Below are 142,182 nucleotides of genomic sequence, written 5' to 3'. Positions count from 1 at the left end.
TTAATTAAAATATGCCAACTGTGTGCGTAACCGTGACTGTCTCTTTCGTGAGTTCCTTCTCCGATCGAGGACACGGTGGGGTTATGCCTGACGTAGGTAGGTGTTCAGGATCATTCATTTGATCATCGGTAGTTCACGTCCGTTATGCGTAGATCATCCCCCTCTTATTTCTTGTACTCGTAAGTTTAGCCACCAAATATATGCTTAGTCGCTGCTGCAACCTCACCACTTAACCATGCCTCACCCATTAAGCTTTGCTAGTCTTGATACCTTTGGAAATGAGATTGCTGAGTCCCCTGTGGCTCACAGATTACTACAACACCAGTTGCAGGTACAGGTAAAGGTTACTTGACGTGAGCGCGTTGATTGTTCATTTGGAGTTGCTTCTTCTTCTTCTACGTCATTGGTCTAGGATGCGTTCCAGGCCGGCAGCCTGGGATAGCAAGGATGGACGTCGTTCTTCTTTTGTCGTTTGTTTTCGTCCGTAGTCGGACCCTGCTCTTACTCTTGATGATTATGTAATGTACTGATGTGACTCTGATGTAGCTTGTGGCGAGTGTAAGCCAACTCTTTATATATCTCTCCTTTTCAGTACATGTACTTGTAACGATATCCATTCTTGCGACACAACGAGATGCGCTTCTATCCCTAACGAGGCCCTCGTGCCAAATTGAGGGTAGGGTCGCATCTTGGGCGTGACAGTATATTTGCCAAGGTAGAATCTTAAAATCGTGTTGAATATGTGTATAGGGTATAGTCAGGCTTGGAGTATGCGGATGGTTAGGTGTTTGAGTCATTTGAGTGTGAGAGTGTCTAACCTATGAAGGGATGGGGATCAAGAAGGGGGTAGTCTGGATGTCCATGGAGGAGGGGTGTACTGGTCGACCATGACGCGACGGTCCAGATGTGTGTGACGGCCCTGACGAACTTGTCCTTAATCTATACTATATGGGTTTATAATACATAATAAGAAGCACTTACAGTCATGCATTGTTAACAAATATCATATAGGCCATCTGCTTTGTGCATAATCGCTACTTTCTTAAAATCAATCTTATATAATCTCTTGTGAGTTAATGTGGTGATCGAGCACCAACCTGAACGATTTCCGTAAGCGCCGGGACAGTGGTGTGCGTGTGGCACATTCTTGCTTCTTGTGAGCCATTCGACCAATTTTTATTAACAAAACACAGAAAAAATGTTCATTAGAAATAATAGTTACGTCGTCTATGAGAGCCGGTACAATTTTAATTAATGGTTCCTCAACACAGTCCAATGTCAAAGAAAATTTAGCCAACCTAGCACTCATGAGCAACTTTATTTGCTCCTATTACAATATTCAAACATACAATAGGAAAGTCACACTTAAAATGATACGAATCGTTGAAAACTGCTCCACTCACACCCACATAATATTCTTAACTCTTCACAGTGTCAATGACCTTCATATTATTAAAATTAATAAAGAGTGGGTTGCATCCTACCCTTTGCGAAGGGCAAGTCCGAATCTGAGTGTTGAACATTCAACCATCATGGCATTGTTACATAGTTGATTTTCCAATTCCCCAATCAATGAAACTTTCTTTACCATCCGTGAATACCACCCCAACCGTACCTCTAAGAACTTCTTGATCAAAAGAAGCTTCAACATTAAGTCTAACAAATTCCATGAGGGGCCGGATCCAACTTACTCTTTTCATGGTAGCATTTGAAGAGGAAGTGGTAACATAGTTTGTTGTTAGAGCACGAATCCCCATAGTAACCTGATAAGCATCTTGTACTATCTCTTCATGAACCAATTTATGTCTTATCCATCACAAATACTAGACGGTGATGACGAACATCTTACGAGCATTTATTTATTTTTATAAATACACCATGTGACATATCATTTCATTGATATAAAAAGTAAATTACAAAAGGTTAGCAATCCACATACAGAACAGAGTTTGGACTGCAGATAGGTTAAGGAAGCGGGGATGGCATGGCTCCTCTTTGATAGGAATGATAAGGAGCGAAGTCGATGGTTGATTGTTGTCCAAGATGCAAGCGTTCTCATACTTCAAAATTGCCCAAGCCGTGAGGGTTACAAGGGATCCAAGTCCTGTGCGCAGGGATGCTCCGGAGGCTTCCATTGCCAATGACCACCAGTCGAAGAAGTCCACCATGATCGGGTGGCACCACTGTGATGCGGTACCAAGAAAGGGGGGATATCAGGTGCTTCCATCTGTGAGGTGCTCCATGTGCACCAATCCCAAAACATCAGTTTTAAATGTTTCAAAAATTCTAGAAAAAACTATGAATGTTCACAAAAGTATGACAACACACCCTAAAAATTTCAGGTCCAAACTTGAAATGTACATTGAGAAACAAAAAAGACAAATTTAGATGTGAATAGTGTCAAATGTTGCTTTTGTCTTTTTATGACACTATTCATGACAGATTTCACATTTTTTTCTCAACGTGCATTTAGAGTTTGGCCCTGAAAGTTCTAGGAGTTATAGTCACGTTACTTGTAAACATTCAATTTTTTTCTATAATTTTTTCAAACATTTACATATGATTTTTTTGAAGTTGAAGTATGGGGAGCACCCCAAGGATGGGAGTACTTGATATTTCCCCTACCAAGAAAGTATCTCACCAAGTTATACGAGCAAGCACGAACCAAACCAGTAGATGGTGCATGGTCTCCTCGGCCAGGGAGCATAGGAGTATATGACAAAGTGCGGCCCGTGAGGTAGGCCGTGTGGCAAGCCGATCAGCAGTCCGTCATAGGTCTTGTGATGCTAACAAGAGAATAACTGATGACCTGGCGAAATCCTAGCCGTCAAGAAACCCTTCCCCAGATCTGCCCCTTCCCTCACCGCTGTCGGCAGGCACCGCCTGGCAAAGCCCGCGCGGAAGCGGCGGTGGTGGAGCCTTTCGTCCCTCTGGCGAGGTCTGAGCAGCGCGGGGCCGCTCGGCTGAGGAGAGGCGTGGGGGTGCGGCGAGCCGGTGTTGGCGATCGTGACGGGCGCGGCGAGTTGACGCAGTGGTGCCCGATGGTCACGGCGAGCCGGTGCCAGCGGGCGCGTCTGGCGTGGCGAGATGGCGCAGCGGGAGCGGATGGCGTGATGAGATGGCACTGCAGGCGCGGCTGGGTGCGCATGTGGGACTAGGGGTGGCGCGGTCATGCGCGTCGCCATTGTGGGCAGCTGCTGGAAGACGCGGGCTCACGGGTTCCCCCCGGCGGGCGGTCCCTAGCTTGGTGCGGCCAGATCTGGCGCCCTGGCGGCTGGGGGGCGAGAGGCGGCTCGACCAGCGACTGGCTACAGCAGATGCGAGGTGGCTCCACATCGGGATTGCGGTCTGCTGTGGCGTGCTCTTGGCAGGGCCTTCGGGTTGCTATGGCACAACGCCACTAGTGGTGCTCCGGTTAGTTCTATGAGGTGCAACAAGTGGCGGCTCCGATGTGGTTGTTGTGTGTTGGTGACGTTGTCCCCGACATAGGTGCTCGGATCCTCGATGAAAGTCATGCTTAACTTCAGTCCGAGCGAATGGCAAATGATGCCCTCGGGTGTTATTTTCCTTGCTGGAGGCGCCATCGAGGGGGTCCGACACCTCTCCTTGCTCCATGTTCTTACCTCCCGGAGAAAACCGTATGCAATGGTAGCGCATGTGGTGTCATTACTTCGTTGCAAGCATTGCTTTGGAGCCAAATCTCGTGATGAAGCACTTGGCTGGTGGTGGTGCGGTGGTTTTGGAGCGGGCAACGTTTTGAAGTGTGTGGAGTCTCTCATGGTGCTTCCGTTTGAAGAAGGTTGTTTGATTGACGATTAGAGCAGCATGAGCATCCTTCATTCCACATGCAAGTAGCGTCGGGCAAGCTATGTCGGCTAGACTCATGGACTCGGCGCGGCATAAGTTTTCGTTCTTTCGGTCCTATCATTCCTCCCCAATGTCCTCGAGGTTTGCAGATTTGCTAGTGGTAGCCCGATATAATACGATGATTATCGGTGTGGACTCTCGTAGCAGCAAAGGCGCTCGAGTGCCCGATGGGGTGTGTTCTGGTGTTTTCGCCTTCCGCGTCTTGTATATTTCGTGATGCTTTAGGTTTAGTCTAGCTAAACATTGCTATGGTTTTTCTCCGATTTTCCATAATAAATTAAATAATTTATTTTTTCTTTCTTCTTTTTAGAATTCATCTTTATGCTGTGCATTCCTTCTTTGGATCAATGAATTTGACAGTTTCCCTTCTAACATTAAAGAAAAAAGAGAAAATGACCGTGTTGTCGAGAGGGGCCCCTTTTTTTTGAGAATCAGGGGCCCATTTTTTCAAGTGTTGAGCAAGTGCGTTGCCGTGATTGATGCTTGGAACAGCGCGCGCTAACAAGACTTTTCACGGTGTAAACTGCACTTTCTGTCCAACGCCAGAAAATCACGTCCGGTGCATCGGTGAGCACAGTCGGACATACGCGCCTCCATAGGTCAACCTACTCGACAAAAGAGCATTTAGAGCAACTTCAATTCTCGAAGATCCAAATGGATGCACGTTTTGTTCAAATCGGTCCTGTAGACATCATCTCCGCTTTTTAAATGGATCGGCGTTTGTGTCCAACGCTGATATGACTCCTTTCTTAAAAGACGTTAAAAAATACAACATAAATATTTTAAAAGTAGAATTAAACATTAATACCGACCTCAAAGGCGGGTGATAATCCCACGAGTCCACGTTGCAGTAAGTAAAAAAAAACTAAAACGAGGAGGTGCACTGCCCTAGGCGTCCTCGTCATCATCCTCGAGGCCGCTGAGGTCGACGAGCATCGGCATCGGGCCAGGGGAAGGACGATTGGCCTTGGCTCGACCTTGGCAAGGGACGATGGGACCAGCGGGAACATGACGCACTCCTTGACAGCGGGGACTGCCATGGCCTCCGTCAACCGCGCCTGGTAAGCCTCCTCCTCCTCCTCCTCCCTTTGCCGCTTTTCCTCCTCGCTTTCATGGAGGATGGCCGCCAATGCCTTCTGGTAGGCAGCCTCCGCCTCCTGGCCCTCGTCGTGCACGACGAGGGGCGATGGGGTGACAAACCCCATGTCATGGATACCATGTCGTCGCTGCTCCTCGTGCTCCCACGCAAACCATACCTCCCAATCGAGAGAGTCTGCCACGTACGCGGGGTTGAGTCGCTGCTCAGGCGTCAGCTGCTATCGCCGGCGTCGAACCTCCTTGGCATGCGCCCGCGTTGACCGCGGCACCCTCGACACTAGGATCCTTTCCGGGTCCAAGTGTCGGTCACCCAGTGCAAAGAGAGCCTTGGCTCAGTGGTTGGGCATGCGGTTGTGCAACCCAACGACCCGAGTTCAATTCCTAGAATTGACAGGTGATGCACAGGGAGTTTTCTCCCATTTATTGAGGATCAAGTTTGGTGTGTGGTAAAACCACTCATAAAAAAATTCTTGATACTCATTTAAAAAATTCTGAGGACCATGTTTGTCTTGGTACTCATACTAAAATGGTTGTATGCATCCCTTGTTGGTGCAGAGGCCGGAAAGTGAAAATCTCTCCCATTTAAAAAGGACTCTCACGCACGTCTCCCTTCCTCCCTCCCTCCCTCCCAACCCTAGCCGCCTCCCCCTCCCCCTCCCCCTCCCTTCCTCGCCGCCGCCTGAGGCAGGGCGCCAAGGATGGTGGCGGCGGGGCCTAGGCTGCCCTGCCTCTGCATGCGGAGTCCCGGATCTGGAGCGGCGGCTCCATTGGCGAGGCACGGCAGGCTAGCAGCTGTGCGGGAGGTGGATCCGGCGTCTCGGCCGCGCGGCGGCGGGATCCGGTGGTCGCTGGCGTCCGACGACGGCTTTTGCAGTGGCCGGTGCGCGCGATCTAGCGCCTCCCCTCCTTCCCTGTTCGGCGTGCGGGCCAGCCTAGTCGGGCCGCGCTTTCTTGGATTGCCGGTTTTGTACAAGAGGTGCTGCTAGTGGTGGGGATCTAGTTCGGGCGAAATTCCTGGTCGACCATGGTCGGCCGCGTCGACGGCGATGCCTGAGGGCGTCGTTCCCCTCATTGGAGGCGTCGGTATGGACTGATCCCCTCACTTCCCCTTTCCCCTAGGTCTTCCGGGCGAAAGCCTTAACTTTGTTGGGCGGCGGCGGCGCCCACGGCGCCGTTCCCTTCTTGAAGGCGCTGCTTTGGAACCTTGGGGCTGGGTGGCGCTTGTGGGTGGTGGGTGACGGCGGTGGTGCGACCCTATCCTAGCATGGATCTCCGTCCTGCTTGGAGATGGACTCGCGTAGGTGGAGGTCGTCGTTTGGCGTCATGATGGCGTCGATGGCGGAGGCACCTGTCAAGGCTGGTACCTCAATTTGATCTGAAGATGGGCCAGTGGAAGATGGCGGCGACGACACATGTGAGTGCGTCAGACCGGTTTGTACCCCGGATCCGGTATGTGGCTCAGTCAGGGTCTCCGGCTTTAGATGTTAGGCTTAGGTGAGAGGTATGGGTATTTGGTTCAGCTAGCACCCCTTCATCATATGGATAGGAGTAGCGGCAGATGTTGCCAAGATGGTGGATTTAGGCATATTGTTATACTGTTTTGTAAGGTCCTCGAGAATAATCAATAAAATGACCGCATGCATCTTCCATATGCAAAGGCCGGGTGTCATCCTCCGTTTCTTAAAAAAAAAAAAAAAAAAGCTATAGCAGTTACCAACACAGGGCCACCGTCTTCCGGAACCTTTCCTAAGCAGGTTGCTTAGAAACCCGCTTAGCGAAAGCCACAGTAAACGCAGGTGCGCACACCACACACCGCAATCATGCAGGTTTGGCACCAAACCATACGTGTGTTCTTGTTAGCGACGACACGGCGAGTGACTTTTAAAAGGGCTCACCACCCTCACTCAACGATCCACCGTGCACGTCTCACGCCCAACGCTATTATTCCTTGCCATTTTTACGACCCGTTTCCCTCCTTTCGAAAGCCACCGCCGGCGGTAAGCAAGTACGCCCTCCTTTCAAAACCCACAAGCAAAGCAAGCGGTAGATGATGATAGAATAGTGAGGCCGGCCCTCCTTTCCCCGTCCGTCCGTTAACCGCGAGCCAGACGGTGCAGCAGCATATGCAAAGCGGCAAAGCGCCCGCGCGCGGAGCCCCAAGAATCATGGCGATTTTGGCCGCGGTTCCAAAGGGGAAAAGCGGCCGGCCACCATGCCATGCGCGGCAGCACCTGCCTGCCCGGGGGGTGCTGACAAAGACAAGAGCATGCGACACACGCACACTCATCGCCTATCATCACGGCCGCAACACCCTGTTGCCAAAAGCGCTCGCCTTTACTGCCACGCCACAGCAATACAGACAGGCAGTGAAAGAGAGGGGGTAAAAAACGATCAAGTCTTGCTGCCCATCGCTTGGGCCGAGCGAGCCGGCCAGGGAAAACAGCGGCATCATATGAGTGCCAACGCTAGGGACAGCAGCTCGGAAAGCGAGGGGGCGTGTGTGTGTGTGTCGTCCGTGGCAACGAGTCAAATGAGTAGGGGCATGATGCAGGAGCGCAGTAGTACTACTCATTGCCTGCCTGCTTTCTTTCTCGCCGGCTTTTCGTAAAGTTTTTCGGGCGGTACAACGTGCGCGCCCCCACATTCCATCTCCGTCTTTGCCCCCCGCCTCAGCCTTTCCGGTGGCTATGTATACAGCCCTGCCCCGTGCTCCTCTGCCGCCCAGTTCACAGTAGTGTGCTCCTTTGACTGTCCCCCTGCTCCTCCTCCTCCTCTCCTCGCTCGCATCTGTTGGGTCTTCTTCTTCTTCTTCCTCGGCTTGTCATTAGCTGCCAGATGGAGGTGAGCCTTGCATGCATGACATGCTATTCTTTCATTCTCCTCCTTGCTTGGCACAGGAAAACCTATGCTTGTAGCCTTGCTGTAGTGTGCACTGCTGCTTCAGTACCTGTAGCTGAATCTCCCTGCGTTGTACTACAGTTTTGGGGCTCGAATCTTCTGCAATGGGCAGATTCAGACTATGCTGTAGAACTATGCTTCGTAGCAGTAGAGTACTAGAGTACATCTTCTACATCGGATACAACTGTTCAGAACACCCGAAAGTTTTACATATCCAATATAGACCAGACTTGCAGAATGCAACCTTTACTGATCCTACCTACAGTACTGTTCAAATGCTTCTACTCGATCTCTTTGGTTCCTCTGCTTCAGCCGAACATTCTTTTTGTGTTCTTGTTTGTGGAAGCAAACCATGCATACACGGATTCAAGCTAATTCCCTTTTTTTTGTATTATGACAGGCGCAGGATGACTGCGGAAAGTGGCGCCAAATCCCGGCGTTCGGCGACTGGAACATGTGGGAAGAGATGCCCGTGACCCAGTACTTCGAGCCGGCAGCCACCTTCTTCTTCACGGCGCAGGCAGGGGAGGACGACGTCGACCTCTTCAAGGTGCCCCACTTCGCCGCCAACCCCTACACCTACAAGAAGGTCAGACATACCCAGACACAACAAAACCACAGCAGCAGCATCTCCAGATCAGCTTAGTTTTCAGCAGCTGACCGTCTCAATATGAAAATGCAGTGCGTCGTTCGAGTGAAGAAGGGGGAGGAGAACGAGAAGCCGAACGCCAACGCGAACGCCGGTGCTGTGCCCGGGAGGAGGAAGAAAGGCGGCAGGAAGCAGCAGCACCACCACCAGCAAGGGAAGAAGGAGCAGCAGCAGCAGCAGCAGAGGAGGAAGAAGCCCAAGGCCAAGACGGCGGCGGCGGCGGCGGCGGTGGACGAGGACCTCTACAAGATCTCCCCCAACGTCATCTGCAAGGTGCAGAAGGCAAGTGTTTTTGTTTTTTGTCTCTAAGTAATAATCTGTCACGTGATTGGTGGATTTTTCAGACGCCAAGTGGATTTACTTTTCAGAAGCCAAAAGACGAAAAGAAATGGATTTGCTTTAGCTAGTTTCCCGTCATGTGATTGACGCAAGCCTTTTAGGATAAGATAATGGATAATCCGAAGAGAACTTCTTTTCCTTTCTTAGAAAGATAAATCTCAACTTTTTGCAAATGTCTCTTCTTGCTTTCTCAGGATAACTTCATATGACTTTGCTTTGGCAAAAGTCGTGGTTAATTAGCTAGTGTTATTAGCCTAGGGTTGGAATGCTGTAGACTGAGGCAAGATCGACCGGATCTGGTCCTAACGGTGGTCTAACCACAATCTTTGTGTTTTGTGGTTGCAGAAGAAATTGCTGAGGAACTTGCTGGGAGGGTGCCTCGGCCTCAACTGCATCGCCTGATGAAGCAATAATATCCGAGAGTTTTATCCAGAGTTTGGTGTTAGGAAACTCAGATCGGTTGAGTTGTGTTTGTGTATGTACATCGTCTACTACTACTACTGCTACGATATATGGAAGTAATGGAAACCGATTGCTGCTTGGTCTCCTTTTCCCTCCGCACATAACAACCATCAATAAGATACATTGTTTAAAAATTCATCCGATTAATTAGTTAACTTGTCAGTTAAGATGCACATCGATGTTACGGTTTCATTTTGGCAATCGGTTCGTAGTTTCGTCGACCTTAAATGCTTAATTTTGTGTTCATGTTCGGAGCTATTTTAGACGAATTTTGTGAAATTCATCGCGTACAGTCGACCCTTTGAAATTTCCTTTGATCGGCAGCATCATCGTGACATTCATGTTGCAAGTTTTCTGTTTTGATGATCCTACTACACCGACGTCGCAATTCCGCAAACATTGTATTTCTTCTCATCTATTATCTATCTCAAAGATCTTGTGTTCGTCCATTTTAACGTCGGTGCTCTTCGTTTTGACCTTCTTGCCCGCATCGAGGATTGCATTTCTCCTTTTCTGTCCACGGACTTTCTCTACGACGACGAGGCTAGCAACTAGTTCGTTGCGCCGTCGGTAGGTTCGCTCGCGAATGACTAGGTGCACATCATGTCGAATGCAACACCACAACCTCCGTCCATCGCAGTCGTCATGGTCCGACACACACTGCTTTTCTCCTCCCCGTCCTCTACCTCACGCTCCTATGCACGGACTTTCTCTGCGACGGCGGTGCTAGCAACTAGTTTGTCGCGACATTGACAGAAATGCTTGTCCGAGACTCCGTGCTTGTCATGTCGGACGCGGCGCCACGGTCACCATCCACCCCATTCGTCATGGTCCGACACACACTGCATTTCTCCTCTCCTATCCTTTGCCTCGACGCTCCTCCGCACAGACTTTTTCTGCGGCAGTGAGGCTAGCAAGTATTTCGACACGGCGCCGGCTGGAACGCTCACCGAAACTCCGTGCTCGTCGTGTCGGTCCTCGCAGGGGCGGACCTATGTTGAGGTGAGTGTGAAACTGCAGCAATATTTGCTTGTGGTTTTTGAAAAATATGCTTAAATTCGTTGATTTTTTAAAGAACATGCCCCCACTCAAATAGTTTGCCCCCATTCAAAATATTCTCTAGGTCCGCCATTGGGTCCTCGCGTCATAGTCACCGTCCACTGCAATCGCGAGGCACGATGTAATTGTGTGTGTTAAGTATAAGTATTAACTCTTAACCATATCCCGCATATACAAGCAAACATCGTGGAGTTGCGTGAGCCAAGGCAATGCGGGTAACCAAATACTATGCCAAATTTGCTCCTCTAATGCGAGAGGACTAGATTCAAGCAAACAAACAATATGCACATGTTAGTTTTCAGCCTGCATGTCCTCATCTAGCCTCTAATGAACCACACTTGGTTGAGCCATACTGCACCAGAACGGCCGCCAAACACATCCTAATTAAATAGATCTAAAAAGTCCAAAATTTATATTTAAAATAACATTATTAATATAAATTTAAACATTTAATAAACATTATTAAAGCATAAATCATATATTTAAATAGTGTTATGTTTGTATTCAAAAATGTTCACCATATATTTAAATTATATTAATTGTATATGAAAAAAAAACGATGTATACTAAACAATTATTCACCATGTTTAAATAAAATGTCCAAGATATTTAGAAAAAACAACCATCTATAAGAAATATAATTTTTATAAACAAAAAAGTCCTAAAAGCAATAAAAATACGGTAACAACAAGAAACAAAGAAAAAATATTTTTTGAAAACCAGAGTACATAGAAACGCTACTGTGTCATCGTGGGAGCCAGCGCCTATAGGCGTTGAGGCTAGCCTTGCTTGGGCGAATCCTATATGAGGCCGGCCGGCGTCATACAGGTGAAGTTATGAGGGAGCAACTAACAAAGGAGTGTTTCTTTGGGGGCAATTTCTATTTGGCGTTGTAGGCGCCGGTTCCTTCGTTATTCTTCAAACTCGCGCCTATAGTGGCTATTCTTGGGCCGGCCCATATCACCGCTCGTGCGAGTGGAGGAGTTTCTTCCACGCTCGGTTGTTGTTTCGTTCCTCCGTTTCTGTGACACCCCGATGCCGACGTTTCATAAGATTCCCCTTTTCTTTCCGTTTTCGTCGTGTGTCTATTTTCTTTTGTCACATCATCATCGCATCATGCGCATCATCTGCATTGCATCGGCATCTCCGTTGCCGCCAGTTTTCAAACTTGCATCCGTTGTTAGTTGCCGGTTATCGTCGTTGTTCGTTCCGAGTCCGACCGCACTCGCACGCGTCCGCGGCATCGTCAAGACCTTGTTTTTATAACGTGTATAAAACTTTCTCCGATTGAGCTGGAATTTGTCGCGAGGTATTATTTATATATAGGTAGGCCGCCTGTCAAGTTTCGTCGTGATCGGAGTCCGTCTGGTACCCGAACGGTCAACCGTAGCGGCACCGTATTCGGTCTACCGTCAGACGTCTGTCGGTTATTTAAAAATCGTTGCCGCGCCGCCCGTTCTCCCTCTCGTCTCCGGATATCCCCTCTACACGGCCGCGTACCCGTTCCCGCGTGCGGAAACGTTCGAATCCGACCCCGCGGTTGGATCCGGAACGAAATTCCGGCTAACCTAGCCACCCCATTTGTCTATAAATACCCCCCCCCCTCATAATTTTAGACAGCAAAACCTAATCCCCCTCGGGATCCACGCCCCTCAAACCCTAGCCGCACAGCCTCCCACCTCTCTCTCTCCCCCTCCAGCCGTCGGGCCCGCGAAGCCCATCCGGAGCCCGCCCGGCCCGGATCGCGCCGCCGCTCCTCCCGAGCTCGCCCGGAGGCAGCAGCCCGCTACAGATCTCGTGGCCTCGCCCCGCCGCCGTGTTGTGCCACCGCCGGATACCTTTGCCCCCTCACGCCTCCGCCCCTCGCTGCCTCGTCGGAGCCGCAGCACCTCTGTTGCCGGAGCTTGCTCCGCCGCCAGCCCATGCCCCGGCCTTGCCGCCCTCGATCCGCGCCGCCACCCCTCAATCTCCGGTCGCCGTTCCCCGCCGCCGTCCAGATCCAGCCGGGTCCGGCTAGGCCCGGACCGAGGGACCCGTCCCAGCTCTCTCCGCCGTGCTCCCATGGGCTCGCTCGCCGGAGCCCCAAGGTCTGTCGCCGCCGGCGCTGCTCTGTCGGTCCCTAACGGGATCGGGACGAGCAGTTCCCGAGCGCTCGCCTCCTCCCACGTGGGACGTGGGTCGTGGCCCAGCTGTTGCCAGCCCCGCCGAACCAGGCCCAGGCCAGGCCGCGCCTCGTCGCCCCGGCCCAGTGCCACGTTGCGTGGCCCAGCTCCCGGCCTTCTCCAGTCCTGCCTCGGCCTCTCAGTTTGGGCCCGAGCCCACTTCGGTGAGTCCTCCCCCCCCCCCCCCCGAGCCTCTAATTTCCGCTCTTGGCGCAGTTTTGTAAAGTGTCGCCCCCTGAGCACTATTGGGCCAGCCAATTTTGGCCCAATTACATTTTAGGTTTTCCTGCGATTTATTATTTTCTGGAAATACTAGATAGTTTCGAATGCCCGTAGTTTCTTAACCGTAAGTCGGATCGCGACATGTAGCATATGGTTTTCGCGTAGTTTTGCGCGTAGAATACGTTGGTGCAACTTGCATATTTGTTTGACACCGTTTAGCGTGCCGAATGCATAGTTTAAACCGTAAGGTCTTGTTGGTTGTATGTTTTGAAGTGCTCGTGACCGTCGTAGGACACATATTACATTCATGCCATCATATCTTGCGGTGCTTGTAACTTTTGATCCGTAGCTCCGTTGGAGATGTTCTCTATGTGTAGATTGCTTGAAATGACGCGTAGAATCGCGTGAACCTATTTGTTTTGCTGTTTAACAACTAATTAAATGTGTTAGTTCAGATCTGGACAGATTTGTAAATTAACATGTCAGGTCGTCTCAGAGATGCTATATGTCATTTCCGACCTCGTTTAAAATGTCTAGACAGGTAGTTTAATTTGCGCTTCACCTCTTGTCATGTTCAATCACATTTAATATTGTCGTGTATCTAATCGGGATAGAACTAAATAATTAAACGTGGAGTTTCGTCAATATGCAACTCGTTGCATATTGAACTTCACTTAATGTGTAGTGTTTGATTGTGTGAATTGTCATGCCGTGACTTGCATATATTCAGCTGCTCATGTATCATATGTGTTGTGCATCATGTGGTGAATATCGTGTGTTGATTCTTGTTTTCGGTTTCCTTCATCTCGATAGAGTTCCGCAAGCGTGTCGGATTGTGAGGACCCGTTCGACTACGTCGGTTCGTCTGCTTCACGGAGTCATTATTCTTCCAAGCGGGATCTCAGGCAAGATGATCATTTCCCCAGATACCATTACTATCATTGCCATGCTAGTTTTATCGCTTCTATCGATTATGTCTCGTTGCCTACCACCTGTTAAATATCAGCATCTCAACAATGCCATGTTAACCTTCAACCTGTTCAACCTAGCAAACCACTGATTGGCTATGTTACTGCTTGCTTAACCCTGTGTTAGCGTTGCTAGTTGCAGGTGTAGTTGCTTCCATGTGAAAACATGGGTTCCTTGTTATATCACCATATTAAATGCTATTTAATTTAATGCACCTATATACTTGGTAAAAGGTGGAAGGCTCGGCCTTTCTAGCCTGCTGTTTTGTTCCACCTTTGCCCCCTTAGTTTCCGGCTACCGGTGTTATGTTCCATAATTGAGCGCTCCTAACACGATCGGGGTTGTTATGGGGACCCCCTTGATAATTCGTTTTAGATTAAGACTGGTTTGGCAAGGCCCAACTTTGATACTACATTTGCCTAAACACCTAATAAAATTGCATAGGGACTTTCCGGACCCCGAGGATAATTTAATCAACCCCCGGGCCAGTGCTCCTCATGAGTGTTGGTCCAAATTGGCAGACTACGGGGCCACCGCGGGGCAGCCCGAGGTTTGGTTCTCCTAGTGTGACCCATCCGTCGTGTCCTGAGAACGAGGTACGCGACTCCTATCGGGATCGTCGACACATCGGGCGGCCTTGCTGGGTTAGTTTTACCTTTGACGAGATATCTTGTGCATCGGGATTCCGGTGATGTTTTGGGTAATCTCAGAGTTGAGGTTTTCCACTAGGGAATCCGACGAGATCGCGAGCTTCGTGATTGAGGATTTCTGTGCGGCTTGTGATAATTTGTGATGGACTAGTTGGAGCACGCGTGCAGGGTTAAATCTTTCGGAAAGCCGTGCCCGCGGTTATATGGCAACGTGGAAACTTTGTTTAACACTGGTTCTAGATAACTTGAAGTTAACTTAATTAAAATATGCCAACTGTGTGCGTAACCGTGATTGTCTCTTTCGTGAGTTCTTACTCCGATCAAGGACACGGTGGGGTTATATCAGACGTAGGTAGGTGTTCAGGATCATTCATTTGATCATCAGTAGTCACGTCTGTTATGCGTAGACCTTCCCCCTCTTATTTTTCTTCTACTCGTAAGTTTAGCCACCAAATATATGCTTAGCCGCTGCAGCAACCTCACCACTTAACCATACCTCACCCATTTAGCTTTGCTAGTCTTTAACCTTTGGAAATGAGATTGCTGAGTCCCCTGTGGCTCACAGATTACTACAACACCAGTTGCAGGTACAGGTAAAGGTTACTTGACGCGAGCGCGTTGATTGTTCATTTGGAGTTGCTTCTTCTTCTTCTTCTTCTTCTTCTTCTTCTTCTTCTTCTTCTTCGATCTAGGATGGGTTCCAGGCCAGCAGCCTGGGATAGCAAGGATGGACGTCATTCTTATATTTCTCGTTTGTTTTCGTCCGTAGTCGGACCCCGCTCTTACTCTTGATGATAATGTAATGTACTGATGTGACTCTGATGTAGCTTGTGGCGAGTGTAAGCCAACTCTATATATATATCTCTTCTTTTCAGTACATGTACTTGTAACGATATCCATTCTTGCGAGACGACGAGATGCGCTTCTATCCCTGACGAGGCCTTCCTGCCAAATTAAGGATAGGGTCGCATCTTGGGCGTGACAGTTCCCCTCGCCTCCCTTATCCAAAGCGAGGCGGTGCTGTCGATCCTCCTTTTCCTCCCTTCCTTGCGTCGAATCTGGTGAACCCGGCGAATCCGACGAATCGGAAGCGGCCTCGAACTCTAAACCGGCGACTCTCGCATCCCAGGCTCCCGTTTCGTCGTCGGTTCTGTCCCCCCCCCCCCCCCCCCCGGTTCATTTGACGGGTTCGATTGGTTCGTTCTCCTTCGAACCCTAATTCTGTTTTTCCTCATTTCGTGTGTTTGCTTTTGATTTGTGTGGATCAAGCTGTTTGTAGTGATGGATCATGTCTCTTGTTCTTAGGGAGTGCTGTAGAAATTTTCTGCACTAGTATTGTTGTGTCATGGATTTGTGGTGGTAGTGGTGGTTAGGTGCAGGTGCTCTGTCATGAATAACCGCTGCAGGCGCCGGTTCAGTATTCAGATTTGTAGCTACATCAGTCGTGGGATTTGGGGTTGGGATCTGGCCTCTGATGACTGCCGTGTACAACCCTAGCCGTAATTCTGAAAATCAAGTGGATGCTGATGGTGCTGAGGTAGTAGTTTGTTGTGTATAACGTTTGTGAGCTCCCAAAGTTCTTGTTGAGTTAGATATAAAAGAGAGTAATTAGTCATGATTATCCTGAGTTGGCTGTTGTATTTGCAGCAAAATCCCTTTAGTATTTTGCGGTTTGTTGACATTGTTTCATTAGTATGCGTGTGATCATTGTCATGTGCAACCCTATCCGAAATTCAACAAATGAAGTGCACGCTGATGTAGTAGTTGCCTCTCAATACCCTTCATCAGATCCCAAAGTTCTTTTTGAGTGTGATTTAAAAGAGAGAAATTAGTCATTATTATGTTGAGTTGGTTGTTGTCTTTGAAGCAAAATCCCCTTAGTATTTTAGGGTTTCATGTATTTTATCGCATTTGATATATTCATAGTATTGTTCTTTTGTATACTTGTCATCGTTTAGAAGATGGTCATTTATGTCTTTCTACTACAACTTGAATTTGCAGCAAATTGCAGTTAGTATTTCAGCATTTCTTTTGTAGCAGTTGTTGGTTCGAATATTCTTTTTATTGTTTTTCAAGTGCGGCCTATCTCTTTTACAGGAATTCCTGCTTGGTGTGCTATTTGAAATTTTACAATAGTTGTTGTTCATTTGTGCGTATTAGTTATTGTTTAGAATATTGTAATTTATGTTTTTCAAATGCCACATGATTTTATAGCTCAAGAAGGTAGGGGGGTTGGGAAACTAGAAGATTCAGCACGGGAGGAACCTTTTGAATATCCCCCACGAGGTCTTCGTAATGACCACGGTGGTGTGTTTATTCTTACCCGAGGACACCATCTGTAGCATTTTGAATTTGTTTCAGTATGTTAGTAGAGCATATTCCTGTAAATAAGAAAATTTATGTCTACTTTGTTCTTTACTAGAGGTGGTTTAATCGTTTGAAAGTGACATTACTGTAGAAATTATTACTTGTTCTTACCGAATGTAGAAATTATTAATGTAGAAATTATTCTTTTTCTAGCATCTTATTTGTTGTTCTTGGTTTTTTTTCCAGCAAGAGTGTTTCCCAGGAAGTTATGCAATCCCACTTACATTTCTCGCCTGTCAACCATGCGTTTCAACCAAGCTGTCAAACAATTTAGTGTTGTTCAGTTAGGTCATATTAGCAAGTATAAAATGGAAGCTCTTCTTCATATGCCATACCACCTTATCGTCCCAATGAATTTACTTGAGTGGTTAGATCAACACATTTTTGGTAATGTAGAGCCCTATTTCAAGCATAAGGACAAAGTTATCAAGATCACAAAAGATATGGTAGACAAAATTTTCGATTTCCCTCGTGGCATTGTGCCTTTTGTTTTTAGCAGTGATGATCCTCAAGTGAAATCAGAAGTTGCAGAGTCGAGAAGCAAGTACATTGATCACCGTAACAAGATGACAATCAACAAAATAGAAGAGGTTATGCTTAGTGACGAAAGTAAAGATGGTTTTATCAGAAGCTTCTCTTTTTATTTCATATCAACCATTTTGTGTCCTACATCATACTGCTCTGGTAACATGAAGTTCATGTATTCTCTAAGAGATGTTTTTGTCATTCCTACACTTGACTTTGGACAATTGATCTCGATTTTATGTGTGAGGAATCAGAGCATCATTTTGAAATGATAATGAACAGACCAAGTGTCGAGGAAATGAGCAAGCATTCACATATTGGCGGATGCCTTCCTATTTGGGAAGTAAATTCTCCCCGTATTCCAATTTTTAGTTTTTTTTTATCACAATTTTCAGTTTTTTTACATTTTTTGACTGAGTGACTTTTTATTTTTGAATGACAAATCATCAACCTAGATCTTGTTGATTTTGATGTTATTAGGAATCATCAATCAACTGTGGATTATTCTCTTCCTCGGATATCTCATATTAAGAATGATGATTTCCAGTATCTTGCATTGGTTGAGGAATTATGAGTCTAAGAAAGCTTTTGGAGTTCTACCAGTAAGCGTCACGTACTCTATTACATGTGTTTACTTATAGTTTTAGCTCCGGTTATTTTATCATTGTTCATTCTTCTTTCATTGTTAGCTACGAGACATATCTCAAACACCCTATGCTAATGTTGGGCGTGTCAAAAATACTCTTGTTAATTCTTGTGAGTTTCTTTCAGTTCCTCATGTGGAGGTATTTCTTTTTCTTCATTCAGATTTTATTGAATAGATGATTTTTAACTGGTTTTTTACTATAGATAAACATTTATTCATAATGTCAAATGTAGGTCATTGATGCCATGAATGTTCGTGAAGATCTCTTAGAGGACAAGCTTGTTGATTCAAACAGTATATCAATCAATTCACAAGGACTGAAATACTCTGAAAATGTTGACTTAGATGACAAAGTGAAGCCAGATTCTCATTTCAAGCAACAAGAAGATTTGAATATTTTGCCTTTCTTACAATATTGTTCGTCATTGGCTTCGATTTCCCCCTCCCGAAGGAGAATTCCCCCGACAGAGTCTCTGTGCTGAAGAGCAAAAGGGCATGTGCCCATGTTTCCGCCTCGAGACAGCGGCGCTTCATCACGAAAGATAACTTGTAAATTTTTTTCTAGGGTAAAACACACCATATAGCAGAAGATGGTAGTCAGAGGGCTAGCTGGGGCCCCACAAGCCATGAGGGCATGGCCACGGGGCGTGCCCTATTGGCTTGTGCCCAGCTGGGGCCCCTCTCCAATATATTTTTGTCCCAAAAGTTCACAAATATTCCATAAAAATTCTCCGTAAAGTTTCACGTCATTTGGAGCAAGTTGGATTTTCTGCCTTTTTCTCGGTTTCCCGATCCAGAATTCCAGTTTCCAGATATTTCCCTGTGAGTGATGTACCTTGCATATTCAGAGAGAAAAGGCATAATAATTGTATGACAATAACGGATAATGGACACGATCAACACAAACATTAATAGTAATTCATGATGCAAAATGAGCGTATCAACTCCCCAAAGCTTAGACCTCGCTTGTCCTCAAGCGAAACCGAACTCGAAAATAATGACCACATGACTTAAGAGAGAGATGTCGATAGAAATAGAATACGAGCATGAGAGCATCATGAATATTAGCATAGCACTAAGTATTTTTATCATATAACTTCTCACAAACAAGTAACAATCCATTCACAACTATTGAAGTATGAATCATAAACTTTATTGAGAATCAATGAACTATGTTCTCAGTCATTGGGGCAATCATGATTCATCATAATCCATAGGAGAGTCTATATAAGAGCTTTCTTTATGGCAAGTTCACATATGCAACTATCATTTAATCTATGATTGCTCACACACAAGGCATATTTTTGGAGCTTATGTTTCCACAGGACACATAGGAAGATACGGGCTTAAATGATTTGCCACCCAACTTATTTATCACAAGGATAATGTCAACAACAATAAATCATGATCATCTACATCCACTTGGATATATAAATGTGGATATTTCCTCAACACATGATGTTTGCCACTGTAGAATTAATAGGTTGGAAGAGGGACACACTTTATTGACTCAAGCACATAGTTAAACTCGAGAAAGTAAAAGATAGACCCTTCACAGAGGGAAGCAGAGGTTGTCATGCAATTTTAATTTGTTGGATTTGCGAACTCTTAATGCGAAGGAACGCCACTTTATATTGGCCCTTATGCTAGCAAACTTTATTATGCACTTTGTCACTTTTATTTCTTTGCCATTACAAGATCGTACAAAGCTTATTTTACTTTCCAATAAAAGATCGTATATACTTAGGGGCAATTTTTATTGCTTGATGCACTGATGAAAACTCACTTGGAGGATCTTACTCAATCCATATGTAGGTATTATGGACTCTCATGGCAAGAAACTGGGTTTCAGGGTTATGGATGCACAAGTAGTATCTCTACTTGGTGCGGAATGTTTGGGCTAGCAAAGGATCTAACACTACTGGAAACAAAAAAATTGCCATGAGTCAACTCTTTGTCGTCTGCTAGCGGACGACAAAAAAGGGACTTTGTCGTCAGCTTCCCAAAAGGAGACGACAAAGAAAGGACTCATGCCAAATATATGTTTTGCCATCAGTTAATTCTTTGTCGTCTGCTAGCGGACGACAAACATCCTAAACGCACACGACAAATAACATGCTGATCACATCTAAAAAGAAGGCACCCGACAAAGTTTTAACCTAATGGTTGGTCAAAAAAAAAAGACAAGCCCTCTCTCTTTGTCGTCTGCCCCCTCTCTCTTTGCCATCTGCCCCGACGAAAGGTAGATAGCAAAGCGACGGGTTATCCTCCCGCTGCCCCCCAAACCCTACCCCCACCACCTCCTCCTCTGGTGCCCAAATATGGTGAAGTGTCATTGTCGTGGGTATAAGCCTGACAGTAGATGTGTAGGGTACGAATGAGATGGGCAGAGTCCTAGCTACGGCGAGGTTGTATGAGTTTAGGCCCCTCTGCGGTGGAGGTAACAGCCCTACGTCTCAGTGCTCTCGGAGCTTGTTGTCGAGTGTAATATGGAATACAATGATTTGCTAACCCCTCTACCAGTGGGGGAGGGCGGCTTATATAGAGTGCGCTGCCCTCCACAACGGTTCCGGTACGGGGGTGGAGTAGTGGGGATTGAATGCGTACGTTATAGGTAACGTATGCTCTAAATGCTAATAAATGCACCCGGAAACGTACGGCCGTTTCCCTCCAGAGAGGTTACGATGTACCGAGTGTATTCAGTCGGTTAGCTTGGTATCCTCCGAATGCTAGTCTCCGACTGGATGATTGAGGACATGTTACCGACTGGATGATGGGGACTCCTTAATTCAGTCGGGGCAGACTTAGGGCCCTGTCCTTTGTGTGGGGTAGTCCTTGGGTAGGACCTGTATGGCAGGCCTATGACCCTACCCTAGGACTATGACCCCATCATTAGTCCCCGAATGGATTGGGGTTGAAACGACGAAGCGGTGCTTGAAGTTCGGATCCGACTGGATTAGATTCGGCTTGGGCGTTGCTTGCCTCTATCCATTTTATCTTTTCTGACCAACGATCCGAGTGGAAGTGCTTGCGAAACAGACTGTCGGGAGCTGAGTGTTTCTGCGGCATCTTTTGACGCGACCGGTCAACTGACAGCGGCGGATTTTCCGGGATCTCAAATTTTGGGTTCCGCGCGCTCAGCGGGGATGACGCCAGCGCACTCGAGTAGCGCCTGACGCCTCGATTCTCGCGCCTTCAACTCCTCCGCTGATATCGCCGCGGCCGGTCGAGCGGATAAGGTTTCGGGGCCACCCGCTAGAGACCCAGTCGGAATCCTATTTAAATCTGGGCGGCGAGGCTTCTTCATTACGCTCGCCGAATCTTTCGCTCTCGCCTGCTCCGTCTTCCTCGCCACCTCCAGCGCTCCTACACTCCTTCCTTCTCCTTCCTCTTGAGGGTTCGCCGTCGCCTCCATGACCAAGGGTCAGACCAGCAATATGGAGGCGAGGAAGAGAAGGGCAAGGCGGCGGCGCCTGCTCAGCGGCGGCAGCGGCCGCTGCCGGCGGGGTGGATCCAAGGAGATTTCCTCCCCTCCACGGTGACGGAGGGAGATCTGCTGCAGCTGGTGGAGCACGGAATGCTCGTGCATAAGTCCTGGAGACTGCCGGCGGAGGACGAGGTCGAGCCAGCGCCTCGGGAGGGGGAGCGCGTCCTGCTCCTCAGCCACGTCCACCGAGGTTTTTCTTTGCCCCCGCATCCTTTCTTCAAGGGCATCATGAATCACTTCGGAGCCCAACTTCACCATTTTCCTCCGAATGCCATTGCCCATCTTTCTGCCTTCATAGTTTTATGTGAGTGTTTCATCGGCTGTCCTCCCCATTGGGGTTTGTTCAAACACATCTTCTCTGCCCGATCCCAAACCATCAAACGACTTAGCCAGTCGGATGATAAGACGCACCTCCTCCAGCTCTGCGGGGGTTTAGGATTCCAGAAGAAGAGTCGGAGTAGCTATCCCGCTCTCCAATTAAGTGAGTCGGTTAGGAACTGGCAGTCGACGTGGTTCTACTGCCAGGATATCGCATGTCCGAATGCGTCGACTGGGCTGCCTCCTTTTAGTCTAGACCGGCCTGCCCCGCCTAAGCAGCTCGCGCTCTCGAAGGCGGAGAAGAACGACGTCCAGCCCTTGGTTGAGGCACTCGTGAACGTCGTCAGGAGGGGGGTCACCGGTATAGACCTGCTGGAAGTGTTCCTTGGTCGGCGGATCCAGCCTCTGCAGGCTCGCGACCATGCCATGTGGCATTACACGGGGCCCGAAGACTCCACTCGGACCAACGTGGTGGGCGTGACTGAGGAGAGGGTGACCTCGTGGGTGCTCCAAATCACGGGTCCCTGCGAGAACCCCAAAGGAGCTCGGCGAGTGAAGCCTTACAGCGCGGATCATCCTCCACCGAATCAGGTGAGTGGCACTTGTCGAGTGCATTGAACTGTTTTAATTCCTGTCATTTGTCTATATCTCCGTGTGATGTCCAATGTTTCCGACTGAAATTTATGCAGGCGTGGACCAACTGGTTCTCCCCGTCTCGAATGGGAATCCGGAGGAGGAAGAGGAGGAAGGCAGCCAGGAGGGAAGTGTGGAGAGCGCCGAGTACGTCTCCGACAGCGGGGAATCGGAGGAGGAGAACAGCGAGGAAGAGGAAGAAGACGAGGAGCAGGACTCGCCACCTCCGCAACTCGAGCATCAGACCAAGCGCCGACACGAGCCCGCTGTCCCCTCAGCTCCTCCCATTGCCCCGGTGGTCCCGAGTGCTCGAAGCACTAAAAGGGCCAGGGATGCTGCCGCTGAGCCTGCGGGTCAGTCTTCTAAGGCGGCCAAACCGAGTGGGTCCAAACCTCGGAAGGCTCTGCCGCGGATGAGGGTTGCTGTCCCCGTCACCTCCACGTAAGTGTGTCGGTCTTCTAATTTCTCCTGATATCCGAGTGAATTCTTGTTCATTGGTCGAATGGATTTCACTCGACAGAGTCGCCACTTCTGCTACCTCTCCGGCGCGCCGAGAAGACGACCCCATGGACACGGACAACGTCGTCTCGTCCCAGCCAGGTGCGTTGTAGTGACTCCGAGTGTTTTGTTCTATCATAGGTTCTGTCTCTTTCTGTTTCTGAGACCTCGTGTCGTTCGGCCTGTCAGGGGCGATTTGCCTGGACGAGGGCGGCCAGGGGAGAGCCGACCCAGCTGTGGAGCCTGTTCTTGAGGCTGCTCCTCCTGCTGCCGCTGTCGCCGTCGACGTGCTGCCGACTGAGGCGCTGCCACAGACTAAACCAGTGTTGGTGGCTGAGGAGCCGACTGGGGCGGGCCTTGGGATGCCTCAGGAACCTCCGACGATTCCAGGCTCATCGAATGCTGAATTCAGCATTCAGCGTCTTCCGGAGGAGCAGGTGGGAGCGGCCAAGGGGGCTATGGTGCAGGCGGAGCTGATGGCTGGAGAAGCCAAGAGGGCCTACGAATCCGTTGCGGCCTTGTACCAGCGGAGCTTGGAGCTGCGCGATGATATCCGAGTAAGTGGTCTAGTAAGTATTTACTTTCCTCCTGTAACCCACTGGGTGTTCTTGAATAGCAGTTGTTGTTTGCAATGGGTTCACTCTGAGTGAACCCAGTGGGTGTAGTCCCCGAGACTTCTGTCGAGTGCTTGCACCGACAGTTGTCTTTATACATTTTGCCTTGAGTTTGGTTGTGTCTGTAGATAGGATTACCGAGTGCGAGTAGTTGTTGCAGTCAGAGTGCACTTAAGATAAGAGTCCCCGAGAGTAAGTTGTACTCAGGTCGGGTAGTATTGGCCTCGGAGGCGTAGGTGATAACATGCATCTCAATAGGGCAGGCCTGCTTGAGGTGCATGCCAGTGGGGTCACTCTTAGTGAACCCACTGGGTGTAGTCCCCGAGACCGCTGTCGACTGCTTGCGTCGGCAGGGGTCTGAAGAACTTAGACTGTTAACTGTTGAACTTTCTGATTGTCCCATGTTTCTTGTTGGCAGAAAACTTGTGAAATGGGGACGACCTATAAGGCTCTGAGAGCGGAGAGGAACCAGTTCACTGGTGAGCTTGATGCGGCAATGCTCGCAATGGCCGGCATGAAGGATGCTCTGGCGGAACGGGAGAAGTCATTGGAGCAGGCGCGTGAAGTGAACAAGGTGTTGACTGAGGAAGTAAAAAAGATGGGGAAACAGAGGACTGCGCTGATGAGTCAGATGGATGTGCTGAACAAACGATGCAGAGCACAAGAGAAATATGTCAGCGACTGGGCTCGGCAGATGATGACGCGTCTGGCTGGTAAGTCCTTCTTTTTCCGAGTGGTTGTGCTATGCGCGTAACACTCGGCGCTTATTGTCTGTTTGTCCTATTGTCGCAGATTTTTGCTTTGACGCCGAAGCTGAAGCAGCTGACGTGGAGCGTTCGATTCTTGAGAACGTTCCACTCGGCGACGACGCCAATCGGGATCTGCTCCGTGCGCACATCCGCATGGTCAAAGTTGGTCCTTTCATCGGTCGACTGAGAGAAGTCGTCGGCCGAATCGACAAGGAGCTTTGGCCAGAAGATGAGTCGCGGCAGGAGTGGAGAACCTGATGACCCGACTGGAGGAGATTCCCAACAGAGTGTAGTCGTGGAAGAAATCTGCAGCTCGTTGCGGTGCAGATGTTGCTCTGTCCTTGGTCCGAGTCCATTGCAAAGAGGTGCGTGAGGAAAAACTGAAGACGCCGAAGGTCGCTAACACGAAGAAGCTTCGACTCGAAGACTTCATGGAGACGTTCCTTGAGAGTGCTACCCGCATCGCCGACGGAATCGACTTGGACACTTTCGTGGAGCCCTCCAGTCCTGGCGCTGGCCCAACTGACGCGTAAGAAACTTTATCCTCGGTATGCCAAGTGTTTATCTGTAAGGTACTTTGGCCACTTCTGTTGGCCGTCACACTTTTAAATCGGTGCGGGTAAGCTTGATCCGCACCGAGATAGCTATCTCTGCGAGAATTTTGGAATCCGATTTTTGCTCTTCTGTTGCAATGTTGATTCGAGTTTTTGTTTGGCGTTTCTTGGTGAAGCCAAAGGCAAACAGTCGATGCTGGATCGCTGCTAAGCCTCCGAGTGTGACGTTAAGTGCACACTCGGAGAAGGTTAATACTTAGGCGATGCTAGATCGCAGCTAAGCCCCCGAGTGTGACGTGTAGTGCACACTCAGAGAAGGTTAGTACGTGGGCGACTCTGGATCGCAGCTAAGCCTCCGAGTGTGACTTTAAGTGCACACTCGGAGAAGTTTAATACTTAGGCGATGCTGGATCGCAGCTAAGCCCCCGAGTGTGACGTTAAGTGCACACTCGGAGAAAGTTAGTACGTGGGCGACTCTGGATCGCAGCTAAGCCTCCGAGTGTGACGTTAAGTGCACACTCGGAGAAGTTTAATACTTAGACGATGCTGGATCGCAGCTAAGTCCCTGAGTGTGACGTGAAGTGCACACTCGAAGAAAGTTAACACTTAGGCGATGCTGGATCGCAGCTAAGCCCCCGAGTGTGACGTTAAGTGCACACTCGGAGAAAGTTAATACTTAGGCGATGCTGGATCGCAACTAAGCCCCCGAGTGTGACGTTAAGTGCACACTCGGAGAAAGTTAATACTTAGGCGATGCTGGATCGCAGCTAAGCCCCCGAGTGTGACGTTAAGTGCACACTCGGAGAAAGTTAATACTTAGGCGATGCTGGATCGCACCTAAGCCCCCGAGTGTGATGTTAAGTGCACACTCGGAGAAAGTTAATACTTAGGCGATGCCGGATCGCAGCTAAGCCCCCGAGTGTGACGTTAAGTGCACACTCGGAGAAAGTTAATACTTAGGCGATGCTGGATCGCAGCTAAGCCCCCGAGTGTGACGTTAAGTGCACACTCGGAGAAAGTTAATACTTAGGCGATGCTGGATCGCAGCTAAGCCCCCGAGTGTGACGTTAAGTGCACACACGGAGAAAGTTAATACTTAGGCGATGCTGGATCGCAGCTAAGCCCCCGAGTGTGACGTTAAGTGCACACTCGGAGAAAGTTAATACTTAGGCGATGCTGGATCGCAGCTAAGCCCCCGAGTGTGACGTTAAGTGCACACTCGGAGAAAGTTAATACTTAGGCGATGCTGGATCGCAGCTAAGCGCCCGAGTGTGACGTTAAGTGCACACTCGGAGAAAGTTAATACTTAGGCGATGCTGGATCGCAGCTAAGCCCCCGAGTGTGACGTTAAGTGCACACTCGGAGAAAGTTAATACTTAGGCGATGCTGGATCGCAGCTAAGCCCCCGAGTGTGACGTTAAGTACACACTCGGAGAAAGTTAATACTTAGGCGATGCTGGATCGCAGCTAAGCCCCCGAGTGTGACGTTAAGTGCACACTCGGAGAAAGTTAATACTTAGGCGATGCTGGATCGCAGCTAAGTTTTGTTTTTTTTGAGACCGGAGTCTGCGACCGCGGAAGAACTTTGAACCTGCAAAAAACTCAATCTGCTTTATATTATTTCGCCAATACTTGTTCTTTACATCGCTTCAGTCGACGGTCACGTGTAGAAGCGCTTCAGGAGATCTCCGTTCCATGCGCGCGGCTCGTCTGTCTCTCTCTCGATGTTGTAGAGTCTGTATGCTCCGTTGTTCAGCACCTTGAAGATGATGAAGGGTCCTTCCCAGGCCGGAGCCAACTTGTGAGGTCTTTGTCGATCCACTCGGAGCACCAGGTCGCCTGCTTGGAACGTCCGACTTCTGACGTGGCGTGCATGAAAACGCCACACATTTTGTTGATAAATGGTCGAGCGAGTTAATGCCATCTCGCGCTCCTCTTCCAGAAGATCCACTCCGTCTTGCCTTGCTTGTTCTGCTTCGGCTTCGGAGAAGAGTTCGACTCGTGGCGCATTGTGAAGCAAGTCACTCGGAAGGACCGCTTCTGCTCCATAAACAAGGAAGAACGGTGATCGCCCTGTAGATCTGTTCGGGGTTGTGCGAAGTCCCCAAAGCACTGAAGGTAGCTCGGTAACCCAAGCGCCAGCGGCATGTCCTATCTCCCGCAGGAGTCGGGGCTTCAATCCTTGCAAAATAAGTCTGTTTGCCCGCTCTGCTTGTCCATTGGACTGAGGATGTGCTACGGAAGCAAAATCCACTCGGATGCCTTGGCTTGTACAGAAACCTTTGAATCTGTCCGAGTCAAAGTTTGTCCCGTTGTCCGTGATTATACTGTGAGGTACACCGAATCTGAAGATGATGTCTCTGACAAACTTGACGACTGTTGAGGCGTCGAGCTTCTTGATGGGCTTCGCTTCGATCCATTTCGTGAACTTGTCGACTGCCACCAACAGATGTGTGTATCCCCCTTGGCCTGTCTTAAATGGGCCGACTGTATCTAATCCCCACACTTCAAATGGCCACACCACAGGGATTGTCTTCAACACAGACGTTGGCTTGTGGGACTTGTTGGAGTAGAACTGGCAGCCCTCACATTGATCAACCATATCCTTAGCCATCTCGTTAGCCTACAGCCAAAAGAAGCCAGTCCTGAATGCCTTGGCTACGATTGCTCTCGAAGAAGCGTGATGACCGCAGGTTCCCGAGTGAATATCCTCGAGAATCAGCTGCCCCTCTTCTGGAGAGACGCATCGTTGAAGAACACCCGAGACGCTTTCCTTGTACAATTGGCCATCAATGACAGTGAATGACTTCGATCTGCGGACTATCTGCCTGGCTTGTACTTCGTCTTCTGGAAGTTCTTGCCTCAAGATATATGCCATGATCGGCACAGTCCAATCGGGAATGACAGCGAGAATCTCCATGACCAGATCAACCACAGCAGGTACATCGACTTCAGTCGGATCTGTTGAACTCTTTGGTTGTACTGGTTCTTCTGTGAAAGGATCTTCTTTGACTGAAGGGAGGTGGAGGTGCTCGAGGCAGACGTCACTCGGGACTGGTCTCCGAGTGGATCCGAGTTTTGCTAACTCGTCAGCTGCTTGGTTCTTCAGTCTTGGAACATGGTGAAGTTCTAGACCTTCAAACTTCTTCTCAAGCTTCCTCACTGCATTGCAGTATGTAGTCATGGTGGGGTTCCTGACATCCCACTCTTTCATCACTTCATTGACCACCAGATCCGAATCGCCGTAGACCATCAGGCGACGGACGCCGAGTGAGATGGCCATACGCAACCCGTAGAGGAGAGCTTCATACTCCGCCTCGTTGTTGGAGGAATCGAAGTGTATCTGTAGCACGTACTTGAGCTTGTCGCCCTTTGGCGATATGATCACAACGCCAGCGCCGGAGCCATTCAACATCTTGGACCCATCGAAGAACATTGTCCAATGGGCCGAGTAGATGTGGGTCGGTTGCTGTTGTTCTACCCATTCTACTATGAAGTCAGCCAGAGCTTGAGACTTAATAGCTTTCTTGGCCTCGAACTTGATGTCACAGTACAACATCTCCATCGCCCACTTCGCCACTCGGCCTGACGCATCTCGATTGTGGAGAATTTCCGACAATGGAGCATTAGAAACGACAGACACCGAGTGGTCTTGGAAATAGTGAGCCACCTTCTTCGCAGTCATGTAAATCCCGTAGATAAGTATTTGATAGTGGGGATACCTCTGCTTGGAAGGAGTCAGGACTTCAGAGATGGAGTACACTGGCCGCTGAACTTTGTATGCTTTGCCTTCTTCTTCTCGTTCGACTGTAAGAACAATACTGACGAGTTGATCTGTAGCCGCGATATACAGAAGAAGGGGCTCTTTACTGAGCGGGGCAGTAAGAACCGGCTGGGTGGAAAGTAGGACTTTGAGGTCGTCGAATTCGACTTGGGCTTCATCTGTCCACTCGAAAGTATCTGATTTCTTCATGAGTCGGTACACAGGAAGTGCTTTTTCGCCAAGTCGACTGATGAACCTGCTCAAAGCCGCTAGGCAACCTATGAGCCGTTGAACATCGTGTATTCTGACCGGCCTCTCCATTCGGACGATGGTCCCGATCTTTTCGGGGTTGACGTCAATCCCTCGTTCGAAAACGAAGAACCCGAGTAACTTTCCGCTGGGAACGCCGAATGAACATTTGGCGGGGTTGAGCTTGATATCGTACCTACGAAGGTTGGCGAATGTTTCTGCCAAGTCAGTCAGCAGGTCGGAACCTTTGCGTGACTTGACTACGATATCATCCATATATGCCTCCACATTCCGACCGATCTGATCGAGGAGACATTTTTGGATCATGCGCATAAAGGTAGCTCCTGCATTCTTCAGACCGAATGGCATAGTGATGTAGCAGAAGCACCCAAATGGGGTGATGAAGGCTGTTTTTAACTCATCGGGACCATACAGACGGATCTGATGATAGCCCGAGTAGGCATCGAGAAATGACAGACGCTCGCAGCCCGCAGTCGAATCGACAATTTGATCTATGCGGGGGAGCGGAAAATGGTCTTTCGGGCAGACCTTATTGAGGTGCTTGAAGTCGATGCACATTCGGAGCGACTTGTCCTTCTTGAGCACCATGACAACATTGGCGAGCCACTCGGAGTGGTGAACCTCGCGAATGAAGTTGGCTCCCAGCAGCTTGGCCACCTCTTCCCCGATTGCCTTCCTCTTGTGCGCGGCGGACCGGCGCAGGCGCTCTCGGACAGGCCGAGCCGTGGAATCCACGTGCAGTCGGTGCTCAACCAACTCCCTGGGTACACCTGGCATGTCAGAGGGTTTCCATGCGAAGATGTCCCAGTTCTCACGAAGGAATTGGGTGAGCTCGGCTTCCTATTTAGGATCGAGGGTGGTGGAGATGTTCGTCGGGGCAGCAGTGGCGTCCGTTGGGTGGATGCTGACTTTCTTCGTCTCTCCCGCCGACTGAAATGCAGATTCTGAAGCTGGCTTCTTTGAGCACATCAGGTCGGCGGGGTCGACTGTTTTCTTGTACTCGTCCAGCTCGAGGACGACCATCTGCTGGTCGACGATTCTTGATCCCTGCTACAGACACTCTTCAGCCCGCTGCCGATTGCCTGTGATGGTGATCACGCCCTTCGGGCCTGGCATCTTCAGCTTCAGGTATACGTAACATGGACGGGCCATGAAGTGCGCATACGTTGGGCGACCCAGAATTGCGTGATAAGCGCTCTGGAAGTCAACCACTTCGAACGTCAGCTTTTCCTTGCGGAAGTTCTTGTCGGAGCCAAAAACGACGTCCAACGCGATCTGGCCGAGTGATTTGGCCTTCCATCCAGGGACGACTCCGTGGAACTGCATGCTACTCTCGCTGAGTCTGGACATCGGGATGCCCATCCCCTTGAGGGTGTCGGCGTACATGATGTTCAAGCCGCTGCCGCCATCCATGAGGACTTTGCGCAGTCGGACTCCTTCTACCACCGGGTCGACGACCAGGGCCTGTCTTCCCGGGGTGGGTACATGTGTCGGATGATCTGACTGGTCGAAGGTGATCGTAGTCTGGGACCATTTGAGGAACTTGGGGTTGGAAGGGGTGGCCATGTTCACCTCTCTGTTCACCAGCTTCAGTCGGCTCTTGCTCTCGACGTCAGCAAAGATCATCAGGGTTGCATGGACTTGGGGGAACGGATCCTCCTTATCCTCCTAATCTTGTTGTCCTTCTCACTCGGTTGCCCTTCGCTGAACCCCTGGATCAGGAGGCGACATTGTCGAGTGGTATGCTTCGCGTATATGGGGTTGCCTTCTTCGTCCATCTTCGTGTGAACCGGACAAGGCTGGTCCAGGATGGGATTATTGAACTGCTTCTTCTTGGGGGTGAATTGAGCCTTCCCTTTGCCCTTGAACTTGGCATTGGTTACGGCTGCAGCTTCTGCTTGCGGAGCGGCTGGAGCTTTCTGCTTCTGCTTCCGAGTGTTGCCCCCATCACCGTCAGCGACTGTTTTGTGTTTGCCGCTTCGGATGCGGTCCTCTTCTTCACCATTTGCATAGCGCGTTGCTATCTCCATCATCTTGCTCATGAAGATGTCGCCTGTTCAGTCGAACTTCAGGTACAGATCCCTGTACCGCACGCCTGCCTTGAAAGCGCAGACTGCTTGATGCTCGGTGACGTTCTCCACCGTGTGATAGAGAGTTGTCCAGCACTGGATGAAGTCACGCAGGGGCTCATTCTGCTTCTGGACGCAGTGCTGGAGCTCCACAAGGCCAGCAGGGCGCTTGCACGTCCCTTCGAAGGTCTTGATGAACACTCGGGCCAGATATGCCCAACTGTAGATGCTTGAGGGGGCCAACTGGTTCAGCCACGCTCGCGCCGAGCCGTCGAGCATCAGAGGGAGGTGCTTCATGGCGACATGGTCGTCCCCTCCTCCGATCTGGACTGCCACTCGGTAGTCATCGAGCCACGTTTCTGGCTTGGACTCTCCTGTGAACTTTCTAATTCCCGTCGCCAATCGGAAGTTGGGAGGGATGTCAGCCGAACGGATGGCTCAACTGAAACACTCGGGACCAGACACGGTGGCCCTGCTTCCACTCGGACGGTCGATATCGCGACCATCGCGGTGGGCTCGACCTCTGTCGACTCTTCGCTGGGCGATACGTCCTCTTGCGTCGGGTCTTGGGTCGTAAGTGTCGCCGATTGAATGTCGATCATCATGATGTCGGGACCCATAGGGCCCACCCCGCGGAGGGGTGCGCGAGCGGCGACGATCTTCGTGAATCACGGAACGGCTGCCTCCCTTGTGGCGCTGATGGGAACCAGGGCTGTGAACCATCCGATGCGTATTCGCGTGGATGGAACTGTTATAGATTCGGTTGTGCGACTGGGAGACTGCCGAATTTTGCTGCTGCGCCGTGTGCAACAGGGCTCGGATCTGCTCGATCCCTCTACCAGCCTCTGAATCAGTCGGCCGGAGGGAATCGGCTATCTTGGCAGCTGCAGCCAAGTTGAGGAGGGGTGTGCGGAACAGCTCCACGTTGCTCCGCCGAGTGTGCCGACTAGCGGAACGGCGAGGGGGGCGACATGCGCCAGACGCTTCGCCGATCTCGTGCTCGTCCCGGCCAGCCTGACGGGGATCTTCATGGGAGTTGGCCATGTGTACTTCTGCTGCGGGCCCGCGACCCTCATACTCGGAAGGAAACTCAGTCGGAACCGAGTCCGAGTGCTGGGACGGCGGGGCAACCACAACGGGCCACTTGTGAAGACGCGTTCTGGCGCGCCTGGGCGTGTTGCACCCAACGCTGGAGCCGCGGACGGCGGGACCGCTTGCTGCGGCGCGTGGCAGCGGTGCAGGTCGACACCGGAGTCGACTGTTGAAGAAGAAGGACGCCGCGAGCGCCGGCACGGAAGTGCGTAGCCCCGCGACGGGGAAGCGCCTCGACGTCAAGGGGCGCATCCCGAAGCCACGCCGGATCATCGACGAAGAAGGAGAGAGCGTCGAAGAGGATCTGGTGACCCATGCTCGAATCTCCACCGGACGACATGACGAAAGGAAGTAGTCGCAAACTCGCCGGAAGTCGCTTAGACGCCTGCCCCAAGGTGGGCGCCAACTGTCGTGGGTATAAGCCTGACATTAGATGTGTAGGGTACGAATGAGATGGGCAGAGTCCTAGCTACGGCGAGGTTGTATGAGTTCAAGCCCCTCTGTGGTGGAGGTAACAGCCCTACGTCTCAATGCTCTCGGAGCTTGTTGTCGAGTGTAATATGGAATACAATGATTTGCTAACCCCCTCTACCAGTGGGGGGGGCGGCTTATATAGAGTGTGCTGCCCTCCACAACGGTTCCGGTACGGGGGTGGAGTAGTGGGGATTGAATGCGTACGTTACAGGTAACGTATGCTCTAAATGCTAATAAATGCACCCGGAAACGTACGGCCGTTTCCCTCCAGAGAGGTTACGATGTACCGAGTGTATTCAGTCGGTTAGCTTGGTATCCTCCGAATGCTAGTCTCCGACTGGATGATTGAGGACCTGTTACCGACTGGATGATGGGGACTCCTTAATTCAGTCGGGGCAGACTTAGGACCCTGTCCTTTGTGTGGGGTAGTCCTTGGGTAGGACCTGTATGGCAGGCCTATGACCCTACCCTAGGACTATGACCCCATCAGTCATGTAGTCGATGTTCACATGACACCACTAAAGGAAGAGCAGCATACACATCATCAAAATATTGAATTAATACGAACATCACATGATTACTTATAACAAGACTTATCCCATGTTTTCAAGAGCGAAAGTAACTATCCACAAATCATCACCATGTTCAAGATGAGAGGTGTAATGAATATGATTAAGGATTTGAACATATGATCTTTTACTAAGTAAACCAACTAGCATCAACTACAATGTGTAATCAACACTACTAGCATTCCAAAGGTACCAATCTGAGGTTTTGGAACAAGGATTGAATACAAGAGATGAACTAGGGCCTGAGATGACATGGTGTTGGTGAAGATGTTGATGGATATCAGTCCTCCCACGATGGAGGAAGCATTGGTGATGACGATGGCTTTGATTTCCCCCTACCGGAGGGAAGTTTCCCCCGATGGAATCGCTCCATCGGAGATCAAAAGTGCTCCTGCCCAAGTTCCGCCTCGACACGGCGACGCTTCATACAGAAATCAATCTTATGATTTTTCTAGGGCAAATGACTTCACATAGGAGAAGATGGGCTCCGGAGGGCTGCTAGGGGGCCCGCAAGCTCGAGGGCGCGCCCCCCGACTTGTGGCCACTTGGTGGGCCCCCCTTCGATGATTCTTTTGCCAATAGTTTTTATATATTTCAAAATAATTTTCCATCAATTTTCAGGTCATTTGGAGTTTCAGAAAATATCCAACTCTTCTATAGTCCTTTCCGGTCCAGAATATCAGTTATCCATCTTTGTATAAATATTATAAAATAAAAAAGAAAAGGTATAAAGATTGCATCATAAAGTGAAATAATGACTAAAAACGCAATTAATATTAATAACAAACATGTTGTAAAATGGAAGTAGGGGGTGGGGCTTCCAAAATTAACGGAAGCAAGTTTATTTTTTCTCACGTCGTTGACAATGAGTCTTTGGTTATTACCATATGTCTTACACTCCTTTAATTTACTTCCTTGTTATTTATCTTGCTTAGTTACTTTTCTTTAGTTGTTATTTTACCTTTTCACTTTTGAAAAAACTCAAAAAGCAAAAAAAGATATTAAAATCCAGCAAGAACTTAGTTTTGTTTTAGGCTTGAAATCATGTCTACTTCCGCTCAATACACCAAACTTTTATGGATTTCCATGTAGTAATAATGTCGAGTCTTTGTGGATTAACACACCTATTGCTCCACTAGCCACTGGGGCCGAGTCTTGTGAAATTAAGCATGTTTTGTTAAACTTGGTAACGAAAGAACAATTATATGGTTCTTATAATGCAGATGTTGCTTCTCACTTAAACAATTTTATTGTGTGGTATGCAAGACTATAAAATAAGTGAAACCTGATGTTGTCAAGTTAAACTGTTTCAACCCATGGTTGGATGGTTAGGAGGACTGTGGTATCCCCTGCCCACCAGAGTTCAAGTTACAGACTTGACATTGATGCTTGCATTTTTCTGGATTTATTCCAGGTCTTCCAGCAATGTGCTTTTAATGGAAGGAGACGTTCTCGTCGACAACGAAGACGTCAGTGACGACTTTGTTAATCTCAAGATGATGTGCCGGCTTAGTCTCTCGAAGGTGCTCATAGGGGTAGGGTGTGCGTGCGTGTGTTCATAGGGATGAGTGTACGCTCGTGTATGTGAACGACTTCGATTGTACTCTTTTAAAAAATGGATGTCTAATAACGATGGGGAAACTTCCGCGCGACAATTGGATGTGACACGACTACGTTTTGATTATGTGGCAGCATGTATGACACTCCAAATATGCAGGATTTGGGGCTACCCAAAAGAATTTTGTGTCAAGCAAATGCTTTTGACCTAAAGTATCATAAACTTTTACATTGCATAAGTGTTCTTTTTTATCATGGTTGGATGCCCCTCCTATCGCCCCTCTTCCGTGTGTGTGCCGCCGTGTGCCGGATCATGTTGTGCGAGTCCCTAAGTGTGACAGCCCGATACCGACGTTCCAGAAGATTCCCCTCTCTTTCCGTTTTCGTCGTGTGATTTATTTTATTTGTCGCATCATCATCGCATCATGCGCATCATCTGCATTGCATAGGCATCTCCGTTGCCGCCCGTTTTCAAAACTTGCATTCGCTAGCAGTTGCCGGTCCTCGTCGTTGTTCGTTCTGAGTCCGACCGCACACGCACGCGCCCGCGGCACCGTCGAAACCCTGTTTTTAAAGTGCGTTTAAAACTTTCTCTGATCGGGTTGAGATTTGACGTGCGGTCGTGATTAGTTATAGCGAGGCCGCCTGTCGAATTTCGTCGCGATCGGAGACCGTCTGGTACCCGAACGGTCGACCGTAGCGGCACCGTCTTCGGTTATTCGTCGGACGTCTGTCGGTGTTTTAAAAGTTCGTGCCGCGCCGCCCGCTCTCCCTCTCGTCTCCGGTAAACCCCTCTACACGGCCGCGTACCCATTCCCACGTCCGGAATCGTCCGAATCCGACCCCGCGGTTGGATCCGGAACGCGATTCCGGTTAACCGAGCCCCCGTTTGCCTATATATAGACCCTCCTATTATTTTGGGACACCCTCTCCCTATTCCCTCCTCGATTTCCGCACCAAACCCTAGCCGCCCCCACAGCCTCTCTCCTCCCCCAGCCGCCGCGGGCCCGCCGAGCCCAGATCGGGCCCGGGCAGGCCCATCTGCGCGCCGCCGCCCGGATCCGGCCGCCGCCGCCCGTGCCCGCAGCAGCAGCCCCGTCGCCGGCCGGAGCCACCTCGGTCCCGCCGCCTCCCGCCGGCCACCGGCAGCCGCCGGAGCGCCGCGCTCTCCCTACCGGCCGAAACCTTGCGAACTTGCCCCGCCAGCCGCCGCCATGCTGCCTCCCCTCGCCGCCGGCACTGCGCCGCCTCCCCGCGTCGTCCAATCCCGCCGGTCGCCGGCAGCCCCGTCGGCCGGGAGTGCGTCGCTGCCGTCCACTGGAGGACGCGCCGCCGCCAGGCTCGTGTCTCGGGCACGACGAGGCGCTGCGCCCGCTCGCCCCAGAAACCGCGCCGTTGACCTGCGCGTGGGCCCCGCTGGCCCAGCTTCCCCAGCGCCTGAGCCGGGCCCAGCAGCCGGCTCAGCCCCGCCTCGCCTCGGTCCAGTGGAGCAGCGCCAGGTCGGCCTCCTCCCGCCACCTCGCGCTGGGCCGCGTCCTCGCCTCGCTCCGGCCCAGTAGAGCAGCAGCAAGCTGGCCCAGCTCCAGCGCCGACCAGGCCGAGCCCACCAAGGTGAGCACCCCCCCGCAAGCCTATTCTTCGCTCATGCACTGTTTAGTTAAATTGCGCCTCCAGATTCGGCCCGTTTGCTTATTAGGATTTTCCTGAGAATATGTTGTTTTTCAGGATTTAGACATATAGTTAAACGCGTGTATCTTTTCGACCGTTAGTCGGTTCGCAACGTTTTATATATGTAAAACGTGTATTTTCTCGCGTAGAACCCGATTATAAGACTTGCATTTTTAGTTGACGCCGGTTAGAGTGCCTAATGCGTGGATTTACGTGCTGTCTCAATAAGTAGGTGCCCGCATTTATTTTCCTCGCGTGTTTGAATTGCTCGCATTCCATGATAGAAATGCTCGTGTTTTAGGGATCATTTTTGCATGCATTTTAGAGCGGTCACTCGTATTTTTGCGCGTAGGATTTGTCGGTAATTTATTTTCCCGTATATAGGGTTTTTTCCCGCTTTAATGTGTGGCTTTATTTTGTGTTGCAAACCCCACATATGGGATTTTTCTGTGCAATTAGTTCGAGCTTTTGAGGAAGTTTGTTTGCGAGATATTTTGCCATGATGCCCTTTTGTTTAATTCGTAGGATTTAATCCGTGCGTCGTTTGACGGAGTTGTCAACTGGAGAGTTGATCTTGGATGTTTTGTTTAGCCCCTGGTATTTTTAGTTGCAATAGAAATGCATGTTTAGGGGTTGTTTGCTTGCTCTCAAGTTGCTAGAAATAGTGCTGTTTTAGAGGAGCTGAAATATTTCTAAGTCTGGAATCTGTTATATTTTGTTGTTGTCTTGTCTTGCTTGCATCTTTAGATCTGTAGCTCTTTTGAGATTGGTCCAATGGAGTAAGTTGTAGCACTTGTGTTTCTCTAGCATGCTGTAAAGTTTCATGCCATTTGGAGTCCTGTAGCTATAGGTTTTGCTGCTGTCAATATTGCTTCAGGCTGAAAACTGCACTTTCAGGAGGTGTTATTTTCACTAAGTCTGAAATAGTGCGTGGGATGCCATTTTGTGTCTTCTTTTCCTAGTGCTCCTTGCTGCCATGCTAGTTGTTGTTAGCTGTTCGTAGTAGTGCTTCTTGCCCTCTTCCGTGCCATGCCTTGCTTGAGCTTATCGGAGTTGTGTAGCCGAAGTTGTGGGGCGTAGAAGTTGCTATGTGGCTGTTTTGGGCAGTTTGTAGTCATTTCTTGTTTTGCTTGTAGATGTTGAACCGTAGCTCCGTTTTGATCGTGTCCTACATGAAACTTGCTTAGAATCTTGTGTAGTTTCTTTTTCTCTTATGGGTTGTTTGTTTTGAAGTGCTCGTAGCCTCCGCTGCACACATTTTGCACTCATGCCATCATATCTTGCGGTGCTTGTATCTTTTGATCCGTAGCTCCGTTGGAGATGATCTCTATGTGTAGATTGCTTGCCTTGACGCGTAGAATCACGTGAACCTATTTGTTTTGCTGTTTAACGACTAATTAAATGCATTAGTTCAGATCTGGACAGAATTGTAAATTAACATGTGAGGTCGTTTTGGAGATGCTATATGTCGTTTCCGGCCTCATTTAAAATGCCTAGATAGGTAGTTTAATTTCCGCTTCACCTCTTGCATGTTTGACAACATTAATATTGCCGTGTAGATAACCGGGAGTGTATTAAATAATTAACGTGGAGTTTCGTCAATATGCAACTCGTGCATATTGAACTTCACTTAATGTGTAGGTGTGATTGTGTGATTTGTCATGCCGTGACTTGCATGTATTCAGTAGCTCATGCATCATATGTGTTGTGCATCGTGTGGTGAATATCGTGTGTTGATGCTTGTTTCCGGTTTCCCTGTCTCGATAGAGTTCCGTAAGCGTGTCGGATGTGAGGACCCGTTCGACTACGTCGGTTCGTCTGCTTCACGGAGTCGTTCTTCTTCCAAGCGGGATCTCAGGCAAGATGATCATTTCCCCAGATACCATTACTATCATTGCCATGCTAGTTATTTCGATGCTATCGCGTATGTCTCGTTGCCTACCACCTGTTGAATATCAGCCTCTCAACAATGCCATGATTACCTTCAACCTGTTCAACCTAGCAAACCACTGATTGGCTATGTTACTGCTTGCTTAACCCTGTTGATAGCGTTGCTAGTTGCAGGTGCAGATGCTTCCATGTGAAAGCATGGGTTCCTTGTTATATCACCATATTAAATGCTATTTAATTTAATGCACCTATATACTTGGTAAAAGGTGGAAGGCTCGGCCTTTCTAGCCTGGTGTTTTGTTCCACCTTTGCCCCCTTAGATTCCGGCTACCGGTGTTATTTTCCATAAATGAGCGCTCCTTACACGATCGAGGTCGTTATGGGGACCCCCTTGATAATTCGTTTTAGATTAAAGCTGGTCTGGCAATGCCCAACATTGGTACTACATTTGCCTAATCCACAAAACGATGCGTGGAGGTCTGTATTCTAAACCGGTGGAATCTCTCCCTAATAATAAAACAAATTGGATTTCTGGTTTTCCGTCGTGGCATTTTTGCAGAAAAACCCTTCTATTTTATGATAATCAACCCGCAGTCCTTGGTGAGGGAGAAAAAACGGTTCGATCTTTGTGTGCCCTTCATGTTCGGCTGCAGATCGAGCGGCCGCGCTTTTGATCCGATCGGGACATACGCAGGACGACGACGACAGGGCTCTCCGAGAAGGGCAACGGCAGGGAAGCGGCGGACATAAACGCGAGGCGGATGAGGTAGGGATCAAGCTCGGCGGCGCGTAGTGGAGGCCGTGCTCCATGGCCATGACGGCTCGGTCTCCTGTGAAGAAGAGATGAGGTGAGATTGAGAGAAGAGAAGGGAGAATAGGGACAACGCGGCTACCTGCTGCTGGTCCGACGGCAACTCCAGTCGTGGGATGCAGGTTTGTGTGTGGATTTTTATTCTAGCACAAATAAAGCTTCTCCTTCCTCCCTAATCTAGCCGGCCAAAGAACAGATCCCTACCGCGGCTCCTCCTCATCCGTCCTCTTCCTCCTGTTTAATCCATCCTCTTCCTCCTATATAATTTCTTGTCTTCAGCACGAAATCACAGGGGCGTGCGGCAGCAATCGCCCTTGCCACGGTCGAGGAAGAGGAACGGAGCCATGAATATGGCTGAAACGCGGACAGACTTCGTGGCCTGAGGTGGAGCACGACCTGTCGTAGGTAGGAAGGAGCTGGGGGCGGGGTACCTCGTGGGCTGGATGGCCGCTCTCGCGTCCTGACCTTTACCCCCGCCGAGAGGTGCCGGCAGGCCGGCGAACCCGCGCCGGCATGGCGGCTACGGAGGGAGCAATGCGGATGGGCAAGTACGAGATGGGGCGGACGCTGGGGGAGGGGCACTTCGGCAAGGTGAGGCTGGCGCGGCACGCCGACACGGGCCGGCCCTTCGCCATCAAGATCCTCGATCGCGAGCACATCCTCGCCATGAAGATCGACGAGCAGGTGCGCGCCCCCCTTCTGCCCAATCCATGGATCGATCCCTGGATTCTTTCGTCTTGCTTGCTCATTGGTGGCTGCGGTGGCGCAGATAAAGACGGAGATCGCGACGCTGAAGCTGCTCAAGCACCCCAACGTCGTCCACCTGTACGAGGTACCACTACATCTTCTCCCCCGAATTTTTTCCTCCGCACACTGTTCGGACAATTCCTTGTCCTCTTTCTCCTGGCTTCTTCCCGTTGAAATGTTCTTGGAGAAGGCCATGGCCGCCGAAGGCGCAATGGGTTGGGTACTACTCGGGTGGTTGGGTGAGAGTAAATGAGCGCCAGTCGCGTGATCGGCACATCGATTCGCAGGCTGCCACACTGTGCGCCATTGAAGTTGCCGTCTGAACCCCCAAAGCTGCGGCGGGTTCCAATCATTTTACTATCTCAACTTATTTCTGCTACGGAGACGATAGGTAGAAGAAGAAGACTCCACCGAGCAACCCAGTAGCAGTCCGCTTTGAATAACCGCCCACATGCGCAGTTAAAAATGGGTTCTTCCACTTTTCTTGACCGCGACACCGGTGTACAAAAACTGAACGCCAAGGTGAATGACTAGCCAGCCAGCCAGACAATGAATTTTCTACCCAGCCGGAGCAGCAAAGGGCAAGAGCCCTGTCGCTCTCGTGTTACACGCCACCATTAATTTTCTTCACTGCATTTTCTCAGCAGCATATTATTTTTCTGCCATGTGCTTGTGCGGTCGGGAGAAAATCGACGGTACATAGCCACGCCTTCGTGCTCCCTATTCATATTATTTTCGTTTTTCTTTAATCAACTCTGTCCATGTACTATTTCAACTCACCAATCAATCTCCTATGTACACAGCTAAAAAAACTATGTGAGTTAATTATGTGCTGGCGAAATTACCGTGTAAGCTTTGTAGTTTAGAAAAATAATTTATTTCTTCCATTAGATGGGCAATACAAATATACAATGGAGAAACGGAAGAGAAATGTATGATGGTTAATTCACTATACCTTTTTCCTAAATCACCATATCTCTTGTTTTGTTTAGTAATATCATATTTTAACTATGTAATGAGATGTTTGTTTAGAAAGTTCTCATGCTAAATTTATCATTTATGTAAATACTACTTCCTCTGTCCTGAAAAGCTTGTGTGCTTAATTCGATGTCGTTTCAGGGTATCTCGGCCAAATTTTATGTGTTGGTAACAAGTGCGGAGAGCAAATGTTGTACCAGGTTTTCTCGGCCTAATTTGATGTTTTCTTAACAAGTCCGGACTGCAAATGTCTTTGTTTCTTTTCAAACATGACTACACATATCTCAGTAGATGGTATAGTTTTGATGAATAATGCATTGTTGGTTGCTTTGGTGGACGGAACAAATGGCATTTTTTTGTATCAAATTTGCTTTAGGGAGTTGTGCTTGCACATAATCAATTGCTTTCTCGGCGTAGAACTGTGGGGGTGTTTTTAAGTGCTGTTGTCCTACGCACAAATTTAAATATATGGAGCACACATTCAAAAACTGAGGGAGTAATTAAAATGAAAATATATGAAGCATAATTTTAACGTGCTTCATCAATTAAGCTGGCCATTTTTTCTATCCAAAGAGCATATAGGAAGACCATAGGAGTGTAAAGAACTTTTATTCAGCTGTAACGCATGTGCGTGTGACAAACTGAGACGAGCAAGGAGGAAAATAGGTGTAGACATAAGAGATGTAGCAATGTCTCCCGTTGCAACGCACGGGCATTTGTGCTAGCAAGCCTAAACCGCTAAACCAAACAAGGCCTAAGCGGCATGTTGGTCGATCTTAATGCCTGTTTTTTTGGGCTCGAGCTTGTTTCGTGTGTCGTACCCAACACATGTCGGGCTGAAATTCCGTGCCCGTGGGCCGGTCCACGAGCGCAACCCATATGCCCAGATTTGAGCCCATCCTACACGTGATTAACCCGTACCCCCCTAAAAAAAAAGATTAACCCGTAACCCTGTTCTTCTCACGCTCGCCGCAACTACCACTTCCCATCAAAAACCCTAGCCGGCCAGCCCACATCTCTCTCTCTCTCCCACACACGCTAGCCCATCCCCAGATTCCTCCCCAGCGCACCACCTCGCCGCAGCGGAGCCGAGCCCGATGCCGCCCAAGGCGTCGAAGAAGGACGCCGAGCCGGCGGAGCGCCCCATCCTCGGCCGCTTCTCCTCCCACCTCAAGATCGGAATCGTACGCCCCCCCTCCCTCATCCCCCCTCCCGCGGATTCCCGGCGTTCCAGGGGTTTGTTTCATGGTCGCGTTACTTGGTGGGTGCGGTGGCGGTTGATCGGATTGACAGGAGAGCATGTGGATGCGATGTCCCTGTTGCGTCTGGCTTCCTGTGGTAGGACCTTGGGTTTCGCTTGGTCCGCACTGGCGAGGTTCGGAATCGCTGGTGGCTAGCTCGTGGCTTGTAACCTGGCGCGGATCTCACGGATTCCGTGATTTTGTTGTTCAAGCCTATATGTTTCAGTGCGCCGCATGGTTGCGGCCTTGTGGGAACCATTCTAGTGTCGGTTCTGCATCCCAATTCAGGCTCAAAATGCGCCCCATTTACCTCACTACTTCTAGAATAGATCTCTTTGCTCTCTCTGGAATAGTAACATATGAAATGTTATCCCTGCTTAAATCTTAGTCGCCACATGCTAGTAGGAGCATGACGGATTGTAGTTTTATGTATGTCACTCTGTTTGCTTGGACACAATTAGGATGTTACTGCGTACTACTCCCTCGGTCCCATAATATAAGAGCGTTTTTGACACTACACATGGGTTGCCACTGCCGCACTTCTCTAGTTGCTTTGATGGTGTTATTCGATCTCAGATTTCATCATTAATCATGATGGACTACTCTTCTGTTGAATGTTGTTTGGCGCATCACTTGTTCTGCTTTAGCCAAGTAGAGTAACACGAGGAGATATGACGTTCCCTATTGATGTTTCATGCAGGTCGGGTTACCCAATGTTGGCAAATCAACTTTCTTCAACATAGTAACGAAGTTGTCCATTCCGGCCGAGAACTTCCCATTCTGTACCATTGAACCAAATGAGGCACGGGTGCATGTTCCGGACGAACGATTTGACTGGCTTTGCCAACTTTTCAAGCCAAAGAGTGAGGTTTGTCTCTTTTCTCTGCTTTACACTTCTACAGTATCTGCAGCTTCTCGGTTTATGTTTCAGATGTATAGTGACTCTTGTTATTCTCTGCAGGTGGCTGCATATCTGGAAATCAACGACATAGCCGGTCTTGTTAGAGGAGCAAGTGCAGGGGAGGGTCTGGGCAATGCCTTCTTATCCCATATACGTGCTGTTGATGGAATCTTTCATGTCTTGAGTATGTTTTTATTGCAAAATGTTTATGATTCAACTATTGAATTATGTTTCTGAATAAAGTTCCCTTGGCTATTCTTGTCTGTATTATATATCTTCTAAGTGATAAGTTTTGGATATCTTTGTGGAGACCTAAATTACAGGACTAGAATATTTTGCTGTGTCTGTAACTGATAGCGTGGTAATGATTTTAGGAGCATTTGAAGACAAGGAAATCACTCATATTGATGATACAGTTGATCCTGTTCGTGATTTGGAAACTATTAGTCACGAACTGAGGCTCAAGGTTTGATTCGAGTTTTGCTTGATTTGTTCGTCAGCTTAGCAATTGTTTAACCTAGTTGTAACAAGGTTCTGTTGCACTTTGTTCTGTAGGATATAGAGTTTGTGCAGGCTAAAATTGATGACCTTGAGAAGTCAATGAAGAGGAGCAATGACAAGCAACTTAAGATAGACCATGAATTATGTCAGAGGGTATGACATGTTTTACAGCTCTGCACTTTTGCACTTATGCTTCATTTCTATCAATCAGTTAGATCTCATGAACAATTGAAATCTCTTTACTGGTATATCATTCTTTTGTTGGTAGATTGATCGGTAATTTAGTTTCAACTTTGCCTTATAACAGATCATGGCACATCTCCAAGACGGGAAAGATGTACGTTTAGGGGAATGGAAAGCTGCTGAAATTGAGATCTTGAATACCTTTCAGCTGCTTACTGCCAAGCCCGTTGTTTATTTGGTAATTTTTATTTACTCGGGTTGGAAGAATGGTCTCATTTGATTAATATGTACATGCTTGTTGCTTGAACTCTTTGTTAGCAATGACATCATTTGATTAATTATAGCTACACGCTTCTTGCTTGAACTTCTTTACCAGCATGTACATCTATAAAGTTCAATCATTGTGACTCTTTTTTGAGGGTTGTTTCCTCTCTTTTGTTGTTGTTGTGTGTCTACTTCTGCTTTCCAACATTTATTTTGAGCCATTACGGAACTCATGGGTGACTGGTAATCGATCCGTCATACTCCCGCTATTTGTATGATTAGCAAGAAGTGCATGCCCCGTAGACAATTAACATAATTTTATCCGGTCGATGGAAACATAACTTAAAAAAAACTATTGCATGCTTCTTGCTATAGCATTAGAGTGGGGGAACCTTTGTAGTTCCACATGCCTGTTTTATTCCACTTTAATGCATTGCAAGTCTAATAGTTGAAGCAATTGTCTAAGTTACACTTCCATTCGTGAACAAGGACCAAAGCAAAGTATGCAAGAAGTGTCATTAGAGTTTTAGTGAGGTAAGGAAATCCCAGGATATATGATATTTCCATATGGATTCTTCCTTTTTCTGACAACAGGGTCCGTAATAGGAATATAGGGATGGTGTGCTCTAGAAAGGGTTTATGAAGATTAGATACTTTCACTTTCATATAATTATTGCCCACCGGTTGGAGAGAGAAATGAAATGGGAAGCATAAATCCTACTTGAAAGACCTACTGTTGTATGTGTTATATTATGGTACATATAACTAATACCTGCTGTGCATACACCATTTGAAATCATATTTATATTAGCAGCAAGAGAAAATATGTCCTCGATGTCTGGAATCATTCCACGTTCAGCTTGAGTAATCATGCCAAATGGTCATTAGTCGCTCTGCTATAACTGTAGCTCATTTATTGGATTAATCCTTCGATTTGACCTTACTTTTTTATCATTAGCTGTTGAAACACAAAAAACACATTTTCTTTTATATGGCTTCTAAAAGGCCTAACCATCATTTGGAGAGTAAAATGTAGCTCTATTGTTTAGTCTAATATGTTATTTTGTGCAGGTGAACATGAGTGAAAAGGACTACCTGAGGAAAAAGAACAAGTTCCTACCAAAGATACATGCTTGGTATTATTTCTACCCCAAGTCTAATGGCTATAGTAGAATCGCAGATGAACTCATGATAGAATGCAGTTCAAACTGCGAGTGCTATTTTTCTGTGGAACTTCTGTTCATTTTCAGTCTAATTGCTGTAGCAGGATATATCATTTTGAAGCTAAATCGCTTCAAGTTTCCATCATTATATCTTGTTGTATATGATATTTGTTCCAACTTGCTTGTTGAGTAGACTAGCTGCTGATTTATAAACACGTTGGGTTTGTTATATATTGAAAAAATGTTATCATAGAGAGAACCAATATTAATGCTTGGACTTGTCGATTGCTGTATTTGAAGGTAGTATCTTGCAAAATTTATTGATCGATTACATGAATACCAGCAATTGTCATGGGTAGTGGGCCGGGTCCCAGACTCCCAGTGGTATGTGTCAGCACTCCGCGCTAAGGAGTGCTAGTACCCACATGGTATGTGTCAGCACTAAGCAGGAGTTTACTATCACGTGAACGTACCCACTTGAACAAGACAAGGACAATGGGCCTTTAAGTTGCTATGTATCTGTTTAGTTAGGTAAAGAGATCAGTTTAGTTAGGAAGATAAACATATAGTTTTGGTTAGGAAATTTGTGATATATGCTTCAGCATCAATTTGAGTCTTTCCTATAATAGGGGCACGACCATTACCATATCAATAAAGCATTTAGCAAGAAGTTTGGTATAGATAATCACCATCCTCAAACCTTCCCACTCTCACCCCTGGTACTCACTGTCTCAGTCCTAGAACCGACCAACCGTGATACTGAGAAAAACCCATGACACAAAAGAAGGCTCTTGTCCCCAGTAAGAAATACTCCATCCCATAATATAAGAGCGTTTTTTACACTAGTGTAGTGTCAAAAACGCCCTTATATTATGGGATGGAGGGAGTAGATTGCATTTTCTGAAGTACTCCCTCTGTAAACTAATATAAGAGTGTTTAGATCACTAAAGTAGTAATCTAAACACTCTTATATTAGTTTATGGAGGGAGTATGTTGTAGGCTCTTGTCCCCAGTAAGAAATTAATTATATATAGTTCATTTGTTTGTGATTTTGATTAAATCTGATTTTGTGTTTGTAAACCTAATATGCACAATTTCCTACGAGAAGGGGGTCTTGGAATATTAACTAATATCTAATTAATTTTTTATTCAGGGTGCAAGAACATGGTGGTGAAACTATTATTCCTTTCAGCTGTGCATTTGAACAGAAACTAGTGGATATGCCAGGAGATGAAGCTGCCAAATATTGTGCCGAAAACCAGACGATAAGGCAAGTTATGTAGCATAGTTATGGCTGAGTTGATTACCACAATTAAGATAGCAATCAAGCTTATTTGTTTAACCTGCATTGCAACTTCTATTTGAATATTGTTCAACGTTTTCTATTTAATTTATTTATACTGAATCTTTCATCACCGTGAACAGTTTGATCCCCAAAATCATCAAGACTGGTTTTGCAGCAATTCATCTCATATACTTCTTCACTGCTGGTCATGGCGAGGTACATTTCACATGTTTATATTGTGCTTTGTGTCAGTACTACGCATTGTATAAGGCATGTTTTACTTCATTTTTCTAAAATGGTGGTACAACAGCAGCCTATTAAAATTTTGTTGTGCAAAATTCATGTGCTTGTTCTTTGTACATCAGCCTTTATTGGTTATTGTCTCTGCTCCAACATAAGGGGTGCAATCAATCTTCTAACTTCCACAATCAATATGTAAATAATTTAATGAGATTTGACAAATGCAAATAATACGTTTTTCATAATTCTGTTTTTTTAACTAACATATCAACAATAATGGTCGAAGTTGCATCTTGTTGGCTGTTTATGTTCTAAACGTGGAGGAATATATTAGATTGTTCAGATGTCTGTTCATGTTTGAAGTTTCAAGTAGGAGTTTCTGAGTACATTTGGCAGTATTCTTCTAGCTTACAAGCTTGAATTCTCTTTTCAGGTGAAGTGCTGGCAGATCAGACGTCAAAGTAAAGCTCCGCAAGCTGCTGGTGCAATTCACACTGATTTTGAAAGAGGCTTCATATGTGCCGAGGTAAACAATTTCTTTATTCTGAATAATTGAACGACAGTGTAGTTAATTGTTACTATTCTTACTATTTGTGAGTTGTGATGCACTATGTCCCTTGATCTCCTTCATAGTATTTTCGCACTTCTGCTTTGGAATTTGATCTGTATACTGTCATAGCTAGTACTATGGTGTTGTTTACTCAACTGTATGCACTGTCTGAACCTTGGCAATTCATATGTATATCTACTCTTTTGATCAGGTAATGAAGTTTGAAGATCTAAAAGAGCTGGGCAGTGAATCTGCTGTAAAGGTGTGCACACACACTGTCCATGTTAGATCTGTACCATTTGACTTACTTTTGATCTTTAAACTCAACCTTACAAGTTACGCTACCGTTTGCTATGGATTCTAGGCTGCTGGGAAGTACAGGCAGGAAGGGAAAACATACGTGGTGCAGGATGGAGACATCATCTTCTTCAAGTTCAATGTTTCTGGAGGTGGAAAGAAGTGATGAATTCATCACAGGGTCGTGTATTTTAGCATTTTCGAGTTCACCCAGGTACTATCAGTACTGATTGCAGACTGTGCGGGAAGGGTATAAGCACCAACTGGAAGGGAGGAATATATAAATTTTCGTTCACTCTGCTTTTGAAAGTACTCCTCGATGTTATGAAGTCATGTGTGCCAACTGCCAAGTGTACACCTGAACGATGTTTGAGGCCTCTATCGGAAAACTGGAAGTTGTAACTTGTGACTGGATGAGTTTGTCGTAATTAGGGTGCGAAGTTATTTGTTATGCAATTCTGCTGTTTGTTGTTGCATGTCTAGTTCCATAATTCTTAGTACCATTTTACAAAGAAATTTACATCGATTACTTTTTTGATATATATTGGCTCTTAAATCAATTGAGTACCTCTTTGTCGACGAGAAAAAAAAGAGAAACTAACATGCCTCCACTGATTAATTGTGGCGCTCAAGGGAAACATAGAATCTTTGGGTTCATAAATATCTTAGTATTGAGCTCTAAAAACGTACTCGGTGCACAGGTTTTATGAAAGTCAACCTTTACAAATACAACCTCTGTTTCAAAATAATTGAAGTCCTGGTTTTGCCTCAAGTCAAACTTGTTTTAGTTTGGCCAAGTCTTTTGAAAAATATAATAACATGTAGAACGTCAAGTTAGTCTCATGAGACTATTTTCATATTATGTGTATTTGGTGTCGTAAATCTTAGCATATTTTTCTGTAGAGTTGGTCAAATTACAACAAGCTTGACTTGTGACAAATCTACAACTTAAATTATTTTGGAACGCAGAGATAATATGAAGATATATTTCATGATGAATCTTATGGTATTGATTACGTATCCTAGATGTGACAACTTTTTCTACAAACTGGTCAGATCTTACAAGTTTTGGCATTGAAAAAAATAACAATATACTAGTACTAACTATATCACGGGAGAGAAAGGTGCCTAAAACAAAAAATATCCCAACAATGATTTTTTAAAGTTAATTGGAAACAACTAAGCACCTTTCTATGTTGTCCCCACCTCCTCCCCTTGTTGTCGCCGAAGGAGGCCTCTGGGCTAAGCCCAGGCGGTAGGCGGTGGGTCCTTTCTCGTCCGGCGTCGGGAGCTCGTGGTGGGAGCACTTGCCCTCTTTGTTGCGCACCGCAGTGGTTCGATGACCTCCATGACGGTGTCTCTTGCAGATGGCAGCTGCGTCACCTTTGTCGACGATCTTCAGGGCTTCGCCCGACTACTCTTTCTGGACGAGATGGGATGGGGGTGGCGCCCCCTCTTTCCCTCTCTCTCGAGGTCATCCTTGCTCACGTCGACCGCATGGCAGCCTGTGGTGGTCGCAGTTGCGGTGCGACAACGATGGGACGCCAGATCTTGCCGGTCTCGGCCAAATCCGGCTCGCTGCTGTGTGCTAGGCTGGTTTATGGTTGGCACGAGCTTTGTGTTGGCTCCTCAATGGTCACGGCGCGGGCGTGCGGGCTAGCAGAGGGGTGATGCATGGGGATGTGGTGTTGGAGGTGCTTGAGGGGAAAGCTTGCCGGGCTCTTGCCGACCAACGTCATCGACGTCCGTGGGCGTCATTTCACCTCCTTGGAGGCGCCGGTGTGGAGTTCATCCGTTGCACACCCTCGGATTCAGTTCTTCGGGTAAAATCCTAAGTCCTAGTCCGGTTGGTTGACAGCGTCAGTATCGTCGCTTCCCTTTCCGGGGCGTCGTCTTGAAGACCATTGGATTTTCTTCGTGTCGTCCACATGCTAGATGGTCACGGCAATGCGGTCGGTAGGTGTCCCTCGTGCAATGTGGCTGGTTGTGCGCCGCATCACGTGGCAACGATGGCGGGCTTCACGCGGAGCTGGATTGCGATTGAGTTTTGGTAGTCAATTTTATCTGGTGTGTTTAAGGAGTCACCGTGCCTCACTCATTATCGGAGGTGCTGAGGAGGGCCTTCGTGGTGATGATGACACAAGATGGGTGGTTGGTTCCGACACTTGTTTGACAGCAGACCTAACTATTTCTCTCTAGTGATGCTCATTGATAGAGTCAAAGCTGCTTGGTCGTCGGCACGTGTGGTTGACTGGTTGGCATAGGCGGGCTCCAGTCTCCATGTCTGTTTGCGGTGAGGGCTATGTTGGTGGTCGTCGATGATGGAGTCGGAGTCGTTGGCTCGCAGAGGATGATGACGATACCAGATGTCAAGCTCCACGATGTTTCTCTCCTTAACGTCATGTGTATCTATGTGGTTAGCCAAGTTGGTTGGGTGTCTTGTCATTGCGGAAATGTTGTGACGTTTTTAGTCCGGTTTTCTTGCTAATTAACATGACAACTCTTTTTTATTTATTAATGAATCGATATCCTCCAAGGTTGGAGCTCAAAAATATTGTTTACGTAATTATCTTAGCGTACACATATGTGTTATGGTCTCTACTCCATCCTGATTGGTAAGGCTCTTACACATTTCACTAAAAGAACCTTGTCCGTAAAAAGTTGAGTTATATGCCACAAAGACTATAACACTAAAAGTTTCTCTAGAACGTGTATCTAGTGGTATATTTTTTATTAGACATAACAAATACTCCCTCCGTCTCATGATGTAATTTTTTTTTTATACTAGTGTAGTTTCAAAAAACCATCTTACAATGAGAGACAGAGGGAGTATATTGTTACTCAAATTAGCGGTCAGTGTTTTTATTCAAATACGTGTAAACCTAACAAATCAGGATAGATGGAGTTGTTTTAGTTGCGCTCTAAGATAGATAAAGTGTATGTTGCAAAAAAATTCCATTTATTGCAAACTAAAAAGTTTAGTTGGTCAAATGATGTGAACTACGTACGTAAGTTTAAGTCCTTCATGGAATAGGCCTCAATTCAAATTTACTACTCCCTCCGATCTAAAATAAGTGTTACAATTTTAAACTGGATCATCCATCTTTGTGACGTGCAAACTTGTTGTTTAGGACGCGTGCTTTATGCTTGTAGTCGTCACTATCTAGATGGTCTACAGATCTAGATGTATATTTTTTTAACTTTTAATAGTCTTTATACTATCTGGACAATTGATGTGAATAGATGCGTAGTTTTTTCCCCGCAAAAGAGGATGTGCACACTATAACAAGACAATATCGCTACTTTCTTCAGACGGGAATTTATTTTTCAGTTTAACTTCATTTAGAAACATGTGGAATATGCCATAACAAATGCATAGTTGGAAACTTTTTTTCATGCCGAACCCAAATATATTATTTTGTGTTGTATATAACACACATTTCGTTAGTCAAATTGAAGAAGGTTAGAAACAACAGACACCATCTCCATATAAAATAATAAACAAAACGAAAATACCACAGCACTTCCCGTCTACTTTGGGATCGCCCTCATCGCAAGAAATCGGTCAACGGCGTCGGTATGAATATGATGGCGCAAGTCAAGTCTGGAGCCTCGAGGCGCAAGCTTTAAGCCTCGGCTAGCTAGTGCTGATTCATTGCTTACCGGCCGGTCACGAGAGTGAGCCCGTGAAGCACCGACGCTGCCACTACGCCAAAGCTTTGCTTTCATTCATCCACCTCACGAAAACGGCGTCGCATCAGTCAACCACCTAATGACCTAATGCGATAATTACCCTACCGGCAGCAGCAGCATCCAGTGTGAGCAACGCCAACTAGTGCAGGAAACATCTTGAGACGCACGCGAGACCTCGACATGGCAGCCAAATTAAGACAGCCACAACACATCATTCCATTGTGAAAAAGGCAAAACCGAGCTACCACAACACTCACTTGGTTTAACTGCCAAGGAATTTAAATGGCGGTAAGCTCTGAAATCGATCGCCTAATGGACAGAAATTACACGATAAGAGATGGAACAAAGAAAATGTGTTTCGGACAAGCAACAAGTCGATCGGGTACATATATAAATAGCAGTATCAGAGTATCTCCAGGGAGAACCGATTATATAGCGAGTTTGAATGAACATTATGCGGAAAGAAAAAGAAAAGAAAAAAAAGAGGGTGAAAATTAAGTAGGCTCGGAACAACAAAGTTTAAAAAGAAAGGCGGTTAACGACGGGCGACGGCGTAAAGGAATGATTGTAATGGTCTCTAGAAGCGACAGCGCAATCTGCCAATCTGCCTTGGCTTAGCTATGAGCTAACATGGAATGAAGCCTTGTTCCCACATCATTGGCCGGTTGGCCAGTCCTTCCTAATCTCAAAGTAGTAACTCATCTCCAAGTAGCACTTTCCATCATCATCAACAAACTGGAAACAGAAATAAGCAAATAAATTAATCACAGGAGTGGTTAATCACAAACTAAAGAACAGAGTGATTAGTGGAACATTAGCTTTAAATTCGATAAGTACTGCATGTGTTACCTTTAGTTTAGCAGAATAGGAGCCTCTTGCAAACATGCCAGCAGGGGTGGTCTCTTCTTCACCCTCATATGTGTAGGGCTCTGCCTGGGGACTGAATGTCCCCAGCATCATCTTCTGGTTCTCAACTGCAACAGGGGAACGGCGGATCAACTACTTCAAAAATAAAAATAAAAGACCCAGAGCACAGCATAATTAAGCCTATCCATGTACCAGCAGATGATCTTGATTATTTTTTAGGTTAGATAAGCACTACAAAATCCACATATGATTATATATCGTGTCAATTTCAGCATCTTATACAGATGTCAGATTCAGGAGGGAAGGATATGTAGTGCAGATTAACACACTCCTAAAGGGAACAGGGTCAGTTAGGACGCCATTATGTTATCTAAATGTCCTATATACTCTTGATGTATCTGTATCTTGACGTCTTAAATGTTCGTGAAGAGTACACCACAGGAAATTGCAGAGAATCATTTACTGTGGCATTAAAAAGGAACAATCGAGGCCACTTGTCAAATTTCGATGTAACAACCAGATGAAGAATAATGCGAGTAGAGATAGAGCAGATGTAATCATCTAATGACATTAGGAGGAGCGATCATGTTGGGGTGTGTGTTGTCACCTCTTACTCCAGTCTTCCAGACGGTGTTGGTGTACTTGAGCCCGGACACAATGTTGTTGGAGACGATGAATGAGAAGCGGAAGCTGTAGGCGCTGCCGTCCTTGAGCGCAAAGGCGTAACCCTTCTCGTCGGGCACGAAGGGGATGGGCAGGACCAGGTCCGGCCGATCCGGCGACAGGATGGTCAGGTTCAGCACCTTCACCTCCGGCTCCGCAGTCTCTGCGCCGCGCCCATAAGAGAAATTCAGAGCCGATCAAAACACATCGTGCGTATTGTATTGGTTTTGTTCACGGATATAAAGTTGAGATCAAGGAATCAGGCATGTGAGGGTGGTGGTGGTGCGGTGTCAACCTCCGAGCTGCTCTGTGTCAACCTGCCCAAGCAGTTGCTCCTTCCACCTCCTCAGGCTCTCATCATCCTGCATTCATCATCATCATCATCATTAGAAACAAACAGAGATCACATGAATAAATCAATTCCAAATCTCTGTATCTGCATTGAAGTTTGTTTCCCGGAATGAATGGAAGGAAACAAATCACTGATTGATTGGCGGGCAGTTAACTTGATTACCTTGTCGAGCTCGAGCTGCTCCTTGAGGGGCACCTGGGGGCCGAGCACGACGGCGCGCTTGGCCTCCTCGTCCTCCTCCTCCTCGACCTCCTCCCGCTCGGGGTGGTTGCCGGTGTGCTCCTCCTTATTGTCCATGGCCGGCGACGCACGGACGCTGTGCGCTCGCGAGTCGGTCTCCCGCGCGACTGGGCTCCTCCTCCGTCGCACTCGGGGGAAGGCCGGGCAGAGGTGCGGCGGTTGACGGCGGCGATCGGAGGGAGGGAGGGGGGGGCCGCGGTGCGCTGCGCTCTCTGTCTTTTATGCTCCACCCGCCTTAACTATTTCAACACAGGCGCAATCGGTGGCGTGGCGACTCCACCCCCCGCGACGAGCGCGCCGCGCCACCCACGTCCAAACCTGCCATGCCGCCTTTCCAGGATCCCCCCGGCCCGTCCCCCACCGCGGCCCGCGGACGACCAGGCAACACGCACACGCGCCTTTGGGCCTGGGCCTCCCAGCTGGACCGACCCGGGCTGAGCTTCCACTGGAGAACTGGAGTGGCAGCGTTGTGTTGCGTCTCAACTCCGAAGCGGGTATGGCGAGGGGCGCGAGGCCTGTGCGGTGGCCGAGGGTGCTGGCGCCGGCGCACCTGGCGGGGGCCATCCGGAGGCAGAAGAGCCCGGTCGAGGCGGCGCAGCTGTACGCCGACGCGCCCGGATGGTACCCGCGCGGCTCCTACCGCCACAGCGACGCCGTCCACGCCTCGCTCCTGGCCGCCGCCGCCTCGTCCTCACCCGCGCTGCTCGCCTCGCTGCTCCGCCGCGTCCTGCGCCGCTCCCCCTCCGCGGACGCCCTCCTCGCCGCGTCCATCCCGCACCTCACCGCCGCGGACGCCGCCTCCATGTTCCGCTCCTCTCTCCCCGCCTCCCCGGCCCCGTCCTGGTCCCTCTCCTTCTCCGCGCTCCTCCGCCGGCTCCTCGACCGTGGCCTCCTCCCCGAGGCTGCCAGGCTCCTCGCCGACTCCCAGGGGCGCCCTGAGGTGTCCGTACAGTCCCAAGACCTCACTCTGCTCATCTCTGAGATGTGTCGCCTGCGGCGTCCTGACCTCGCGCTCCAGGTGCTCGAGGAAATGTCTAATCAGTGCCTTGAGCCGGACAGGGGCGCCTACCGCGCGATCGTTCCTGCGCTCTGCGATGCTGGCATGCTCGACGAGGCTACGCACGTCGTCTACTCCATGCTGTGGCGGGTGTCGCAGCGGGGCTGCGACGGCGATGTTGTGGTGTTCCGGGCGTTGCTGGTCGCGCTCTGTGCTGCTGGACGGGGTGAGCTGGCAGAGCAAGTGCTCGATAAGATTATCAGGAAGGGGCTGAGGACGCCAGGTAGCAGGCGCTCTCTGCGCGTGCCAATGCTTGCTGTGCTTACCGTCGAGGATGCCCGTGAAGCCATTGACCGCGCTTTGGTTGTCCGAGGTGGGCGCACTGTTGCGAGCTTTGAGTCCATTATTCTTGATCTCTATGACGAGGGACGGTTGAATGAGGCAGACAATTTGTTTCAGGACATGGGCAAAAAGGGGTTCAGGCCAACAATATGCATGTTTGAAGCCAAAATCGTTGCCTTATGCAGGGAACAGAGGGTAGATGATGCAATCAAGGTGTTGGAGGAGGAGTTGGTCAATAACGGTCTTGTTCCCACTGTGACATCATATAACTTGTTAATGAAGGGGCTTTGCCAGGCTATGCAAGCAATGAAGGCCCTCGGGTACCTTAAAAAGATGGATAAGCAGCTTGGCTGTGTTGCTCGAAAGGACACATTCTCTATCTTGATCAGTGGCTTGTGTTCAGAAGGAAGGTTTGTCGAGGCAGCAAGAGTTATGGAGAGGATGGTGAAGAACCACCATCGTCCTGACAGAAACTGTTTCAGCAACGTTATTGAAGGTTTATGTGCTGTTGGCAGAACATATGATGCATTGGTATGGCTAGAGGAGATGATTGACCATGGAGAAACACCTGATGTATGTGTCTGGTCTTGTTTGGTTTCATCTTCTTTAGGAGTAGGAGGAAGCGTTATAGTTGCAGAAATGTGAGAATTAGGATTGAGACAGCAATACTCTTGAAGCACACCAAAGACAGCACAAGGGAGTTGCCTGTGATGTATTTGGCGCTGAAGAAAGAAAGACTGTGCCTGTGGAGAATAGCTCGAATTCCTTGCCAGTTTGTATCCACTAGGGGGTTCAAGGAGTGCCGCTTGCTTCTGTTTCAGCTTGAGACATGTTTGATGAACTGTGGGACTGCATCGTGATGAAAACCTTGGTGCTGTTGTGGATGTGTTGGTTGCAGCCTTGCAGGTTGGAATCTCATAAATGCTGAAGGAAAAAATAAGACCGGCAAGAGAGGTGATTTTCTCTATACACCCCCCACAAGTCCGAGTTTGGGTCCATGAAAGAGCAGCCAAGAAGCTCGCAGGTATCAATTCTGATTTCTGATGGCATGGCTGCCTTTGCCAAACTTGTTCTTGAGAGTGAAAACAGACACAGCTTTTGATCAGGGTGCTGGGAGTAGCGGCCGAGTTTTGTATGTTGGCAGCCGTGCAGTACTCACGATGTTGGGATGTTTATAAGGACCTTGAAGTATGCTGAATGTTTGGTTCTTTCATGTGCATGTGCTGATGAGTTGTGATCGTACATTAGTAATATCGCCCACTGGCAGGCTAAGCATAAGGTCAGTGTAGGGCTGGATGCTGTCATGTGGAAAGACCAAGTCCCAGACTTTGTTTTGTGTAGCTATTTCGGTTTTGAGCAAGCTTGATAAAGGAGCAATTCCTGTCAGTCACATATTTTATATCTTATTGTTTGTGCGATGGCAGAATGATTTCTTGATGTTGATTTTTTTGTAAATAGTATTGTCGAACTAACGATATCCTGTTGTTCGGGGTTTGTGCACTTGATTACTCTTTTTTCTGCTGTTTTTTCTTTGTCATGGTTCATATTTTTGGAATTTATATCAAAGCACCATGCCTCGTCTCATTTGAGTGTGGAGTCAGTTGTTTGGCATTTGCGCAGATCATTCTGTCATTTCTTGTTTTTCAGCGTAGTTGTATACTTAAAAGTGTTGCATATCCTGATGCTTTGCTTCGTCAGCATTTCTGTTACCTAGGAGTTGATTCCTGAAATCTCAACTACAGATTTCCTTTTGGATAAATTTTCAGTGCTACGTAGGACTTGATTGATTCCAACATTATGCTTTATTTGTCGTGGCTTTCTTCCGCCTTTGATGGTTCACGTGAAGCTGGTATATTATGTTTGCAAAAGAACCAGTGTTCGCATGATAACAAAACCTGCAGATAGAAGGTGCCTCATCATGCTCAGATTCGTACAATGTAATTGGTGAGACCTATTGCATTGCTACTAGATGCGATAGTATTACGTTTCAGGGGTAAGTAACTCTTTAACTTAGACTATGTACGACCTCCCCTAGCCAAAACTAGGGTTTTACCTCTCTGCGGCAGACTCCACGCCGTAGGTCCCCCGTCCGCCCTAGGTCTACCGTCGACTTGCCGTCGCCCTGTCTACTCCCGCGGTTTTCCCCGTCGTCCCGAACGCCCCGTTCTTGGCGAGGGTTATTCTCCCGAGCGGCGTCATGGCATCGGCTCCAGATGCGTTCTCTTCGATGAACCTGGGTTCCCAGGGGGAAACAAGACGAGGAGCTCGGTGATTTCTTCGAGAAGCTGGATCTGCATGAGGAAGAATTCGATGATGTGATCGTGGAAGAGGAAGCTCCTGATCTCGCGGATGTGATCCCATGGCTTGTCCTAGCTAGGGTCCAAACTTTCAAAAACTTCAGTCAAGCTGCGTTCTTCAAGGATATGAGAGCGGCCTGGAATACGGCTAAACCCGTCAGGTTCCGTCCCATCGGCGCCAATCTGTTTGTGATCCAAGCACAGTGCCTGGGGGATTGGGATCAGATCATGTACCAGGGTCCGTGGCTGTTTCGCAATATGACGGTGATTTTTGCTCCATATGATGGTTACTCTGAGGCTACAGACGTTCTTATGGTCCATATGCCCATATGGCTCCAGATCCATAAACTCCCGGATGGATATTGTAGAGTGGATGTGGTAGAGAAGTTGATTCGTTCATCAGGGGAGATACTGGAAACAAGGATTGCATGAAACTCCAGGGGAGATTATATCCGGGTTAGGGTTAAACATGATGTCAGGAAACCCCTTACGAAATTCGTGAGTATTGTCAAAGGTAAAGTGAGATCAGTATATGCCGTCACGTATGAGAAGCTAGCAAGGTTTTGCAAAGCTTGTGGTATCATTGGTCATGATCATAAGGAGTGTGGTAATGGCGTGTATGAGGAAAGAGATCTCAAATTCGGCGACTACATGTATGCCGATCCCCCGGGGAAGTTCAAGAGTGATTGGGAGCCGAGCCGTTCTGACAAAACTGTTCCCGATTCCCCTGCGGCCAAAGTGTCGACGGACAAAGGGGTGGTGGCCATTGACAGGGAGTTGAAAGACACTGCATCTAGCCCCGTTAAGAAGGACACCTTGCTGGCCATGGAGGTCGATAAATCTGCTCGCAAGCGTCTACTTGTGGAACGGGATGAAGTGGTGGTACATGCTCAGGATGGGAAAATGTTGTTGATTACAGATGAGAAGGACGCTGCAAATTTAGAATCCCCATCTACCAGTTCAGACAGTAAACGTGCTAAGAAGGATGATGCTCAATCAGACTCGGACAACCTTTCGGCGGGCTCCCAGGTGGAGCGCCGCCAGGCCCAATGAGTCACTTATATTGGAACTGCCGGGGGGCGGGGAACCGTCGGACAGTTCGTGAAGTTGGGGCTCTTGTAAAAGCCCACTCCCCAAGCTTTGTCTTTCTTGCGGAAACAAGACAAACCTGTGCAAAGATTGAGAGTCTTAAATGGAGGTTAGGCTTAAAGGGTTTTAGTGGTGTTGACAACATTGGTCATAGTGGTGGTCTGGCCTTGTTCTGGGAGGAATCCTATCATGTCACGGTGTTAGATTCCTGCCAGCGTTACATTGATGTTCTTATCTCTGATCCAGGGTCAGGGAAGTAGTGGAGATCAACTTTTGTTTACGGGGAACCACGAGTTGAGAATCGGCAGTGCATGTGGAATCATCTGCTCAGACTTAGGGGCTTGTCCACGTTGCCATGGATGGTGGGGGGCGACTTTAACGAAGCCCTGTGGCAGCACGAGCACTTCTCCAGGACGGCCAGGCATGAAATTCAGATGGAAGCCTTCCGGGATACTCTAGAACTTTGTGAGCTGAGTGATTTAGGGTTCTCGGGTGTGCCTTACACATACGATAATGGGCGACTAGGCATTGGTAACACACGAGTCCGCCTGGATAGGGTATGCGCCTCCGACGACTGGCGGGATATGTTTCCCTATGCAAAAGTACAACACTTGACTTCTCCCAGATCGGATCACTGCCCCCTGTTCTTGCACCTAGAAGAGGTGGTTGACGTGAGGCGTACGGGGAATCTCAAGTATGAAATTATGTGGGAACGTGATTGCCGTCTCTCCCAGGTTATCGCGGCAACTTGGGCAAAAGTAAAACCTACTGGTGATCTTGGAAATGTGGCAGAATCCTTAAAATCAGTCATGTCGGACCTTCGTAAGTGGAGTAAGGACAACTTTGGTCATGTGGAGAAACAAATCATGAAACTGCGCCAGGAGCTTGAGGTTTTGCAGCTTAATGACGCCGATCGGATGCTAGTAAAGAAGAAAATGGAGGAATTGGATGAACTGCTCTACAGGGAGGAAATGATGTGGCTCCATCGTAGTCGCATCACATGGTTGAAGGAAGGTGATCGCAACACTAAGCACTTTCATCGACAGGCGGTATGGCGGGCCAGGAGAAACAACATCCGCCGTCTTCAAAAAGATGATGGTTCATGGTGTGTATCGCCATCGGAGATGGAACGGATGGCATCTTCATATTTTAAGGAGGTGTACACCAAAGACCCAACGTTAACTCCGGAGGTTATGTTAAACAAGATAGTGTTGGAAATATGCCCTAGAGACAATAATAAATTAGTTATTATTATATTTCTTTGTTCATGATAATCGTTTATTATCCATGCTATAATTGTATTGATTGGAAACACAGTGCATGTGTGGATACATAGACAAAACACTATCCCTAGTAAGCCTCTAGTTGACTAGCTCGTTGATCAAAGATGGTCAAGGTTTCCTGACCATAGGCAAGTGTTGTCACTTGATAACGGGATCACATCATTAGGAGAATCATGTGATGGACTAGACCCAAACTAATAGACGTAGCATGTTGATCGTGTCATTTTGTTGCTACTGTTTTCTGCGTGTCAAGTATTTGTTCCTATGACCATGAGATCATATAACTCACTGACACCGGAGGAATGCTTTGTGTGTATCAAACGTCGCAACGTAACTGGGTGACTATAAAGATGCTCTACAGGTATCTCCGAAGGTGTTAGTTGAGTTAGTATGGATCGAGACTGGGATTTGTCACTCCGTGTGACGGAGAGGTATCTCGGGGCCCACTCGGTAATACAACATCACACACAAGCCTTGCAAGCAATGTGACTTAGTGTAAGTTGCGGGATCTTGTATTAGGGAACGAGTAAAGAGACTTGCCGATAAACGAGATTGAAATAGGTATGCGGATACTGACGATCGAATCTCGGGCAAGTAACATACCGAAGGACAAAGGGAATGACATACGGGATTATATGAATCCTTGGCACTGAGGTTCAAACGATAAGATCTTCGTAGAATATGTAGGATCCAATATGGGAATCCAGGTCCCGCTGTTGGATATTGACCGAGGAGTCTCTCGGGTCATGTCTACATAGTTCTCGAACCCGCAGGGTCTGCACACTTAAGGTTCGACGTTGTTTTATGCGTATTTGAGTTATATGGTTGGTTACCGAATGTTGTTCGGAGTCCCGGATGAGATCCAGGACATCACGAGGAGCTCCGGAATGGTCCGGAGGTAAAGATTGATATATAGGAAGTCCTGTTTTGGTCATCGGAAAAGTTTCGGGCTCATCGGTAGTGTACCGGGAGTGCCGGGAGGGGTGCCGGGGACCATCGGGAGGGGTGTCACGCCCCAAGGGGTATCATGGGCTATGGTAAGATATAAACCAGCCCCTAGTGGGCTGGAATAAGTTCCCACTAAGGCCCATAAGGTTTGAGAAGGAAAAAACACAAGATGGAAAGAGTTTCCAAGTGGGAAGGTGGAATCCTACTCCAAGTAGGACTGGAGTAGGACTCCTCCACCTCCAATTTCGGCCAAACCTTGAGGGTTTGAGGCTGCCTCTTCCCTCCCCCTCCCTCCTATATATACTGAGGTATTAGGGCTGATTTGAGATAACTTTTGCCACGGCAGCCCGACCACATACCTCCATGGTTTTTCCTCTAGATCGCGTTTCTACGGAGCTCGGGCGGAGCCCTGCTGAGATTAGATCACCACCAACCTCCGGAGCGCCGTCACGCTGCCGGAGAACTCATCTACCTCTCCGTCTCTCTTGCTGGATCAAGAAGGCCGAGATCATCGTCGAGCTATACGTGTGCTGAACGCGGAGGTGCCGTCCGTTCGGCACTAGATTGGAGCGGATCGTGGGACGGATCGCGGGACGGTTCGTGGGACGGTTCGCGGGGCGGATCGAGGGACGTGAGGACGTTCCACTACATCAACCGCGTTTCTTAACGCTTCTGCTGTGCGATCTACAAGGGTACGTAGATCGGAAATCCCCTCTCGTAGATGGACATCACCATGATAGGTCTTCGTGCGCGTAGGAAATTTTTTGTTTCCCATGCGACGTTCCCCAACAGATAGTGCCTAAAGTTACAGACGTCATGAATGAGGAACTACTTGCACCTTACTCAGAGAAGGAGATATCGGACGCGCTGTTCCAGATTGGACCACTGAAAGCCCCAGGCCCGGATGGATTCCCAACAAGATTCTATCAGCGGAACTGGGGGGTGTTGAAAGAGGATGTTGTGAAGGCAGTTCGTGATTTCCTTTCGTCGGGGGTAATGCCGGAGGGTGTAAATGAAACGCTCATTGTTCTTATACCCAAGGTCCAGCACCCTTCCTCCCTGAAGGGTGTAAATGAAAGCGCTTATCATGTGGCAATGGCAATTCACTATGATCAGTTCAATCCAGGCTCAGCTAGTGCAAACCCTTCTGGTGACAGACCACTCTGGAAGCTAATATGGGATACAAAGGTCCCTCCAAAGCTCAAGAATTTTGCCTGGCAAGTTGCTTCGGGCTCCCTCCCTACTGATGCTGAGAAGAAGAGACGGCATTTTGATCTGAATGGCTTTTGCCAGGTCTGCGATCGGGAGCAGGAATCGTCATTTCATGCTCTCCTTGCCTGTCCGCATGCAGCTACCCTGTGGGACACAATGCGCCTCTACTGGCCATTACCCGACAGACTGCACATCAACTACACCGGCAAGGAATGGCTCTTTAATCTCCTCGACGAAGCTCCGGTATCGGTGCGCAACAGAATTATCATGGTCCTATGGCGCTCCCGGTATGTTCGTAACGAGATTGTGCACGGGAAGACACCTCCAGCACAAGATGTATCTTCGGCGTTCTTACAGAGTTACCACAATACCTTTTCCCAGATATCAAGCAGCGTGGAAGACATTATTAAAGGGAAATCTCCTGTGGTTCCTATTCAGTCTAGCCCCCCATGCAAAGCGGCTCCAAGCTTACCGTGGCCACGCCCGCCAGAAGGCATGGTAGCGCTGTCGGTGAATGGTTCATATGCGACATCTGATGGTTCAGCTGGTACGGGGATGATCTTGAGGAAGCCATCGGGCGACGTAATTTTTGCAGCCTACCGTAAGCTATTTCACTGCAATGATGCTCTGGAGGCGGAATTACAAGCTATTCATGAAGGAGTGAAGCTGGCGGCCGAGCGCTCGGAGGCCACAATCATGCTCCAATCAGATTGTGTCACGGCCATCAATGCCATTACTGGCGTATCGTTAGATTTTTCAGCTTATTGTCATATGATTAGAGAAATTAAGGTGCTACTAAGTGATAGGGTTTTTATTCCTGTTAAAGTTTCTCGTGAGCAGAATAGAGTTGCAGATTGCCTAGCAAACTATGCTCGTTGTGGGGATAGTACAACATGTTGGCTGGGTCACCCTCCCCCTTTTGCAAGTGATCTTGTTGCTAAGGATTGTAATTCTGTCATTATGGAATAAAAACCTATGACTTCCGCAAAAAAAAAGTAACTCTTTAACTTCTGTGTGTTTGTGATAGCTCCCATGGCAATCTGCAGCAAAGTACTTGTAAAGAACATCATATCTTTTGCTTATTTAATAGCGCAACATTAACCTCTTTCAGGAGGCGTCTTGAAAGGGACAGTAATAACCATTCAAAACGGTTATGTTGTCTAGACACCTTTGATATGTCCTCCTGCTATCCTGCTTGCTTGTGATCATGGCATTGTTAGTTTTTCAGCATGAGTATTGATAGTTGTGGATGACATTGGAAGAGTTGGAACAATTTTCGTTGGTTTATTTCTCACACAATGCCATGCCAACCTCAGGAGTTGGGGATACATATTTACAGGCTGCCGGCCAGCCAAGCATATGCTAAGATGCTGTTAAGATGCTAGTCTAACTGCCACTCCTTGGCTGTCAAAGATGCTATCCTAACAGTCACAAGGATACAAGGACTATGTGCTGCAGCCCCACAAAGGACCATGTGCTGCAGCCCCACAAAGACCTTAGTATAGAGACTTATCCATCATTCCCCCCCCCCCCTAAGTCTTGTGCGCCGTCTTGTGGGAGGGTTGAATCATCCCGATCCTGGAGCAGAGTTTGAGGAATTTGATCCTCCCAAGGGGCTTGGTGAGCAGGTCTACGAGCTGGTCTGTGGTGTTGATGTAGCTCGTCTCGATGCTCCCTTCATCCAAACAACTTCGGATGAAGTGGTACCTCAGTCGGATGTGCTTGTTCCGTTCATGGAAAACGGGGTTCTTGGCAGAGCCAAGGCAGACTTGTTGTCCATCATGAGTTGCACTGTTCTGGTATCTCGGACGAGGAGATCACCAAACAGCCGAGCGAGCCAATTTGTCAGCTGTCATGTGACAGAATTGTTGCCAGGTGATCATTTATCAAGGGACACAAATGTTTTTCAACCAATTAGAAGCCCTGCCTTGTAAGTGTCCTGTTGCTAGATTAACCCATTGATCATAGGGAGTATGAGACATATCAAATAATTTTTCACATGCAATCATCCAACCAATGGGATCTTCTCCATTAAACAATCGATTTGGTAGTTATAGGAATTGGAGTAACCACTTCTACTTTCTTGGCATTCAGGTTCATGTTCTACAAAATGAGCTGCAAGGTGTGTTGGATCTCTACATTCATTTCGACCAACTTAGTCTCCACATGCGACATGGTTACCATATCCGCCCTCAATTGATTCACTTCCTGCTTCAATTCCTTGAGATCAACAAGTTCAGCTCTCAGATCTGCCACTTCTTTCCCCAGCTTATAGACTGTGATTTGAGCTTTTGCTCTTGTATCGGCCATATACCCCGTGTGTCTGATTCGCTTCAGCTGACTACCAGTGATAACAGAACAATAATTACTTATTGCTAACGCACAGATCGATTCAAAGACCGAGATTTCACCGCTAGGAGGATGTCCCCCTGGAATCGTCTCGGACTGGACGATCTGCACCCGAATTTTGGCCGCCACCACCGGAAAACACCACCGCCGTGAACAGGGAGGGACGGGAGAGATTTTACGAGAGACCCCAACCTCCTGCTCTCCTCTGCCCGATTTGCCGTCGTTCCAACATTGCCGTAAGATCGATTGTAGCTCTGATACCTTTGTGGGACCCAAAATCACCGAAATCACTTGATCTATTGACCATATTGAAGATTCAGCAGAAATATTGAAGTAATTCGGTACAGGAGCGAGTTTTCTCGAGCCGGCGGCCTTGTCTTACAGAGGAACGAAACTAGGGCTGTAAGCTACTTTTGGATAAGAAGAAAGAATTCGAAGATGCCTTACTTGAGGCCATCGGCCTTGGCTTTATCCATGCCAAGCTCACGCAAGGTAAAAAACCCTCAATAGTAATTTAAACGGTAAAAGCACAGTTACTGCTACAATGGTGTGGGTGAAACGGAGAGGATGCAATCCGAGCCATTAAAGTCTTTGAAACGTCGTCCTGTGATCCAGATCATTGCTTGTGTGAATGTCTTGTGCTTCCTCTTCTTCAGTACCATCGTGGTTTAGGTCTTGAGAGGCACATAAGTTATGAATGGTTTCAGAGATGCTACAGGTTGCATTGATTGTTTCAATTATTTTCCATGGATAAATTCTGGCAGCTTGCTTTCGATTTGCAATGCGTGGGAGGGATAGTCGTGTACAAGCATCATGTGCAATATTGTAACGTGACCAGTTACACGTTTATTCTTTTCAGTTGTTCATTTTAAGTTGTACAAATAATGTACGGGACATTTGCTCGTCCAAAGGATGTTTGCCCGTGCATGCTTTCTTGCTTGAAAAGCAGGGATTATCTCAGTCTCTTATAATCCAGCTATAATCTTTTTAGATTAACTTGTCGTTCTGATGCACATGCACTACATATCCATTGAAACGGACTCGATTTTTCAAACAAATATAAGGAACATATATAAATTTATAAAGAGCTGACTAACAATATGACTGTATTTGTACTATGTTATATTTTATACAAAATTGCCAGGATATCTCCAGGCGGGGGTACAAATTGCCAGAGTCCATTTTTTGGAACTTTGGAAGCATACCTGAAAATTGCCGGATCTTTTCCAGGCTAGCAAAATTGCTGGATCATCCTACTACCACTACAGTATTGCCGAATCTTTTCCGGCAGGGTCATCAAGCAGTACTGAGGTGTACAAAATTGCTGGATCTTCTCCAAGCTGAGCTGCTGGCTGACGACACAAACGACCTTCTCCCTAATAGCCAGCTCAATGTCCCCTCGCTGGTCGGCCGGGAAAATTGCTCGGGAACTGCGGGCGGCGGGGCGGCGAGCATCGGATCGTTCCGGCGGCCGTCCACCATCCAAGATTGCCGGACTGATCACAATGCTGCTCATCCGACACTGATTCTAGGGTAGTATATATATATATAGACTAGAATAGACGTGTACTATGTGGAAGTGAAGGGTTTGGAGTACCCATCGAGGGCTAATCGTCGCTGTCGTCCCCGAACAGCAGGTCCTCCAGGCTTGAGCCGCCGGAGCAATGGAACCCGTTGGACGAGCCCTGCGTCTCGTTGCCGTCGGCGTACCAGTTCGTGCCGCTTACGCCGGCACCACGCATGGCGGGGAACTCGGGCGGTGCGCCGGGGAAGTTGCTGTTGTTGCCGGTGAACGACGGACTGGGGTACCCGGCTGGCATGGCGTTGCAAGGCTCGGCGGGGCACCACATGGTCAGATCGGGCATGGCGCTCGCGTAGCCTCTGCCGTTGCCGCCGTCGTAGCGCGGGAAGAAGCCGCCGTGGCCGTGGTGGTTGCCGCCGTTGCCCGGCATCGGCAGCAGCTGGTAGCCGCCCATGCCGTGCGCGCCGGTGCCCGTGCCGATGACGTCGCGTTGCTGGTTGTACGACGCAGGCTGCTGCAGCTGCATCGTGTTCATGGCGTCGTGGTAGTAGTCACGTGGCACCACCATCATCGCCTGGTCGAGGTGGGCGTCGTGGTGGCTGCTGGGGTTGTTGTACGCGGCCTGCATCATGTTCATGGCGTCGTAGCTGCAGTGATCGGGCTGCATCATCGTCATGCCGCCGCCGTGCCACATGGCCAGTTCGAGGAGGTCGGCGTCGCCTGGGCCTGGCCCCTGCTGCTGCTGCTGCATCGCGTAGCCGCCGCCGTCGTCGCTCGAGGAGCTTCCACCGGCAGTCGTCCACGGGCCGGAGTCCACGCGCGCAGTCTCGACGACCGCGCCGGTATCGCCCGTGGGCGGCAGCCCGAGCGCCCTCCGCCTGTCCGCGGCGGCCGCCAGCGCCGCGTCGACGGCCCCGAGCAGCTCGCTCAGCTCGTCCAGCGTCATCCGGCCCAGCTCGGCGTGCGGCGCCGCGAGAGCGTCGGGCCCGCCGTGGCGCACCCTGGCCAGCTTGGTGCGCTCCTTGACCAGCAGGCCCTCGAGGTAGCCGCGGTGCGCGTGGCCCACGCGGCGCACGCCCGGGAGCGCGCGGTACCTGGCGAGGACGCCCTCCTCCGACTCCGCCACCGTCGGGGCGCCGCCCCTGGGGTCGGCGCAGATGACCGCGACGGGCACCCCGCAGAGCACGGCCAGCTGGTCCGCCTTGTCCAGCAGCCCCCTCCTCCTGTTCTTGAAGGAGAGGCCCCGCTTCCGCTCGTTCTCGATGAGGCCCGTTGGCGTCTTGCCGCGCGGCATGGCTGCTCCGGTGGCTGCAGAAACCTAGGGGCCGGAATTACTGTAGCCGACCGGCCGGCTTGCCGGATCGGGATATATATAGGGCGGGGATCGAGGCCCACCGAGCAGCCTGTTTGCACGGGACGTGGCGGACTCGACCGGCTAGTCTCCGCGTGATTAATTGCTCGGCGTAATTCAGTTTTAGTTGGAGCAAAAAAATGCAGAGTGGCGAATCCAAATCCAGGTTTGGATCGTCAATCCCGCGATAATTTGCACTAAACAATGTGTCATCACTAATTAAGCTTGGAGGGGCTGGCTGTGCGATATGGTAAATCCTTTTGCAGATCTGATCGGGCCCGAATCCTTGGCGATTAATTGCTAGATCGGGCCTTTCCTTTCTTCTTCTTCTTCTCTCGTGCTCAAAACAATTTGGTGGTGGAGACAGTACGTGCCCCGTGCCCCGAACAAGCTTCTCCCGTGCAGGTGCAGCCGATCCGGAGACCGGGCTCCGTACCTTCTCGCGTACGATTTGGTGGGTCCGGTTTGCCGCCACGTGGACGGGTTCAAGGCTTGCGTGGAAAATCATTTTCTTTTTGTTATGCGCATAATGGCAAATCAATTTCACCCACGCATTCAAGTCTAATTGGATCCACAACACGTACCTTTGATTTCTGCCAAAATCAACGGGCCACAAGAAGAGTCGGATATGCTTTACTGCATTGTTGGTGTTGTTGAATTTTTTAAAAAGGGTCTCGATATCTATCACACGTGTGACATATTAGACATCCATTCGTATATCATGTGTGGCGTATGTAGGAGGTAGGCTATACGAGTCGTGTGTGGGTGAATGTTAGAATTGTCCACACGTGTGGACGTAACTATTTTGTGCCACATACCCAACAAATAGTACTCACCCATTTGGCGCATGTGTCATGAAAAAAATCTGACCACACGTCCTAAGGCAGCTACATTAGTTATCCGCGGGATGACGCTTTTGTTACCTTAGGGATGGCAACTTTACGCCATGACAATAGATTATGATAATCTAAATTATGAAGATAGATTATATAATATGGTTTATAAAAATAATCTAGGTGAACATGTTTGGAGACCAGATTATATAAACTGTAATCCAAGTTTTACATTGCGTAATGACCTTTCTGCCCTTTGGTTTTTTTAAAGGAAGAGGGTGGGGGTGGCACGAATGTAATTATCTTCAACTTTACAAGGATAATGGGTCACTAGCAATTAATAATCTGATTTTAGCTCGGGTAGAGTAGATTGTGAGTTTTTGATAATCTGCCCATCTAGTTTTTATAATCTACACCATAATCTGTCCTGTTTGGAGATAGAACAGATTATAAAAACTGGATTATATAATCTGAGTGGATCCAAACAAGGCCTTAGTCACCTAGGATGACAAATGTAGTTGTGAAAGCATGTCAACTCTTTTTGTTTTGATTAACTATAGTTACCCGCAGGATTACACTTTAGTTATCCGGGGATAGTTATCATGTGTGTTTACCTACATATACGAATAAACATACCGTCCATTCAAATATGTCTTGGAGTATGCGCCAAGTCTTGGAAGGATTTCATCTTGAGCATGCGTGGGGTCATGATTACATGCCCCATTCTTCAATTGTCGGTAGGTCCTCGGTCCGACCCATGAATGGCAGACTGATGTGATGAACACCCACTAATCCAGGACACCGTCAGTAGCCCCCTGATCTAGTGTAACACCCCAAATGTTAAGCTACAATGATCTCACACTAATGATGACATGTCATCGCGTTTTACTAAGCCAAATTGCCACTTAATAAAAATCAAACTCAATTCAAATTTAAATTTCAAGTCAAAATATTATCTCTTCAAACAGAGAAACAAAAATGGTAGTGATGTTGCAAATATCCACTAAGGGCATGTTCTGGATATCTCCAGCTCCTAACTTCACAAATTATCAAAAAGGAGGCAACCCGAACGTTTTAACTTCTTGAAGTTAAATTTACCAAGCTGAGATGGCCGGTAGTGCAATTTCGTGAAGCAAGGGAAACCCAACTCCACGTTTTGAAGAATCTGGAGTTCCTGTTATTTATGAGTAGATTACCACCGTTCAATAAAACGGTTCTGTTGACATCATATTTTGACACGGGAGAAAATATTATTAAGATGGCTTCAAATGAAGAAGTTTTCTACATGAAAAAGTTTCATACTTTTGATATTAACATCTTTGAAGTTTGGGCCACCGCTGTCTAGTCTCATCTCGAAGGCCAAAATTATGCTCAAAGTACTGAGATTTCATATTCAGAATACTGTTCGGCCGATTAAGCCCCCAAGCCGACCTCATATGAGAAAATATTCTACACGGGTTATCTTTGTCTCGTTGAAATGATCGATTTTGATATAAAAATCATCTCAATCCGAGAGCATATGTAAAAGTTAGAGCCATCGAAGCGCGGCCCTACCATGAGCCAAAAAGTGGCGCGCCCAATCACACACATGTATGATAGGTAGCACCCCGATTGCTTGTTTTGCAAGAGCGTTTCGGCCTACAATACGGTCTCGAATCGAAAAATGGTCAACACAAAAGTTGTTCGCCTCGTCGAAACGTCTAAATTTGCTTTTGGCCTCATCTTCACCCGAGATCATTTCCGGCATGTAAGACCCAAAAACTAAACTGCTGTCTTAGGCTTGTTTGGTTGAGCTGCAGATTCTGTAAAAGCTGTCGTGAGTTGTGAGCTGTGAAAAAACTGTTGTGAACTTTCAGTTGTGGAAAAGCTGGAAGCTGTTTGGCTGAAACAACTGTAAAACTGTAGATTTGACTGCGAATTGTCTGTAATGACCCTGGACAATGAGTCATTTTTTTATGTGCAACTTGATCGTAAAATGGTGATGTTTACATTGGTAGGCAATTGAACGACCGTTTTGCAAAGAAAAGTTATGACAATTGAGATGATTCACAACTAACATATACGATTCAATGATTATACTTTCATGCTGCATTTTACATATAAATAGATATTGGTCCCATAATAATATTATAAAAGACATGCACCATAGAATATACATGTGGCTCACATGATGATAACCTCCATCAAAGATAGCTAACCTATGTTGCTATCGCAAGACAAGCATCCGCTATCCTACTACGAATAGTATCCATGGTCTCCTCATTCTCGTCCTCTTCAACGGGATCCGCTTGTGTTGGTGTTACTTCCTGGCGTAGCACTGAAGGTACATACTCATCATCGGCATCACATTTATCAAAAAGTTGTCACTCAACTTGCTATCACCAATGAAGTTGGCAATGCCATGCAAGCAAATGATGATATGCTTTTGCGTACGAGGTGAGAAACTTGGGACCCCTTTCAATATGCGCCATTTCTGCTTGAGCAACCCAAAAGCACGCTCAACGACATTGTGAAGGGAGGAATGTGAAAAGTTGAACACCTCATACTTTTCTTGAGGTGGACGGCGACGACGAAGTCGAAATTCTGGTAGATGGTATGTACTCCTCTTAAAAGGAGCAAGATAGCCTATTCGGTTTGCATATCCAAAGTCCACAAGATAGTATTTCCCTAAAAACAAAAAACAAATCACCCAGTGTGTGTCTCACATAATAATATAATGAATGATGACATAGGTTTTGATGTTATGTGCAGAGCCCGGCCAACCCGAAACCACAAAGGCAAACCTCATGTCGAAGTCACATATTACAAGCACATTCTGTGGTGTAAAACCGTGCCGACATCTATGGTTAACCGTGTCATCTATTGGCACTGTCCCTGTCACATGTGATCCATCTATGGCACCAATAACGCCTTTGAGATGAGGCAAAAAAACGTTCTTCTCTAATCTTTTCATGCTCATAGCTAAATGCACCAATATTAACCAAAAACACACACATTGTTCAACACTACTAACCAATATGACAAGTAATATGCAGCAATACTATCAAATAACCATCGTCCTACTCACAAAATAGCTATATTACATAACCTACTCATCCAATAATTAACAAAACAGGGGATGCCCAGATCGGGCTCATTCTGGAAGAGAGAGAGGGGGACAGATGAAGGAGGGAGGAGGCACTATCGTGGGGGTGAAGGAGGGCCGATGCTCCGGCGCCGGCGGACGGCCAGGCGACAATGCTCCACCAGCTGGACAGAGAGGGAGGAGGGAGAGACGAAGGGGGAGGGAGGAAAGGGGAGCAACTACCTTGCAGAATGGAGAGAGGAGGCCGTGGCGAGGCGGCTGGAGGAGTCGCCGATGGGAGGAGGTCGCGGCGGGCCGGCTGGACGACCCTTCCTGCTCTGGTGATGCAGGAGGTAGACGCGGTTGGGAGGCGGAGGGGACAAGCCCGACGCCGGCAGCTAGGCAGGCGAAGACGCCAGCGGCTGGGGGCGGCGCTAGGAACCCTAGCCAGCCGGTGGTTGATTGGATCGAGCGAGAGGCGCCTCTGGTGCGTCTTGGTTTGACCTGCGCTCGGGAATAGATTGAAAGGTTTTCCACTCACGAGTGGCAAAGATGGGTAAATACTTTGAAAATCTGAGGGGACAGCTAGAAGTTCATCTCTGAAGTTGGGGTTTACTAGCTTTGAAAAATACACTACAGAGAAATTGTAACTTCTAAAGAATCTCCTTCTCTTTTTATCCCTTTGGTTAGCTTATAGCTTCTAAAATTCAGAAGTTGGGTGTAAAAGTCCAACCAAACATAGCCTTAGACTTACATAAATATGAGTTCGGTTAATTTTGGAATGATTTGAACGGGATTTGGAGTCCTTTTTTGTACGGGAAGTTGATGCCCGACTGAAGAACACACGATCGAACAAATCAATCTACCACTTTTTCGTGTTCATCTATTTTTATCCCTGTCTTTTGTATCTTCTTTCTCGTTCTTCGTTTGGAGGGCAGCGATCCACGAGGCCCTAGGGGCGATCAAGTCGACCTAGGGCAGCCCACAGTTGTCGCACGCCGTGACAGGGTCCCTCCCGGACGTGTGGGGTTTCGGTTCCTCAAAAGCATCCGACGGACTGCTTGCATACCGCGCTTCCACACGGGTCTTTTTTGACACGAGCTGCGGTGCATCACCCCCAGCATCGAGGGTACATGGTGACGTGTTCGTATGCGAACACACTTTTGGGCGACTTCACTGGGGAACAAAGCTTCGAACGGTCTCTAGTCTGTTCTTGCTACAAGGAGAGCGTCATCAAGTGGCTGCAATCTACGAGGTAACATGTATCATCAGCCCCTTACGTTGATGCAAATAGCCATTATGTTGGTGTTGCTAGATATTTCAATGGATATGTCATGTCGGCTAGCCCTAACTAGCAAAGGTCTAGTAGTTATTCTATTGGAGAAGCTTGAAATTTACATAATCGTGGCATTCACCGACGGATGCAGCGTATAGGCATGGTGGGCCGTGGCCCATCAAGAATTTGGGATTTTTTTAGCATGTAGTACTAATTTGGCCCAAAAACTATCTAAGCCCAGCCGACAGTACCCATCTAGGGTTCTCGTCTCTGCCTCGTCTCGTCTCTGCCTCTCGGCTCCCGCGGTCCCGCCCCAGCCGCCACGTCTCCGGCGACTCTCGCCGCTCCTCTCCCCTCTCCCCTCTACTGGTCTCCTCCTCGTGTTGCTCCCACTGCTCCCTTCTTCTTGCTGGTCGCTGCTCCCCTCCTCTCGCTGGTCGGTGCTCCCCTCCTCTCGCCGCTCGCCGCTCGCTCCGCTCAGCCGCCATCACTCCTGTCAGGCGCCAGTGGCCGTCTCCCCTGTTGCGGTTTCCAGTCCTCATCGCCGGATGACTTCAAGCCAATGATCACCAGAGTGTAGGCGCCAGCCCTCCGGTTGAACAAATCAGCAAGGTGAAATTCCAAGCCTCCCCCAAAAATTGATGCCTTACTGCTTAGTAAATTGCCCAGTCGAGGTGTAGAACTGATTTGGTTGATGCTATTGTGCTGGCAATGATGTATTAATTTTGATATAATTGCAGAGCAGAGCATGAAGAGCTTGACAATAGGTTTGATGAGGTTAATATGGAGTTGCTTATTTGCATGTCTGCTTTGAACCTGCCAATTCATTTGCTTCTTATGATGCACTCAAGGTAATGAAACTTGCTGAATTCTACCCCGAGGACATATATCAAGCATAGATTTGCTAAGGCTTGAATTCCAACTTGATACTTTTATTGATGATATGAGACAAGATGATAGGTTCAGATCTGTGCGTAATATTGGTGAATTCTCTGTTATGCTTGTTGGTACAAACAAACATGTTCTCTATGATTTGGTCTACATGCTTATCAAATTGGTATTGATCTTACCTGTGGCCACGACGAGTGTTGAAAGAGTATTTCCAGCAATGAATCTAGTGAAAAATAAGTTGAGAAATATTATGAGTGATGATCTCATGAACAATTGCTTAGTCATATTTATTGAGCGGGATGTGTTCTTGAAAGTAAGCGAGAAAGACATAGTTGAAGCTTTCATGGCAAAGGAACGTCGTAGAGTTACTTAGTGTTGTAGTTTCTACATGCCAACTATTTGTATCTTTAATGTAAGACTATTTGTATTTGCAACGTTGCAAATTTGAAATATTTAAGAACTATAATGTTGTCTGACTTGATATGTATCGTATTTTTTGTCAACTGTTGTATGTCACTTGGATTAGATAGGAAAAAAAGGTATGCACATCCTCCATTTCTTTTCTGGCTCTGCCACTGCTCGCATGTGTCTACTCTTCACATACCAATGCATGGGGCAGCCTCATCTCAACAGCTGCTCCATGTTGGCTTTTTAATGCTCATAGACCTGGGTTACTTATTGGTAATGCATTATACTGATGACTACGAGGAATGGCATGCTTAAGTTTGATCTCGTAGAGCAAAGCCTAGCCGTGCTCAGCGGGCCACCGGTTAAAAAGTCATTTCTTCCATAGTCAGATCATCCAAGTTAAGGATGGCATTGCTGGCTTCGCCGTATTATCTTATCCACACTTTCAAATTTTGGCAGAGGAATATCAATGGTCATGGTGTCGCCAGATGGATGCAATGGAAGATCATTGAAATGCATAGTATTCTTGTGCTCCCGCCTCAGATTGTCAGTGACGCGGGAACTACTATACTAGGATATTCAGAGGATGTTGATGCGTTTTTTATATATGTGGATATCAATTTCTATCGAGCTCTTTTACGGTGATTGGCGAGTTATGAATCGTAATTTTGTGTAACTCCGTTTTTTATTTTTCTGACCGTTAGATCTGAAAAAATAATTTAAAGATTTTTTTAATAAAAAGGGTACAATGGTAAATGAGTAACCAAATGCTTGTTCCGTTCGGTTCCTCATCGCACTTTGGTCGCCCGTCCCGTCGAATAGCCGCCGCCGTCGCCGTCCTTCCTGCTCTTAGACGGCTGCTCGGTGCGCCGTTCCGATCAAGCAATCCCGTGGCGGCCCCGATCCAGGCAAGTCCGCCACCCTGGTCTCGCTCCTGCCGCCAGGAACTGCAAGCCCTCCGTTGCGGCGCGCCGAAGCCTCCGCTGCCCCATCGCCCCCAGCAGCGCCTCGCTCCATCGACAACCTGCTCGCGCCCGTCGACTCCTGCCTTCCTCCTCCCCGTTCCCTCAACCCCCACCACTCCTGCCTTCCTCCTCCCCGTTCCCTCAACCCCCGGCTCAATCTGTATCTATTTGCTCTATTAGCTCTTCTTCTTTCTGGATCTCTTTGCTCTGAAGTACTGTCACAGTGTTGGGAACAGGTATTCCAAATTTTGGGACAAGTCTTTTGGCCATTTTCATTTTGAGATCTTAGTTAAATTAAATTACTTGGTGTTTAGATAAATCATCAATATGAGGATCGTAGGTTCTGCGCAGAAACTTGTGCAGAAACTTGTCAGAGATCTATTAGCTAAACGAGAGAGGGAGGATAGAACCGCCGATATGTATTATGCATGGCTGTTACAGGTACATATAGAGCCGACCCCCTCGCCTGGTCTCCCGAGTGGATAGGCACGCAGGCCATCGTGGAGAGGCGGTTGGGATCCTGAAGACTAGGACTAGATACAACAATATTGCATGGTACATGTACAAGTGTATGGTACGTTAACACCCTCCGTAGTCGGAACTCCTCCAGGATGGATGTTCAGACTAGACCGGAAGTCCTCAAACACGGCTGTTGGTAGTCCTTTGGTGAACACATCTGCAAACTGGGAACTTGTAGGCACGTGCAAAACGCGGGCTTCGCCTAGAGCCACACGATCACGAACAAAGTGCAGGTCAATTTCGACATGCTTGGTGCGTTGATGTTGGACGGGGTTGGTGGAGAGGTATGTCGCGCTGATGTTGTCGCAGTAGACAACGGTGGCGCGAGTGGCGGGGCGACGAAGCTCGTGAAGGAGTTGACGAAGCCAGGTGGTCTCGGCGACGCAGTTGGCAACACCGCGGTACTCCGCCTCGGCACTAGAGCGTGAAATAGTATGTTGTCGTTTAGACGACCAGGAGATCAAGTTTGAGCCGAGAAAGACACAAAAACCTGATGTAGATTTCCGAGTGTCGGGACAGCCGGCCCAATCAGCGTCGGAGTAGGCGATGAGCTCGTGAGAGGAAGAGCGATAGAACTGTAACCCGAAGTGGGCCGTGCGTTTGAGATAACGCAAGATCCGCTTGACGAGCTGGTAATGGGAGGAGCAGGGGTGCATGCATGAATAGGCAGGCTTGCTGTACAGCGTATGCAATGTCAGGCCGAGTGAGGGTGAGGTACTGAAGCGCCCCGGCGATGCTCCGGTACAAGGTTGGGTTGGAGAGAGGGGTGCCATCAGATGCAGAGAGTTTGGATTTGGTGTCTACAGGGGTGGATATGGGGTTACAGTTTAACATGTTGGCGCGATCCAAAATCTCAAGGACATACTGTTGTTGAGAGAGGAACAAGCCAGAGGTGTTGCGTGTGACGTTGACACCAAGGAAATGGTGAATGTCGCCGAGATCAGACATGGCAAATTCGGTTTGAAGGGAGGTGATGATGGAATGTAGGGTGGATGTTGTGTTGGCAGTGAGAATGATATCGTCGACATAGAGGAGAAGATATGCAACCGAATTGCCATGATGATATGTAAAGAGAGAGGTATCACATTTGGACGCCACAAAGCCTAAGGAGACAATGTATGACTGGAAACACAAGAACCACGTGCGAGGAGCCTGTTTGAGTTCGTAGAGGGATTTGTGGAGGAGACATACGTGATGAGGGTGGGAGGGGTCGACGAAGCCAGAAGGTTGAGTGCAATATACCGTCTCACCGAGATCACCGTCTAGGAATGCGTTCTTGACGTCCAGTTGATGGATTGGCCAAGATTGGGCGGTGGCGAGGCTAAGGACAACACGCACCGTAGCTGGTTTAACAACCGGGCTAAATGTTTCCGTGTAGTCGATGCCCTCCTGTTGCGTGAAGCCACGAAGTACCCAGCGGGCTTTGTACCGAGCAAGGGTGCCGTCGGGGTTGAACTTGTGACGGAAAATCCACTTTCCGGTGACCACGTTGACACCTGCAGGTCGAGGAACCAATCTCCAAGTTTTGTTCTTAAGCAAAGCATGAAATTCATCTAGCATAGCATCGTGCCAATGGTGATCCTGGAGGGCAGATTTATATGAGGAAGGGATGGGAGAAATAGGAGACGTGGTGGTTGCGGTGAGGGAAAAAAGTTTGCGTGGCTGTACAAAGCCTCGTTTGGCCCGGGTGGTCATGCGATGCGAATTTACAGGAGGGGGGACAGGAACGACAGAGCGACGTGGTGGGGAGGGAGCCGGTGGCACAGGCTGCGAGGTAGATGTGGTGGGGCTGGGAGCCGAGGCGGTGTGGGAATCAGTGGAGGGCCCGGCGGGCGATCCGAGCGGGAAGGAGGCGTCAGAGGCGACAAGTCCAGGAGATGTCGTAGCGGGCGAGTCGTGGGGCGACGGGTGTGGGGCAGCGGTTGGAGCGGACGAGGCAGTAGGGGTGGTGGGGCGATCTGGAAACGCGTGCGGAGCGCGGGTTGGTGGAGCGCTGGGTGGGAAAGCGGGGGTACGTGCGCTGCGATCCGAGGTAGGTGGAGCGCTTGGCGGGAAAGCGGGGGTACAGGCGCTGCTGTCCGAGGTAGGTGTGGAGGGAATCCCGGGGGCGATTGCGCGCAGGTGGCGGCCAGGCACGGGATCCGGTGCGGTTGGTGGGTGTGTGACTGGTTGTGTGGGGGGCGTGTATGGAAAGGTTGTTTCATCAAAAACAACATGCCGAGACACAATGACTTTGCGAGTTTGGAGATCGAAACACCGATACCCCTTGTGTTCAAGAGGGTAACCGAGGAACACAAAACGGGTGGAGCGAGGAGCTAATTTGTGTGGTGTGGTGGCATATAAGTTGGGGAAACAGAGACAACCGAAAACGCGAAGGTGATCGTATCGGGGTTGAACGCCGGTGAGAAGATAGTAGGGTGTGTGGGGTTGGGTGGTGATGGATGGACGGCGGTTGAGTAAGTGCGTGGCGGTGTGGAGAGCCTCGACCCAAAAGGGCGGTGGTAAGTGGGCATGGAGAAGTAGCGTGCGGAGGACGTCATTGGTTGTACGGAGCATGCGTTCGGCTTTGCCATTTTGGGGGGAGGTATGGGGGCACGAGAGACGGTAGGTGATGCCGTGGGTGGAAAAAAAAGGTGCATAGGGAGGTGTTGATGAATTCGCCGCCATTGTCACATTGCATGCATTGTATGAGTGTGTGAAATTGGGTGTAGATGTAAGTGAAGAAGTGTTGGAGAGTGGGGGATGTGTCGTCTTTGTTGCGGAGGGGAAACGACCACGAGTAGTGAGAAAAGTCATCAAGAACAATGAGATAATATTTAAACCCAGAGAAGCTAATAATGGGCGATGTCCAAAGATCACAATGAATAAGTTGAAACGGCGCAGTGGTACAATTATTGAGGGAGGAAAAGGATAAGCGAGGTTGACGCCCTAATTGGCAAGAGGTACAGGGGGAGCGAGCAACATTATTACAATCGGGTAAGAAAGTGCGAGAAAGGAAATCTAAGGAGGCTTTGCCCGGATGGCCAAGCCGTTGATGCCACAAGTCGTCGGTGGTGGTGAAGGCAGCCAGCTTGCCGAATGAGGAGGAGGTGCCGTAGAAGGGGTACAGCGGGCCGGGACTACTGGACGTCATGAGCGGAGTCCTGGTGTGGAGGTCCTTCACAAAGAAACCATGAGGGTTAAGATTAACAGAAACCTTATTGTCAGTAGATAACTTGCGAACAGAAATAAGGTCTTGGACAATGCCCGGGCAAACAGCCATGTCTTTGAGAGAAAGGTTGGTGGGAGGAAGAGTAGTGGAACCCGTTCCGATGATGGGAAGGCGATCACCATTGCCAACAATGATACTAGGAGAAAAATGCTTCGGGAAAGGACGAAACGAGGAGAGGGTGCCAGGATTACCGGTGACGTGCGTGGATGCGTCGGAGTCGAGGATCCAGTCGCTGCTGTGAGGAGGGAGCCCGTGCTGGCTATAGGCCTAATGAAGGAGGGCAGCATGGTCCCATGATGGCGCAGGGAACTGGTAGGGCGACGGAGGAGCCGGAGGTGCAGTTGATGTAGATGGGCCAGAGAGCATCAGGGGATACGCCTGGGAGTGGACGCCGGGGCGTGGTCCGAGGACGCCGACGACGTTAGGAGGAATCCAGCCAGGGCGTGGGGCGGGCAGGGCCATGCCATACGGGGCAAAGTACCCCGTCCATGGTGTGGGTGGTGTGGAGGAGGACCCGCGGCCACCGGAGTCAGGACGGCCACGGCCGCGACCACCTTGGCGACCACGACCGCGGCCACGATCGCCTCCGCCGTTGCCACGGCCGCTAGTGCCACAGCCGCCAGAGCCACGGTCGCCAGTGCCACGATCGCCGCGGTCACCGCGGTCGCCGCAATCTCCGCGATCGGACGCCGAGCCGGAGCCGCCGGAGATGGTGAGGGCGGAGGAGCTGGCCTCTGCCGCACGGAGGTTGATGGTGTACTCGGCGAGGTCGAGACGGGAGCGAGCGACGTCGAAGGGCGGCAGCGGTGACTGATCCCCCAAGATGGTGCGGATCGTGTCGAACCGGTTGTCCAGACCATGAAGAAGTTGCATGGTGAGGTCATGGTCAGACACCGGGTTACCTGTGTCAGCAAGGCCGTCCGCAAGGGTCTTCAGACGGCGGGCGTAGTCGGACACGGAGAGGTCGCCTTGCTTCAGGTTCCGGTACTGCCGAGTGAGGTGGAGTGTCACGCCCAAGATGCGACCCTATCCTCAATTTAGCACGAGGGCCTCGTCAGGGATAGAAGCGCATCTCGTCGTGTCGCAAGAATGGATATCGTTACAAGTACATGTACTGAAAGGAAGAGATATATAAAGAGTTGGCTTACACTCGCCACAATCTACATCAGAGTCACATCTGTACATTACATAACATCAAGAGTGAGAGCAGGGTCCGACTACGGACGAAAACAAACGACAAAAGAAGAACGACGTCCATCCTTGCTATCCCAGGCTGCCGGCCTGGAACCCATCCTAGATCGATGAAGAAGAAGAAGAAGAAGAAGAAGAAGCAACTCCAAATGAACAATCAACGCGCTCGCGTCAAGTAACCTTTACCTGTACCTGCAACTGGGGTTGTAGTATTCTGTGAGCCACAGGGGACTCAGCAATCTCATTTCCAAAGGTATCAAGACTAGCAAAGCTTAATGGGTGAGGTATGGTTAAGTGGTGAGGTTGCAGCAGCGACTAAGCATATATTTGGTGGCTAACTTACGAGTATAAGAAATAAGAGGGGGGAGATCTACGCATAACGGACGTCACTACAGATGATCAAAAGAATGATCCTGAACACCTACCTACGTCAGACATAACCCCACCGTGTCCTCGATCGGAGAAGGAACTCACGAAAGAGACAATCACGGTTACGCACACAGTTGGCAAGTTTTAATTAAGTTAACTTCAAGTTATCTAGAACCAGTGTTAAACAAAGCTTCCACGTTGCCACATAACCGCGGGCACGGCTTTCCGAAAGATTTAACCCTGCAGGGGTGCTCCAACTAGTCCATCACAAATTACCACAAGCCGCATAGAAATCCTCAATCACGAAGCTCGCGATCTCGTCGGAATCCCTAGTGGAAAACCTCAACTCTGAGATTACCCAAAGCATCACCGGAGTCCCGATGCACAAGATATCTCGTCAAAGGTAAAACTAATCCAGCAAGGCCGCCCGACGTGTCGACGATCCCGATAGGAGTCGCGTACCTCGTTCTCAGGACACGACGGATGGGTCACACTAGGAGTACCAAACCTCGGGTTGCCCCGCGGTGGCCCCGTAGTCTGCCAATTTGGATCAATACTCATGAGGAGCACTGGCCCGGGGTTGATTAAATTATCCTCGGGGTCCGGAAAGTCCCTATGCAATTTTATTAGGTGTTTAGGCAAATGTAGTACCAAAGTTGGGCCTTGCCAGACCAGTCTTAATCAAAAACGAATTATCAAGGGGGTCCCCATAACAACCCCGATCGTGTTAGGAGCGCTCATTTATGGAACATAACACCGGTAGCCGAAACTAAGGGGGCAAAGGTGGAACAAAACACCAGGCTAGAAAGGCCGAGCCTTCCACCTTTTACCAAGTATATATGTGCATTAAATTAGATAGCATTTAATATGGTGATATAACAATGAACCCATGCTTTCTCATGGAAGCGACTGCACCTGCAACTAGCAACGCTAACAACAGGGTTAAGCAAGCAGTAACATAGCCAATCAGTGGTTTGCTAGGTCGAACAGGTTGAAGGTTTCATGGCATTGTTGAGAGGCTGACATTTAACATGTGGTAGGCAACGAGACATCATCGATAGAAGCGATAAAACTAGCATGGCAATGATAGTAATGGTATCTGGGGAAATGATCATCTTGCCTGAGATCCCGCTTGGAAGAAGAATGCCTCCGTGAAGCAGACGAACCGACGTAGTCGAACGGGTCCTCACAATCCGGCAAGCGTGCGGAGCTCTATCGAGACGAAGCAAACCGGAAACACAAATATCAACACACGAAATTCACCACACGATGCACAACACATATGATGCATGAGCTACTGAATACATGCAAGTCACGGCATGACAATTCACAACAAACAAACACTACACATTAAGTGAAGTTCAATATGCACGAGTTGCATATTGACGAAACTCCACGGTAATTATTTAGTTCGCTCCCGGTTATCTACACGGCAATATTAATGTTGTCAAACATGCAAGAGGTGAAGCGGATATTAAACTACTTATCTAGGCATTTTAAGTGAGGTCGGAAATGACATATAGCACCTCCGAAATGACCCCACGTGTTAATTTACAATTCTGTCCAGATCTGAACTAATGCATTTAATTGGTTGTTAAACAGCAAAACAAATAGGTTCACGTGATTCTACGCGTCAAGGCAAGCAACCTACACGTAAAGAACATCTCCAACGGAGCTACGGATCAAAAGTTACAAGCACCGCAAGATATGATGGCATGAATGCAAAATGTGTGCAACGGCGGCTACGAGCACTTCAACACATTCAAACAGCAAGAGAAAATGAAACTACACGAGATTCTAAGCAAGTCTCGTGTAGGACACGATCAAATCGGAGCTACGGTTCAAAAACTACGAGCAAAACAAGAAAACACTACAATCTGCCAAAATCAGCCACATAGCAACTTCTACGCCCCACAACTACGGCTACACAACTCCGATGAGATCAAGCAAGGCATGGCACGGAAGAGGGCAAAACGCACTACTACAAACATCTAACAACAACTAGCGTGGCAGCAAGGAGCACTAGGAAAAGAAGACACAAAATGGCATCCCACACACTATTTCGGACTTAGTGAAAATTACACCTCATGAAAGTGCAGTTTTCAGCCTGAGGCAATATTGACAGCAGCAAAACCTATAGCTACAGGTCTCCAAATGGCATGAAACTTAACAGCATGCTAGAGAAACATAAGGGGTACAACTAATTCCATTGGACCAACCCCAAAAGAGCTACAGATCACAAGCTAGAAGCGAAACAAAACAGCAACAAAATAATATCAGAACCCAGACTTAGAAATATTTCAGCTCCTCTGAAACAGCACTATTCAAGCAACTTAAGGGCAGTCAAACAACACCTAAACATGCACTTCTCTTGCAACTAAAAATACTAGAGGCTAAACAAAACATCCAAGATCAAATCACTAGTTGACAACTAACTCAAACGAGGCCCGGAATAAAACCTACGGATTAAACAAAAGGGCTTCACGACAAAATATCTCGCGAACTAACTTCCTCAAAAGCTAAAACTAATTGCACAGAAAAATCCATGGGATTTTTCTACCCCGGAAACATATATAATATGTGGGGTTTGCAACCCAAAATAACGCTACACGATAATGCGAGACAATACCTCTAAACGGGAAAATAAACTACCGGCAAAACCCTACACGGAAAAAAAATACGAGTGACCGCTCTAAAATACGTAGAAATATGGTCCCTAAAACATGGACATTAACTCTATGGCATACGGGCAATCCGGATACGCACGGAAATTAACTACGGAATGGATCCTAGTTAAACAGCACGTAAAACGAGGCATTAGGCACTCTAAACAGCGTTAAACAAATATGCAAGTTTCAAAATCAGATTCTACGTGAAATTCTACACCAAAACGATATACGATACATCGCGAACGGACTTACGGATATTAAACTACGGACGTTTAAATATACGTCTAGATTCTGGAATTAATTAAATCCTAAAAACCTAAATGGGCCAAAAAGGCAGCGATAAATAGCAAAATAATAAAAAGGCGGGGAATAGCTCACCTTGGGCCAGCTCGGGCCGGCCTGGGGCGATTGGTTCGGGCCGACCGGAGTCGGTGGCCGACTGGGCCAGCGAGCGGGCAGGGAGGCGGCCCACGGGGAGGCGCGGGGCCGGCTGAAGGGGGCTGCCGTTGCTGGGCCTCGGGGTCCGGCTGGAGCGACGGGAGGCCGGCCCAGGAGCGGCAAGGCGGCCCAGGCGCGGCGCAGCGCAGCGGCTCGGGCAAGGCGACGGCTCCCTTGGACTGGAGCTCGGTTCGCTCGACCCGAGCACTTCAGGGCGATGGCGGCGGCGACTCCGTCGAGCCCCGGTGGCTGCCGACGCAAGGGATGGCCGGATCCAGTCCTCGACCACCGGATCTGGGCAGGGCGGCGGCCGGCGGTTGCGGAAGGCCGACGGGCGACGGCGCACCGGAGACCTCGCTGCAACACACCTCGGCAGCCATGGGGTTCGAGGGCGACGGCGGCTCGGGGAGGCGACCCCTCGGCTCTCCGGCGAGCGGCGGCCGGAGGGCAAGGCGGCGGGGCTGGCAGGGCAAGGGCCGGCGGCGGCTGCTGGCCGGCGCGGCGGCGCGGGAGAGGGAGCCATGGGGGAGGCGCGGCTCGGGCAGGAAGAACGTGGGCGGCGGCGGCTGCAGCCCGGGCGGCGGCCGGATGGGCCTCGGCGGGCCGCGCGCGGGCTCGGGCGGGCCGGCGGCGCTGGTGGGGAGAGGCTGCTGCGGCTAGGGTTACGGTTTGGTAGGTGGGGCGCGGAAAACGAGGCAGGGAAGAGGGGTTGTCCATAAATTAAGGAGGAGGGGGTATTTATAAGGAAAAAAGGGGGCTCGGTTAACCGGAATCGCGCTCCGGATCCAACCGCGGGGTCGGATTCGGACGATTCCGAACGCGGGAACGGGTACGTGACCATGTAGAGGGGTATCCGGAGACGAGAGGGAGAACGGGCGACGCGGCACGAATTTAAAAACACCGACAGACGTCCGACGAATAACCGAAGACGGTGCCGCTACGGTCGACCGTTCGGGTACCAGTCGGTCTCCGATCACGACGAAATTCGACAGGCGGCCTAGCTACATCTAATCGCGACCGCGTGCCATGTTTCACCTCGATCAGAGAGAGTTTTAAACGCGCTTTAAAAACAGGGTTTCGACGATGCCGCGGGCGCGTGCGTGTGCGTTCGAGCTCGGATCGGACAACGACGAGAACCGGCGACTACTAACGAATGCAAGTTTTGAAAACTGGCGGCAACGGAGATGCCGATGCAATGCATATGATGCGCATGATGCGATGATGATGCGGCAACTGAAAATACCCACACGACGAAAACGGAAAGAAAAGGGGAAGCTTCTGGAACGTCGGTCTCGGGCTGTCACATGGAGGTAGCGAGCACCTTGGTTGGCCAGGAAGTAGTCCTTGATGCGAGTCCAGGCGGTGTACGCGTCGACGGCGCCACCCATGATGAGCTCGAGCAGGTTGTCGGAGAGGGTGAAGTAGATCCAGAGCATGAGCCGCTGGTCGACGGCCAGCGAGTCGGCATCGGGGTTGGGAGGCGGCGGGCGCGTGACGTGGTCCTGGACACGGTACTGGAGGAGGACGAGGTTGAAGAACATGCGCCACTTGGTGTAGTTGTTCTCGGCTGGATCAAGTTTGAACTTGACATGGTTGGAGATGTGGTCGTTGTGGATGCTGAGGGGAGTTGCAGCAGGGGGTGGTGGGGGAGGTTGCAGCTCGGTGATGATCTCAGAGGTGTGAGAGGAAGCAGTAGCAGGGGGCGGTAGAGGAGGAGAGGTCACCGGCGGAGAGGATGGAGAGGTGGAGTTGACAACCGGGGGTGGGAGGTCGCCGAAGATGTCTTCGAACGCCATAGCGTCTGATACCAAGCTAAACGAGAGAGGGAGGATAGAACTGCCGATATGTATTATGCATGGCTGTTACAGGTACATATAGAGCCGACCCCCTCGCCTGGTCTCCCGAGTGGATAGGCACGCAGGCCATCGTGGAGAGGCGGTTGGGATCCTGAAGACTAGGACTAGATACAACAATATTACATGATACATGTACAAGCGTATGGTACGTTAACACTATTGCGCACAAACTTAGTTAAATTTTGAGATCTATTGTGCAGAAACTTGTCAGGGATTCTGCACCTGTGTTAAGGGAGACTGCAACACATAATCTGGCATTTTTTACTTTCTTTGTTTCCAAACATGGATAAATATTATGAGGTCAAACTAAGTCTCAGTAATGCTCAGAATCAGTGAAGGAGTGGAAACTTTATTTCAGTGTATTAGCTAAATGCTTGTTTTGTTGTGGGCTAATATTTGGTTACGAGAGCTTGAAAGGTAGCAAATCACTGAAAGATAATATTCCTCTAGAAATTGCCTAAAATTCTGTTTGTTTGTTAGGTTGAGGAGCTATTGTTCTGGGAATCTGCGACAATTTTGAGAAGCCATCATCATAGTCCACAGCAGATTCTGAAATTTGAACTTGGGTCCAAAGTTGGCATGATTCAACTATTTAGTTTGCATGGTTCTGCACCTGCAGATTCTAGGGGATTTTTGAACTTTTTGTAAATTTTAATATGAGCTCTGCATTTGAAGCAGAGCTGAACGCAAACTCTGAATCTTTCATCTACCTTGTGTGAACTCTGAAACTTATTATACCCAATTCAGGTGTAACTTACAAATGTATATAAGTTTTTTTTTCTTTTCATGCAGGAGTTAACTTTTGTTTTGTGTTTAATCCTTTGTAAGCTCTGATTCGTTCCATCTTTGTCTGATGTTACCTTGATTGTTTCATTCAGGTAGTATACATGTACAATGTCGGAATCAGCAGGCTCCCGGCCGGTGCAAGATCAGATACACGGTGTCCAGTGGGGCTGGGGAGCCGTCAGCCGTGTTCTACGCCGCGCCGCCGAGGTGAAGCATCTGCGCAAAGGAATGATGGCAGAGTGCGGATAGAATTAATAGGACGCGTGCTGCCGCATTGCTGCCATGCTCTTGCGAGTCGTGATTGAACCGATGAGACTTTTATAGGCTGCTGTTTATTTAGCTCGGTTCTGCTTCGCTAGTCGTGCTGTTTTCACTCGTATGTAGTATTATTTAGCTCAGTTCTGGTCAAGTAGTTCAGCACGCTTACGGTGATTGTTCCTTGCCCCGAAAAGTAAGAAACTGCTTTGATTCATTTGCTGCACTTGCAACTTATTTTCGACCCTCTGTAAACATTTGATTCCTTTCTGTAGAGCCTTGAATGTTCTGAATAAATTCATTTTTTTTTGGTGTAGCTCTGAGTATCTGATATGTACTTGGAATGGAAATACAATATGGAATATTTGTTGTCCAGAAGTAGTTTTGGTGATGTGATTGTGGTCTGAATGTGCATGCATCAAGAAAAGAAAGCAGCTAGCTGATGCCTACGATGACCAGGTTCATGGCAAATATTCTTTGAAGCTGCTGCCCGACGGGGGTTTCGAAGTAGTTTTTCTCCGACTCCGCCAACTGTTCTAGAACTTCTTCGGCGCGTTGGCATCACCGATGACACTGGCATCACCGATGACACCGTGCGTGCCAGTTTTCATATTTTTCTGACGCTCGATGCAATTGTTAGGAATTTCCTGGTGAAAAACCCTAAAACACCGGCCGAATGTGACGCAACGTTCGTTCGGTGTCCGATTTCGTTCCAGCCTTGCGTGAGGGCTTAAGTTGGCCATCCCCACATGTGTGCACGGTTTCTTGCAATTGCATGCATGCGGTCACGTACACCATGTGCAACCAGCACCGTTTCGGTATGTCCGAGGGGGGTTCCGAAGTAGTTTTTTTTTTCGACTCCGCCAACTGCTTCAAAACTTTTTCCATGCGTGATGCATCATCAACGACACCGCGCGTGCCATTTTTCATATTTTTCCGATGCTCGATGCATTTGCTAGGAATTTCCCGATGATGTGTTCGTGCGCGAACAATGGTGACAGAAAAAAAATATTATAAGTATTTTAACACTGTTGACTGGTTTGCAGCTAAAAGTTAATTCTGATCGAATTAATGGAGCAACGAATTTTTGTTGTTGTGAAAGAATAAACTCTAATCAGGTCGCATATCTATAGTCCATCCTAAATAGTCTCCTGGTCAACTTCCATATCCCCCATTATCAGCCCCTAAAGGCATGTACAATGGAGGCAGTACCAAGGTGCTGCCACAGCCCATCCACATCAGCCCATGAAAATGAGACTACTATTTAAGCCTGCATCGATCCATCGCAGCAATAGCTTCATGACGTCGTCAAACGCGGCAGCTACTGCATTTTGTTGTACCATGCGTGAGATAGAGAAGCTCGCCTCTCTCTTCTTTCCTCCCTATATGTTCCCTTTTCTCATGTTTCTTTTCCTTCTTTCATCTCTCTCCTCACTTTATCAAGTGAAGAACCCGCCTCCTCTGCAAGCGACCGTTCGGTCTGCAAGGCATACGCTGAGCCACCAACATGGCATCCGAGCCTAGTTGGCTCTGCGGGGCAGCGGTATGGGGCATACCGTTGGCCATGCCCTAATAACTGCAGCCCGTCCTAAATATCCTCCTGGTCCACTCCCATATCCTCCAATATCAGCGTCCAATAACTGCCTTACCCGGCTCAAACGCTGACTCTCAGCCCATATTCAAAAAAAAGACATGTATCACATTAAAAAAAAGACATATATCGGCCTAAGATTGCAGGCGAAATGACAGATCTGCCCTTTTGGAGAATAACTAGCCTCACCTTAATTTTGTAATGGTCCCATCGTTATTTGTACTTTCATGTAATTTTAGTCTCGTAACTCCTTGTAACTCCTATTTCTTCACCGTTTGATCGGAGTGGATGAACGGTCCCTAAAATAGCCAATCATCGTAACAGTTGTAATTTCTATATGGTCCAATTTAGGTCAATGCAGTCCAAGATACTTCATGAAATATGTTACATCACTAACTACCATCTTTTCACAGGATTTTATTCACCAGGTAATTATTCATACTTGGTATTTCTATTGTAGCAGTAACCCATCCAATTTTTTTTTCTTCATGGCTAGTTGTGCTTCTTAAGTCACTAACAATTAAGCTTAATCAACAAGTGTCCCTTTGCTAGATAGACAAACTAAATTTATGGCTATATTTTCCATATGCTATCATTAGTTGTGTTCATTGTTGGGAGATCCAAATGAAATATCAAATGAGTAAAAATATGGATTCAAATTCTTAATTGGTAACTTAATTGGCATCTTTGGAATTTCAAATCTTTTTTAAAACTCAATGATGATGATGATGATGATGATGCGTTGAATCCATGCCTTCATAAAAAAATCGTAACTTGTTGAAGAACCTCCTGCAAGTGAACAAGAGATATGTAGCACACCAATCTCTTGGCACTAATCAGACTCCATATATTTAAAACAACATACTCGAAACCCTTTTGTTTCTAAAGTTAATTAGTTTAGGTGTGTTTTACTAATTTTGTATGCTTGATATGATGAGGGGCGAGTTTACATGAGATAAATCACCATGTATTGGTTCATATACACTTCAACATCCCCTATTAGATGTCAGAGGTATGGCTCAAAAGGTCTATACGTGGACAAAAAGGGGGCAGCAACAATTTTTAGATAAATTGCGAAAGACAGGACTCGAACTCAGGACTTTAGCTCCGATATCATGTTAAGCTTCATGCACTAGCCAACGCAACCAAAAGTCCGAGCTCATGAAAAAAGCTAGACAATCCACATATACACTTCAACACCAGCTAAATTCTATCAATATGAAGTAGCTGAGTAAGCTGCTTTCAGAAATTCCTTGCATTTACAAGAGATGTAGTGCTTTTGCTATGAAGTATCTAAGAAAATTGCTTTCAGAACATTCCGTGCATCTATAAAATAGATGCAGTTCTTTCATTATGAAGTATCTAAGTATGCTGCTTTTAGAAATTCCTTGCATTTACAAGAGATGTAGTCCTTTTGCTATGAAGTATCTAAGAAAATTGCTTTCAGAACATTCCGTGCATCTATAAAATAGATGCAGTTCTTTCATTGTGAAGTATCTAAGTATGCTGCTTTCAGGAATCTTTTCCGCATTTACAGATGTAGTTTATTTTTATATTGCAAGTTATTCATCGATAAAAAGTGATTTATTTTCCTCAAGTCACGTTTGTCAGCTCAACTGTATAGACTTACTGCTGCCTTCCATCATCCATTTGCTTCTTCCTAGGCACTATTATCAGTTGAAGTTTCATGCTAGGCATAAACATTGCTGGTGGATGTGATGGAGCTGAAGTATTGCACGTTGCATTGGTACTCTGATTTGCTAATGTGTTGAAATGCTTTAACAGGCAATAATATAATTTGAATACGATTTGTGAGGTTTTAACCATTTGAATTGTAAATATACAGATGCCTACATAGGTAGCGTCATAGCATGCAAATGTGTCAATTTGGTTATATGGGTTCTCACTTGTGAGTGAAACCAACACATACATCAATTGAACTGATGGGTTCACGCTTGTGAGTGACACTAACACATACATCAATTAAACTGATGGTCATGTTAAGAGAAAATTACTTCATTTTCGACTGTCAATGATATCTAAATGTTGAACAAGGTGTGGATGTTAAATAACAGGAGTGTGCCTATCTTGCCATGCCTGGATTCTCTTTGGTATAGCTATATCAGAATCAGTAAGTTGGAAACAGTATATTACTAGTCCTTTTTCTTGTGTTAAACATCACGTAGAATCTAGATTAATGGGCTCGAAATGTTAAATTTGCATAATGGGCTCGAAATATTAAATTTGCATTAATATTGATTCTTTGGGATCTGGTCGATTTTAAATACAAGTCATGTGATAAAAAAATTGTGTAGTAATAATAGCAATAACAATAACAACAACAATAATAATGAATAATAAAAAATCTAACAAGATTATAAAATGTATGTAACCTCACTATATATAAGTAGTTGAACAAAAAAAAATATGGAATTCACTTAAAAAACTACTGCCTGCGCATTTGCATAATCCACTTTGCTAGTTTATTCAAAGGTATAATATAATGATTATTATGTGGGTTGCTATCAGGTTTCAAGAAAATTGGCAAGTTTCCAGATAAATAAACTTTCATTGTTTCGGCTGAGTTTGAAGATGAGTTGCGATAACTTTCAAAATTGCATGGCAGATGAGAAGACGACCAAGTTCCCAACATTTGTACATTCGGTCTTAATTTGTACGAATTTCAAAAACAAGGCAAATGAACAGAACTTATTGGCACATGAACAAAACTGTACATTGCCTTCACCTTAACCATCAGCACCCTACCAATAGCCAATGTAGTTCACGAGGAAGAATTTAAAAAGACACTACACGGCAATGGTAGCATTAGCATCTGTATTTCATACAAACAGTCAGCCACATTGCTGACTTCCACTCAATATTTGCAAAAGTAACAGGCAACCTATGGCATGACCTGATCCCATGTACTCAACACTGATAAGCATTTGCCTCATCAGTACAAGCAGAGGAACATAGCAGTATGTACAAGGTGTAACAAGGGGAGCAGAGGGCCATGTTTTCTAAACTCTTTCCCATTTCTATCGTAGAAGCTCTTCCTCAATCAACTCTAGGCTTCTTCGCCATGTGTAGAATCATGTCAGTGCAGCGCTGGCTGTAACACAAGGTACACAAGAAGTTATAGAACGGGGTGTTTTCCTCTGAAGAATCTGCGTGTGCGTGATTGATGATAAAAGATAATTACCCGTAGCTGCGCTGGTGGTTGAACCATGCAAAGAGCTGGAAGGAACCGTCCCCCAGCATACCTCCAGCGTCGGCATCAAAGAAGCACGACCTGCGTTTGTCAAGGCCATCCATGCAACTGATGAATGAATGCCTCCAAACCACGTCAGCACATGATGATATATACATGGTGACTACATGATACAATTACCTGCAATCTCCTAAATAATCTGTGGCCTTGAGCCCCACTCCTCCCTCCAGGTTAGCTAGTACACAGTGAAGTTTCTCTGAAGAAGACTCTTTCCTGTAAAGTACATCAACACACATTTCAGTAAATAATTCACTTTGAAGCAAAGATGTTTGCAGTTCTGCTTACAATTGGGTAAATGGAATTACCAAAGTTTCAAAAAACATGCCGATCCTTTGTCGAAAATACCAGTTCCAGTAGACATTTATGATTTCAGTAATAAATGTACTTGGGAACAAAGATACTAGCAGATCGGCTGAATTGCACATCATTACCAGGGGTACACGAAATTACCAAATTTCGAGAAATATGTCCATCCTTTGTTGAAAATAGCAGTTCCAGGTGAGGATTCACAGTTATGACTCGATAACAGACCAGGAAAACTCACTAGACTGCCAACTGAGCATTGAACTTACCTGACAGAATCCTTGATCATCTCATAGTCAGCACACTCATCAAGCCTAACGGCCATTTCCACACAAGACAGTTTCACCTGAGGATCAGAGCACACATTCACAACAAACCTACCGACTAAATCAGGAATAGCGGAACTGAGTGCCTGCAGTTTACCAATTGTAACAATCAGGACGTCTGCTGAACAGCTACTGTAATATCAGTTTTTTTAAGACGATGATAACACATAAATACTAGATGGATTGTTACCCTGCTGATTTCTGCAGCGCTACAGGATGATCCGGTTATAGTCACACGGCACTCTCTGATGCCAAATGTAGTGTGGAGGATCTGAAAATAATTCAAAGTCATCAGCAACTATACAAACCAAATTGAGGCGAAGAGCTAGCAGCTAAACAGAGGATGAAACTAGTAAACCTTGGTGAGCAGAGCAAGACAAATTGTAGCGGTATCAGCAATTGAGATGATGCCAATATCTGGTGTGTACGTATTTTCGTTGACACCATAAACAAATGTGGGAGCTTCATTGCTCAGAGCACAGATGATAACCTTCTTGGCGCCACCCTAGCACACAAGCCAACAAAAAGCTCACTACAAATGCATGTTTCTTTACTTCGAGATGCAGATAGGAAATGTACATCTGCGAACTTCGAGATTATTAAACCCATTAAAAACCTGAGAAAAGAAACATCCCCTACTATTACTGGTTTACTGTTTCGATAATGCCAAACAGCAAAATACATAGCTTTCGAGTTAACAAAAAACCCAGTGGTATATACCATCAAGTGAGAGCTGGCAGTATCCGTGTCAGTGAATATTCCAGTGCTCTCCACGATGTAGTCCGCGCCGAGATTGCCCCAGGGTATTTTCTCACGCTCACTAAGATTGGAAATGACGTATTAGGGCTTAGTACTTGAAATGGTGGCCTGTAAATGTTACTGAATTTAGTGACAAAATGGAGATTCATACGAAATATCTAGAACTTTGGTGGGAGGGAATAAACCAGGAGGCATGTCCTCAAGGGATCTAGTCTGCAAATCCACCAATTGATGCACAGTAAGTCAAACAACAAATATAGTAACTCAATTATGAACGAAAACATAAAGGTGGCATACAATGTCATCTATGCTCAGAAAAGGGTCGTTGACGACGACTAGTTCCATGTTCTTGCTGTGCAAAATAAGCCTGGCCACAAGTCTCCCGGTCCGTCCGAAACCATTGATCCCAACCCTCGGTTTGGTTGCTTTACCAGGTCGGGGTCCGAGCTTAAGTTTGCCATGCTTTGATTTCTGCAAAGATGCACGGACGAATTTGACAGCAGTAAGAGGAGACGAAGATGATGAAATAAGAGACCAGCAGAAAATTACCTTGACTTCCTTGAACTGAGGTGGGTGAGCCTTGCTTCGGAACTCCAACGTCTCATATTCACCCTTTGTAAGCCAGTCCCTGTCCATGTACTCAAAACTCCTATGCTGCTCGTCAAAAACAGTTTCTGTCACGTTCTTGATGACCTCGTTGAGCTCTGCCGCAGGTGCAATATCCTCCTCATCGCGGCTCCGCTTCCTTGGCCCGACTTCACTATCCTGGTACATCGTCTTGGCAAACGGATCCCCCTTGACGTACACCGGGCTCGTGTCCACTGGTGCATCTTTGTCGGGGAGCTGCGCCTGCACCGAAGGTGCCACAGGGCAGCTCAGGACCGCTGGGAACACCGTGTCAGCTGGGCACACGGCATAGGGGTCCAGGACGTCCCCAAATGCTGATGTACACCAATTCCAGCAGAGAGTCAGTTAACCATAATGCAAGAATTAAACACTATTATTTTCTGACTGGTTACCACAGCAGTCGAGGAGTCAATTTATCCCCTGATTTAAGAAGACACCATGCCTTTATAAGAAAGCAAGAAACTAAGCTTATCTTCTTCCTGGGATCGTTCAAAAAGAAATCTATCCCAGAACCACAGGTCATGATTGGGAGAATGGATATTAATTCCACAACATTAGTATAATTAAGAATTCTTCGCTCGAATTGACCATTGACTTTCCATGATCAAGTTATACAGCAGCTAACTAGCAAATTGACAAAACAAAAAATGTTGACAGTAACCTTGAGGAAAGAATTAAGTGATTAGAATCATGTCAATGGACTCAATCTAATGCACTTAGTTCATTCATCCATTAAGCACTACTTATCGAACCCTGACAATAATGTCACCTGATCCGACAGGACATTTTCTAATGCATTCATCAAAGAAAGATGACGAAGTTCTATGCAAGAAACAATAAGCTTATTTCCAAACAGCAGGCACAGCTCGACATAGCAAAACTTTCTCTTATTTCTAACGGGAATCAATAACTCATTGACAGAGGGGGACTTGATCAACACACGCTGACTTCACAAAAGAAAACAGCTATCCAGACATCAATTCCCCCCTTATTTAATAAGACAGCATGCCTGATAAAGAAACCAGGTTCATCTACTTCTTCCTGGGATTCAGATAAAAAGGGTTCAAAAAGGGTTCCTGGAATGATCAAGGTGATTGACAAATCAGAAAAGAATTAATTCTTCCATTAGCCACAAATGCAACAGATCATGTTCTACTTCTAACGCATTCATCAAGGAACATGGTGAAGTTCAACATAGCAAAACTCTCTTACTTCGAACGGGACTCATCAACATCCAAGAAACAGACACGGAGCTAGATTTCAGGAAGTCGGTCAAACAAATCTGTAAAACTAAGCATTCGTGCCTGCTGGATTTGTAAGCAATTGGCTGATCCACCAAACGGAATAGAAAATTGACAGCATTGAAATTGCAGAAGCAAAACTAACAGCAACTGTGAATCACTCGTTGATTAGCAACAGGACGCGCGTGCGTGGTGATTCCAAGAAGAAAAGGCGTGGCACACGGGACGGGGAGAGTAGTACCTGAGCCAGGCGGAATGAACCGGAGCAAGGCGGCGTTGGGCGTGGCCAGCACCGTCCCCGGGGATGTCGCGGAGTCGAGGGAGGATGAAGCCGTGCTCGTGGCGGAGGAGCCGGCGAGGAGCGTCGTGCAGGTGGTAGACTCGAGCGCGGTCGCGGCGGAGGAGGTGGGACCGGCGAAGACCGCCGTGCAGGTGGTGGTAGAATCGAGCGCGGCCGCGGAGGAAGAGGCGGAACCGGCGAACAGCGCCGCGCAGGCCGTAGGCTCGAGCGCGGAGGAGGAGGAGGCGGCGTGCGGGGCCACGGAGTTGGCGGGACCCGTCGAGGAGGAGGCGCCGACGGGGGCACCGGAACCAGACCCGGTGGTCTCGGGCGCGGAGAAGGCTGCGTCGAGCGGCATCGTGGCGGTGGCTGCAGACCCCGTCGAGGGGGAGGCGGCGTGGGAGTCCGGCGCGGCGGAGCGGCGAGAGGAGAGCTTGCAGAGGAAGAAAGAGATTCTGTTACGGTGGTTACGGCTGTCAGTTGCGTTTGCGGGCGGGATGCGTTTGAGTTTGAGGGGGCCCTCCTCCCTCTTTTAAACACCAACACCAACTAAGGGTGTGTTTGGTTCGGAAACGAAGTGAAACGGAATGTCATGGTTTCATTTCACTGGAACGGGTTGGTTCCGTCCTTGTGTTCGACGAAATGTCCAGAATTGTACTCCGTATTTGTTAGAGGATGCGTTCGTGCGTTTGAGTTTGAGTTTACAAAATTTACAATGACATTTTTCAAAGTTTGGAAATTGCCGTGACATTTCTCAGAATCACCAGAATTCAAATGGCATTTATTTAATTGACTTTTTTTAAACATCATTCAATTTAGCAAAAGAAACAAAAAAACTGTTCTAAACAAAATAGAAAAAAGAAAAAAATAGAAATAGAAATACAATAATGAAAAGGACGTGAAAATAAAAGAATGAAGAAGATGCAATAAATCACATAAGGTTGGGATGGTGAGGTGGTTAGAGCATCTTCACCCACGACTTGCAAATTTAAGCCCTCAAACATTCGCGGACGCGTCCGATAAATGATCAGACGTGTTCCTTATTTATCCGTTCGTGCAGTCACGCTCTTTATTTTCTTGTTCATATGTCCGTCCGTGCTTACTGATATGTTCCAGGATTGACAGCTTACAAGAGTGGATTAAGAAAGTGCTTACTGATATGTTCCAGGATTGACAGCTTACAAGAGTGGATTAAGAAAGATTAAGCTAGGGGACAACACTATGACTGAAAACATGAAGGATTGTGCTCTAAATGGGAATTAGTTCTAGCAAATTTATCTTGATCATGATAACAACCTAAGATCATATTTTAGCACTATTAGGAAAAAGCCTATAGGTGAAGGTTTAACAGTAGCGCGGGTTAAAACAACTCGCTACTGCTAAGTAGCAGTAGCGCGTGTAAACAAAACTCGCTACTGCTAAATAGCTTAGCAGTAGCGGGCTTTAAAAAAATGAGCTACTCGTACACTTCCCCAAATGCCCACACCCGACAATGTAGAGTAGCAACGCGCTACAAATAAACGTGCTACTGCTAAATAGCTTAGCAGTAGCAGGCTTTAAAAAAATGAGCTACTCGTACACTTCCCCAAATGCCCACACCCGACAATGTAGAGTAGCAACGCGCTACAAATAAACGTGCTACTGCTAAATAGCTTAGCAGTAGCGGGCTTTAAAAAAATGAGCTACTCGTACACTTCCCCAAATGCCCACACCCGACAATGTAGAGTAGCAACGCGCTACAAATAAACGTGCTACTGCTAAATAGCTTAGCAGTAGCGGGCTTTAAAAAAATGAGCTACTCGTACCCTTTTCCAAATGCCCACACCCGACAATGTAGAGTAGCAACGCGCTACAAATAAACGTGCTACTGCTAAACAGTTTAGTAGTAGCACGTCTCGAGAAGGCGCGCTGCAAGTACCGATGCACTGTGTCACCTGGTGGGCCTCAGTTAGCAGCAATGAGTTTTCTAAAGTCGGGCTACTGCTAAAAGCAATAGCGGTACTGCATTTCCTGCACCAGTGCTACTGCTCGCCCATCTTATCGTCTTCATGTGGCCGCCCAACTCTCCCTCTCATCACTCTCCTTCACAACTCCCACTCCTACCTTATCCTGCGTCGTCGCCCACTGTCGTTAGCGCTCGCCAGTGTCTCATGTCCTCTGCCCTCCGCGCCCTCTGGCGTCCCGTGCCCGCTGCCGTCCCACGCCAGTCGTCGTCACCGCCCAACCGAGGTAGATCCTCCCTCGTCCTTCCACTTCCCTTCCTCCCTCCTCCCTCCATTTCCCTCCTCCCTCCTCCCTCCACTTCCCTCCCTCCCTCCTCCCTCCATTCTTGTAGAATGTAGGTTTTTTGTTTGTGGAATATCCAATGAATCGGTAGAACTTGCTTGTAGAATGTAGGTTTTTTATATAGAATAGACAATTTTAGGTATCAAATTTCCTAGGAATTCATTAATATAAGAAAAGGTAAAAAAATAGGTCTAGAAATTTGTAGTAAAAAAATTAGGTCTACAAATTTTTAGTATAAAAATTAGGTCTAGATCTTTTTAATAAAAAAATTAGGTCTATTTGGAAATGTGTGCATGTCATTGCAGGGAACACCTCCGAGTGGCCTATGTTTTTCCGGAATGTTGATTCATTTCCGTTCCGCCAAATTTCACGGACTCGATATGTCCTTTTTTAGAAACAGTCATGTCGAAATTTTGGCATGACTTGTGCTACAAAGTAGGAACCGTGATTTGGTAGAACAAGAATGAGATGACATTCCAGCAAACCATAAGCCATTTTTACACCAATGTAATGTTAATTGACTTATGCTTATTAGGACACTTTCAGTCTGTCGGAGCTCCTTGTGTGACTTTCATGTCTGTTCTTGATGGAGTAATCTAGACTGTTGTCATGGGGATCGTTTCCTCTTCCTCTTATCATGATATATACCTTGGTATAATGCGCGGGAGAGGGAGAGGAAGTGACCAACACCAATGGTCGAAATATCAGAGGAAGAATCCCGACTATTATCGTGGGACTCATTTCCCGCTTCTTCTTCTTCTCGCAATATATAACTTGGTATAATGCACGAGAGTAGAAGAGGAAGCGACCAACATCGACAATCGAAATTGTTGGAAATATGCCCTAGAGGCAATAATAAAATGGTTATTATCATATTTCCTTGTTCATGATAATCGTCTATTGTTCATGCTATAATTGTATTAACAGGAAACATTAATACATGTGTGAATAAATAGATCACAATGTGTCCCTAGCAAGCCTCTAGTTGGCTAGCTCGTTAGTCAATAGATGATCATGGTTTCCTAGTCATGGGCATTAGATGGCATTGATAAGGGGATCACATCATTGAGAGAATGATGTGATGGACAAGACCCAATCCTAAGCGTAGCACTAGATCGTATTGTTCGTATGGTAAAGCTTTTCTAATGTCAAGTGTCTTTTCCATCGACCGTGAGATTGTGCAACTCCCGGATACCGTAGGAGTGCTTTGGGTGTATCAAACGTCACAACATAACTGGGTGACTATAAAGGTGCACTACGGGTACCTCTGAAAGTGTATGTTGGGTTGGTACGAATCGAGATCGGGACTTGTCACTCCGTGTGACAGAGAGGTATCTCTGGGCCCACTCGGTAGAACATAATCATGAGCTCAATGTGACTAAGGAGTTAGTCACACGATATTGTGCTACGGAACGAGTAAAGAGACTTACCGGTAACTTGATTGAACAAGGTATAGGTATACCGACGATCGAATCTCGGGCAAGTTCTATACCGACAGACAAAGGGAATTGTATACGGGATTGATTGAATCCTTGACATCGTGGTTCATCCGATGAGAGCATCGTGGAGCAAGTGGGAGCCACCATGGGTATCCAGACCCCGCTGATGGTTGTTGGACGGAGAGGTGTCTCGGTTATGTCTGCCTGTCTCCCGAACCCGTAGGGTCTACACACTTAAGGTTCGATGACGCTAGGGTTATAGGGAATTGTTATACGAGGTTATCGAAAGTTGTTCGGAGTACCGGATAAGATCCCGGACGTCACGAGGAGCTCCAGAATGGTGTGGAGGTAAAGATTGATATATAGGACGGATGGTTTCGGACACCGGAAGTGATTCGGGCATCACCGGTAACATACCGGGACCACCGGAGGTGGCCCCGGGGCTCCACCGAAATGGGGCAACGACCCCGGGAGGCTAGATGGGCCAAGTGTGGGAAGGAACCAGCCCCTAGGTGGGCTGGTGCGCCCCCCACACTCAGCCCAAGGCGCAGGAGGTGGAGAGGGGGGGGAACCCTAGGCGCTGGTGGGCCTAAGGCCCACCTAGGGGTGCGCCACCCCTCCCCCTTGCCCTAGCCGCCGCACCTCTCATCTGGGGGGCTGCCGCACCACCTAGGGTGGGAACCCTAGGGCTGGCACCCCCCCTCCCCTCCTCCTATATATAGTGGGCACTTTTGGGCTTTTGGAGACACGGTTTTCCCTCTCCCTCGGCGCAGCCCTACTCTTCTTTCTCCTCCTCTGTGTCGGTGCTTGGCGAAGCCCTGCCGAGAGACCTCGTCTCTCCATCGACACCACGCCGTCGTGCTGCTGGAGATCTTCCCCAACCTCCCCCTCCTCCTTGCTGGATCAAGGTGCGGGAGACGTCACCGAGCTGCACGTGTGTTGAACGCGGAGGTGTCGTAGTTCGGCACTAGATCGGAATCACACCGCGATCTGAATCGCCGCGAGTACGACTCCATCAACCGCGTTCTAGTAATGCTTACGCTTAGCGATCTTCAAAGGTATGAAGATGCACTCACCCCTCTCTCGTTGCTGGTCTCTCCATAGGAAGATCTGAATATGCGTAGGAATATTTTTGAATTTATGCTACGTTCCCGACAGTGGCATTCGAGCCAGGTTTTCTATGCGTAGATTCTATGCACGAGTAGAACACAAAAGGTTGTCGTCGATGATTTGTCATTTGCTTGCCGCTACTAGTCTTATTCTTTTCCGGCGGTATTGTGGGATGAAGCGGCCCGGACCGACTTTACACGTACGCTTACGTGAGACTGGTTCCACCGACAGACATGCACACCGTGCATAAAGGTGGCTAGCGGGTGTCTGTCTCTCCTACTCTAGTCGGATTGGATTTAATGAAAAGGGTCCTTATGAAGGGTAAATAGCTTTGGCATATCATCGTTGTGGCTGTCATGTAGGTAAGAAGGCGTTCTTGCTAGAAACCTAAATCAGCCACGTAAAACTTGCAACAACAATTAGAGGACGTCTAACTTGTTTTTGCAGGGTTTGGCATGTGATGTGATATAGACAAAGTTTTGATGTTGCATGTATAATGTATGATATGATCATGTTATTGTAATAGGTTTCACGACTTGCATGTCGATGAGTATGACAACCGACAGGAGCCATAGGAGTTGTCTTAATTTATTGTATGAGATGCAACGCCATGTGCTTACTACTTTTACTTCATTGCTAACGGTTAGCTATAGTAGTAGTGATAGTAGTAGTTGGCGTGACGACTTCACGGAGACACGATGATGGAGATCATGGTGTCACACCGGTGACGATGATGATCATGCGATGCCTGAAGATGGAGATCGAAAGAGCAAAGATGATAATGGCCATATCATGTCACTATATGATTGCATTGTGATGTTTATCATGTTTTTCATCTTATTGCTTAGAACGACGGTAGCACAATAAGATGATCCCTCTTAAAATTTTGAGAACGTATTCCCCTAAGTGTGCACCGTTGCGAAGGATCGTTGTCTCGAAGCACCACGTGATGATCGGGTGTGATAGATTCTAACGTTCGCATACAACGGGTGTAAGCCAGATTTACACACGCGAAACACCTAGGTTGACTCGACGAGCTTAGCATGTACAGACATGACCTCGAATACAAGAGACCGAAAGGTCGAACATGAGTCGTATGGTTGAATACGATTTGCATGAAGTTGCTCACCATGGTGACTAGTCCATCTCACATGATGATCGGACATGGGTTAGTCAACATGGATCATGTAACACTTAGATGACTAGAGGGATGTCGATTTAAGTGGGAGTTCATACTTAATTTGATTAAATGAACTTAATTGTCATGAACTTAGTCTAAAAAGTTGTCTTTACAAATATTGTAGATGGCCAACGCCAACCTCAATTTCAATGCATTCCTAGAGAAAAACAAGCTGAAAGATGATGGTAGCAGCTATGTGGACTGGGTTTGCAACTTGAAGCTCATCCTTGAAGCAGCTAAAAAGGCTTATGTCCTTGATGCGCCGCTAGGTGACCCTCCCGCTCCCGCAGCAGCCCAGGACATTCTGAACGTCTGGCAAACGCGGAATGATGACTACTCTCTGGTTAGGTGTGGCATGTTATACAGTTTAGAAACGGGGCTCCAAAGGCGTTTTGAGCAACACGGTGCATATGAGATGTTCCAAGAGCTGAAGCTAGTTTTTCAAGCTCATGCCCGTGTCGAGAGATATGAAGTCTTCGACAAGTTCTTTAGCTGTAAGATGGAGGAGAACAGTTCTGTCAGTGAGCACATACTCAAAATGTCTGGGTTACACGGTCGTGTGACTTCACTTGGAGTCGAACTTCCGGATGATGCTATAATTGACAGAATCCTCCAGTCTCTACCACCAAGCTACAAAGGTTTTGTGCTGAACTACAACATGCAAGGGATGGAGAAGACCATTCCCGAGTTGTACTCGATGCTCAAGTCTGCAGAAGTAGAGATCAAGAAAGAGCATCAAGTGTTGATGGTCAACAAGACCACTAGTTTTAAGAAGGGCAAGGGTAAGAAGAACTTCAAGAAAGACGACAAAGCCGTTGCCGCGCCCGGTAAGCCAGATGCCGGGAAGAAGAAAAAGAATGGACCCAAGCCTGAGACTGGGTGCTTCTATTGCAAGGGAAAGGGTCACTGGAAGCGGAACTGCCCCAAATACTTAGCGGACAAGAAGGCCGGCAACGTTAAAGGTATATGTGATATACATATTATTGATGTGTACCTTAGCAGCGCTCGTAGTAGCTCCTGGGTATTTGATACCGGTGTTGTTGCTCACATTTGTAACTCAAAGCAGGAACTGTGGAATAAGCGGAGACTGGCCAAGGATGAGGTGACGATGCGCGTCGGGAATGGCTCCAAGGTCGATGTGATCGCCGTCGGCACGCTACCTCTACATCTACCGTCGGGATTAGTTTTAAACCTTAATAATTGTTATTTAGTACCAGCTTTGAGCATGAATATTGTATCAGGGTCTTGCTTAATGCGAGACGGCTACGCATTTAAGTCAAAGAATAATGGTTGTTCTATTTATATGAGTGATATGTTTTATGGTCATGCTCCGCTGGTGAATGGTTTATTCTTGATGAATCTCGATCGTGATGTTACGCATATTCATAGTGTGAGTACCAAAAGATGTAAAGTTGATAATGATAGTCCCACATACTTGTGGCACTGCCGCCTTGGTCATATCGGCGTTAAGCGCATGAAGAAGCTCCATACTGATGGACTATTAGAGTCTCTTGACTTTGAATCATTTGACACATGCGAACCGTGCCTCATGGGCAAGATGACTAAGACTCCATTCTCAGGAATAATGGAGAGAGCAACCGACTTATTGGAAATAATACATACTGATGTGTGTGGTCCAATGAACGTTGAAGCTCGCGGTGGCTATCGTTATGTTCTCACTCTCACCGATGATTTGAGTAGGTATGGGTATGTCTACTTGATGAAGAACAAATCTGAGACGTTTGAAAAGTTCAAGGAATTTCAGAGTGAGGTCGAGAATCAACGTGGCAGAAAAATTAAGTGTCTACGATCTGATCATGGAGGAGAATATTTGAGTCACGAGTTTGGCACACACCTAAGGAAGTGTGGAATCGTTTCACAACTGACGCCGCCTGGCACACCGCAACACAACGGAGTGTCTGAACGTCGTAATCGAACTTTATTAGATATGGTACGATCTATGATGTCTCTTACCGACTTACCGCTATCATTTTGGGGATACGCATTAGAAACTGCAGCATTCACTTTAAATAGGGCACCGTCTAAATCCGTTGAGATGACACCGTATGAATTATGGTTTGGCAAGAAACCTAAGTTGTCGTTTCTTAAAGTTTGGGGCTGCGATGCTTATGTGAAGAAACTTCAACCAGAAAAGCTCGAACCCAAAGCGGAGAAATGTGTATTCATAGGATACCCTAAGGAAACTATTGGGTATACCTTCTATCTTAGATCCGAAGGTAAAACCTTTGTTGCCAAGAATGGATCCTTTCTAGAGAAAGAGTTTCTCTCGAAAGAAGTAAGTGGGAGGAAGGTAGAACTTGATGAGGTAATTACACCCCCTCTCGAATAGGATAGTAGCACAGCGCGGGAAGTTGTTCCTGTGGCGCCTACACCAATTAAAGAGGAAGTTAATGATAATGATCACGAAGCTTCGGATCAAGTTACTACTGAACCTCGAAGGTCCACAAGGGTACGCTCCGCACCAGAATGGTACGGCAACCCTGTAATGGAAATCATGTTGTTAGACAACGGTGAACCTTCGAACTATGAAGAAGCGATGGCGGGCCCGGATTCCAACAAATGGCTTGAAGCTATGAAATCCAAGATAGGATCCATGTATGAGAACAAAGTATGGACTTTGGTGGACTTGCCCGATGACCGGCGAGCCATAGAAAATAAATGGATCTTCAAGAAGAAGACTGATGCAAACGGTAATGTAACCGTTTATAAAGCTCGACTTGTCGCAAAGGGTTTTCGACAAATTCAAGGGATTGACTACGAAGAGACTTTCTCTCCCGTAGCGAAGCTAAAATCAGTCCGAATCATGTTAGCAATTGCAGCCTTTTATGATTATGAAATTTGGCAAATGGACGTCAAAACAGCGTTCCTTAACGGGAACCTTAAGGAAGAGTTGTATATGATGCAACCAGAAGGTTTTGTCGACCCTAAGGGTACTAACAAAGTGTGCAAGCTCCAGCGCTCCACCTATGGGCTGGTGCAAGCATTTCGGAGTTGGAACATTCGCTTTAATGAGGTGATATATCTCAGAGTTGTATATGAGAAGCCTGTCTGTACAAGAAAGTGAGTGGGAGCTCTGTAGATTTCCTCATATTGTATGTGGATGACATATTATTGATGGGGAAAAATATAGAGATGTTGGATAGCATAAAAGCCTATTTGAACAAGAGTTTTTCAATGAAGGACCTTGGAGAAGCTGCATACATATTAGGCATCAAGATCTATAGAGATAGATCGAGACGCCTCATAGGTCTTTCGCAAAGTACATACCTTGACAAGATATTGAAGAAGTTCAATATGGAAAACTCAAAGAAAGGGTTCTTGCCAGTTTTGCAAGGTATGAGATTGAGTAAAACTCAGCTGCCGACCACGGCAACATATAGAGAGAAGATGAGTTCTGTCCCCTATGCTTCAGCCGTAGGTTCTCTTATGTATGCCATGCTGTGTACCAGACCTGATATAAACCTTGCCATAAGTTTGGTAGGGAGGTACCAAAGTGATCCCGGTATGGAACACTGGACAACGGTCAAGAATATCCTTAAGTACCTGAAAAGGACTAAGGAAATGTTTCTCATTTATGGAGGTGACGAAGAGCTCGTCGTAAAGGGTTACGTCGACGCTAGCTTCGACACAGATCCGGATGACTCTAAGTCACAGACCGGATACGTATATGTTTTGAATGGTGGGGCAGTGAGCTGGTGCAGCAGCAAGCAAGAAGTCGTGGCAGCATCTACATGTGAAGCGGAGTACATAGCTGCTTCAGAAGCAGCTCATGAAGGAATTTGGATGAAGGAGCTCATCACCGACCTTGGAGTGGTTCCAAGCTCGTCGGGTCCAATGACACTCTTCTGTGATAACACTGGGGCCATTGCCATAGCCAAGGAGCCCAGGTTTCACCGGAAGATGAAGCACATCAAACGCCGCTAGAACTCCATCAAAGACCATGTCCAGAGTGGAGTAATAGAGATTTGTAAAGTACACACGGATCTGAATGTTGTAGACCCGTTGACTAAACCTCTTCCACGAGCAAAACATGATCAACACCATAATGCTATGGGTGTTCGATACATTACAATGTAACTAGATTATTGACTCTAGTGCAAGTGGGAGACTGTTGGAAATATGCCCTAGAGGCAATAATAAAATGGTTATTATCATATTTCCTTGTTCATGATAATCGTCTACTGTTCATGCTATAATTGTATTAACAGGAAACAGTAATACATGTGTGAATAAATAGATCACAATGTGTCCCTAGCAAGCCTCTAGTTGGCTAGCTCGTTAGTCAATAGATGATCATGGTTTACTGGTCATGGGCATTAGATGTCATTGATAACGGGATCACATCATTGAGAGAATGATGTGATGGACAAGACCCAATCCTAAGCGTAGCACTAGATCGTATTGTTCGTATGCTAAAGCTTTTCTAATGTCAAGTGTCTTTTCCTTCGACCGTGAGATTGTGCAACTCCCGTATACCGTAGGAGTGCTTTGGGTGTATCAAACGTCACAACGTAACTGGGTGACTATAAAGGTGCACTACGGGTACCTCTGAAAGTGTCTGTTGGGTTGTTACGAATCAAGATCGGGATTTGTCACTCCGTGTGACAGAGAGGTATCTCTGGGCCCACTCAGTAGAACATCATCATGAGCTCAATGTGACTAAGGAGTTAGTCACACGATGACGTGCTATGAAACGAGTAAAGAGACCGGTAACGAGATTGAACAAGGTATAGGTATACCGACGATCGAATCTCGGAAAAGGTCTATACCGACAGACAAAGGGAATTGTATACGGGATTGATTGAATCCTTGACATTGTGGTTCATCCGATGAGATCATCGTGGAGAAAGTGGGAGCCACCATGGGTATCCAGACCCCGCTGATGGTTATTGGCCGGAGAGGTGTCTCGGTCATGTCTGCCTGTCTCCCGAACCCGTAGGGTCTACACACTTAAGGTTCGATGACGCTAGGGTTATAGGGAATTGTTATACGAGGTTATCGAAAGTTGTTCGGAGTCCCGGATAAGATCCTAGACGTCACGAGGTGCTCCGGAATGGTCCAGAGGTAAAGATTGATATATAGGACGGATGGTTTCGGACACCGGAAGTGATTCGGGCGTCACCGGTAACGTACCGGGACCACCAGGACCACCGGAAGGGGGCAACGACCCCGGGAGGCTAGATGGGCCAAGTGCGGGAGGGAACCAGCCCCTAGGTGGGCTGGTGCGCCCCCCACACTCATCCCAAGGCGCAGGAGGTGGAGAGGGGGGAAACCCTAGGTGCTGGTGGGCCTAAGGCCCACCTAGGGGTGCGCCACCCCTCGCCCTTGCCGTGGCTGCCGCACCACCTAGGGTGGGAACCCTAGGGGTGGCACTCCTGATACGTCTCAAACGTATCTATAATTTTTGATGGTTTCACGCTGCTATCTTGTCTTCTTTGTATGTTTATGTACCTTTTTTATATCTTTTTGGGGACTAACTTATTGATTCAGTGCCAAGTGTCAGTTCCTGTTTTTCCGTGTTTTTGACTCTTTTCAGATCTAATTTTGGAACGGAGAACAAACGGAATAAAATCCCCGAAATGATTTTTTCCCGAACGAAAGAAGACCAGGGAACCTTTGGGCTAGGCCTGGTGGACCCAGGGAGCCCACAAGGGCCCAGTCCGCCACCAGCGGGAGGCGGCGGTGGGCAAGCTTGTGGCTTCCCTGGCCGCCTCCTGACCTAGGTTTTGTGCCTATATATTCCCAAATATTCCGCAAAAAATCAGGGGAGCCTCGAAAATACTTTTCCGCCGCCGCAAGCTTCCGTTTCCGCGAGATCTCATCTGGAGACCCTTCCCGGCGCCCTACCGGAGGGGACTTTGGAGGTGGAGGGCTTCTTCATCATCATCATCGCCCCTCCAATGACTCGTGAGTAGTTCACCTCAGACCTACGGGTCCGTAGTTAGTAGCTAGATGGCTTCTTCTCTCTCTTGGATCTTCAATACAAAGTTCACCATGATCTTCATGGAGATCTATCCGATGTAATCTTCTTTGGCGGTGTGTTTGTCGAGATCCGATGAATTGTGGACTTGTGATCAGATTATCTATGATATATATTTGAGTCTTTGCTGATTTCTTATATGCATGATTTGATATCCTTGTAAGTCTCTCTGAGTCTTGGGTTTTGTTTGGCCAACTAGATCTATGATTCTTGCAATGGGAGAAGTGCTTGGTTTTGGGTTCTGCCATGTGGTGACCTTTCCCAGTGACAGTAGGGGCAGCAAGGCACACATCAAGCAGTTGCCATCAAGGGTAAAAAGATGGGGTTTTTATCATTGGTTTGATATTATCCCTCTACATCATGTCATCTTGCTTAAGGCGTTACTCTGTTCTTATGGACTTAATACACTAGATGCATGCTGGATAGCGGTCGACGTGTGGAGTAATAGTAGTAGATGCAGAAAGTATCAGTCTACTTGTTTCGGACGTGATGCCTATAGAAATAATCATTGCATAGATATCGTCACGACTCTGCACAGTTCTATCAATTGCTCGGCATTAATTTGTTCACCCACCGTCTACTTGCTTTCATGAGAGAAGCCACTAGTAAACACTACGGCCCCGGGGTCTATTCACATCCATCGTTTACAACTCCGCTTTTACTTTGCTTTGTTACTTTGTTACTTTCAGTTCTCACTTGGCAAACAATCTATAAGGGATCGACAACCCCTTCATCGCGTTGGGTGCAAGCTTTTGTGTTTGTGCAGGTCGGTGAGATACTCTTCCGCCGGATTGATACCTTGGTTCTCAAACTGAGGGAAATACTTACCGTCGCTGTGCTACATCACCCTTTCCGCTTCGAGGGAATACCAACGTGTCGTAGTAGGAGTATTTCTGGCACAATTGCCAGGGGTACACAACAAACATCAACCCCCCTCCCCTCCTCCTATATAAAGTGGGCACTTTTGGGCTTTTGGAGACACAATTTTCCCTCTCCCTCGACGCAGCCCTGCTCTTCTTTCTCCTCTTCTCTGCCGGTGCTTGGCGAAGCCATGCTGGGAGACCTCGTCTCTCCATCGACACCACACCGTCGTGCTGCTGGAGATCTTCCCCAACCTCTCCCTCCTCCTTGCTGGATCAAGTTGCGGGAGATGTCACCGGGCTGCACGTGTGTTGAACGCGGAGGTGCCGTAGTTTGGCACTAGATCGAAATCACACCGCGATCTGAATCGCCGCGAGTACGACTCCATCAACCGCGTTCTAGTAACGCTTCCGCTTAGCGATCTTCAAAGGTATGAAGATGCACTCACCCCTCTCTCGTTGCTGGTCTCTCCATAGGAAGATCTGAATATGCATAGGAATTTTTTTGAATTTATGCTACATTCCCGACAGAAATATGAGAGGAAGAATCCCGAATGTTATCGTGGGGGTTGCTCCCTCCTTCATTCCTGTGTGCTAGAGATTTTTGTAATACACGCGAGAACAAAGGGAGGAGCGACCATCCTCGATGACCGAAAATATTAGTGTGAGGGAGTGTACACCAACACACACCACCATAACAGTGTGAGAGAGTGTGCACCATATACACCATGAGATAGGAAAGTTTTTCAAGGAAAGCCTCGACAGACCTAAACTTAACCCATGTTGGATACTTTCTGGTATAATTGTCGTTGATTTTTAATATTTGAATCATGAACAAAGGAAATGTCTGATGACGAGGGGATCCCTCAGTGTGATTTATGCAGTGATGATCGGGGTCTGTGCGAGAGGCGTCACGTGCGAAATGACAGGTTTTTCACCATCAAGCTTGACAAGACCTTTGATGTTTTTAGGGCACGCAACGATGACAACTATTTTCCTGTAATTAATCATGACTTTTTTGTTTCTTTACTTCAATGTGTAATTTTCATTTTTACAATTCGACTAGTGCATCCCCTACCATGCAAGACGGTTTGTCTTGGAGAAGCTCGGTTTCCAAAAAATAGAGAATATGGAGACGAGGAAAGCTCACGTGTGATTTCACATTTCGGGTTAAACTATACAATGCAGTTAATTATGCGCATTTTGGTTGCTGAAATTGGGAAGCTCTAGGCAAGCCTAATGGACTTCACGAGGATATGGAAATAACCTTCTATATTCGTTGTGAAGATGATATTGAAGGTAATATCGACATTCGGGTGGACGTCGATATGCTTCCAGTTTCACCTCTATGTGAGTTTGTCAACCATATTTGTTAAGTAATTTGCATTGTTTATTTTAAAATAGTTGGTGTTCATCCCTACTTAACTTGTTTATTTTTAATTGACAACTTATTTCTCTTCTTAAAAGACTCAAAAGATAGTAGACACGACCTACTACAGTCCTGGCTCCAATCTAACTTGGTTGGAGAAAAATTATCTGATGTAATTTATTGATGATGTTGATAATTGTAAGATCAATTATAAAGTTATTGGCAAAAGTTATTCTGAATACGTGTCACTAGTGCGCGAGTTGAACCGTTGTAATTTCCATGTTGATAGCATGGTAACATTATTTTTTACTATTGTGTCATTAATTAGTCCATATTTTGCATATATACATAAATTTTTCTTAAGCAAAATTAGATTTCTAACTATGTTATTATTATGTTCTTCAACAGAAATTCCCGCCACATGTTGTGACTGAACTGAAGTTTATAGAAGGTCATTATTGAATGTTATCAGCTTACGGTCAAGTTTATAGCCTTCTTATCTACCAAGTATCTTGAGTTGCTCCGCCTCAGTGATTGTTCCCCTCATTACAGAAGCACTTAGTCTCGGGTTTGGGTTTAATCTTGGGTCTCTTCATTAGTGCAGCAATTGTTTTGCCGTTTCACGAAGTATCCCTTCTAGCCCTTGCCTTTCTTGAAACTTAGTGGTTTTACAAACCATCAACTATTGATGCTCCTTCTTGATTTCTACTTTCGCAGTGTCAAACATCGCGAATCGCTCAAGGATCATTGTATGTATCCTTGATATGTTATAGTTCATCACGAAGCTCTCACAGCATGGTGGCAGTGACTTTGGAGAACTATCACTATCTCATCTGGAAGATTAACTCCCACTTGATTCAAGCGATTGTCGTACTCAGACAATCTGAGCACATGCTCAACGATTGAGCCTTTTCTCCTGTGCTTTGTGGACAAAGAATCTTGTCGGAGGTCTCGTACCTCTTAACAAGGGCACAAGCATGAAATCACAATTTCATCTCTTTAGAACATCACTTATGTTCCGTGATATTTTACAACGTTTTCGGCGCCTTGCTTCTAAGCCATTAAGTATTTTTTCACTGAACTATCGTGTAGTCATCAGAAACGTGTATGTCGGATGTTCACAGCATCCACAGACGACGCTCGAGGTGCAGCACACCGAGTGGTGCATTAAGGACATAAGCCTTCTGCGTAGCAATGAGGACTATCCTCGGTTTTACAGACTTAGTCCGCAAAGTTTGCTACTATCAACTTTAACCTAAATTTTCTCTAGGAACATATAAAAACAGTAGAGCTATAGCGCAAGCTACATCGTAATTCGCAAATACCATTAGACTATGTTCATGACAATTTAGTTCAATTGAACTCCCACTCAAAAAGTACATCTCTCTAGTCATTTGAGTGGTACATGATCCAAATCCACTATCTCAAGTCCGATCATCACGTGAGTCGAGAATAGTTTCAGTGGTAACCATCTCTATGCTAATCATATCAACTATACGATTCATGCTCGACCTTTCGGTCTCATGTGTTCCGAGGCCATGTCTGCACATGCTAGGCTCGTCAAGCTTAACCCGAGTGTTCCGCGTGCGCAACTGTTTTGCACCCGTTGTATGTGAACGTTGAGTCTATCACACCCGATCATCACGTGGTGTCTCGAAACGACGAACTGTAGCAACGGTGCACAGTCGGGGAGAACACAATTTCGTCTTGAAATTTTAGTGAGAGATCACCTCATAATGCTACCGTCGTTCTAAGCAAAATAAGGTGCATAAAAGGATTAACATCACATGCAATTTATAAGTGACATGATATGGCCATCATCACGTGCTTCTTGATCTCCATCACCAAAGCACCGGCACGATCTTCTTGTCACCGGCGTCACACCATGATCTCCATCATCATGATCTCCATCAACGTGTCGCCATCGGGGTTGTCGTGCTACTCATGCTATTACTACTAAAGCTACGTCCTAGCAAAATAGTAAACACATCTGCAAGCACAAAAGTTAGTTATAAAGACAACCCTATGGCTCCTGCCGGTTGCCGTACCATCGACGTGCAAGTCGATATTTCTATTACAACATGATCATCTCATACATCCAATATATCACATCACATCGTTGGCCACATCACATCACAATCATACCCTGCAAAAACAAGTTAGACGTCCTCTAATTTTGTTGTTGCATGTTTTACGTGGTGACCAAGGGTATCTAGTAGGATCGCATCTTACTTACGCAAACACCACAACGGAGATATATGAGTTGCTATTTAACCTCATCCAAGGACCTCCTCGGTCAAATCCGATTCAACTAAAGTTGGAGAAACCGACACTTGCCAGTCATCTTTGAGCAAAGGGGGTTACTCGTAACGATGAAACCAGTATCTCGTAAGCGTACGAGTAATGTCGGTCCAAGCCGCTTCAATCCAACAATACCGCAGAATCAAGAAAAGACTAAGGAGGGCAGCAAAACGCACATCACCGCCCACAAAAAACTTTTGTGTTCTACTCGAGAATACATCTACGCATGAACCTAGCTCATGATGCCACTGTTGGGGAACGTCGCATGGGAAACAAAAAATTTCCTACGCGCACGAAGACCTATCATGGTGATGTCCATCTACGAGAGGGGATGAGTGATCTACGTACCCTTGTAGATCGTACAGCAGAAGCGTTAGTGAACGCGGTTGATGTAGTGGAACGTCCTCACGTCCCTCGATCCGCCCCGCGAACAATCCCGCGATCAGTCCCACGATCTAGTACCGAACGGACGGCACCTCCGCGTTCAGCACACGTACAGCTCGACGATGATCTCGGCCTTCTTGATCCAGCAAGAGAGACGGAGAGGTAGAAGAGTTCTCCGGCAGCGTGACGGCGCTCCGGAGGTTGGTGATGACCTTGTCTCAGCAGGGCTCCGCCCGAGCTCCGCAGAAACGCGATCTAGAGGAAAAACCGTGGAGGTATGTGGTCGGGCTGCCGTGGAAAAGTCGTCTCAAATCAGCCCTAAAACCTCCGTATATATAGGTGGGAGGGAGGGGAGGAGGCAGCCTCAAAACCTAAAGGTTTGGCCGAAATTGGAGGTGGAGGAGTCCTACTCCAATCCTACTTGGAGTAGGATTCCACCTTCCCACTTGGAAACTCTTTCCACCTTGTGTTTTTTCCTTCTCAAACCTTATGGGCCTTAGTGGGAACTTATTCCAGCCCACTAGGGGCTGGTTTATCTCTTCCCATAGCCCATGAGACCCCTTGGGGCGTTACACCCCTCCCGATGGTCCCCGTCACCCCTCCCGGCACTCCCGGTACACTACCGATGAGCCCGAAACTTTTCCGGTAATGCACGAAAACCTTCCGGTAACCAAATGAGGTCATCCTATATATCAATCTTCGTTTCCGGACCATTCCGGAAACCCTCGTGACGTCCGTGATCTCATCCGGGACTCCGAACAACATTCGGTAACCAATCATGTAACTCAAATACGCATAAAACAACGTCGAACCTTAAGTGTGCAGACCCTGCGGGTTCGAGAACTATGTAGACATGACCCGAGAGACTCCTCGGTCAATATCCAATAGCGGGACCTGGATGCCCATATTGGATCCTACATATTCTACGAAGATCTTATCGTTTGAACCTCAGTGTCAAGGATTCGTATAATCCCGTATGTCATTCCCTTTGTCCTTCGGTATGTTACTTGCCCGAGATTCGATCGTCAGTATCCGCATACCTATTTCAATCTCGTTTACCGGTAAGTCTCTTTACTCGTTCCGTAATACAAGATCCCGCAACTTACACTAAGTTACATTGCTTGCAAGGCTTGTGTGTGATGTTGTATTACCGAGTGGGCCCCGAGATACCTCTCCGTCACACGAAGTGACAAATCCCAGTCTCGATCCATACTAACTCAACGAACACCTTTGGAGATACCTGTAGAGCATCTTTATAGTCACCCAGTTACGTTGTGACGTTTGATACACACAAAGCATTCCTCCGGTGTCCGTGAGTTATATGATCTCATGGTCATAGGAACAAATACTTGACACGCAGAAAACAGTAGCAACAAAATGACACGATCAACATGCTACGTCTATTAGTTTGGGTCTAGTCCATCACATGATTCTCCTAATGATGTGATCCCGTTATCAAGTGACAACACTTGCCTATGGCCAGGAAACCTTGACCATCTTTGATCAACGAGCCAGTCAACTAGAGGCTTACTAGGGACAGTGTTTTGTCTACGTATCCACACAAGTATTGTGTTTCCAATCAATACAATTATAGCATGGATAATAAACGATTATCATGAACAAAGAAATATAATAATAACTAATTTATTATTGCCTCTAGGGCATATTTCCAACATAAACTAGGGTTTAAGCTTCTGTCACTCTAGCAACCCATCATCTACTTACTACTTCCCAATGCCTTCCTCTAGGCCCAAATAATGGTGAAGTGTTATGTAGTCGACGTTCACATAACACCACTAGAGGAAAAACAACATACAACACATCAAAATATCGAACGAATACCAAATTCACATGACTACTATTAGCATGACTTATCCCATGTCCTCAGGAACAAAAGTAAATACTCACAAAGCATAATCATGTTCATGACCGGAGAGTTAATGAGTAGCATCAAGGATCTGAACATAAACTCTTCCACCAAATAATCCAACTAGCATCAACTACAAGGAGTAATTAACACTACTAGCAACCTTACAAGTACCAATCGGAGTCGCGAGACGGAGATTGCTTACAAGTGATGAACTAGGGTTTGGAGATGAGATGGTGCTGATGAAGATGTTGATGGTGATGAGTCCCCTCCGATGAGAGGAGTGTTGGTGATGACGATGGCGATGATTTCCCCCTCCGAGAGGGAAGTTTCCCCGGCAGGATCGTCGTGTCGGAGCTGTAGATTTGTTCTGCTCAAGTTCCGCCTCATGGCGGCGGCGAATCCTCCGAAAAGCTCCCTTCTGATTTTTTTCCGGACGAAACCCTTCATATAGCAAAAGATGAGCGCCGGAGGGGCAACAGGGGGCCCACAAGCCCCCCAGGCCCGTCCAGGGGGGTAGGTCGGGCCTGGCAGGCTTGTGGCCTCCAGGTGGCGCCCCTCTGGTACTTCTTTCGCCCAATATTTTTTATATATTCCCAAAAAATCCCACGTTGATTTTCACGGCTTTTGGAGTTGTGCAGAATAGGCATCTCAAACTTGCTCCTTTTTCAGGCCAGAATTCCAGCTGCCGGCATTCTCCCTCTTCATGTAAACCTTGCAAAATAAGAGAGAAAAGGCATAAGTATTGTACCTCGAAGTGTAATAACAGCCCAAAAAGAAATAAATATCAACATGAAAGCATGATGCAAAATGGACGTATCAAGGAGCAGTCACATCACCAGCTAGCACAATAGACTGATGAACATTAAGAGGAGCAGCCTAATCAAGTTATAGTGGAACAGGGTGATCGAGATCCAAGTGAGGAAGATGCACTATCCGAAAGTGAGGAAGTGTCAAAAGATGATTACATACCAGGACCACCTCAACCAGGAGATTATGTTCATTCATTCCGGTTTGAGCATAGGGGCAGAAAAACCTACAGGGCTTTGAACATGGATGGAAGAGATGCCTTTTTTGATTTAGCAGTTCATGACTCGGATGATGATTATGACCCATAGCTTGTTAATTTAGACAATGATCTTCAATATGATAATGACTTGTTTGATAGCAATGTTGATTTTGAGAAAGGTAAAGCAGTCCAAGAAGAATGTGGTGATCCTACTGAAGATGGGAACATGTGTTTGCCTGACTCTGTTGAAGATAAGGTTAAGCTGAATCTTAAATCTTTCAGAGAAGAAGACTTGACTAAACATGAGTTCCAAGTTGGTGAGACATTTAGCACTGTTGAGTTACTAAGGAAAGTTATCAAAGAGTACAACTGCTAGGAAAGAGTTGTCATTAAGTGCCCCAGAAATGATAGAAAAGACTGCATGCTATTTGTGAAGATAGGTGCCCTTGGTCTTTGTTTGCATCGTATGCCACCAGAATTAACTGCGGCATGACCAAGAAATACAATCCAAAGAATACCTCATAAAGAAATGGAGTGTTAGGTCATTTACTGCTCCTTTTATGGCTGGAAAATACCTTGATTCCTTCGAAGCTGATGAAAATATGAACATGAAGAAATTTTGAAGAGTGGTTAAGAAGGACTGGAATATGGCAACATCAAGGAGAAAACTCAAAAGGACTAAGAGATTAGTCAAGAAAGTCAGTGAAGGGGGTGAGTTAGAGCAGTACAATAGCATTTGGGATTATGCATAAGAATTCAGAAGATCAAACCTAGGCAGCTCTTTTTATGTGGGAGTCAATGATGGCATATTTGGAAGTTGTTATTTCTCTCTGGATGCCTGCAAAAGGGGTTTCATGCAAGCTTGCAGGCCCTTCATATTTTTAGATGGATGCCACTTGAAGATCAAGTATGGAGGTGTTATGTTGTGTGCTCTAGGGATGGATCCTAATGACTGCATCTACCCTACAACATTTGCAGTTGTGGAGGTTGAGAACACTAACACATGGAAATGGTTCTTGTCAAATATGAAGAGTAACTTGGGAAGCACAAACACTATGTCAATCATATCTAGCAAAACTTTCAGTAAACACACAAAGGAGATGTGCTTAAGAATGAGTTATGGAAGTGTGCAAGGAGCACAACATGAGAACTGTGGGCTGCAAACATGGAAGAAATGAAAGCCATTGGATTAGAAGCCTACAAATGGCTTGATCATCTTCCACCAAACACTTGGGTTAGAGGGTTCTAGAGAGTATTGCCCAAGTGTGATATCCTTCTGAACAACAACTCTGAGGTTTTCAACAAATATATTATTGAGGCTAGGTAGATGCACCTCATGTCAATGATTGACAAGATCAAAACCCAACTAATTGTCAGATTCTACAATAAGAGAAAAGAAGCAGAGACTTGTCCTGGAACCACATGCCCAAAAATAAGGAAAATAATAGAAAATAATATAGAGCTGTCAGCTACATGCATGGTTTTAGGGGATGGGGATGACATTTTTCAGGTTGACAACAAGAAAAGGACATAGATTGTTGACATAAAGGAGGAGAGTTGCACATGTAAAAGGTGGGATGTAAATGGAGTTCCTTGTCACCATGCAATTGCATGCTCCATACATGAGAGAATTGAACCTGAGACTATGGTGCACTCATGTTACAGTATATAAGGTTTCGAGCTAGCTTACAAACCCATTATCAAGCCTTCACAGATATGGGTGAGTGGGAGAAGATGAATGGGTGTGAAATCAATCCACATGTCTATGAAAAAAAGGTAGGGAGGCCTTTCAACAAGAGTAGGAGAAAGCAACCTTATGAGATTGAGAAGAAAGATGGAACAAGGGTACTGACCAGACATGGAGGTATAATAACGTGTTTGTACTACAATGGACAAGGCCACAACAGGAAATGATGTGGCAAGAGAAAAGCTGGAATTTTGCCAAGGCCAAAGCTACAAGTTAGAAGGGGGACAAGGGCTATTCCTGATGATGTGTCAAATGGTGATGGCCAAGTCACACTCGATGATGTCCAAGTCACCGAGGAGCAGGTCCATGTCACACTGGATGATGGCCAAGTCACTCAGGAGCATGTCCATGTCACACTAGATGTCGTCCAAGTCACTCACGAGTAGGTCCATGTCACACAAGATGATGACCAAGTCACTCAGGAGCACGTCCATGTCACACAAGATGATGGGCAAGCCTAGCAAGATGAAGTCCATGCTACACAAGATAATGCCCAAGCCCAGCAAGATGATGATGATGACGAGTCATTTTTCAGAAAAAATCTAATATTTTGTCCCTTTCTTTTAACTGGTTGTACCAGATGATCAGTGGCTTTTTGCAAGTTCAGAAATTTGGATGTACAATGTTTCATAGGATAGTGCTCTTCACACCTGTTCCTAGAGAAAATGTTTAGGGCACTGTGCCAAATCCAGCTTTCATCTCAGGGGCATCAATCTCTCAAGCTTCAACACAAACAACCACATCTACAAATGATGGAAACCCGACCATGAAATTGATGGAGATGAAAAGACACAAAGAAAGGAAGATGGTATCCAGAAAAGATGCAACCCTTGAGGTAACGAATGAGATGGCAGAAAGGAGAGCACATGGGGCAGAGGAAAAAAAGGCAAAAAAATCAGTATGAGGAAAGCTGAGCAATCAACAACAAGAAGAAGAGCAACAAGAGAGAGGAAGGCTGAGGAAACTGCTACAAAGCAGGAAGCTACATCAAGAAGAAAAGATGCATTGCAACAAGAAAAAGAGGCCACAACAATTGAAGCAACTGCAGCTAAAGCAGATGCAGCCTTGAAGAAAAAACAAGATTGCGAAGGAAAGAGAGTTATTGCAGCATTGAAGAGAAAATAAGATCAAGAAGCAAAGAAGAAACGGCAAGAAGAGGCCAAGAGAATAAGAGATGAGCAGAGGAATCAATCAAAAGGGGCAGGTGGACATGTGCCCAAGAAGCAGAAAAGAGTGAACATGTTTGATGAGTTCAGATGAATCGGTGCTCTTCACTTGTATTTGTGTGATTTTTTGGCTAAAACTTCCATCTGAGTGTTTGAAACTGAAAGTATGGATCATTTAGTTGCCTGATGCAAACAAAACATTTAAACTTGGTTCATTCAGTGGCTCATTCACTTGCTCAATCTATGGTTTGAATATATTTGAACGAATTTTTTGCAATATTCGATGTTAACTGGTTTTGTGAATATGTGTTAAATTCAACTGATGCAATGTCTGAATGTGCATATTTGATGTTAGGTGAATGCCTGAATGTGATCATTTGATGTTAACTGAATTTGTGAATATGAGTTAAATTAAAAAAAAATCAGAACACAAAAAAGTTAGGCCTCAATTTGTGAATATGAGTTGGTTAAACTAAATGACTGAATTTGTGATATCCAATTAATTAAAAAGCAGAACAGAAAAACTTTGGCCTGGGTCTCGAACCCACGACCTATGGATAGAAACGATGGGTGCTATGTGAGTGGGGTAGTACTAGTGATTTATTATAGTGCTGCCAACTGGCTTACTTAGATGCCTAGAGTGCAATGCCATGGTGTGTTGCATTGTGTTGCACAAATACGGTTTCCACGAGATAGGTTTAAGATACGCCCACCTCTCCACTCGCCACTCACATCACCACTTCCCCTTGCATCACTTTAGTCTTCCCGCTCCCCACCTCCCACTCCACCACCCAGAAAACCCTCACCACCGACGTCCAAGCAATGGAAAGCACCCCCGCCTGGCAGAGGGCGGTCGAGGATCTCGCCCGTGATGACCACATCACTTGCGTCGAGCTAAAGGAGATCGTACGGTGGTTCCCTAGCGTGTAGATGCTACATAACTACACGCGCGGCCTCATCAAGGTGATGACACATGATGAGAAGGATTGATCCATCCCCAATGGCTCAGGCGCCCCTCCGGCGACCATCCTGCGCTTTGCGATGCAGGAGACGTGCTCGGAGGATCCAATGCAACAAACACGCTGGTGGATCTACAGGTCCGCCACCACGCTGTTGCAGCAGCCAAATCCGTTCCATGCAGTATCAAAAATGCAGCACCTCAACACCGTCGTCCTAGACAGCTCTACGCATGTCAACACCGTGTACTGGGAGCGCTTTCGCCTGAGCTCCTCCACTGCAACGACATCTCCGATGCCTCATCACCCGATTCAAAGTACTCCAAGGACTCCGACGACGGCTCGGGCTACCTTTTGCAGGGTGAGGAGGGCGAGGAGGTGTCCATCTCACCGGTGGTTCTTTCTGATGACGAGCCGGAGCAGGAGGAGCAGGAGGTGTAGATGGTGACGGCGCCAGGGAGGGTGACAGAAACCTCCCAATTGACGTTGAGTTGTTGCGTGATGTCTCACTTGACAGAAACCGCGAGGGAGCATTGATGCTTTTCAACATTTGCCACTTCTGGATCATGATTTGCAGCTAACTAAATTGGTCCATTTTTTCCCAAATAAGGAAAATACTAAAACATATTGACAATTACAATTGTGTGACAAAATATAGGCATTCTACATGTTTCATATTACTTCATAGATCATCCATTACAACCACACCAAAATAAACCATCACATTACATGTTCATTCTAACTCCGGCAACTTGGTCACCCATTACAACCACATGATAATGCAGCCAAACCCCAAAACAATGGCTTTCTTGTCTGCTAACTTAAGAACTATTACAACTAAGACACCTACTCATCTAATCAGTTCTTCATAATGAAGATGAAAGAGAGAACACAAAGCACCATGACACTAGCCAGCACCAGCTTCATCACCATTAGGATCTCTCTACCCAGTCCAAGCAGCATAGCAACTTGCTTCTTGGTGGCAAAGTTCTTCTCACTAGGCCTGCCAAAATTGATTTGCATGCATTGCCTCTTCCAGCCATGCCCTCCCAGCTATGCTTCTTCCTGCATTTGCTTCATTCCTCTTCATCTCAAGATCTTCCCTTCTATCCTGAGTTGCACCAATTGTATCTACATCAGCGTTACCAACAAGAACCCTAGTTTTAACTAGATGCTCCACATATTCTAGCTCAGAGTGCTAGAAATCACACGTGACCTAGCAATAAAAAACATCTTTATTTCAGAGTGATAAACATAATAAACAAATCAATGTCATGTATGAATATGTTCATTTAGCTCAAAAGGTTCAGTGAATAGACTAACTGAACCACAAAAGACCAGAACAGTTAAGTGGAAATGTTCAGTTATCTTTCAAAGTTCACTTATCTGAAAATATTCAGTTAACTAGTTCAGTTAACTCTTAGATTTGCAGTAGCATCCAGTACTATGAATCATAACTACCGTTAAGTATTAAGTAGGCCACAAATCATCAGATCATATAAACATATCAACCATTACATAATAGTTAGCTATCAAATCAAGTAGGAGAAGAACAAGATCAGGCTTACAGCGTGCTTCTTGCACTTGTAGAATACCCATTCATCATGGTCCTCGGTGGTGGAGCGGTAGAACATCACGAGGCACTACAATCGGGGCTCCTGATCAATGGTACAATGATACGTCTTCAACGTATCTGTAATTTATGAAGTATTCATGCCATGTTTACAATAATTCTATATGATTTTGGTATGGATTTTTTAGAACTAACCCGGACTGACATTGTTTTCAACACAACTACCATGGTGTCGTTTTTGTACAGAAATAAAAGTTCTCGGAATGGGCTGAAAATTTACGGTGTTTTTTTATGGACCAAAAGAGACCCCCGAAGCACCAGATCTGGGCGAGGAAGTGTATGAGGAAGCCACAAGCCTACTGAGCGCGCCCACCTCCTAGGTCGTGCCCCCGGGCTTGTGACTTCCTCGGGAACCTTCCGGGCGTGAAACCGACGCCAATACTTCCTATAAATTCCAAAACTCCCAGAATGAAACCTAGATCGAGAGTTCCGCTGCCGCAAGCCTCCAGCACCACAAAAAATCAATCTTGGCCCTCTCCGGCACCCTGCCAGAGGGGGTCACCATCACTTGAAGCCATCTTCATCATCGCCATCATCACCATGGAGGCCAAGGACCAGAGGGAGAACCTCTCCCCACCTTGGGGGGAGGCCATGGAGGAGGAGGCACAAGGGGGAGACCCTCTCCCCCTCTCTCCTGGTGGTGCCGGAGTGCCACCATGGGAACCATCACCGCGGCAATCATCTTCATCAACATCACCATCTTCATCACCATCCTCATCTTCTTTCAGCGGTCCACTCTCCCGCACCTCGTTGCAATACCCTACTTGAACATGGTGCTTTATGCCACATATTATGATTCAATGATGTGTTGCCATCCTATGATGTTTTGAGTAGATCACTTTTGTCCTTTGGGTTGATTGATGATCTAGATTGGTTTGAGTTGCATGTTTTATTATTGGTATTGTCCTATGGTGCTCTCCGTGTCGCGCAAGCTTGAGGGATCCCCGTTGTAGGGTTTGCAATATGTTTATGATTCGCTTATAGTGGGTGGCGTGAATGACACAAGCACAAACCCGAGTACGTAGGTTGTTTGTGTATGGGAATAAAGAGGACTTGATACCTTATAATGCTATGGTTGGGTTTTACCTTAATGATTTTTAGTAGTTGCGGATGCTTGCTAGAGTTCTAATCATAACTGCATATGATCCAAGTATAGAAAGTATGTTAGCTTATGCCTCTCCTATATATAAAATTGCAATAATGATTACAGATCTTGTTAAACAATTGCCTAGAACAATTCCGCACACCGACCCATCATTATTCCACACTCTTTATGTGTAATATATTGTAATATATTCTAAATTTATTATAACAGCACCTATTTTTATATTCTAGTTCTTCGTTATCATTCAAAGCTATTCTGTTCATACCCACAACGTAGTTTTATTTCTCGTCTTTAGTTGGAAGCAAACGTTCGGCGTACGTAGAGTCGTATCATTGGCAGATAGGAATTGAGAGAATATTGATCTTACCTTTAGCTTATTGTGGGTTCGACACTCCATACTTATCACTTCCAACTTTGGAAATTGCTACGACGATTCCTTGCACTTGGGGATTATCAAGCTCTTTTCTAGCGCCGTTGCCGGGGGAGCGATGACGTGGGGTTGGTATTCTCATGTGTGCTTGTTTGCTTTCTTCACTAAGTAGATTTTGTTTTACCCCTTTGATTTCCTTAGTTGTGGGTGAAACAAACAAAAAAAATGAAAAAAAGAATTACTTGCCCCTTATGCCTAAGAAGTTTTTCAACAAGAGAAGTGATTGGAAAGTTGTGCATTGGAGAAGTGAGGGTCGACCTTGAACACTTGTGTTCATGCTCATGGAAACAATGTAGAATTTTTCATGTAAGTTTCTCAAAAATAATTATCCCTTTGTATATATCCATTGTATTATAAAAATAATGTGCCAAGATTTGGTTTTAGGACGATTAGATAGCTTGTTTGCTTCATGCGGTGCAAAAACAGAAACTTTCACTATAGTGCATGAATTTTCATTTTTTTACTGGAACGTCAAAAGTTTTGAAATTTTTACGCAGTACTCCTATACAATTTTTTTAGTTTTTCCTAAATTTTCAGAATTTTTTGAGTTACATAAGTATGCGAAGTTTCCAGAATGCTACTGACTGTCCTATTTTTGACAGATTCTGTTTTCTATGCATTGTTCTCTTATGTTGTTGAATCTATGGGTTGTATCGGGGGTATGAACCATGGTGAAGTTGGACTATAGTATATATAATGCTAATATGAATTCAGAATGAGTTCACAATAGTACTTAAAGTAGTATTTGCTACCTCTTGAGCTTGCGTTGGTTTTTCCCTTGAAGAGGAAAGGGTGATGCGACACAGTAGAGAAAAGTATTTCCCTCAGTTTGAGAACCAAGGTATCAATCCAGTAGGAGTATCAAGATGAGGCACCAATGTACCTGCGCAAAAACAAACAAACTTGCACCCAACGCTATAAAGGGGTTGTCAATCCCTTCATGATTATTTGCAAGGTGAGATCTGAAGGTGAAAAGTGCAACAAAGTAATTGTGTAGATATGAAAATATGATGTGAAGTAGACTCGGGGGCCATAGTGTTCACTAGAGGCTTCTCTCATGATAACAAGTATTATGGTGGGTGCACGAATTACTGTCGAGCAATTGATAGAATCGCGCAAAGTCATGATGATATCTAAGGCAATGATCATACATATAAGCATCACGTCCGAGACAAGTAGACCGATACTTTCTGCATCTATTACTATTACTCCACACATCGACCGCTGTCCAGCATGCATCTAGTGTATTGAGTTCATAACAAATAGAGTAACGCTTTAAGCAAGATGACATGATGTAGAGGGATAGATTCATGCAATATGATATAAACCCCATTTTTTACCCTTGATGGCAACAACACGATGCGGGCCTCGCTACCCCTTCTGTCACTAGGTGAGGACACCGCACGGTATGAACCCAAAACCAAGCACTTCTCCCATTGCAAGAATTATAGATCAAGTTGGCCAAACGAAACCCATAACTCGAAGAGAATTACAAGGATACAAAATCATGCATATAAGAGATCGGAGGAGACTCAAATAATATTCATAGATAATCTGATCATAAATCCACAATTCATCGGATCTCGACAAACACACCGCAAAAGAGAGTTACCTCGGATAGATATCCATGAAGATCATGGAGAACTTTGTATTGAAGATCCAAGAGAGAGAAGAAGCCATCTAGCTACTAGCTATGGACCCGAAGGTTTGTGGTGAACTACTCACGCATCATCAGAGAGGCAATGGTGTTGATAAAGAAGCCCTCCGTGTCCGAATCCCCCTCCGGCATGGCACCAGAACATTCCCCAGATGGGATCTTGCGGAGACAGAAGCTTGCGACGGCGGAAAAGTATTTTCGTGGCTCTCTCTGGTGGTTTTGGATTTTTAGAGAATTTATAGGCGAAGGAGGTAGGGCAAAGGAGCCACGTGGGGCCCACAAGCCTGCTAGGCGCCCCCCGACCGCGGCTAGGGGGCTTGTGACCTCCCCCGAGGTCCTCTGCCTTGGTTCTCAAGTCCCCTGCGTATCTTCTGTGATGGAAAAAATCATTCCGCGGGTTTTATTCCGTTTGGACTCCGTTTAATATTCTTCTTTGAAAAAGGTCAAAAACACGGAAAAAACAGAAACTGGCACTTGGCACCGAGTTAATAAGTTAGTCCCAAAAATAACATAAACATGCATATAAAACATCCAAAGTTGACAAGATAATAGCTTGGAACCATCAAAAAATAATGATACGTTGGAGACGTATCAATATTTTGCTTTATTATACAAACGGATCTCACGAGGGTTTTGTTAAGTTTTGTGTGAATGAAGTGTTCGAAGATCGAGGAGGTATCGATATAAGAAGAATACGGAGAGACAAGAGTTCAAGCTTGGGGATGCGCGGAAGGCATCCCATCTTTATTCTTCAGCAATTACGGTATACCTTGGTTTTTGTTTTGTTCACATGATATGCGTCTCCTTTTATGCACCCTTTTAGTATGAGATAATCCTTCATTGCTTTGTAGAATGCTTTGTGTGCTTCACTTATATATTTTTATCTTGGATATTGGTTGATATATATTAATTGTAGAATGCTCTATGAACTTCACCTATATCTTTTAGAGTATGAATAAAATTTCTATCGGAATTGGGCTTGGAAGTGTATCAATGTCATTCCTAGCTAGAAAGGCTTTAAAGAAAAGCGCTTGTTGGGAGACAACCCAACACTTGTACTCTCTGATTTGATGTGTTCACATGATTAATCTACTGTATTAATCATGTTTTATAGCTTTTTTTAATAAAGTGCCAAGTAAAGCCTTTGAGATAGTGTGGATTATAGTTGAGTTGATTCTATGCAAAAACAAAAACTTTTGCTCTCAGTCCAGGAGTTTTTTAAATTCACTGGAACGTGATTTTGATCTGAATGTTTTACACATTATTGATATACAAATTTCCTGGATTGTCCTAATTTTTCAGAATTTTTAGAGATAGGTAAGTATGGTTACACTACAGATCTTCACAGACTGTTCTGTTTTTGTCAGATTCTGTTTTGCATGCATAGTTTGCTTGTTTTAGTGTTCCCATAGCTTATATTCAATAATATAAATTATGGGAATGATAGAATATAGTAGGTATCATTTTGGAACGATTATGAATCTTGTCTTGATAGTACCTAAGTGAATGATCTATCTTTATTACACTAACCCTTCTCACAAAATTCCGTTAAGTTTTGTGTGGTTGAAGTTTTCAAGTTTTGGATGAGACACCGATATGAGAAGAATAAGGAGTGAAAAGAACCTAAGATTGGGGATGCCCAAGGAACCCCCAAGGTAATATCTAAGGAAGACTCAAGCGCTTAAGCTTGGGGATGCCCCGGAAGGCATCTCCTCTTTCGTCTTCAATGTTATCGGTATATCTTACTTGGAGCTATATTTTTATTGGTCACATAATATGTGATTTTCTTGGATCGTCATTATATTTTGTTATTTTATGTTAGCGTTACTCAAAATCTTGTTTTTTAATAAAAATTTCCAAGAATTGCCTTTAGGATGCTTGCATTGCATGTTTGATTTATGTTGTGTAAAACAAAGACTTTTGCTGTAGTGTTTGAATTTTCATGTTTTACTGGAACGTGGAAAGTTTCTGAAATTTTTACACAGTGTTGTCATATAAAGTTTATAGCATTTCCTAAATTTTCATAATTTGTTGAGTTGCGAAATTACACTGTTTTTATAAATTGCTAGAGACTATTCTGTTTGGACAGATTGCTGTCATAGTTTTGTTATCTACTTACCCTATAGTTTCCATAGCCTATATTGATAGATATAAATTGCGGAAATGATAGTAAACAGTAGATGATGTTTGCAGTTATTATGCAACTTGTCTTGGCAGTACATAAAGAGTTGATTTATTATTATGTTCACTAACCTATCTCATAAGTTCTTTTTAAGTTTTGTGTGGATGAAGTTTTTGAGAATAGGTGAAACCGGGATACGAGAGGATTGAACAAGATACAAAATCTCAAGCTTGAGGATGCCCAAGGAACCCCAAGTAAATATTTCAAGAACTCTCAAGCATCTAAGCTTGGGGATGCTACGCATCCCACCTCTCTTCATCAACAATTATCGGTTAGCCTATGTTGAGCCTAAATTTTTGTTCGTTCACATGTTGCGTGCTATTCTTGGAGTGCCACTTTTATTTTGTTTTTCTGTTTAAATAAAGTACTCAGATATGAAAATATTTATTAAGGGAGAGAGAAAGTCCTCACATAGCTACTTAATTGTTTGACTACTCACTAATCTTCACTTATATGTTTTGGAGTAGTTTTGTCATTTACTTTCGTGCTTCACTCATATCCTATGAGTAAATGTTTGAATGAATTTAATATCATAAATCTGAAATTATATATGTTTTATATGTTATCCCATGGGGAGTAATGACTTCACATATAATAAGTGTAGGTGGTAAAATCTATTGAAAGATAGCAAACACCACATTGATCACTTGAATAATTCATGAAAGAATATTGAAGGAAGAGAGATTTCACATATAAATATACTATCTTGGAAATCTTCTATAATTGTGAATACCCGTTAATTATTTTCAAACTCGAGCAAATTAGTTGAAGATTGGACAAGGAAGACAACGTAATGAGTTATGCTTGGGTATATTTGTATAGAAGTTATATTGTTATGGATCCTCCAACATGTGGTGCCTTGTTCCGAGGCCATGTCTGCACATGCTAGGCTCGTCAAGCTTAACCCGAGTGTTCCGCGTGCGCAACTGTTTTGCACCCGTTGTATGTGAACGTTGAGTCTATCACACCCGATCATCACGTGGTGTCTCGAAACGACGAACTGTAGCAACGGTGCACAGTCGGGGAGAACACAATTTTGTCTTGAAATTTTAGTGAGAGATCACCTCATAATGCTACCGTCGTTCTAAGAAAAATAGGGTGCATAAAAGGATTAAAATCACATGCAATTCATAAGTGACATGATATGGCCATCATCACGTGCTCCTTGATCTCCATCACCAAAGCACCGGCACGATCTTCTTGTCACCGGCGCCACACCATGATCTCCATCAACGTGTCGCCATCGGGGTTGTCGTGCTACTCATGCTATTACTACTAAAGCTACTTCCTAGCAAAATAGTAAACGCATCTGCAAGCACAAACGTTAGTATAAAGACAACCCTATGGCTCCTGCCGGTTGCCGTACCATCGACGTGCAAGTCGATATTATCTATTACAACATGATCATCTCATACATCCAATATGTCACATCACATCGTTGTCCATATCACATCACAAGCATACCCTGCAAAAACAAGTTAGACGTCCTCTAATTTTGTTGTTGCATGTTTTACGTGGTGACCATGGGTATCTAGTAGGATCGCATCTTACTTACGCAAACACCACAACGGAGATATATGAGTTGCTATTTAACCTCATCCAAGGACCTCCTCAGTCAAATCCGATTCAACTAAAGTTGGAGAAACTGACACTTGCCAGTCATCTTTGAGCAACGGGGTTACTCGTAGCGATGAAACCAGTCTCTCGTAAGCGTACGAGTAATGTCGGTCCAAGCCGCTTCAATCCAACAATACCGCGGAATCAAGAAAAGACTAAGGAGGGCAGCAAAACGCACATCACCGCCCACAAAAACTTTTGTGTTCTACTCGAGAATACATCTACGCATGAACCTAGCTCATGATGCCACTGTTGGGGAACGTCGCATGGGAAACAAAAAATTTCCTACGCGCACGAAGACCTATCATGGTGATGTCCATCTACGAGAGGGGATGAGTGATCTACGTATCCTTGTAGACCGTATAGCAGAAGCGTTAGTGAACGCGGTTGATGTAGTGGAACGTCCTCACGTCCCTCGATCCGCCCCGCGAACCGTCCCGCGTTCAGTCCCACGATCTAGTGCCGAACGGACGGCACCTCCGCGTTCAGCACACGTACAGCTCGACGATGATCTCGGCCTTCTTGATCCAGCAAGAGAGATGGAGAGGTAGAAGAGTTCTCCGGGAGCGTGACGGCGCTCCGGAGGTTGGTGGTGATCTTATCTCAGCAGGGCTCCGCCCGAGCTCCGCAGAAACGCGATCTAGAGGTAAAACCGTGGAGATATGTGGTCGGGCTGCCGTGGCAAAAGTCGTCTCAAATCAGCCCTAATACCTCAGTATATATAGGAGGGAGGGGGAGGGAAGAGGCAGCCTCAAACCCTCAAGGTTTGGCCGAAATTGGAGGTGGAGGAGTCCTACTCCAATCCTACTTGGAGTAGGATTCCACCTTCCCACTTGGAAAACTCTTTCCACCTTGTGTTTTTTCCTTCTCAAACCTTATGGGCCTTAGTGGGAACTTATTCCAGCCCACTAGGGGCTGGTTTATCTCTTCCCATAGCCCATGAGACCCCTTGGGGCGTGACACCCCTCCCGATGGTCCCCGGCACCCCTCCCGGCACTCCCGGTACACTACCGATGAGCACGAAACTTTTCCGGTGACCAAAACAGGACTTCCTATATATCAATCTTTACCTCCGGACCATTTCGGAGCTCCTCGTGACGTCCTGGATCTCATCCGGGACTCCGAACAACATTTGGTAACCAACCATATAACTCAAATACGCATAAAACAACGTCGAACCTTAAGTGTGCAGACCCTGCGGGTTCGAGAACTATGTAGATATGACCCGAGGGACTCCTCGGTCAATATCCAATAGCGGGACCTGGATGCCCATATAGGATCCTACATATTCTATGAAGATCTTATCGTTTGAACCTCAGTGCCAAGGATTCATATAATCCCGTATGTCATTCCCTTTGTCCTTCGGTATGTTACTTGCCCGAGATTCGATCGTCAGTATCCGCATACCTATTTCAATCTCGTTTACCGGCAAGTCTCTTTACTCGTTCCGTAATACAAGATCCCGCAACTTACACTAAGTCACATTGCTTGCAAGGCTTGTGTGTGATGTTGTATTACCGAGTGGGCCCCGAGATACCTCTCCGTCACACGGAGTGACAAATCCCAGTCTCGATCCATACTAACTCAACTAACACCTTCGGAGATGCCTGTAGAGCATCTTTATAGTCACCCAGTTACGTTGCGACGTTTGATACACATAAAGCTTTCCTCCGGTGTCAGTGAGTTATATGATCTCATGGTCATAGGAACAAATACTTGACACGCAGAAAACAGTAGCAACAAAATGACACGATCAACATGCTACGTCTATTAGTTTGGGTCTAGTCCATCACGTGATTCTCCTAATGACGTGATCCAGTTATCAAGCAACAACACCTTGTTCATAATCGGAAGACCCTGACTATCTTTGATCAACTGGCTAGCCAACTAGAGGCTTGCTAGGGACAATGTTTTGTCTATGTATCCACACATGTATATAAGTCTTCATTCAATACAATTATAGCATGGATAATAAACGATTATCATGAACTAAGAAACATAATAATAACTAATTTATTATTGCCTCTAGGGCATATTTCCAACACCATACTCTAAACCTTCAAATAAGTATTCCGTTTTGTATGCCCGAATCGCTCATGTAGTGGCTAGGGGCTGTCACTATCTTCCATGCTAGGTGGGTTAGATATACGTTGATTCACTATCATTCATGAGAAAGTGGCTGGTAATCGGGATGCCCAGTTCCATGCTCAAAAGTCAAAACAAATTTAATGAAATAAAACTCCCCAGGATTGTTATTTGTATGGACGGTACCCGTGGATTCGGCCTGCCATGGATTGTGATCAATTGGTGGAGGGGGAGTAAAATATGTACTATTTTGTTTGGGAATCGCCTATAATGTATTTAGCATGGAAGATATTGAAATCTCTTAGTTGTTATGTTGACAATGAAATCATACTGCTCAAAATTATTATTCACCTCTATTTTAAAAGCTTGAGCTCTAGCACCTCTTCAAATCAATGCTTCCCTCTTTGAAGGGCCTATCTTTTACTTTCTAGTACTTACCTTTATACGAGAGTCATGGTGATCTTCACCACTTCCTATATTTCGCCTTTTTCTCTTGGCAAGCATCATGTGGTGGGGAAAGATCTAAGCATACATGGCCATTTAAATATATTTGATCATGAATTATTATTGTTGACAATTATCTATATGATAAATAAGCTGGGAGGCAAAACTTTAAGCCCTATCTTTCTCTGTGTTCGACGGATGTCATTTGCTCTTAAAATATGCTTTGAGTGTGTAGAATTTGCTAAATCAAAGCTCTTACATAGACCCTTCCTGAAAATAAGATGAATTGCAATTGTTCGATGACTAGGATTATGGTTTGTTAGTTTTCAAGAAACTTTTTGGTCCATACTTTAACATGTGAATATCTTGTTACTTGATCATGAGAAGTTTTATGAGATGAGCTACTGTTTATGGTTTATATTGATGCTAGAAAAAATGATTGGAAGTATCGTTTGTCAAACTTGTGCACTTGCTAGCATTCACACTTCATAAATTATTTCTTTTATCATTTACCTACTCGAGGACGAGCAGGAATTAAGCTTGGGGATGCTGATACGTCTCCAATGTATCTATAATTTATGAAGTATTCATGCCATGTTTACAATAATCCTATATGATTTTGGTATGATTTTTTTAGAACTAATCCGGACTGACGTTGTTTTCAGCACAACTACCATGGTGTCGTTTTTGTGCAGAAATAAAAGTTCTCGGAATGGGATGAAAATTTACGGTGATTTTTTATGGACCAAAAGAGACCCCCGAAGAACCAGAGGTGGGCTAGGAAGTGGACGAGGAAGCCACAAGCCTGGGCGCGGCCACCCCCTAGGTCGCGCCCCCCGGGCTTGTGACTTCCTCGGGAACCTTCCCGGCGTGAAACCGACGCCAAAAATTCTTATAAATTCCAAAACTCCCAGAAAGAAACCTAGATTGAGAGTTTCGCCGCCGCAAGCCTCCAGAGCCACAAAAAACAATCTTGGCCCTCTCCGGCACCCTGCTCGAGTGGGTCACCATCACCGGAGGCCATCTTCATCATCGCCATCATCACCATGGAGGCCAAGCACCAGAGGGAGAACCTCTCCCCACCTTGGGGGGAGGCCATGGAGGAGGAGGCACAAGGGGGAGACCCTCTCCCCCTCTCTCCCGATGGTGCCTGAGTGCCACCGGGGGAACCATCGCCACGGTGATCGTCTTCATCAACATCACCATCTTCATCACCATCCTCATCTTCTTTCAGCGGTCCACTCTCCCGCACCTCGCTGTAATCCCCTACTTGATCATGGTGCTTTATGCCACATATTATGATCCAATGATGTGTTGCCATCCTATGATGTTTTGAGTAGATTACTTTTGTCCTTTGGGTTGATTGATGATCTAGATTGGTTTGAGTTGCATCTTTTATTATTGGTGTTGTCCTATGGTGCTCTCCGTGTCGCGCAAGCATGAGGGATCCCCGCTGTAGGGTTTGCAATATGTTTATGATTCACTTATGGTGGGTGGCGTGAGTGATAGAAGCACAGACCCGAGTAAGTAGGTTGTTTGCGTATGGGAATAAAGAGGACTTGATACCTTATAATGCTATGGTTGGGTTTTACCTTAATGATCTTTAGTAGTTGCGAATGCTTTCTACAGTTCCAGTCATAAGTGCATATGATACAAGTAGAGAAAGTATGTTAGCTTATGCCTCTCCCTCATATAAAATTGCAATAATGATTACCGATCTTGTTTATCAATTGCCTAGAACAATTCCACACACCGACCCATCATTATTCCACACTCGTTATTTGTAATACTATATTGTAATATATTCTAAATTTATTATAACAACACCTATTTTTATATTCTAGTTCTCCGTTATCATGTAAAACTATTCTCTTCATACTCACAACGTAGTTTTATTTCTCGTTTCTAGTTGTAAGCAAACGTTTGATGTACGGAGAGTCGTATCATTGGCAGATAGGACTTGAGAGAATATTGAGCTTACCTTTAGCTCCTTGTGGGTTCGACACTCCATACTTATCACTTCCACCTTTGGAAATTGCTACGATAATTCCTTGCACTTGGGGATTATCATACAACAACGGTGCAACCACGCGGTCTAGAGCGGACGGAGCTCGAAAATGACATGATGACGACAACCGTGGTAGAGTGAAGTCGCTCCACGTGGCAGCGGCGACAGTGGATCCGACGGTGGCAGCGACACTTGATGCGATGGCATCAGCGAAGGCCGGGGGCAGTTGATGTGGGGGCAGCAGCGACAATCGATGGAGGTAGTGGATGCGGCGACGACACAAGATGCGACTGCAGTAGTGGATGCGACGATGGTAGCGACGTCGATGGCGGTGGAGCTTAGGTTTGAGAAGGGAGAAGCGAGCCGAGGGGGAGAAGCGAGCGAGTGGGCAATCCCGACCACGTGGTGTGGTGCGATCTGACCAAGTGGGGTGGTGGGTGTAAGTTTGTCTAATTTTGCAAAGAAAAAAACCTGGTTTACTCGCATATAGCAGCAGTCCGACGGCGTGGAGGTGATTTAGGAGAACGCATAGTGGAAAGACCGTATGTGAACCTCTAGGACAAGTTTTGTGGTCCTATTTTGAATATTTCTAACTATGTGGAGTAAATGACAACCGCGATAAGTGTGAGGATCTACAGTTATTTTTTCTTTATTATTAAATACGTATCACTGTTCATGGATGAATGAAAAAAAGAGTTAAATACACTGTGAGTGCCTTAACTTGTCCGACGCGTTTAATTTGATTCCTAAACTTGCAAAATACGTAAAATCGATGTCGTAACTTGTCCCCCCGTTCAAATACAATGCCTTCTCACATATTCAACCGAGTGTCGCAGGCCCACATGTCAATGGCTCGGGACGAGCCACGAGGATGATGTGCTGATTCTTTTACGGGAACCCTGCAGTGTAGTTTAGGCCCTGTTTGGAACCGCTCTGCTCTATCAAAAGCAGCTCCGCTCCATCAAATCCACTTTGAAGCAGTTTCATACGGAAGTTGTAGCTCTTTCAAAGAAAACGTTTGGCTTTTATCCAACTCCAGCTTCACGAATGGAAAATTTGATGGAAAGGATCTATTTGATTGGATGAGAGGGGAGAAACGAAGGCGTATCCACTTACGGGTGACAGCGATGGGTAATTTTGCTCCAACTTCAGCTTCTACAATTTTATGAAGCACCTCATAGAGAGCTTCATAAAAAACAGAAAGTTGGACCCTAAATTCTAGTTTTTTTTTATGAAGCTGTATATCGTGAAGCTACCCCGATTGACTTATATTTTCTAGAGTGAAGCTGAATTTTCTGAAATAGAGCAGTCCCAAACAGGCTAAGTGGCAAAAAAGCAACTCGGCAACTCCAAGTCCCCCCCGATATACCCCCTGCGGCCTCGCTGTAGAATTCTACCCGGTGCTCGTCTCTGTTCTGTTGGCCAGCCCGCCAGCCCGTCACCGGCCCCGCCGGCATGGCGCTCCCGGAGCTGCTCTCGCGCCTCCGCCTCGCGCCTCTCCAACATCACCTGCGCCGCTCTCTCTCCGCCGTCGCCCCTCCACCGCACGAGCCGACCCCTCCCCATCCCGCCCCACCGCCACAGCCGGCCTCCAACAAGCACAAGCTCTTCGTCGCCGGTACCACCTCCACCCTCCTGCCCCCGTTTACTTCTTCCCCGATCATTCCCTGGATCTCACCTCAGTTTGCCTCGTTTGGTTGCGACCATGGGCAGGGCTCTCGTGGTCCGCGGACGAGCGGTCGCTGACGGACGCCTTCTCCTCCTTCGGCACCGTCACCGAAGGTAAAGACCAGCCCACATTGCAAACTAAAGCCATTCCTCATTTGGTCGGTAGCACTATAACTTCTCGCGTGGTGGGTGCTGGGCGGGTTCAGATGACGCGCGCGGTAGGTGCTCGACGAAACGGCTCCCAGGCCCTGGACGACCTGGCTCCGCCCAGCCTCGCGAACTGTTCGACAGAATGCCTGTTAGGGACGTTGTCGCCTGCTCGGCGGCAATCTACCAGAGTGCGAGGGCCGGGTCGTTCGACGAGGCCGTTGGGCTGTTTGTCGGCATGGTGAGGGCAGGGGTGTGCCCAAACTCGTTCACCTTGGTCGGTGCATCGCTCGCCGCGGCTGGGCTTGGTGACGCCGTGCTCACCGAGTGCATCCATGGGTGGGTTGTCAAGCTTCGGTTGGACTCCAATCCTTTTGTCCAAACCGCGCTGCTTGATTCATACGCGAAATGCGGTTGCCCCATCAAGGCACGTGCTTTGTTTACTGAAATGAGGGATCCAGGTATAGTTACCTGGAACGCGATGATCTCTGGGTTAGTGCACAATGATTTGTTCGAGGAGGCAGTGCTGGTGTTTAAAAGGTTGATTCGTTCGTTGGGGCCAATTCGTAATGTTGTGACTATGATAAGCACTGCTCAAGCTTGTGCTGGTTGTGGTGATGCTGGACTGTGTGGGACTGCACATGCTTACGCAGTCAAGATGGGGCTTGATTTGGATGTATCAGTGACAAACTCTATACTGGGCATGTACTTGAGTTTTGCTAGTCTTGAGATTGGAAGAGAGATTTTCAGGAAGGTTCCTGTCAACAATGTTGTTAGTTGGACGATGATGATGGGTTTCCTTCTTGAGAAAGGGCATGCTCGTGAAGTTATATGTATGTTTGTCAAGATGAGGTCAAATGGTATAGTTCCTGACATGGTATCAGTGGTTGGTTTGGTGCAAGCTTGTGCACTTATGGGTGATGGAAGCAGAGGAAAGTTAGTTCATAACCAGATTGTAATCCGTGGATTCAGTAGAGAGCTTCCTGTAGTGAATTCCCTAATTACAATGTATTCCAAATGTAAGGATTTAAGCTCTGCAAGGAATTTGTTTGATGGCACAAGGGATAAGAGTTTGGTCTCATGGACTGCAATGGTGGCAGCGTGTGTAGAAAATGGAGATGTGCTAGAAGGATTGCATCTCTTTGCTAAGATGAGGCATGAAGGCTTGTTTGCGATTGATTCTGTAACGTTAGTCACCTTATTGCTCGCATGTTATGTGATTGCTAAATTTGACCTGTGTGTTCAGCTTCATGGGTATAGCTACAAATCAGGTTTCTCTCTGTACAGACCTGTTCTTAACACCCTAATGGCAGTTTATGGTAAGTGTGGATATGTGGCTCTAGCCCAAAAATTGTTTGATGAGATGATTTATCGTGACACTGTCTCATGGAATACTATGATATTATCCTTTGGTATAAATGGCCAAGGAGAGGAAGCGATAGCACTTTTTAATGAAATGGAGAAATCTAGCGAGGACCGAGACAGTGTAACATACTTGAACACATTGCTAGCTTGCAGCCATTCCGGCCTGGTGGATGCTGGATTGATCATCTTTAGAAGAATGATGCATGAGAAGGGCATAAATCCATGTCAGGAGCACATTGGATGCATAGTGGATATGTTGGCAAGAGCTGGCCGCTTGGATGAAGCAGCAGGAGTGGCTAGCTTGACTGACAATAAATTGGGACTAAATGCTTGGAAAGCCCTTATGGGAGGGGGTCATTTGCACAGTGACATGAAGTTCACTAATGTTGCTGCGGAGAAGGTGCTTACAGTGGAACCATTCGATTATGGACATGTGTTGTTACTTTCTAACACTTATGCATCACTTGGGAAATTCAGTGCTGCTGAATCTGTCAGATCCTGTTATACAAAACAGATTGCAAAGAAAACTCTGGGGCTTAGTTCAATTTAGGCCATGCCATCCATCACAAGGTAGCTGAAGGGTACTTACCTGAGAAGGGTAAGGATATATCACACAAGGATCACTAGTCTCAAGCTATTGGAATCTATTTTAGGCATTAACGTTTGAATTTTACTTTGTCAAATGGTTAAGTCTACTGTGAAGTGTGAACAATGGGTGAGCATCAGCATTAGGTTTCAAAAGGCTCTGGTGCAATAGTGGATTGCCTTGGACCCTTGGCCCAGCCTTATGACAAATGAATGTGGAGTTTGTCAGACGGTATTCTGACCCACTTAGAAGAGTTTTTAAGCACACCTCAAATTTTCATTACTTTCTTTTGTTTATGCCCATTTTCCTTTACATATGGGTTGGAATATATCCGGTTAGAAATTGAAGAGTCCCAATCTTACTAACCTCTGGTTGGCTTGATTGGCATCTGTATCAATCACTCCGGAGCTGGTCCTGAAAACACGTGTGCTGAATTGCAGCAATGCCAAAGAAAAGGAGAATGAATCGCAGCAACATCAACAAGACAACAATGTACATTCACAGTAATATATATGTTGGTAGAGGAAGCTGCAACTACCAGCTGTGTGCTGTCCGTAGTATCTAATTACTTTTGAGTAAGATGGTTGGGTGCACTTCATTATGTAATTCATGAAGAAACAATTAGCGCCAAGACAATTTAAAAAATACATAAGTTGGATTTACTTGAAATATTTGATAATTTATATTTGTATATATATCTGCGTCCATTGATCAGGTTAAGTGGATCCAAGTATTTCTGCTGCAACTTGCAACTTCTTTTGGTAGTCCCTATGTATCAGCTGATTTTGTGTTATTACTTCTGAATTGGGTGTTCATGAATCTAGTTGCGTCCGTTCTTCCTAGAAGGCGATAGAATTCATGCATATTGCTCTTGCAGCACCAACAGATCCTATACTTCTCATGTGTTGATACTAAAAGGTAGCCATATACTTGATTAGTTCTGTGTCATAGATAGCTAGTCTGCTAGTGACCCACACAAGTGTATATTACTCTGTACCTGCATGTAGTCTGGCTCATGCCCATGTGTTTCTGTCAGTGTTCATCATTTCTATTTTGAATAAGTTTGTCCGTGGCATGTGGTTATTGATTGACCTAACACATGGTCATATATTATAGTCGGGTGTTGTCTAAACTGTTGTAAGATACTGAAAAAACTGCTCCCGAGTCGCTAGAGTAAAGGCGATCGGGAGGCGATCCCAACTGCCCCAGCAACACCGTCCGCCACCGGTCCCTGCCTCCTCCGTTGCCCACTCCGGCGACGTGAGGAGCTGGGGACCACGGCGCTGCGGCGCCGGCTTGTAGTTAGGGTTAGCCTAGTGTTTTCTTGGGACGCCGTTGGGGTGGTGGGAGCGGTGTCCGGGCAAATAAATCTGCCTCAACTCTATTCCCACACCGGGGGCGACCTTCACGGCGGTGTCTCGGAGTTGATGGCAATGTGTGCTACTCGGTCCTTCAGATCGGCAGCTTGGTCTTCTCGCCGTTCTTCATATCTGACGAGATCAGTTTCTTGGTCTGTCGCTGGCGTTCGTGGTTATTCGCGACGGCGACGGCGGCCGGGGCGAGACGGTTCTTCTGGAGCGAGGATGTCGGTCCGGAGGTGGTGGATCTGCCGTTCCTCTCCGACTTTGTCGATGGGAGGCAACAAATCTTGGTCCAAGACAACACGGGGACGTCCCCCAGTCGACGTGCCACAGCGACATGTGCGTTGCTGCGTGCAGCGGGCTTGTTCATCGACTCACAAAGCCTCGTTGGCGATGGTGCTTTCTCGGACCTTGGGATGGTGGAGGCTCGGCGTCTCTTCGGCGTTCGCCTCGGCGGCGCTTGAGTTGGGCGGCGGCCGTTCGCTACGGTGGTTGCAGGAAACCCTAGGGATCGTTTTGTATTTCTCAATCTTTTAGTTTTTTATCTAGAAATTCAGCATAATCATTTTATCCCGGTTTATCTTTTAGTTTTCACGTGTGTTGCTTATTGTAACTTGTTTTTCGATTAATGAAACATGTGGTTGCTCAAAAAAAACAACACATGGTCATATTCTGAGTATTAACATGTCAATGTGCATATACTGTGGAGCTAGCTGACCGAGTTATATCATTGTTTGCCTGGTATTAGATTTTGTGGCCATAATGGGACTTCAGTATCATTTATTCTATTCATCGCAAAAAATTAATACTTAATGCTGTTTTTATATGCGTTAAACTTATCTTAATACAGTGAAGTTATATGGATACTATTTCGTGTTGCAGTGAGAATAATGTATGATAAAAACTCTGGAAGGTCAAGAGGCTTTGGTTTTGTCCAGTTCTCAAATAATCATGAGGCTATGTGTGCCAAGGACGCTATGGATGGAAAGGTTATTTATGAAGAGAGTTGCCTTACAAACTGCTATTGCTAGATATATTCAATTCATAGAAGGATCAAACAAATGATCTGGATTTTTTTTTACTTCTACAGGTAATGCTGGGGCGGGCATTACGAATAAGTTTTGCTCTTGACAAAGTTCGTGGTGGTCCAGTTATTGTTCCACGACTTCCCACGGTGGGTAATTTTTGTCATATCCCTTCCCTAAAATATGATCTTTTCTGGCTACTGTAAACTCATATACAGAAACATTTCCGGGATTTGATTTCTGTACTCGTTTGAATATGCTATTGTGCATATCTTTAACATTCTATCCAAATTCAGATAAAACAAATCTAAGTTTGGTTTCTTTTTTTGGAAACAGTTGTTTGAGACAGTTCATTGAAGGATGACCCTATGCCTGTACCGTTTGAACTTCACCTTTTTTTTGCGGGGATGTTTGAACTTCACCTGAAAGTATAATGAAAAGGTTATTTAACTTGTTAGTTTCTTCGCATGTTGAACATCTATCAGTGGAGGCACGGTCTACATGGGCGTGGTTGGTTTATCTAACTGCTTAGTTGCCATTAGTTTTGGGAGCCCTAGTCCAATCCTAAAACGACCCGTAAGTAATCTAGACATTATGTGAGTGCATTTAAAAATAAATAAATATTATATACACGAAAGGCTGTACTAGCAAGTACGGCCTGTGTGTACTTGCTGCAGACACACTACTGACCTAGTTAAGTTTCACAAAAGTATTGCTGGCGTCATTATGTTCCAGAAACTCACACTTTATCAATTTGGAAAATACAATAGACCTTTTAGCTCTTCATTGATGCCCTTTGGATAACAGTCATACATCCTGGCTAAACTAAGCTACACTAGTTCTTCGTCACATTAAAAAGATAATAAAGTCCTGTGCCATATTGTGAAACAGGAAAGTCTGTTGACAATTTTCCAAGTATATACTCTGCAGGACAAATTTCCCTCCCAATACTTATTTTTTAGGTGCATCTGTATTGGCGTCGACCTCTGCTTCTGCCTCTTCCTTGGTGCGTACTTTGATGGACTCTTCAGCATGGAGTGACATGGATTTATATTGATAGTAGTGTGAGCATATAAGGAAGTAGAAAAGGTTCAGTACTCCAATGAGGGCAATGAAATAGAAGAAATAGTCAAGCTTGCCAAGATTAATGTCATCTGTCAACCAGCTTGTGTGGCCATCTCTGGTAGTCACTTTTCTTGTAATGTTTGCCAAAGCAGTACTCAAATAGTTTGCTCCAGCTAACGTGACGAAAAAGAGGGATCCTGCTAGGGTTAGCATCTGCTCTGGAAACTGCTTATTGTAGAATTCTATTTGTCCAACTGCATTGAAGGCCTCAGCAATACCCATTAAAATCAATTGGGGGGCAAGCCACAAGACTGACATAGGTGATTTTCCTCCATTAGACAATGCTGAGTTTCTCCTTTTTTGTTCAACAAGCCCTGCTACCACCATTGAAATGGGAGAAATCACCAATCCTATACCCTGTCTCTGAAGAAGTGTAATTCCACTTTCCACTCTGGTGAATCTTCTAGCTATAGGTACCAATATTCGGTCATAAATCGGCAGGAATGCAGTTAGGGCGATTAAGGATATGGATATAACAGAGCCTGCAGGGATTTCAAAATGTGTTCCAAGGTGACAGTCCATTGTTAATGTTTGCAAGATTATATATGTGAATTGTTGAGCCAACGCGACGAAGCATATGATGCCAGATATACAAATAGGCACAATTCTTAACAAACATTTAACCTCTTCTATCTGCTGGATACTGCAAAGCTCCCATGAGTTTCTTGCAGAACCATCATCATTTATATCACCATCCCTTACAATCGCACCTTTGTTCAGAAACCTGAGTACAAATCGCAATAAAAGGTGGATATACATTAGCATATAGCATATAATTATTTGAAATGATTAGTATTTTTGTTTGATCTGCTTAGCATGTTCTTTATATTTTATTTCACTTTGTCGAGGAGTGGAGGACGTTTTGCTCACTTTACTTGCAGAAAAATGGCCTACATTTACCAACACATGAATTTCTGCATGTTTTAGCAAGTTACATGGACATTAAGCCTATAAACACTTTTGCAAGCTAATTGGAATAATTTTCTTGGAAAAAACATGGTACTTTTGGGAATGGGACGCTATCAAATGGTATTTTTTGTCGATGTGTTGTGACACTTCCATCATGGCTAGTTCTTTATTTTACCTGAACTGGGAAGTAAGTGGCAATCTGAAAATACGGCGGCCACCTATGGGAGGACTGAAGAGCAGCAACTCTTGTTGATTTATATTGTCAGGATGCGGAAGCTTGAGTCTTCGTTTTTTAAATGATGCCACTAAAACTTGGGCAATTCCAGTGAAGATGCTTCCCTCTGGTGGTACATGGACATAAAGTCTAGTACCCATGAATAAAATGATGATTGACATAAGCATGAAGAATGTGGGTATGCCAAATCCTATTGGCCAGCTGATGCTATTCTGGATGTAGATGAGAATAGTCATTGAGAACACCAGGGCAGCAGTAGTTGTGCCATAATACCAGTTATAATAGCTATTCAGGCCCTTTCGGCTTTTTTCATCGGTCATATCGAATTGGTCTACTCCAAAGGGCAAGCTGCATGGTCGGATTGCTCCACCGCCGATGGTTAGAAATGCTAGAGATAGGTATAGCACGCTCAGCTGGAGTGTTGATGGACTATTGCAGTGTCCACCTAATCGGGCTGTCGGACTGCAGCCTGGTGGTTTGAGAGCTGGAACTGATGCAGACAAAGTCAATCCCAGCATCCCCTGTTCTCATAGCAAAGAACTACGCATATTAGACTGTGAGCAATGCAAAATCTATTAACATCTTGTAGGAAATTTAGAATAGTTCACATTTTTCTTAGAACAGCTAACCCAGTAAATAAAAATGTCATTTCTGAGACATCAAGTTTTGTTGTGGTAATGAAATGATAAATTGTGAACTATTGTCTGTGGTTCTTTGCAGATGCTATTTCTGATATTAATCATCAATGAATAATGCTGGCTATTTCATTCATTTGTTACTTATTTTGGCAATGACGACTAATCTCACATCTCCTTTTTGTCGACACAAGCAGGCAAAACAAGACGAGTAAAAGAGCTTTGACCGCGGCACGGACATACCAGGAGGCTAAAGAAGGATCCGTAGGCCAGGGTTCGGAACCTTCCCAAGTAGGCGTCGGAGATGAACGCGCCTAGCAACGGCGCAAAGTTCAGTGTGCCGTAAAAGATGTTGGTAATGTTTGCTGCCGCGAGCTGCCCAATGTTGTAGCGCTTGACAAGATAGACCGTGAGATTTGCTGCCACCCCAACTGACCCCACCTTCTCAAACGTCTCGGTTGCTGCATGGAAAGAAAGTGTGAGGCTCATTTCTTGCCTATGCTAAATAAATAGTTGCCTGGTGTTATGGAAACTAAATGTTCGTGCTTTGTTATACTCCCTCCGTTCCTTAATATAAGTCTTTTAAGAGATTTCATTGAAGGACTACATACGGAACAAAATGAAATTTATATTCTAAAGAATGTTTATATACATCCGTATGTAGTCTCATAGTAGAATCTTTAGAAAGACTGTATATTTAGGAACGGAGGGAGTAGAAGAAGTTGGCAATTTTGCAATGGTGGTCCATAACTTTGTGCAAATAAAATACAAATCAAATGAATTATCTAATCAGAAGACTGTGATACATATATGTCTACTACTCCCTCTCCCTCTGTTCCTAAATATAAGTTTTAACAGATTTCACTAGGGGTTTACATACAGAAAAAAAAAAGTGAATCTATATTCTAAAGTATGTTTATATACATCCGTATATAGTATAGTCCGTTAATGAAACCTTTAGAAAGATTTATATTTAGAAACGGAAGAAGTACATTGAATGTATGATAATCGCGGTAGCAAAAGATCTTTAAGCTCGTAAATGTTTGAGATTTGGCAATCTATCCATAAATGCCATTCATCTTCTTCATTTTTTGTCATGGAAACATAAAAGAACAAACATATGATAAACCATTCAACGCGGCACGAGCATATCTAATCCCTGATCTTCGCTATATCAAACAGTCACTAGGACTAATTGTTCGGCTCGATTTTTTCCTTTGCGGGGAAAGCCAGAGTTAGTTTTTTGTTATTGCTTTTGTGGAAAATTTGTTCAAGGCCATCATGATGAGATAGAGGACTGTGCGACAACGGGCCGAGGTAGAGGACGTCAGCCAGCGGCCACTGGCCAGGAACGATGCTCCTGCAACTTTTTATCCCAGTAACAAAGCAAAAAACATTCACCCACACGCACAAAAGCAAAGCAATAACATAGATCGTGAAGAAGAAGAAGAAGCCACAGCAGAGTGAGTCAAGAGACGGAGAGATTGACACGGGAATGAATGAATGGATGAAATCTACCCCGTAGAACCGAGCTTGTGAAGTGCACTGCACATACGTACGTACGTACCTATGATGAAGGGCATGCACCTCCACCCCAGCGGCCTCCTCCTCCTGGCGCCACCGCCGCCGGCGTCCCCCTCCGGCAGCCCCTCTCCGCCGCCCATCTCCACCTCCGCGGCGGGAGCAGCCATGCCTCTGTCCCTGTCGCAAGCCTCAGCTCTCAAGCGAGAAACGGCCTGCAGGACACAGGGGCAAGCAAGCAAGCGATGCAGGGTGTATATGTATCTCCGAATTTAAGGAGTGCTGCCGGCGCCCACCTACGTACGTAATCCCGCCAGAAAGCAAAGCCTCTGGGGCGGTGTCCATCCCGTCATTCATTTCGGCGCCGTCGCCCGCGCCGCTGAGATCGGGATGGACGGCCGGATGCGTGCATGGACGTGTATGTATGTAGCACTAGCAGCGGCATTGCGTCTCTATCCTGTGTGCTCATGCGGCGCGCATGAGCACGTGGGGCCGGGGGAGGAGGAGGCCACCACGCATCCATCCATCCATCCATCCTCGTCCGGTAACGTAACGTGTCGCCGTGGAGTGATTTCGGTGTCAGCGCGTGTGCAGTGCTGGTAACCGTCGGCTTCCTCCCTCCCTCCCTCGGCGGCACTTGATGGCAGGCAGCGGGTACGTGGAGCTCTTGTTTTTCTTTTCCTACTTCTTCTTCTTCTTCTTCTTCGGTGGACCGCGTCAACGGCAGAGTGAGCGGGTACGTATGGCCACGGGCAGGCCATGCTCTCCGGCCGCTCCGGGCTTTGGGCGTTTGTGATGGATCGAGCCGAAATGTTGGACGTCACGTACCTCATCTCATCCTGGGGACGCACATGCAGGGTCAGTAGTACCTCGCTCCGTCACACGACTGACTCGACGACCCGTCGTCCACTTTTCCTTCACGGAGCTATCAAGGGTCTCTGTCGTGGCTCATGTGGACTCTGCCATCGTGTGCCTGGGTTGTTTTGGGTCTCTGGCCATTGGATCCCATGCGTGCGTCCATGCCGCGTTGAATGGTTAATCCAGCAATTTTATTTTTACCGCTCTCACCAACCCGGTCGCGCGGCCATATTATCTCTCACCACCTCCGAGCAGTCCGACTTGACAGACGGACAATTTGGCATACGGCTTGATCTAC

The 142,182-nt window shown here is 46.7% G+C and overlaps 8 protein-coding genes and 2 long non-coding RNA genes across 10 annotated transcripts; 6 read left to right on the top strand and 4 right to left on the bottom strand.

Moving 5' to 3' along the window:
* The first annotated feature begins 7,644 nt into the window (after positions 1–7,644).
* Positions 7,645–9,392, top strand: LOC123440674. Its single transcript, XM_045117231.1, has 4 exons — positions 7,645–7,806; positions 8,264–8,452; positions 8,546–8,794; positions 9,197–9,392. Exons 1-4 carry the CDS (start codon positions 7,801–7,803, stop codon positions 9,251–9,253), a joined length of 501 nt encoding a protein of 166 aa, XP_044973166.1. The 5' UTR covers positions 7,645–7,800; the 3' UTR covers positions 9,254–9,392.
* Positions 9,393–38,509: 29,117 nt separating this feature from the next.
* On the bottom strand, positions 38,510–39,101 carry LOC123445186. The gene is made up of 2 exons (XR_006631059.1): positions 39,012–39,101; positions 38,510–38,948 (listed from the first exon to the last, which is right to left on the bottom strand). It is a non-coding gene; the product is annotated as an uncharacterized LOC123445186 (long non-coding RNA).
* On the top strand, positions 39,022–40,984 carry LOC123445185 (CBL-interacting protein kinase 21-like). The gene is made up of 3 exons (XM_045122140.1): positions 39,022–39,613; positions 39,699–39,761; positions 40,796–40,984. The coding sequence occupies exons 1-3, from the start codon at positions 39,443–39,445 to the stop codon at positions 40,883–40,885; spliced, it is 324 nt and encodes a 107-aa protein (XP_044978075.1). The 5' UTR covers positions 39,022–39,442; the 3' UTR covers positions 40,886–40,984.
* A 592-nt stretch (positions 40,985–41,576) lies between these two features.
* Positions 41,577–47,735, top strand: LOC123445184 (obg-like ATPase 1). The gene is made up of 12 exons (XM_045122139.1): positions 41,577–41,838; positions 42,596–42,763; positions 42,857–42,980; positions 43,171–43,262; positions 43,352–43,450; positions 43,605–43,718; positions 44,816–44,880; positions 46,061–46,177; positions 46,333–46,408; positions 46,866–46,958; positions 47,194–47,244; positions 47,347–47,735. The coding sequence occupies exons 1-12, from the start codon at positions 41,752–41,754 to the stop codon at positions 47,443–47,445; spliced, it is 1,185 nt and encodes a 394-aa protein (XP_044978074.1). The 5' UTR covers positions 41,577–41,751; the 3' UTR covers positions 47,446–47,735.
* A 3,593-nt stretch (positions 47,736–51,328) lies between these two features.
* Positions 51,329–53,301, bottom strand: LOC123445183 (rho GDP-dissociation inhibitor 1-like). The gene is made up of 5 exons (XM_045122138.1): positions 53,017–53,301; positions 52,798–52,864; positions 52,447–52,665; positions 51,822–51,946; positions 51,329–51,707 (listed from the first exon to the last, which is right to left on the bottom strand). Exons 1-5 carry the CDS (start codon positions 53,149–53,151, stop codon positions 51,627–51,629), a joined length of 627 nt encoding a protein of 208 aa, XP_044978073.1. The 5' UTR covers positions 53,152–53,301; the 3' UTR covers positions 51,329–51,626.
* Positions 53,302–53,590: 289 nt separating this feature from the next.
* On the top strand, positions 53,591–55,933 carry LOC123442060 (pentatricopeptide repeat-containing protein At1g05600-like). Its single transcript, XM_045118175.1, has one exon. The coding sequence runs from the start codon at positions 53,591–53,593 to the stop codon at positions 55,076–55,078; it is 1,488 nt and encodes a 495-aa protein (XP_044974110.1). The 3' UTR covers positions 55,079–55,933.
* Positions 55,934–73,711: 17,778 nt separating this feature from the next.
* On the top strand, positions 73,712–85,606 carry LOC123440673. Its single transcript, XR_006630344.1, has 2 exons — positions 73,712–74,157; positions 85,053–85,606. It is a non-coding gene; the product is annotated as an uncharacterized LOC123440673 (long non-coding RNA).
* A 3,899-nt stretch (positions 85,607–89,505) lies between these two features.
* Positions 89,506–94,104, bottom strand: LOC123440672 (glyceraldehyde-3-phosphate dehydrogenase 1, cytosolic-like). Its single transcript, XM_045117230.1, has 11 exons — positions 93,575–94,104; positions 92,015–92,406; positions 91,763–91,936; positions 91,617–91,678; positions 91,427–91,526; positions 91,065–91,211; positions 90,897–90,977; positions 90,650–90,792; positions 90,198–90,290; positions 90,009–90,098; positions 89,506–89,918 (listed from the first exon to the last, which is right to left on the bottom strand). Exons 1-11 carry the CDS (start codon positions 93,969–93,971, stop codon positions 89,864–89,866), a joined length of 1,734 nt encoding a protein of 577 aa, XP_044973165.1. The 5' UTR covers positions 93,972–94,104; the 3' UTR covers positions 89,506–89,863.
* Positions 94,105–131,866: 37,762 nt separating this feature from the next.
* On the top strand, positions 131,867–140,037 carry LOC123445181 (glycine-rich RNA-binding protein 4, mitochondrial-like). The gene is made up of 5 exons (XM_045122136.1): positions 131,867–132,067; positions 132,163–132,231; positions 136,459–136,565; positions 136,667–136,750; positions 139,703–140,037. Exons 1-5 carry the CDS (start codon positions 131,905–131,907, stop codon positions 139,718–139,720), a joined length of 441 nt encoding a protein of 146 aa, XP_044978071.1. The 5' UTR covers positions 131,867–131,904; the 3' UTR covers positions 139,721–140,037.
* On the bottom strand, positions 137,331–141,265 carry LOC123445182 (protein NRT1/ PTR FAMILY 2.12-like). The gene is made up of 4 exons (XM_045122137.1): positions 141,073–141,265; positions 139,749–139,966; positions 138,811–139,391; positions 137,331–138,450 (listed from the first exon to the last, which is right to left on the bottom strand). The coding sequence occupies exons 1-4, from the start codon at positions 141,194–141,196 to the stop codon at positions 137,553–137,555; spliced, it is 1,821 nt and encodes a 606-aa protein (XP_044978072.1). The 5' UTR covers positions 141,197–141,265; the 3' UTR covers positions 137,331–137,552.
* Positions 141,266–142,182: the final 917 nt, after the last annotated feature.

Source organism: Hordeum vulgare, chromosome 3H (genome assembly GCF_904849725.1).
Source record: "Hordeum vulgare subsp. vulgare chromosome 3H, MorexV3_pseudomolecules_assembly, whole genome shotgun sequence".
NCBI classification, from domain to species: Eukaryota; Viridiplantae; Streptophyta; class Magnoliopsida; order Poales; family Poaceae; genus Hordeum; species Hordeum vulgare.
This window is presented reverse-complemented; position numbering and strand designations above follow the sequence as displayed.

What these genes read in the sequence shown, in the direction of transcription:
- LOC123445183 (XM_045122138.1), bottom strand. Translation starts at nt 53,151, where the DNA reads ATGGACAATAAGGAGGAGCACACCGGCAACCACCCCGAGCGGGAGGAG. An exon ending in TGACACAGAGCAGCTCGGAG is followed by an intron (nt 52,666 to 52,797) that starts GTTGACACCGCA and finishes GGCGCGGCGCAG; the next exon opens with AGACTGCGGAGCCGGAGGTG. An exon ending in CTGGAAGACTGGAGTAAGAG is followed by an intron (nt 51,947 to 52,446) that starts GTGACAACACAC and finishes CCCCTGTTGCAG; the next exon opens with TTGAGAACCAGAAGATGATG.
- LOC123445184 (XM_045122139.1), top strand. Translation starts at nt 41,752, where the DNA reads ATGCCGCCCAAGGCGTCGAAGAAGGACGCCGAGCCGGCGGAGCGCCCC. An exon ending in GCCGAAAACCAGACGATAAG is followed by an intron (nt 46,178 to 46,332) that starts GCAAGTTATGTA and finishes CACCGTGAACAG; the next exon opens with TTTGATCCCCAAAATCATCA. An exon ending in GAGGCTTCATATGTGCCGAG is followed by an intron (nt 46,959 to 47,193) that starts GTAAACAATTTC and finishes TCTTTTGATCAG; the next exon opens with GTAATGAAGTTTGAAGATCT.
- LOC123445181 (XM_045122136.1), top strand. Translation starts at nt 131,905, where the DNA reads ATGGCGCTCCCGGAGCTGCTCTCGCGCCTCCGCCTCGCGCCTCTCCAA. An exon ending in GCACAAGCTCTTCGTCGCCG is followed by an intron (nt 132,068 to 132,162) that starts GTACCACCTCCA and finishes GACCATGGGCAG; the next exon opens with GGCTCTCGTGGTCCGCGGAC. An exon ending in AGGACGCTATGGATGGAAAG is followed by an intron (nt 136,566 to 136,666) that starts GTTATTTATGAA and finishes TTACTTCTACAG; the next exon opens with GTAATGCTGGGGCGGGCATT.
- LOC123440672 (XM_045117230.1), bottom strand. Translation starts at nt 93,971, where the DNA reads ATGCCGCTCGACGCAGCCTTCTCCGCGCCCGAGACCACCGGGTCTGGT. An exon ending in GTTCATTCCGCCTGGCTCAG is followed by an intron (nt 92,407 to 93,574) that starts GTACTACTCTCC and finishes GGTGTACATCAG; the next exon opens with CATTTGGGGACGTCCTGGAC. An exon ending in ACCAAAGTTCTAGATATTTC is followed by an intron (nt 91,527 to 91,616) that starts GTATGAATCTCC and finishes TTCCAATCTTAG; the next exon opens with TGAGCGTGAGAAAATACCCT.
- LOC123445185 (XM_045122140.1), top strand. Translation starts at nt 39,443, where the DNA reads ATGGCGGCTACGGAGGGAGCAATGCGGATGGGCAAGTACGAGATGGGG. An exon ending in CCATGAAGATCGACGAGCAG is followed by an intron (nt 39,614 to 39,698) that starts GTGCGCGCCCCC and finishes GCGGTGGCGCAG; the next exon opens with ATAAAGACGGAGATCGCGAC. An exon ending in ACGTCGTCCACCTGTACGAG is followed by an intron (nt 39,762 to 40,795) that starts GTACCACTACAT and finishes ATGTCGTTTCAG; the next exon opens with GGTATCTCGGCCAAATTTTA.
- LOC123442060 (XM_045118175.1), top strand. Translation starts at nt 53,591, where the DNA reads ATGGCGAGGGGCGCGAGGCCTGTGCGGTGGCCGAGGGTGCTGGCGCCG.
- LOC123440674 (XM_045117231.1), top strand. An exon ending in ACCCCTACACCTACAAGAAG is followed by an intron (nt 8,453 to 8,545) that starts GTCAGACATACC and finishes ATGAAAATGCAG; the next exon opens with TGCGTCGTTCGAGTGAAGAA. An exon ending in TCATCTGCAAGGTGCAGAAG is followed by an intron (nt 8,795 to 9,196) that starts GCAAGTGTTTTT and finishes TTGTGGTTGCAG; the next exon opens with AAGAAATTGCTGAGGAACTT.
- LOC123445182 (XM_045122137.1), bottom strand. Translation starts at nt 141,196, where the DNA reads ATGGCTGCTCCCGCCGCGGAGGTGGAGATGGGCGGCGGAGAGGGGCTG. An exon ending in GATCCTTCTTTAGCCTCCTG is followed by an intron (nt 139,392 to 139,748) that starts GTATGTCCGTGC and finishes CTATGAGAACAG; the next exon opens with GGGATGCTGGGATTGACTTT. An exon ending in CCACTTACTTCCCAGTTCAG is followed by an intron (nt 138,451 to 138,810) that starts GTAAAATAAAGA and finishes ATTTGTACTCAG; the next exon opens with GTTTCTGAACAAAGGTGCGA.